This window comes from Colius striatus, chromosome 11 (genome assembly GCF_028858725.1).
Source record: "Colius striatus isolate bColStr4 chromosome 11, bColStr4.1.hap1, whole genome shotgun sequence".
NCBI classification, from domain to species: Eukaryota; Metazoa; Chordata; class Aves; order Coliiformes; family Coliidae; genus Colius; species Colius striatus.
In genome coordinates, this window is record NC_084769.1 from 16,741,797 (window position 1) to 16,883,504 (window position 141,708).

The 141,708-nt window shown below is 48.4% G+C and overlaps 2 protein-coding genes across 2 annotated transcripts; one reads left to right on the plus strand and one right to left on the minus strand.

The window, feature by feature from the left end:
- Window positions 1-30,419: 30,419 nt before the first annotated feature.
- Window positions 30,420-93,454, plus strand: IGFBP2 (insulin like growth factor binding protein 2). The gene is made up of 4 exons (XM_062004618.1): window positions 30,420-30,822; window positions 86,858-87,081; window positions 89,273-89,413; window positions 90,994-93,454. Exons 1-4 carry the CDS (start codon window positions 30,420-30,422, stop codon window positions 91,159-91,161), a joined length of 936 nt encoding a protein of 311 aa, XP_061860602.1. The 3' UTR covers window positions 91,162-93,454.
- Window positions 93,455-99,827: 6,373 nt separating this feature from the next.
- IGFBP5 (insulin like growth factor binding protein 5) lies at window positions 99,828-120,966 on the minus strand. Its single transcript, XM_062004775.1, has 4 exons — window positions 119,825-120,966; window positions 100,832-101,058; window positions 100,554-100,673; window positions 99,828-100,176 (listed from the first exon to the last, which is right to left on the minus strand). Exons 1-4 carry the CDS (start codon window positions 120,153-120,155, stop codon window positions 100,045-100,047), a joined length of 810 nt encoding a protein of 269 aa, XP_061860759.1. The 5' UTR covers window positions 120,156-120,966; the 3' UTR covers window positions 99,828-100,044.
- Window positions 120,967-141,708: the final 20,742 nt, after the last annotated feature.

Consider the following 141,708-nt stretch of genomic DNA (forward strand, 5'->3'; position numbering starts at 1 on the left):
AGCCAGCTGCTTTCATCCCTGTGCACAATCAAGGGCTGCCCATTGCCTTCCTGAGCTCCTTCATGCCTCTCCCTCCAGGCTGTATCCCAGTAAGGTTCCCAACAGCACTTCAGAAACAAGTGATTGACCAGGTGAGTCACTTTCCTGGGGCAGATATACCCTAATCTGGGACAATTTCCTAGCATTCTTCCTAGAAAGAAAGGAGGTTTAACAGTGGAGTTTATTGCTGGCTTTGCAGCTTAGAGAGTTGGACAACAAGAGAATCATCCAAAGCTGGAGTATGACGTGAGCACCATTTTAATGGGCTGCAAGTCACCATCTGGTTTTACATATTGTCCTAGCTTCCACCTGCTGGTCATCTTGCTTCGATGTTCAGCAGCTCAGCTCAGGCAAGCCGAGCATCATTGAGCTGGTGGTCCTGCTGATGGATCCGCAGTTGGAAATGAACTTATCTACACAGGGATGCAGATAAGCAGGCACTTCCTTATTATGCAGCGCTGGGGAACACTGAGGATATCTCCTCCAATTGTGCTCTGCTGTTAGCTGCAATTTTCAAAGGTTTTATGCATTTTAAAGAACTACATTTGCCAACAAAAAGCATGCATGAAACGCCCATCTTTTAATTTGCCCTTTATCCTCTTTGGTTCCTAACTACTATAATATTTCTTAGTATCATAGTGCTTGGTTAAATGCTAATAGAAAGATATCAGTCCACTCCACCTATATTGGCAACAGCTAAGTTTTTCCTAACAAACACCTGCTCCAGGTATCTTGTGATTATGAGGTACAGAAAACCAAAGTAACAATAGTTATTGTTTTAACCACTTGTTTCATAGTTTGCCACACATCACTGCTAAAGGTCGTGTCACTATGACAGAGGAATTAGACCATGAAGGGCCACCTGGCAAACACGATGGAGAAAATGAACCACTTTTTTGCAGCTCTTGAGGGTTTTCAAAATTTAAAGGAGTACTTACTTAATCCTTAGGTGATTAAACTATTTGCAAGTGTTTAGCTAGTTAATTAAATTATTAGCAAGTGCTCAACAAGTGCTTAGCTAGTTAGTGTGGTGTTAGGTTATTGACTAAAATAATCTTGTATCTGCAACAGTCCAGCACCCATGATGAAAGATGAGGGCAGGCAACACCTCTGTGCTTCCCCAGCTATGCAGCTTGGCTCACAGCTTTCCTCACAGAAATGATTCCTTAAGGGATGCTACAAAGTGATAGCAGTGGCATGAGACTGTATATTTGCTGTGCCTTAGGGTGTCAGAGAATCACCTGCTTGAGAGCAGCCCCAGGGCTCTGGAAGTGGGCAGTTGCTCTTGTTGACATCTCCTTTCTCCCAATATCCCATCCTTTTGAGGCAGGGAGAGTGTGGCAGCCTTGTGGATAACCCTCAGGTGCCCTTATTAGATGCCTGGATGCATTTTGAAAATGGCTGCTTAGAAAATGTCTAATTGCCATTCCACATATTCAAAATGTTGGGTTTTGGGGGTTTTTTTCTCTCTTGACAAGGCTTTGGCATGCTTTGGATTGCTAAATATACTTTCTTCTTGCAAATTCTTGGCAGGAATCTGTGTAAGGAATCGCGCCAAGCAGTCTCTTCAAATGTTAACAAGCTCATCGGTGTGGCTTTCCCAGTACAGAGTTTGTGCTCTTTTTCTTTTTTCTTTCCACCTCCCTTCCCAAAAAACCCCAGCCCTTCTGCTTTCTGTTGCTCTGAGCTTATGAACTATGGCAGCGCTGCAAGAAAGAATTTTTCTCATCAAAGCCAAAAAGAAGTGCTTGTGTTCAACAGTTTGGTGTTACTGCCCTGCTCAGCCTACTGGGGCTCCTGTGGAGTTGGAAGGGTGGATTCTGAGGTGCTTCTGGAAAACCTAGTCCATTTCCTCTCCTCACTTGCCTCCTTGTTGTTTTTTCCTCCCTCTTTCAAAAATTGGACTGTATCCTTGCATGGCAATTGTAGATTTGATGTCTGTCTTTCAGGAGCCTATTAGCAAGTGAATGAGGCTGTCGTTCTCCCTTTTGTTTCTCCCCCAGTGCTTATACTGATGTAGAGCTGGTAACTACAGCCAGGCAGGGATGTACAGGTCCAAGCTGCTTCTCTCCCTCTGCCTCAGGCAAAGGGCAGTGCTGCTCTGGCATGGCAAGCTGCTGAAGCAAAGAAAGGGGTGAAAAGCCAGCACAGCATCGCTGAAACCCCAAAATGAAACCTTCTCCTAGGACTGTGGCATCCATCAATGTGTCAGGCTACAAACCTCCCTTGAGCTTCATGTGAAAACAATCTTACATAAGCATTTGGAGAGCTAAAGGGATGGCTTTCCCTCGACCTTTGCCCACCTCTTCTCTCTTCTCTTGTCCTCTCTTACTCATGTCCTGACCCAGCGTGTGAGCAGTGCCACAGTGGGAAAGTGGCCCCTGAGCTCTCCGTGTGCAGCCAGGAAGGAGCATGGGCAGCCCCTGGGGCTGGCTCACCTCATCTGTCATGAGATGCCAGTGCTGCCTCTCGCCGCTGTGGCAGCAGAGGAAGGGCTCTCCAGGGTTTATTCTTATTTTCCTGCTGTTACTAGCATGATATTGCCGGTTTACACCAGCTGAGGCTTTGGGATGCGTTGTTAAATGTGAATTCTGTAGAAGGTTCCCTGGGCTTTGCTTCCAATGTGCTTCCCTGGCCTTTGGCCATCTGATGAACACGCCTCGCGAGCGAGTTTGTGTTTGGTTGGGGTGATGGTTCCCCTCCCTGTGCTCAGAGTCCTACTTGCTTTTCATGGGAGGAGCTCAGCAGGGGATGCAGGGAATCTTCCTGCAGAGCAAATTGGATTGTGAGGCCCCAGAGCCTGTGTTCATCATGCTACAGTCTGAGATGAGCCGAGGGGCTGGAAAGCCAAGGGCAGACCTCAGCACAGAAGGCAACTTGAGCCAACTGGAAGGTTAGTCCAGGCCAAGGCATGACTCCCTGCTTTTCCACTAAGGTGTTGCTTCCTAACACTCTCTTTGCTTGGAGACTTGTGACTTTGGCCCACTCCTGTGATAAGAGAGAATTGTCCTTCCTGGACCTGACACCTCTCCTGTTAGTGATGACTTGTTTTTTTTTATTTTATTTTTTTGTATTTTAATCATCAAAATGGAATATACAAATACATAAAAGGTGGGTGTCAGGAGGATGGAGCCAGGCTGTTCTCAGTGATGTCCAATAATAGGACAATGGGTACACGCTGGAACATAAGAGGTTCCAAAGAAGGTGAGGAAGCACTGGCACAGGCTGCCCAGATGGGTTGTGGAGTCTCCTTCTCTGGAGACATTCAAAACCACCTGGATGAGTTCCTGTGTGACCTACTCTGGGTGACCCTGCTCTGGCAGGGGAGTTGGACTGGGTGATCTTTTGAGGCGCCTTCCACCCCTTGAGACTCAATGATTTTGTGATTTTCAGCCTTGATTCAGTGGGCTTTTCCAAAAGGACCTCTGTCCACACCAGGGAATATTTATTTATAACTCATGAGTTCAGTTTCAGGAATTTGCTCTGTGACCCCTCTCCAGTTCTTTGATCAAATCAATTTATGTAAGAACATTTTATTCTGCAGTCCTTGCCCACTATGAGACAAATGTCCTGCAAGTCACTCCTTTGCTTTCCCCTTCAGGCAGTTCTGGAACGCCTCCAGTTCTTTGAAAGTGTCGTGAGGAGACTTGATTCCTCCAAATAAATATTATTTCATGGGAGACAATAAGTGGTGGACTAAGAGGGCACTTGCCTTTTTCACTGAATGCAGTTCTTCCAAGTAATCACCTATTATTGGGCCTCACCTTTGAAAGGAGAAGTTTTAATGCAAAGTGAGATTGTCTCAAGTATCCCATTTGTGAGGGCGAATTGAAGACAGGATCTTGGTCTCCATCACTCATAGTCTCTTTCCAATCAAGCCGTTGGATTTGAAGCTGGTTCTACTGTAATGGATTGGATTTGAGATCAAAAGGCAAATCTTAAGTGCAGAGTACACCCAAGTCATGCAAGGAAAACAGGGGAACAAATAAATAATCTAGGCATTAAGCAACTGATTTTTAACCTTAGTTAGCCAGAGATGTAGGATAAGACAGGAAGAAATGCAACTTCATGTAGGAAGCAGAGGTGTTTGGTCCAAAGTAGGTCCACTTCTGACAAAAATGTTGTGAACGCCGTGATAGTGCTTATGGACGTCAAATAAAGACAACGCTGGTGCCTGTCAAAGTGAAGAAGGGAACGGTCAAAGGAAGTGACAGAAGATGATAAACAATCAGACAGAAACTGGTTTGTAATCTGAGCCCACCAGCAGCCTGACCATTGCCAATGGATTTGGTTTGGATTATTATTATCGAATCAGTGTTTACCAGTTTAAGATAATGGTGGTTTTCACAAGGTGGAGCTTAAGCACTGATAAGCCATTTCCCATTGCTCATTTGGAGAATCCAGGCATTAGACATGGCAGTACGGCTGCCACTTGTGCTACTTCTTTTGTTTCCAATGGGTGGAGATAAATGACCGGAGTGGTTGCAAGTGGGGATCAGGCTACATCATTTGCCAATGTACTGTCCCCCCGTTTCTCACTACTTCCCTTCTGGTTTCTGTGTGTTCTCATCGTACACGCAGCCTCCTGGATGATGTGGGGTCCTTGAGCTGTGGAATATCTTCTTGCTTTGCTGATCTGTGGAGAGCTGGGCACAGAGGACTCTGCATGCTGCCTTTAGCTCTGTTGCTCTTCTGTAGGGTGAAGAACACCCAATCCTTTGAGAATACATGTCAGGAGCATTCCTTACTATTACTGCAGAAAGATGGTACCCTTGTCAAAGGGAGAACTTGCCTTCACTTTACAGAAACAAGGGTTGCGTGGGAATGACAGAGACTCTGGCTTGTGGTCTTGCACTAAATCAGCTGCATTTTTAACATTCAGAAGCCCGCAAAAATGAAAGATTCCTGGTCAACCTCTCTGCTCCCTTGGAAGAAAAATACTACAAAGACTTGATAAATATTTTGCATTAATAAATTCCATTTGTCTTAGAAAACAAAGTTTGCCAGCTACCCAATCAGGGAAAATATTTTACATAACTTTGTGTGTGACGATTAAAAGGTTGCTATGAGCCTGGTTTGAACAACTCTATCCACAACCCAGAAGGTGAAGGAATGCTAAGTTTCACCCAGGCTAAGACCAAGCTTGCTGCATGTGTCTGTGTGGTGGGTTGACCTTGGCTGGATGTCTGGTGTCCACCAGAGCTGCTCTATCACTCCTCAGCTGCACAGGGGGCGAAAAATATCACAAAAGGCTCATGGGTTGAGATAACGACAGGGATCACTCACCAGTTTCCATCATGGGCAAAACAGGCCCGACTTGGGGAGATGAGTTTACTGTATGACCAATCAAATCAGAGTAGGATAATGAGAAATAAAATGAAATCTTAAAACTGCCTTTTCCCTACCCCTCCCTTCTTCCCAGGCTTAACTTTACGCCCGGTTTTCTCTGCCTTCTTCCCTGCAGTGAGGGAGTGGGGGTTGTGGTCAGTTCATCATTGTCTCTGGTGCTCCTTCATCCTCAGGAGGAGGAGTACTCCTCACAGTTTTTCCCTGTTCCAGTGTGGAGTCCCTCTCATGGGAAACAGTCCTCCATGAACTTCTCCACTGAGCTCTTCCCACAGGCTGCAGTTCTTTATGAACTGCTCCAGTGTGAGTCCCTTCCATGGGTGCAGTTCCTTGGGAACAGACTGCTACAGTCCCCATGGGGTCACAAGTCCTGACAGCAAACCTGCTTCAGCTGGGGATTTTCTCTCCATGGATCCATAGGTCTGGTCAGGAACCTGCTCCAATGTGGCTTTCCCACATTGGGAATGCCACGTCAGGCATTCTCCTGGCCCTTCGAGCATCCCCCTGCTCTAGTGTGGGGTCCTCCCCAGGCTGCAGGTGTGTCTCTGCTCCCTCATATATTCTGTGGCTGCAGGGGCACAGCTGCCTCAACATGGGCTGCACCATGGGCTGCAGGGGAATCTCTGCTGTGGGCCTGCAGCACCTTCTCGTCTCATTCCTCACTGACCTTGGTGTCTGTAGAGTTGTTGCTCTCACATATTCTCACTCCTCTCTTCAGCTGCAGTTGCTGGTTCTGTCTCTCCTTGCCCAACTTAAATGTTACCACAGAGGCACTACCAGCATTGCTGATGGGCTCGGACTTGGCCAGAGATGGGTCTGTCTTGGAGCCGTCTGGCACTGGCTCCATCAGATACAGAGGAAGCTTCTAGCAGCTTCAAACAGAAGCCAGCCCTGTAGCCTCCCTGCTACCAAAACCTTACTATGCAAATGCAATACAGTCTGTATGCTTTTCTGCCTGCAGCTGGTTTTATTGCAGTGGAAGTGGCAGGCTGGCTGCCTTCTAGTGAGTGGAGGCCAGCAGGTGAGAGGTAGGCCATGGAAAAAGAGATGAAGGCACGAACACGTCCCAAAAGCTGTTTGTGAACCCTAAACAATGTCCCTCACTGTGCTGTGGGAACATTGCTATAAAAGGCAGGAAAAGCACAGCTGTCTACTATTATTGTTCTGTTATTAACTTTTAAGGGTGATGGTGATTACCCAGTGGAACAGATTCCCCGGGGATGTTTCTTGGTCTGGACCACTGACACTTTCTGATTCGTGGGGCAGGAATTAAGCACTGGCTGTTCCTGCTAATCCTGACAGGGTCTGTGTGATGGTTTGCATCATCCTCCTCTGGTGTTGTGTCAGGCTGTGCAGTGGTGGTGATTCTCCACAGCATCTAGGGAAGCTGCAGAAGGCTTTTCTTGCCACTTGCAAGTGGTAAGAACCACTAACTACTTACCACAGCCTTGATCTTGGTTAGCACTTCCCGGCATACAGAAATATGAATTGTTAGAGGTGATAGAGGGAGGGGACACCCACGCCTGAGACGAGCAGGGTGCAGCTGAGATCTGCCTTTGAATGCCAGTCCCAAGATGACTCAGGAGTTGGCCCTTGGAGCACTCCCAAGTCAAGCATGCTCTCTTGGCTTTGTAGGATGCCTGTCATCACAGCCGACCAACATCCCTTTACCATTGTAGGTTATCAGCTTGGCTTGTAGGAGCTGGGGTTGTTTCTCTGCTGAGTTGAAGCCCATCTCCTGATCACCTCTGCCTAGTTTCTTGAAGATGAGCAGGCTGCATTTTTTTATGTGCTTACGCTTCTCCTTGAACCTCCCTTTGCCCTAGGCCATCTGCTACCAGCCAACCTCTTGTTGTGAGAGGAGGTGACCAAAGGTTCCCAAGTCTCCTTCAGTAGCAAGGCCAGGCAATGCCATGAATTAAAACATGAACAAAATGAGTGATGCAGCAGCTCTGGGTGCATAAGCGTGGCCTGGAGCTCGGCTCCTGTAAACATCAAAGCCCCACTGCTTGGGGTATGCACACTAGGAAGTTATGCCATGGCTAGAGCCACATGAGAACTTGTCATTCCCTCTCGGGAAAGCGTCTGACAGTCGGCTAAGGATTTATCCTGAATTGGGGTGAAAATTTATTTGTTAATCCCAAACAATGTCTCTCGCGGAGCCGCGGGAACGTCGCTATAAAAGGCACGAAAGGCCCAGCTGTCTACAATTATTGTTGTGCTGTTAATTTTTAACAATGAGGGTAACTACCCATTGGAACAGATCCCCCCTGGGATGTTTGTTGGTCTCCAGTATTTAAACTATGAGGTCCTCTGAGCAGAGATGTGTCTAGGGCAAAGTGTACTTACAGCACCGAAAAATGCAGTGTCTTCAGCCACGGCTTGTGCAAACCTCCTTTCAGTTGACTGCAGCAGTCTGGGAGGACGTATGTGGCCAGACATGCTGTCTCAGCAGAGGGGTGTCAGCTCCCACTGGGATAGCAGTAAGTGTGAGGAAAAACCGGAGAGCTGGGTAGCCCAGAGCACCTGAATTCTTTCAGGTCCCTTCCAACCCAAACCATTCAGTTTCATTGGTTTGGGATTTTACAGCAGAAGGTCTTCAGTCAGACTATTTATAGCCAGTCCCCAGCTAAGAACAATTAGTATTTGTTTTAACAGTGATAGATGCTCTTAGGAAAGACTTTCAACAGCTAAAGAATCAGCTCTTGGTCACCAAGGATGAGGGGTTTTTTTCTGTTGTTTCCTTCTCCTCTCCCCCTTAATAGACTGTGCAAGTGCCTTCTCTTTCAGGAATCAGTTCTGGAGCAAATGGAGTCTTGCCACTAAATTATATCTCTGGGCAGAAAAGCAATGCCAAGCCAGTCCATTGATTTTGTAATGTAGGACACAGCCCCCCTTGCCCTCCGTGCAGTCACACACAGACTCCTTGGCATCTAATTAGCAACTTGCAGTGAAGCAGCGGCTGCTTCCTTGCATCATTTCAAAGCAGTTGCCAAGTGGAAAATTGAAAAGCAATAGAGTGCCAAAGAAACGACAACGACAACAACAACAACAACAAAAACAAAGGTTTAAAGTTCTAGGAAATTTTGCTCTGTGAGGTCAAAATTCCTTGGGCTTTCAGGGGCTGGGCTGTTGGCTGGCAGGCGCCTCTAGTTAACATGGCAAGGCCCTTTCTTTTCAAAGCCCTATTCTCCTAGAGCACCTCCTGTTTGACTGGAGTTTCTCAGACCTAAAATGCATGTGTATTTGGGGCGGGAGAGGATGTGGGGAGAATGCAGCACTAGGATAGGTTGAAGACAGGTTGAATAAGGGATTTTCTCATGGTTGAGAGGGTGGGCAATGGGGATAGGCAAGGAAAGACAGTGTGGCAGACCTCCTAGGATAGGACTGGAAAGAGGATGGGGTAAAGCAGCTAAGGGATTTACAGAGCAGAGGATACACAAGAGTGGGCTTACAGCCAAGGGAGACCTGGTCCTAATTTTTCTGGATCTTGAGGAACACATCTCGCCACGAGCCTCTCCTCCCAGTCTGTCAGTCAGCAGTTGGACTGTGTAAGGCCTATTCCTCTGGGCAGAGGGGTTTTTAGCATGGCTCTGTTAGAAAACAATAACAGTAATGTCTCATGAGTTAGGTTTTCCACTCTTTTATGCTGCTAGCCCTGGGAAAGAGCTGGATATGCAATGTTGTTGGCACAGGAAGAAGTACCACAGCTATCAACAGCTCAACTGAGCACTTGGGGTTTTTATGCCTCTTCGTGCTTGAGGTTATTGGAGATGTAAGGAGAAGGAGCCCAAGGGAAGGCTGGTGTTCAGAGCATTTGACAAGCTGTTTCTGCTTTGTCTGCCTTCTATCTTATCCTCTCCATGGAGGAAGCTTGTAGAGGCAGGTGCTACTAACTCTTCCTATTTGCAGACACAGTGATCTTCATGAAGTTGGGAACACCAGTATCCGTACAGCTGGAGACTGGTCATTATCTGTGAGATTAAGACACAAAAGTTCATCAGTCTCAAAAACATGACCTCTGCAGAACAGCTGAAGGATCTGAAGAACAAAAGGCTTTTTGAAAACATTTTTTAGGTACACAAAAGATTTTCCTCTAAGGTGAACAAGTCTCATTGGTTCTCTGTATCCATTGCAGACCTGACAAGAAGTAATGGTTAAAACTGCAGGAAGAGAGATACAGGTTAGGTGTTGGTTGGACAACATCTGGCCTGATTGGCCTTACTTTTAGTTGGGGTTAGAGCAGAGACGTCCAGAGGCCCTTTCCAACAACAAAATCCTAATTTGCAATAGGAAGAACTTTCCTGCAATACGGATGGCCATATAGTGATGAAATGAGGTGGCAGTAAAGTCATCTCTGGAAGTTACAAGTTGGAGATAAGGCAAACATTTGTCAGAAGTAGCTTGGGGAGAGCTGACACTGGAGAATTGAAAGCAGAGTGACCTCCTGATGTCCCTTCTGGCTTTGTCTTTAAAAACTAGCAGGTACTGCCTTTCAAGCACTGACATTTGAGGGCATCCTCCATTTCTGCTTGGAGGGGCTTGAGGATTGGAGATACCTGGCATGAGAAAGGATAGAACAACCTGGGAGGCTGAATGTCTTCACCAAGGAAAGTGCTGTTCCCCTATGTCAGCCCTCCTGGGTTTGGGGGCTTTTAAAGAGGGAAGGAACCAATGTTGTGGATGACTCACAGTCTGTTTCTAAAAGACCCAGTAATGCTGGGTTGAATCACTGAGCAAACACGGGCAGAGCTGCAAACAATACCCAGAAGTCTTGGCCTCCTTCCTCTGCTCCCATTTCACAGTTTTATTACTAAATCTAAACCTGAGGCTCACAGTCCTTTCCAGGGAGGTATGTTTAACAGCATGCACGTATCATCAGCCAGATCTCTTCCTCTTTGCCCTGAGCCTTTGTACGTGAGGCAGTGAGCGGGGAGGGGGCTTGTAGGTTCTTGCAGTTTCTTGCTTCTGTGGGATTCCCGTGGGCTGAGTGTGACTGAATGGCTGCGGTCCTGTGGATGAGAAATGCCTCACACCCCGCTGGCATTGAAAAAGGATTACTGTTCCTCTGCTCAACATGCTTGTTTAATGCCTGTTCCATCAGGCTGTTTCTCAGGCTGTTTTCCTTGCAGGATATGTCTCTGTGTGTACAATTAACTAAGAGACATTAGCTTAATGACTTGTGCATGTCTGAGTTAGGCCTGGCCCCATCTTGGATTGCTGCCTTTTCCCTCACCTTTCTGCTGTTTGGAGACTTTCAGTTCTCTGCAGCATGAACTGCTCTGTCATGCTCATCCTAGGGGCTGGATTCAGACAGTGTCTTTTGCTGGTCCCCAGTCAAAGAAACCATGCTATCACACCTAATTACCTCCTTGACTCATCATGACTTCTATTGCTCCCCTCTCCGCATCCTCCCCCCTATTTTAAAAAAATCTGTTTTATAAGTCTGATTTGCTCATTCAAAGCTATTGTTTCCAGTCCTGTATTCCCAGTGGCTCCAGGGGACTGCAATGTATTCATGCAGGAATTACTGGGGCGGGCTCTGTGGTCTGTTTTGTGCAAGAGTTCAGACTGAGTGATCGTTTTGGTCTCTTCTGGCTGGTTTCTGAGCTCATGGGTTAGGCAGAGGGAGAGAAATATCTGGCTAGCAAAATGCATTGTTCAGGAGTCTGGTGCTGAAGCTGAGAGTCCTTCACTGATAGAATCACAGAATGGTAGGGGTTGCAAAAGACCTCTAAAGATGATCTAGTCCAACCTCCCTTGCTAAAGCAGGTTGAACAGATTGACTTGGTCATCTCAAGCAGTCCACAGCAGTTGTCAGAGCAGTGGCTCAGGTAAGATGAAGGGGACAGTGATCATCCAGTCTCCTGAGTAGTTCTAGGTGGTAGAAGTTTTCAGGATTGCAAGAGCAGATCTCACAAGGAGATACCCACCTGCTCTTCTTGCTGGTGATGGAGAAGCCATCACAGCTGTCGGTGAGTTATGCCAACATGTGTTTTCTTCTACCAAACTTGTTTCTAAAATGAATTTGGCCAGTTATGCTGCCATACTGACAGCCTGAAACCCTCTCATCTATCTGTTCTCTTCTCCATGTGCATAATTACTGCCTCAACCAAGTCATCCCAGGATTCTGTCATTGACAGGCTGAATGGTTCACGCCACACTTTCAGATTTGAACTTACATCTCTGAACACAGGCTCTGAACCTCCCTCCCCGCTTATGTTATTTTCTCAGTCATTTTCTTTCCCATATACTTCATCCTCAGATCCAAAACTCAGCTCAACAAATGTGTCTGAAGAGGGCAGTGGTAAAAGATAGACTTGTCTTTCTCCATTCCTGGCTGGATCGAAGCCCAGTCAACTGGGTTTTCCTCTATGCAAAAAGGGATGAATTTTCCAGAGCCACCTGGAACTGTTTTCAGTGATCAGACATGAACAACAGCATTGATGGGAAGCGGAAAGGCAAACAGGTATGGATATCTGGTGGACTTGCTGATAGGTAAAAACATGGTTAGACATTGAACCAGACATTGTCTGCCTAATACAGGTCCTGGTCTTTTTCTTAAATGTGGGAGCAGTAGGGGTGCTGTACATTTTGGATAGCACAAAGTCACTTTATCTGCATCTCTGGCCTTGTGAAAAGTTTCATTTGGGCTGCAGAAGTGTCCATATCTGTTCCAGTTCCTCCTTCCTCACTGTCCAACCCATAGGCAAGGTCCTTGAAGTCACCACCTGCAGCTCACACTCAGGACTGACCTGTTCTTGCTCCCTTGAAGGTTGATGAGAAAATGGGGTGTTTGAGTGGAAGGCTTTCTTCAGGGATTTCTCTTTGGGTAGGATGTGTGTGCTGTGAAGCCAACTGTTTTGGAGAAGGTTGTTTGAGCTCCTGTCTGGAGCAATAGGAAAGTAAGTGACAAGTTTGTGTCTTTTGTTGCTTCTCCTCACCAATTTGCACTTCTATAGTGAGTTTGGCAAGGCATCAGCTTCAGACTTGGCATCAGGAGGAACAATCTGAATTATTTTACCTTATCCCTGTTTTTAAAACTCCATCTATCAGTTTATTGTCAGCCTGGAAAGCACTGTGACATTTCTCTTATTGCTGAATACATTGTTCCTGTTAAAAAGTGTCACTCATGATGGTTTTTGCTGTAGATGGATATAAATCAAATGCATTCCTTTCATAGATCCAATTAATGAGCAGAAGGCGTGGGGGAAAATGTTAAGCTGTTGAATACTGCAAATTAAGGCCTTCAAGAATAACAACAAATCCCTGTCTATAATGAAAAGAGCAAAGATGTGTCAATCTTGTTTAGTTACCTGGTTATAGGATGCAGTTTCCTTTCCTGACAGTTTCAGGAGGAGTGTGAAAGTGTAAAAATATGACTACCAGATCCTATGGAACTAAACCCATATGAACTATCTCATCAGACATGCTCCTGATTTTCTTACAGAAATTGTTTTTCTATGATGAAAACCAGTCCTTTTAGTGAAACTGAGCATTTCAACATGGCAAATCAACAGGATTTTTTCCCCTAGTTTTTTCATGGGAAATTGACCAAATAACCCCAACTCTGAGGTTGTTTTCTTTTAAAACAGATTTATGAGCCTTTGCTGAAAGCCTTGGAGGTTTTGTTTCTTCATCCTAAACCTGAGAAACATGTTAGAAAGAGGTCAAGGATAGTGCCTTTTTTTTTTTTTCTCAGCAAGAAAAAGCAACAACATTTTAACAACCTTTCTTTCTGACCAGCTTGGCTAATTGCTTATTAACCGACAGTTAAAAGCCTTAGAGAGGAGCAAAACCTCCATGCTTAGGTAGCACCAGAGCCAGCTGCCTTGGAAGGTCCCTCTTCACCCTCCAACAGTCTGGCAACAGTGTCCCAGCCTTGCCAGTGCAAGCTGGCCAGTCTGACTCACTTATTTGCCACTCCTGTGAGCCAAGCCTTGGTATTTTGGCCCAAGTGGGATTCATTTGCACAGAGGGGGGAAACCCCATGTTGCACATGAGCTCTAGTTTTTCTGCATCTCCAAGGGAAAGGGGATGAGGATAGACGGGGTGGGAGATAGACAGGGAGGTGAAGCAAGGACTGAACTCTGGTCCCCATCTGCTCTGTGAATCTTCCTCCTGCAGAAGGCATTGAAGGCCATTGCCATGCCCACTTCTCAAGGCTTGTTTTTTTGTTGAATTGGTCTTGGATTTGCTATCTCTGGCTCTGCTTTTGGGCCCTCCCTGACACCTGGGCCAAACTATTTCCACAAAGAAAAGTCCAGAAAATTCCCATGAAGAGGACTCTTAGGTCTTTTCCCTTTCAGACCTCTAAGACAAAGCTCCGTTTGAGCCTGTGTCCATCTTTAGAGTTGTGTCAAAAGCTGTGCTTATTCCTATATTTATCAGACAAAGCAGCCTGATCTTTCTGCCTTTCAGGAGTTGCAGCAAAGCTTCCAAGTGTTGGATGTAGCTGACTGAGCTGGTGTTGGGCCTGACCTCACTGCTGCTGTGATCGTTTAGGTTGTTGGTGAAGAAGTGAGAAGGTCAGATGTACACAAACGTACCTGTGCACAGGTATTTCCTGCTCCCACGAGCACCACAGGCCAGCTCAGCCTGCTGTCACTGGGTTTTCTCCATCAGGCTCAAAGGGGTGTGTGGGTTGCAGCCAGTCAGGGATACAGGGCAGCCATCCCATGCACAGGCCTGCCAGGCGTTAACCTCCAGACCACAGTGCTCAGCTCCTTCTGAAAAAGGACAAAGCTGTTCAGCAAAACTGTGGAACTGGGAGGCTTGCGGGCTGAAATGAGTCCAAAAGACATATTAACAGGCATGAGAGGCCTGTGATGAAATAGCTAAGGTATTAATGCAGCCAGAGGCTGGTAATGAATACAAGAAATGCCCACGTTTACCCAAGAGGTCCCAAAGGTCTCTTGGCCAGAACATTGTGATCCTTAAAGGAATCTTAAGAAAGTTAAACCACAGCGTTAGAGCTCCAGGAACAAAATGTGGGCTAGTGTTCTCTCTCAGCTGCTCTGACCTCTTGACTGTTGAGACCCTATCTAGGAGCTTTGTGCTTTTTAGAGAGCAGGGCTGTTATCCTCTGGGGCTTGTCTCCCAGGGCCCTGTCAGATAAAGGCCTCCTTGCCCCTGTGGATGGCATGAGTCTCCCACCATGCCCCATGGCTCTGAGGCAGGTAACAAAGCTTAATTCTCATTTTTCAGATGAGGATGTCTCACCTGGTGGCAGGAGAAATCTTGAATGCTCAGGTGTTACCTGGTGATGTACAAAATGCTCTTCTAGTATTTTACTGTCTCTCTCCATCTCTCAGCTGCCAGAGGAGAACTATGAGGTGCAGAGCATGGGCCAGTGAAGTCTAAACTGCTATCATCACAATTTTACCTTTGCTTCTCCTTCCTTCTTAGCTTGTCCCATTACTTCTTTAATGCATGGACAGTCTGGAGATCATTCATTGGTGCTGAGCAGAGCTGAGCTGCAAAGAGAAGATGGGAGCTGGAGGCTGACGAGAGCAGACAGTTGGTGGCTGAGCATCCTGAGTGTTGGATGTCACACAAACACCATGGCAATGAGGAAATCAAAGCAGATTTGATGGATCTTCCTCCAAAATGAATTCCAAACCAGTGCCCACCTGACCTGGTTTTTGAAGGGCCTGAACACACCTTTTAGAAGTAATTCACTGCAGTCAGGCGCCCATACAAAGGAGACAGTCCCACCATTGGTATGGGCAGGTCCTGCCTGTCCCCAGAGCTGTACCTGCACTGCTCAACCCATGTCTGAGTGTCCTTTGCTTTTTCCTATTCAGGATGCCCCAGTGAGGAAGGGCTGATGAATGGGGATCCTGTCATACAGTACTGGGCTGCTTGGCACGAAAACACCACCATGCTGTCGTTATTTTGTGCACCTGATCTGATAGTGATTACAGCCATTCTTTGCTTTGACTACTTACAAGGCCTGATTTTAGTCCAAAACAAGCTTCTTTGAAATAAAATAGTCATTTTACAGTCTTCCTGTAGAAGCCAAAATATTTTCAGCTGGACTGGACGGTTCGAAACACAGGATGGGGAGGGAGACGGTAGGTTGGGGACATTTTATTAATGAAAAGAAGAATGTGAAAGGAAGGATTAACCACGGTTTTTTTATGTGTATTTATTGAGTCAATTTGTAAGATGCCTTTTGCAAAATATCTTGAACACTGCATGAAAAACCACAAAGCAAAATATTTTAAAAATTTGGACGTGAAGCCAACATGTCCCAGTGTAAAGCCAGGCAGTGGAGGAGAACCTGGCACTGGGAGCAGCTCCCTAATAGCAGACACCAGCAGAAGGAGAGCTGTGTCTGTAGGGCATGGTGAGCTACCAAGGGAAGGATTTGTTCCCTGTGGGCCAGCCAGACACTGCTGGGTCTCTGTGGGCAGCCCGGAGGATGAGGTGGCTCAGCTCATCAGATCTCCTCTGAGCAGAGAGTCCTGGGGTGAAGGACCTTGTTGGAGATGGGGTGGCTTTGCTGATCGGGAAGGTGAGCCATTGTGAAGGTGACCCGTTGCAAGCCCAGCTGGTGAACCCATAGTCCTCAGGAATGGGGCTGCCCGGGTGGAGAGCACACTGGGGAGTGCAACCACTGCTCCTCCCGTACTGCACAATCCTCTGCGTTGCTGCCCACAGATGGGTTTCAGGGAGAGGCCAATAAGCAGTCCATTACAGGAATTTCCCATGGCCATGGTGAGAGCACAGATGTTTGTGGCACAGTCTCTGTTAAGGGGATTTTTCTTGCTCACAGTTGAAGGTCAGCATAAGCGTTGACCCTGGCACGCTGACATTGTGTTCCTGTGAGATGTCCAGAGCTTCTCCCTCCAGCTGTGGGACTCTGCTCAGCCCCACCAAGGGGCTGCCAAGTGACTGCCTCTCCAAAACCTTTTACAAGTACTTGGGACACCAATGCAATGAGGGACACTATGAAGAAAGCAGTTAACAGGAGTGCTTTGAAGTCACAGGTAGCTGGGTAACCTCTTGAATGGTGAACTGCTTTCAGATAGACATGTGAAAAACATTCTATTGAGGATTTAGCTGAATTAAAGAGCAGGTAAAGGCCTTGGGACAAAATTGCAGCACCTTTATTATGCATCTTCCTCAATTGTTTTTAAGGGTGGCAAGGAACCAAAAACGTGTAGAACAGAAAAATGCCCATGCTGATTGCTTTGAGCCATACAAGATACATTTTTTTAGCATCTGTAGTGCAGTTAATTTCCTGATGCAGCATTTTTCCTGAAAATAGTTTACTGCAATAAAAATGAAGGAACACTGTGCCCAGGGGACAGTGATTAATCTGCTGTACACAAGGACATTTCTTCAAGGGAGGAAATCTACCTACACGAGGGGGTTTCGTTGCAGGAAATACTGCTCACCAAAATGTTGAACTAAGCACTTTTTAGGAGATAACTTTGTCTTACAAATTTAACTTGTGTGGTATCTTCTGTATCTCAGGCTGGGGGAGATGGGTGAGATCAACAAAACATTGTGAATGAGTGGGTTTCTTCACTTCCTTCCCTACAGTCAACCAGTAACGTCTCTTCTCACAAGGAAGGGAGTAAATTACTTAAAAACCCAAGAAAAGCAACTCATAAAACCACATCTATTGGCAATGAGGCCCGAGGTGGGACTTCAGTCTGGTTTTAGCTCTTGCTTTTGTCAACTGACTGGAGCTCAATCCACAAAGTAGCCCTTTTGTTGGTTGGGGTAACTGCTACAAATCATAAGGCTTTGAACAATTTCTGTTGGGGAAGGAGTTTTGGATAGGTGTCCCTTGAAACTGGTCCAGGGTCTTTTGGGTTGGTTTCCCAGTGGGATGAAGCCACAGTGAAGAGTCAGAGGTGCCCCAAATGCAATCCGTTTTACTTATATATGTTCTGCTTTTCCACCTGCCCATCTGTCTTATTCTTGAGAGAGAAGTGATAACAAGAACTATGCAGACCTTCTGTTGGGATCCTGAATGAGAAGTACGGGCCGATGCATCTACATCTTGATGTGAGAAAGGCAGCATCACCTGACTTTCTGTCATGTGGTTTCAGGTATTACTTGGACATTGTCCTTACACTGAGAACCTTAACAGCTAGTAGCAGAACTGATTTACAGCCTGGTATTTTCCAGCAATATGTGTGTGCCCAAAGCAGAGAGGTACCTGTGTGGGAGATGATAGAATAGGGGCTGATACTTGGCACTGCTGCAAAGCATTGCTGGGGAAGCTGGTTTGCATGAAGGAAGATTTGACCTTGAACTTTCCCCTGCAGTTCAAGCCAAAATCCTCTACCCCCTATGCTTGAAAAATGTTCCTCCCCCTTGTTTTAAAAATACATTTGTTATGTCTAATGGTTCTGGCCAGAGCAATGGTACAGACTTTAACCCCCAGAGCTATGCGGGTCAGGGGTGGGGGGGTGATGTGATTTGTGAGTCACTTTAGCTGTGTTCACTGAAGTCCCCAGTGCAGTTACACCAGCAGAGCTGGCTCTGTGCTTTTCTGGGGACAGTTTTTGCTGTCCCAGGGGACGGTGGCTTCATTGTCCCATTGTGAAGTACAGCCCTACTAGACTTTCTGGGCTCACACTAGGCTGTGGCAGTCACAAGCTAGCTGTGACATCCATGCTGCAAGGTCAAGAGTGGGTTTGAAAGCAGATAGCCAGAGCTCTGACCTGCTCGTGTTGAAAGGACCTGGCAAAGGGCTTAGGCTCTGAATGTCTGTCCAGGGCCGAAGCAGTGTCTCTAATCACCCAGAGCATGTGAACCAAGCCTTGGATTTCAGCTGCAGGGCTCCAGGCCTCACATGGGGCACCTGTTCATATGCAAGTATTGTGGCTAGCAGATGAGTCCAATTTTGGGGCCAAGCTCAAGAAGAGTAGTCATGTTCCCTGTGATCTCACGAGTTGGGTATGGAGCAGTGCATGGATAGAAGTGGTGATAGAGCAGGTTTGTCTGCCTGTGCTCTCAGAGACAGACTGCCTGATCCCATCTGGAATATCTCAGCACCCAGGCCCAGCTGCAGACCGATTCTAGGCATTACACACACGACCTCCTCCAAGCTGGTTGCTGAGTTTTGCAGAGGAAAGTGGAGGCCTCTGCCATGCTGCCAGGTGCTCAGGGTGAGTCATGGAGTGCAACCCACTCCCTCCCCAAGTCTATCTAGATACAGGGGAAGTCCATCTGCCCGAAAATGCCCCATCTCATCGGCTTCCCGGCCAAGCTGTGCCATCCAGGCCTGGGTTGTGGAAGGACTCCAGTAGAGGAGGATTTGGCAGGCTGATCTCTCATAGCTCTTCCCATCTCACACCAATGTGGTGAACTGGTTTACCATGTACTTCATACTGTCTACTATGCTTCCCCTTTTGTTTTGAGTAATGACTGTATTTATTGTCAAAACGTGAACATGCACAGGGTGACACCCTTTTGTCCTCATGTGAGAGGTTACTGCTGTACTGGATTGGGGGCATCTGCTTGCATCTGTGGAGGGCAACTGGTGACTTTGCAAGCAGCAGTGTTATGTATAAGATCCCTCATGGTTGGGATCCATCTCTGCCACACCAGGGTGGGTCTTCCAGTGGATTCTCAGCAGAGGGAGATCTATGAAGTGTCCTGGCGAAGACTGTCTCTGTCTGGGAGGACACAGGCAGAAAAGCAGGCATCACAGTGCCATGTGGGTCACTCTGAGCTCCTTAATAAACCTCTCCAGGTGCTTACCACTACTGGTGTTTTTTTTTTTTAATGTAAATAGGTTGTCTAGAGAAGTGGATGTTTTCCCACAGTCCATGATTAAAACCTCATGGGAGCTGGTGTACAGGCTGCTGGTGGTGTGTGTACACAGGAATACTGGCTGACTCCCATGCAGCTCCCTGCCCCGACCTGTCCCATGAAATTAAAAGACGCAGAAGCTATTTCCTAGGAGATCTTTTGTGTTTATGCTCTGCTGAGTTGGGCTGGCTCACAAAAGCCATTGGGCTGGGAGTTGTTTCTACACTGGCTGGAAGAGTTTGAAAGTTGGAAGTCTTCTCACAGTGCCAGCTGTGCCTCCATCTCCTCTCCGTGGGGCAGGACAGTCCTGCTTGGACAGAATGATAGCAGTACCTTCCTGACATCTACCTCTTGCTCTTCTAGGCATGTTAATGCAGCACTAGAAAGGAGCGTTAATCTCCTCCAGGAAGGCAGACACTGAAATCTTGAGAAGCTGAGCTAGAAAAATCTTGTTTCATTGAGACACAAAGCAATTCAGAGAGGTACAAGTGGCAGGAGGAAGATGCTTCCTTTATTTAACTTGCCCTCATCACTTTCTGCATCCGTTGCAGTTTCTAGCTCTGTGTTCAGCTTTTCCCTTTTCCCTCCCCTTGCAGTTCTTGGTGCCTGCAGCCCTGCAGAAATATGGTACTGGCCTGCAAGGGAGCTGACTTTAACCCTGTGCTGTGGGTATCAGTCTGGACTCACCCAGCTCCTGGTATCCGGCAGAGGGCAAGCAAGCCAAGAGAGCCAACCTGGCCCTGCAATCCCTCTGCACTGCTCAGCCAGGCCCAGGACAGCACATCCAGCAGACTGGGCAGGAAACATCCTCTGGGATTATTTTAGGCTCTCAGCAGACAAGATCACATTATCTAACCCCTTTCCCCCCCCACACCCCCCTTTCACAGGTGTGCATCTTGCCATTTCTCCTGGCCGATAACAGGGTATCCTGTTATTTGCTTCGTTGCTGTCCTTATTGGTACTGGCATGAACTTGTATGCAAAATGTTAAGCTATTTTTCATCCTTGCCAATGCTGCTAGATACAAGAAGTATGTTTTGTGTGTTTTTTGTTTCCTGTGTCTGTTTCCTGCTGTTTTGGAAGAATCTTCCTCTTTTTTCACTCCACTTTGGAGCACAAGCCCTGGGGTCTTGAAAACTGACTCCCTGGAATCAGCAGCAGCCTGCCTGCTGTAAGCAAGAAGCAGTTCTGCCCAAGATGTGAACAAACATTGCTCAAATTGTGCCTGCTGCTCCTTTCCAGCTCTAGTGCATCCATACATTCATGCTGTTACGTGTTACTGTTCCAGCTGGCAGGTATGCAGTCCCACATGCTGCAGGACACAATTTTCCTCATCAAGTCCCCTTCTTTCTGGGGATGTGCACTGTTCAACCTTAGACCTGGCTAATGTTTAGGATTTAGCCAGCAAATTAAAACAAAACAAGTTTGAAGTAAAACAGATATTTCTGTCTTTTCTTTTTTGGGATGCTCTCTCTTTCTTTTTGGGACAAATGAGTATGTGTGCATCGTCAACATGATTTATAGTGCAGTTCAATTCTCAAAAGAGGCTGTGGAAAACCAGCACCAGTTGTTGTGCATTTACTTCTTTGGAAGGGTCAGGGTTGGGCTGTACTTGCTGTAGGCTGGGAGAGTTAAAAATGCTGTAGGAAATCATGTACCCATTTGCCTTTGAATGCCAGTAGCGAACAGGCTGCTGGTTCTCTCGGGCTCTCCTGAAAAATCCCAGCAATGAAGGTAAGTAGGTTTTACTCCAGCTCACAGCTGTTCTGGCTGCTAAAAAAAAGGTGAACAACTGCTTTATTGCCTAAGATAAGGCCTGTGTTTGCCCTTGAGTGCTCCCCATACCCTCCTGCAGCCACACCATGGGATAGAGTGACCTGTGGGAGAGGCGAGTGCTGGAGGAGGATGGACCCATGACAAAGCAAGAAAGCAGATCAGCAGGTTCTGGCTGTGTGGATGTCCCAAAAGCCAGGGTGTTGCATAGGGTTTAAGGAGGTAGATTTGGATCCTTTGTTTTAGAGCTGGAGGGTGAGGTAAGAGTACCTGCATATGCAGAAAGCTAACAAGAAAGCAGCTGTCCTTGGAGGGATGGGTTTAATCTGGAGTCTGTAAGAGACAATAAACAGGAAGTCCCACGGTGACATTTTTATAGAGCTGCTTTGCAGAGCGGGGCTGCGCCTAAAATCCAAATTTAGTTTGTTTGAGTGGGAGCGTCCTCAGCTTTAATGTCCACTTGCTTTCAAAGCAACATGATAGAGCTTGGCTCATGCAGCTCTGATGTCCAGGCAAAGCAGTGATCTGGATCTGTCCTGTTACCTTCCTAAAAGCCCTCTGCCCTTTCGTCGGGCTGCACTGGTGCTCGTGCTTTGAGATCTCAGCTGTAGTGCTTTTGTGAAGGGTTAATTAGCGAGCTGTATTCTGCAGCAGGGATGACTTCACTTTAAGGTTTAAGTAGCATTGTACATCAGGCCAGTAAAATATTCTTGGAAATAGGCACAGAGCTATAAACCTAAACTCATGCTCTACTGCTGAGTGAGACACCAGAATCTTTAATAAAAGGTCTGGTTAATAACTAGCATGTGATAGCAAGCGATGAGGAGAGGCTGCAGGCTGCCTTTGTTCAACCTGGAGAAAAGAGGACGAGAGCTAATTGCAGCACTTGAGTCTCCAAAGGGAAGGTTCAGAGAGAATGAAGCAGGTCTCTTCTCAGAGGGGCACCACAGAAGGACTAGAAGCAACAGGGACAAGTTGCTGAGAGGGAAGTTCTGTATCGAGGAAAATAAGTTCACAGGGAGAGTGGTTTAGCCAAGAGAGGCTGTGGGGTCTCCATTCCCTCAGTCTCTAGCTGAACCCTCTGCTTTGCCTGGCATCTGTTTGCTTGGGGGGGGGGGGGGGTGCTCAAGGATGTGCTGGTTTGTGGGACCACCAGGTGACCTTCTTTTGGGGTGGAAGGAATATACAGCTTTAGGAAGTGGTGGCTCATACTTGTTACTTTTGTCATGCATTTTCTTTGGCAGGGTGTCCATGCCAGCAAGGAAGGGGAGAGCTTGTCAGTCCAGCTCCTTCTGTGTAACGGGAATCAGTGAGGGTCCAGAGGGGCAAGCCAGAAACGAGCAGTGATGCCTGGGCAGAAGGTGTGGAGGAGGTCTCGCTTGTGGGCTGCATGTCACTGCTTGTGTTCACAGGCTGCTACATACAAACACACTGAAGAAATGGAAAGAGTCAGTGCCGTGGGAGTGTCCTGCAAGGGGAACCCCCCACCAGGCTACCTCAGCAGCTCTGCAGAAGGGCTCCTCGTCCTGTTACCTCGGAGTGAGATCACCCAGATCACCCCCTCCCACACCTGCCTTGACAGGTACCATGCTTTAAAGCATACCATTACATATTTTAAGTCCAGGCCTCATATTTTTCTGCTGGCTTCTTGGTTAAGGGCTGGTATAGGTTGAATGACTGTGGTCCTCAACAGGGATGTTCATCTGTAGCTGCTAGCAGAAGAGAACACTTTTATACAGGGCTAGTTCCTCAGTCCTTTTCCTGTGCTGTAGCTGAGGAGGGCAAGGGGGTTTATCTGGAGGCAGAAAGGCAGAGTTGGTGGTGCCCTCTGAATGGTCTTTGCCTTTACCACTGAGCAGGGACAGAGCTTATCTGAGGCGAGGAGAGCTGTGAGATGAGGATCTGTTACTGCGAGATGCTCTGTTCCCTCAGCTCTTGGTTCTGTCTCCCTCTGTTTTGGCCACAGCTCCAGAAATGTGTCAGACGCAAGAGATGTGCAGACACAGGACCAGGGAAACAGGACTGAGGAGATTCTGGAGTTGGCAGGGGGTGAAAGGCAGCAGCACAGCCCTGGGTGCTTCCTAGCACTGAAGCAGCTCCTGCTCCTTAACAGCCTGGCGATTGCACGGGTCTAGGGTTTCTTTTGTGTTTCAGCAAATATCAATACACCTTCAAATACATCTCTTGCCCTAGGAAAGCTCTGTTTTCTGGGTTAAGATCCAAATGATCTGTCTTGTCCTCAGCCAACACAACACTGTTCCCTGTATTTTTTCCAGTACTTGTTTTATTTGTCCCAGGAGACGAATAAAGTTACTTCCCCGAGAAGGCTTTGACATAGGCAGCTAGGGACCAGCAGCTGGAGTCTTTTCTTGATATGTAGTCACACCACACTTTCCTTTCCTTCATCCTGTTCCATCCAAACACTCTTCTGTGGGCTCATGTAAGCAAACCCTGCTCCTCCTGGGGCTGCAGTCCCTTTCTACTCCATTCCTGCATGCAATGTTGTTACTCAAAGCAGTATCCCAGTGTGGTGCCTAGGAAAGAGCTGTTTTCTCTCTTGAGTAGGTTCTCCAAAGCTGTTATTACTTTTCCAACAGCAAATACAAAGCAAGTGGAGACGTTGGCTGATGCTGCTAATAAAATTTTTAGGCATCTATGTGTGCTTTGAAATGCTTTTATCCTGCTGCCCTGCTCAAGGGGTACCAGATACCGAGGGAAGGCCTGTCAATGTAAATGTCAAAGGGATCTTTGGGTTCTCATATTTGTCAGGGAGCTCCTGCACGCTTCCTATTCCCACTGTGTCACAGGGCTGGGAGGCTGATCCAGCCCTCTCCAAGAAGCCAGACCCTCTACCATCTGGTCTCGCTGAAACAAAGGGATTTTGGATCTAGCTTTTATCTGGGGATCTAAGTCCCCATAGGAACCAAAGAGCATGTTGGAAGGCTTGGTAGGTGTAAACAATGTGGTGGCTGTTACACCTAGGCCTGTCAGTTTGTGGGAGCTCCTACCACTGAAGGGAAATCAGAGCTGAGTGGCCTAGAAAAGGAAGGTCTATGAGCAAGAGGAGCAGGTCCTCAGCTAAGAAAATGGGGCTGTTAGCCACCAGACCCAGAGAGTATTAATCCCAGTTCCCTATAGGTTAGGTAGGGCTGGGATTTTGTGATGGCTGAAAAGGTGCTGAAATAAAGTCTTTGCAAAGAGGTCACTTTCTGCTGATATCCTTAGGACTGCAACTGGGAAACTGAAATACAGAAGCTGTGGCTAGTACCAGGTTCGTTAGCTACACAAGGCCTGTTTCAAACAGAGTTTTGTTTAAAGAAGGAGTGTCTCTCCAAAGATGAGCTGCTACCTTGGACTGAGATTAAGGCTCTTCTTTCCTTTCCCTCAGCTACATCTCCTTCATCTTTTCCAGGTCCATCTTCCAACAGCAATTAACCCCGGTAGCTGCTGAAGTCAAGGACAATCTCCACACAAATCCTCTCTGCTCTTGTTTTATCATTCCTTGTAAGCCAAGTCACTGTGCCTGATCAGTCTAGGTCAATATTTAACCCTTTTTTGCATCATCTCCTCCTGGTCAGTTGCTTGGTTTCAAACTGCTTCGTACACCTAAGACTAATGAAGGTGTCTTTGAGGGACGCTTAGGGACATGTGAGGAGTTTGGCTACCAGGATATCCAAATCCACAGCCTCTGCTGTGTATGGCAAATGCAGATCAGACAAACTCATGACACCCTCCCTCCCCTGCAACCTCAATGGAGAGCAGCAGTGCCTGGGAGAGGGTGAGTATGAAGAATCTGGCCCCTGACCCTGGAAACAACCACTGCTTTATGCCTTCCAGCTAATGGGTGGTTTTAGCTCTGCTAATCCCTTATCAGTGCTGGAGAAACCTAAACAAACTAGCCTGGACCACTCCAAAGCATTCATAATTGCTGGATCAGGCTCATAGATAATGCATTTAGGGCTGCTCTAAAAACATCTCAGATAGGGTAAATACAAAAAAAGTGGCCTATAATTGACCCTTCTGCTGACATCTGAATGCTGACAGGGCCGATGCACCTGGGGAAAATAACTTGAGGAGGGAGAGACAGGCTTGGGGCATCAGGCAGATTCAGACCTATGTCTGAGTATGGGGCAGCAGAGCTCAGGGTGTGGGACCAGGGCTGCAGGAGCTCGCAGGGGCCCTGTGTTCCTTGCACTGGGGCCAACCAAACTCCAGAGAGTGAGTGCTGAGGGAAGTATGAAACACACAGGATGAGTTTTGATGGGGTGGAGGACAAGAGGCTGAGGTGTAACTGCAGGGCAAACAGCAGTGAATCACCACCAAGACTGAAGGCTGGAGGCAGGGACAAGCAGAGGGTGTGCTGGGGAGACATGCAACAGCCCAGCTCCATCCCTGCCCTGTGTGGGAGCAGGGAGGGTGCTCGGAGCCTGCCCAGTCCTCCCAAGGGAGAAAACATGAGCTTCATTTCAGTTGAGAACCATTTCCACTTCCATGCTCAACCACTTCTGCTGACCAAGCCTGGTGGGGAGCAAATTTGGTCTTGCACCTCTTAAAACTTTGCTCCCTCCTGCATATCCTGGCAGCACAGGTGAGGTTTGCAGCAAACCTCTAGGCACCTAACCCTGAGGAGGAAGCAGAGGTGATGCTGGCAACTTACATCTGGGCAATTCTTTTGTTTCCTTGAAAGCTTGCCACTTCGAAGTGACTGCCTTGGGGAGCAGCTAGCACTTATGGCCAGGCTGGATCAAGTGAGTTTCACAGTGCCTCCCTCCTCCCTGCAATGCCCTGCTCAGCATCCGAGACCTATAGCCCTGGGGACCATGTAGGGGAGGGACAGAGAGCCATTTCCCAAATGCGAGCATAGGAGAGGGGAGCTGGGCTTGTGGGTGAGGTGAGATTTCCCTCCAAGAGTGTGTGAGGGGGTGATCCATAACCCCAAAGCTCAGACAGTATGCTTGACCCTCAAAGCTCTGGCAACATTGCCTGACCTGCTGCTGAGGGGAAAAAAAAAAGGTGATGGCCAGCAAGGGAAGGGCAGCACTCGAGACCATGAATGCACACACAGCTCCTGGAGAGACTTGGCATCTCCTTATATGGATTTTAAGGCTATTTTGGTTTTTGAGGGGGAGGCAGGGTCCCCCTTGCAGAGGAAAGGGATGGGGGCAGAGCTCCTTCTGCCCCTACTACCACATCTCCCTGCCACTCCTCTGGGGAGAGACAGGGGTGAGGGACGGCAGGCTCCTCTCTGTGCCCACTCCGATGCACTTCACTGGGAGTCGGTGGCAATTCTCAGGTCTCAGAGCTGGAGTTTGGAGGATCTCCAGGGAGAAAGCAAGATGCTGGCCACTAAATACTCACATCAGGTCCAGTACACATCCTCACAGTCTTCCTCCATATGCCTTCCCTTCCTCATCACCTGCCCCTCATCATGCCCACTGTGGGACATGGGAGGCTTTCTCCAGCACTCGCCTTAAAGCACTTTGTGTCAGTCTATTGAAAAGGAGGCCTTTAAAAATAAGAAGACTTGTTTAATTCTTCTTTCGTCTTCCCTCCTCCCCTCTTACCCACTGAGTTAAAAACGAGGGAAAGAAAAACGCAGAACACATTGTTTTCTCCCCCCACACACCCGGAGCTGTAAAATACTTCTTAATTATTGGGAGCAAGAGGATCTCTGTGCTGGGCCTCCACTTTTTGTTTGCGAGTTTATTTTTCCTAATTCATCCTTGACAAAGGACAGAGCCATAAAAGAATCGACCAGCACGTCTGTGGGAAAAAACTGCCCTGAAAAGGTTCGGAGGAATACTGTAGCATTTCCAAACAATTCCAGGGGCTAAAGCCTCTGTGAGATGCAGCTCCAGCTATAACTTGCCTTTCTAGGAACAAGCCTACATCTGTTTGGCAATGCCATATTTTGTAGGGTAAAATAAACCCTTGAGAACAAACAGGCCAGCTTATCCAGAGGGGTAAATGCCTGGGAACAGAGCTCACTTGTTAATCCTAAAACTGTCAGCGAAGACCCACTGGAGAAATTATAGCTGGCCATGGGCACTCAAGCTGTTTTCCCTCTGCCTTCCTTGCCTCCCCCCATCGCCACAACAGCTGTAAAATCTTCTTTATTGTTCTGCTGGAGCTGGAGAGCAGCACAGAGCAGTCTCCTGGCCGAGGGCTGCGGCAGCAGGGGCAGAGGGAACATCTCATCCATTGTATCTGCGCCCACGTTATTGCCTCGGTGGCGGACAAAGAAAATGACGGTGATAAAAGCAGAACAGCCCGAGCACCTAGTAAAGCAGCATATGAACAGGAAATCCTGGCTCGTTCCCACATCTCAGCTGCGTACGGTTTCTTTCCCTCCTGGATCATTATGTTTTATGTCCTCCTGCAATTCAGGCAGCTGAGCTGATGGAGCCCCTTCCCTCCCCTCCTCTCGCCCTTCCCTTCTCTCATCAGATTTTGAGCCTTCCCTGTGGAAAAATGATTTGTGCACGAGCAGCCTACACAATGGTGCTCATAAAGAATTTGCCCTGCCAGGAGTTATTAATGGCACCCCAGTAAATGCCCCCAGCAAAACAGGCCACTGCAAGCATCAAGCGCGTGTTGAAAAATCGGGTTTAAATCATCCCTTGGGGAATGACCTATCGGCCACCTAAAAAATGCAGGATCGGTTTGTGGTATAATTAAGTTCAGGCCATCTCTTGTGCTTACACATGCAGAAACCCAGATGTCAGCTTGGTACGAGTCAAAGTGCTGGGCTGGTTTTAAAGCGCCAGGAGAGGACAGACCGTGGGGGCACAACATTTGCCACTTAGAAGGAAACCTACTTGAAATACTTGGAATATTTAACCGACTGCAACAGATAATTAGCCAAACCCTCTTACGCTTCCAAATATAGATTCATTAGTCATATGAAAATATCTCATTGGAACCAAATGTGAGTCATTAGTGAAGTCAACGGCAGATCATAAAAAAGGTACTGAGAGCCTCCTTCCCCCCATCCCCAAGAAACTGTGAGTGTGCAGTGAAAATAATTCGCTCCCTTTTCTACTGAACATCTGCTGGCAAATCTGCTCTAAAGGGAGGCTTTTGAGGGGCTGCTTGTGTGCAGGGCTCTGCATCCCCTTTTCCCACTTTGTGAATTGAGGAAGTAACGAATGCAAAGCCTGTGGTGGGCTTTTTTCTTTATATAAATATCAATATGTTCTTTTCTTTGGTCTTCTTGAAGAGGCTTCCTTGAGTTGCTCACACGAAAATTTGGGTTCTGTAGTACAGAAAGAGATTTTGTAATGTGAAGTGGAATAAAATTATCTTTGTTGTTTGCTTCTAGTTTCAAGGGAACATTTTATTTGGCTTGGAGTTTCAGTCCCCTATGCTCAGGGCAAAGAGAGCCGCAAACAGCAATGAGTGCTGCTGCCACAGGGACCCCAAAACTAACTGGATTCCTCCAGAAGTTGAAATGGGGATGGTTAAAATCACCATACAGCTTGAGCAAGGTGCAAACAAGCAATGGTATGTTTTAAAAAGGAAAGAGAATGGGCAGCTCTTCCACATGGTGATGGTATCTGCAGTGTGATGGGCAGCCAGAGAAAGGGGCCATGCTTGATTAAACCCTTGTAAAACCCAAGTTGTTGCTTGGGAAGACTCGAGGATGGGACCAGGTGCACGGTCTCAGGATGTAGCATGGCGATTTCACAGAGTGCACTGAAGGCCGTAGACCATCATCCCACCCTGCACTCATCGATCCTACAAACAAACATGTTGTTGTATAACTCCGGGACCGTGAGTAATCTTGTGCTGAAAATTCTGCTGCACAAGTCACCAACAGCAGCATGTTGCATTTTTCCTAATTTGAAAAAAAAAGAACCCCAACCCAAACCAACAAAAAAACTACAGCAGCAAATGTTAACTTTGAGTGCCCCGAAGCTGACGTTCCCGCAGCTGAGGGAACTCGGTCTGCCTCAGTGCCTGACTTTAACCATAAAACCCCACAACAATATTAACTGAGTTTTCTAGCTTCATTAGCTCGGCTGCATTCCCTTGACTTTTTGTTATATTTTGTGAGTTAAAAAAAGTCCCATCCATGTAATACTCCTTGCAGTTCAAATCCTCTGCAGAGCCTCTGACAATTGGACACCAGGGAGAAGAGTGTGATGGGGTTTGAAATGGGGTATTTCACACCAAAACTACAAAGCTCAGAGAGCTCTGGCTTTGCACCCCGGGTTGTACTCCGGTTTTCAGGCACGCATATGGGGCAGTGCTGAGAGGAGGCACTGAGCCTCTGCAGATGGATTTGGTCTGGGGATGTGCGTGCCCTTGTGGAGAGCCAAGCAGCCCAACAGGGATGAAGCCTTGTGTCTCCAAGGGGGCTCAACAGACCCGAGCTCAGGTTCCTGCTCCCATGGAGGCAGTGTGGTGGTTTGGTGTGGGGCTGGATGGTGGGACTGTCCCGAGATTTTACCCCTCAATCCCTACGGTAGGACCTGGTTTGAAATGTGTCTGCTCATGCTTGTGGCCTGGCACTTTGAGACCGGGCCCCTACCTACCCCCAGCCTTCCTCTCTGCTCTCCCTGTGGGCATGGAAATCAGCTGCTTCCCCCCCCTCCCCAGAACAATGTGTCCCTGTGGGGCAGGACCCCTGCTCCCCCATGGAATAGGATCTCTGTGCCTCTCTGTGTGAGGTGTCCCTGTGGGGCAGGACCCCTGCTCCCCCATGGAATAGGATCTCTGTCCCTCTCCATGTGAGGTGTCCCTGTGGGGCAGGACCCCTGCTCCCCCATGGAATAGGATCTCTGTCCCTCTCCGTGTGAGGTGTCCCTGTGGGGCAGGACCCCTGCTCCCCCATGGAATAGGATCTCTGTCCCTCTCCGTGTGAGGTGTCCCCGTGGGACAGGACCTCAACCCTTCTGTGGGGTAGGATCTGTGTCCCTCCCTGAGGTGCACCTGTGGGGCAGGACCCCAGCTCCCCTGTGGGACAGGGTCTCTGTCTCTGTGTGAGATGTCCCTGTGGGGCAGGACCTCAACCCTCCCGTGGGGCAGGATCCCCGTTCCTCCCTGCGCATGGCCTCTCCGTGGGGCAGTCCCCAGCCCCCGCTGCGTGCCAGGCTTCCACTCCCTCTGTGCTTGGCCGCGCTCTACCCACTGTGGCAGATCTTCCCCCGCCGTGGGGCCGCCCCTGACCCCCACTGCCCTGAGCCCTCTCCCCGTCTTCGTCACATCCCTCCCGCCTGATCTCCTCTGCCCTTCGGGATCGCCTCCCTCTCTCCTCCGAGGGCAGCCCCGACCCCATCGCGGAGGGCGGCCGCGGGAGTGGGAGTAGTGGGGGGCGGCTCTAGGACCCGGCGGCGGTGCGGCGGGCCCGGCCCCGCTCGGCTCCGCTCGGCTCGGCTCCGCGCCCCTCCGCGCCCCGCCGCGCCGCGCCGCGCCGTGCGGCGCCGCCGGGGGGCCGAGCGGCGTGTCCACCTGCCGGCCCCGCCGCCCGTCAGTCCCGCCATGGCGCTCGGCGGGGTCGGTCGCGGCGGCGCGGCGCGGGCCGCCTGGCCGCGGCTGATGGTGGCGGCGGCGGCGGCGGCGCTGGCGCTGGCGGGGCCGGCGCTGCCCGAGGTGCTGTTCCGCTGCCCGCCCTGCACGGCGGAGCGCCTGGCCGCCTGCCCCCCGGCCGCCCGCCCGTCCTGCCCCGAGCTGGTGAGGGAACCGGGCTGCGGCTGCTGCCCGGTGTGCGCCCGCCTGGAGGCCGAGGCGTGCGGCGTCTACACGCCGCGCTGCGCCGCCGGTCTGCGCTGCTACCCCGACCCCGGCGCCGAGCTGCCCCTCCAAGCCCTGGTGCAGGGGCACGGCACCTGCGCCCGCCGCCGCGACACGGCCGAGTACGGCGCCAGCGCCGAGCGCCCCGCAGGTGAGCAGCGCCCGGCACGCGCAACCCGCGCCGCCGGCACCGGGGACGGGGCTCCGGTGACCTGCTTGATGGTGGGGACCGAGCACCAGGTACCAGGCACCGGCGACATGGCTCTGGGAACCGACCACCGGGCACTAGGCACCGGCGACCTGGCGCCGGGAACCGGGCACCGGGTACCAGGCACCGGCGACCTGGCGCTGGGAACCCGTCACCGGGCACTAGGCACCGGTGACTTGGTGCTGGGAACCGGGCACTGGGCACTAGGCAACAGCGACCTGGCGCTGGCAACCGGGGACCGGGCACTAGGCACCGGCGACCTGGCGCTAGGAACCGGGCGCTAGACACTGGCGACCTGTTGCTGTGTACTGGGCGCTGTGCTCAGGATACCAGCGACCTGGTACTGAGGACCGGGCACTAGACACCGGATACCGGCCACCTGTTGCTGGAGAACGGGCACTAGAGACCTGGTGCTGGGGACTGGGCACCGAGTACCACGTACTGGCAACCTGTTGCTGGGATCTGGGCACTGTGCAGCGGATACCGGCGACCTGGTGCTGGGGACTAGGCATCAGGTGCCGGCTACCGGATACCGGCAACCAAGTGCTGGGAACCGGGCACTGGTGACTTGGTGCTGGGGACTGGGCACTGGGTATGGAGTACCGGATACCGGCGACATGTTTCTTGGGACTGGACGCCGGGTACCGGCGATCTGGTGCTGAGGACCGGGCACCGCACACCGGGCACGGGGGTCGGTGCATTGTGCGCTGCGCATCGAGCGTAGGGCACTGGGACCGCACACCAGAGACCGAGCGCCAGGATAGTGGGGCAGCGGCATGTGGCACGTCCAGGAGACAAAGGGAGCCTAAAAGGTGGCTTCTCAGGGCAGAGGGACCCGTCGGAGCGGCAGGGAAGGGGGATTCCTGCGGGAAGGGAAAGAGAGGGGATCCAGGGAAGGACAAAGGAGACAGGAATGCGGTGCGCGGGAGTGGGAGAAGGAGAGAGTGCAATCCCCGAAGGTGTGGGGAAAGAGGGCATTTGGGGGTGCAGCTACGCCGGGGGTTAGAGAAGTTTCCTTGGCACTGGGTGGGGTGTAACGGGAGGGAATGCAGGGACTGCTCAGGGTGATGGGGTGGAGGTTTGTGTCTTCTAGAGAAAACCCGTGGGGCCAGATAAAGATGAAGTTTGGGGAGCTGCAGCTGAGGGGAGTGGGAATCCTTTGGGAAGCAGAGGGAGATGGAGGTTCAGTTCGGGGTTTGAGGGGAGTAAAATCACCCTGGAGAGTTACAGATGCCCCAAGGACACAGGGTCAGGCGGTGTGGGAGGACCATGTGCTGCTTCGTGGGTAGAGAGGGTACTGGAGGGACTGTGAGATGCCCGCTATGTGAGGAGCCCTTTCTCTATGGCTTCCTTCCCAACAGAGCCCACGCTGACAGTGGCTCCCGTGGGGGTCCTGGCCCCCTCTGCAGCCCCTGATCCAGGCTCTGAGTGCCGGTGGGAAGGGGAGCGTCCCCCGAGGGCACAGCCCCGAGGACGAGGATGCCAACAGGCTGCTGACCTGTTGCCGCGATTGCTGTAGGAGGGATCGCTGCTGGGGATACCAATGCAGCAGAGCTTGGTTTTATTAATCCCTCCTCTCCCTTGCAATCGGCTGCAAGCTCTTTCCCTTTCCGTGGAATGCTGAAAAATGCCGAATCAGATCTGGAAGTAAAAACCATCACTTTCTTCTTTGAAATCACTCTTTGACTTCTGCCGCCTCGCTGTTTTTGCTCCCCTGGCTACGACTGAGGCTATGACCCTCTTTGCATAACTAGTTCAGCAGCACGACTTTGAATTCCCTCCCTTCCCTCTTCTTGAGGCTTTCTTTAAAAGCTCTCTGAGGAGCAGGGTTGTACTTCCCGGCTTGGCTCCGCGGGCGGATGGGAGCGCAGCCCGTACCCGCGCGGCTGCTCCGAGTACCCGCGGACGCTGCTCTGCTCGGGAGGGAGAGACAGAGAGGGGGGGATGAAGAAAAACCAGCAGCAGGGGAAACTTTGCACGTTACAAGCTGCTGCTTCCATGCACCCAGGATACGACTGCTGTGGTCCCCACTCCTGTCCCCCCTCCTTTGCCCAGCTGCCAAGGGCTATGGAGAGCCGGGATTCTGGAGAACACGTTGATAGGAAATCTTGCTTGACTACAGAACATGAGTGTCAAGGCAGTGAATTTTACACTCTCCAGAAGAAGCCAAGGGCATTTAGGTTAAAGGAATTTGGTGCTGACTTCCAGGCTTTTGATTTTACAAGAAATTGGGAGGGGGAAGAGCATTGCAGTGATGGTTTGAAAGGTGATTTTTCTGAGTTAATGCTTTTATCGGCTTTATTTCATAATTCTGTTACTTCACTGGGTATTTTACTTGATTTTATTATCTTTAATCCTTTACAATAGATGTGATTTATTTTACTATATCTCTGTGTGTAATACACACACATAAATAGCACAGTTTAAGGACACTTTAATGTATGTGGTGCTCTGTAATGTCCATAGGGGGTGAATAATAAAAATACTGGCACATCCTTAGCCAGCGTGATGTGAAACATGCAGCTGGAATATTCACAGTTGAGCATGTCTTGGCAGAGGATCTTGAAAAGGGTTTGCTCTCTTCAGATTACAGAACTTTTAACAGGTTGTTGCAGCCATTAGAAGGGAAGAAAAAAAAAGCTCTCAAAACAACCAAGCCCACAACCTCCCTCCCCCGCCCCCCCCTCCCCCGAATCTGCCAGCTTCACTTGATATTCTTCTGTTCAGACTCACGTTGTTGCTCCCATCTGCAGCGTGCCTGCCAAACATACACGAAGGAGAGTTTGCTTTTCGTTTAAAGCGGGGAAAGCAGTCTGGCACCCGAAAGAGCAGGGATTGGAATTTGCTTTCAAATGCTGATGTCAAGTTAGCTTCAAGAGTGCCCCGAGAGCAGGTTTTCGCCTGCAAAAAAGCAGGTGTTGAGGCTTTTTTTTTTCCCCCCCTCCAAATGTGCTTAAAGGTATTTGCCCTTTTTCCCCTTTCGAGCTTGAAAAGGCTCCTTTGGCTGATTCAGGACTGGAATGCAGAGCTCGTGCTATTCCTAAATTAAGAGGTTGGCAAGTTTTTTTGTCCCTGATGAGAGGCAGAAGGATTGCCCAAATGAAACAAGGGCTAAAACTCCGCAAATTCTCCTGCTGTGGCTCCAGCATTGTTTAGTCTTCCACTTAGGTCTGTAAAGCCAATCCTGAAATGGTTGTAGGCGGAAAGTAACATAAACCACCATGTAGCTAGGAAGCAGGGGATGTTTCTCATTGCACAAGAGGCTTTGGGTATTTTGAAGATGTTGGGAATGTTGGAACAAAATAGCACTAGTCTGTGGAAATCAGGCTGAGAACTTCTCCCCACCCTGGGGAGGCAAGGGCATGAACTCCCACCAATGGTGGGGGTGAGACGGAGGCTCGATACCTCCAGGGATCAAGGCCTCTGAAATAGTTTTGATGCCACTGGACCACACTTTTGCAGTTTATTCCAGGTCATTGCGTACAACAAACTTTACGTACTGCTGAGTGGAACTGCCTGAGCTGGGGACAGAGGGCGGTTGTTGTGCACACAAAGCTCGCAGAGCTCATGCCAGTCTCAAATGTGTTTATTCTTTCAGCACCTCAGCGAGATTTTTGCAGATGGGCTAAATGATGTGCCCGAGGTCCTTCAGGACATAGGGAGCAGAGTGAGAGATGTCTGTATGTTGTGTTAGCAGTCTGTGTCCTGGTAGATAACTTGCTAGTCCCTGGTAAACCATCTTCTCTCAAATGAGTCCTGGAGACGCAACATGCTTTGAAAGGTGTTTCAGGTACTGTCGAGGTGTCTCAAGCTCCAGTCTCAGCCAGAGGGTGGGGATGCTGCCTTTTGCCTCAGCCATCATGAACTTGAAGCAGGGGCTCATGAGGTCTTCTCCAGCTCCCAGCTGCAATGTCCTTCTCCCTTCCTTCTGCTGGGTTTAGCTCTCACCTTGTGTCAGATAGGCTTGTTCAGGAGCTAATCCTGCAGAAAGCCAGCCCCAGGAAACAAGTCAATGGCTTTCTGTCAGATCAATGACCTGAACCAGTGCAAGGTGAAGCAAGGTGCCAGTTGCTCCTCCAAGACGTGGAACAGGGCAGATCTTCACGGTGTCAGCAAATGTCCTAAATTGTCTTGCCCAAGTTGTGAGAATAGCTGAAGAACATCTATGTTCTCCTAATGGAGACAAAGTCCTGGGAATAAAACTTGTTCCACTCTGAAAAACAAAAAGATTCTTGAGCCACTGTTCAAAGCTGACCAGTTAAAGGAATTGTTTTTCCCTCTGCCAATGCAGTTCAGTTGGGTTTGTAATATTGTTTTATTTTGTTGTGGGAATATTTGTACTAATTCAGTGGGATCTGCCACAGAACCCACTGCTGGCTGTTGAGCCCTGCTTTGGAATCTCACTTCTTTATTTAAACAAATGTGGTTTTTTTAGTCCATGCCAGTGCAAAGTAACCTTTCCAAATGGAAAGAAAGCTGTGCAAAGAATGGAGCCTCAAGAAAATTTGAACTTGCAAGGCTGGGGTTGCCTCATTCACCTGGTCAGAGGCTCCACTTTGAACTCCCATGATACAAAAACAGCGTCAAAATAGTTAACTGTTAAAAACACAGCTTGTTTTAGCATCCAACTAAAACCCTTATTTGGGTAGCCCCAAATGCCACACATCCTTCCTTAAGGGTCAAATGTCAAAATCTTCATTTCCCCTTGGCAGGCAGCTGCTAAAAGACAGTTTAATGTATTGCTCCAAAACACAGAAGACTCTGAGGTTGGAGGTAGCAAAATATAAGTGGAATTTTAACAGCAACTTGAAAACCATGCCAGTAATGCTCTGAGTGCATTTTTTTCACATCCACAGAATTGCCAGGAAGATTTCTGTTTTTCTCCCACTTTTATAGGGAAATGAAGCGTCCGTCATGATCTGCATGTGCACGTGTGTATCTGTCCTTCTGCCCCACAACTTCTGACCTTGTCAGTCAAGTTGGCCAGATCTAAGGCAGCAGTGAACGTTCTGAAAGCATCATGTTGCTAAAAAGTGGGTGAGGGGTAGAGGAGAGCTAGGCTATGAGCATCCTCTTATCCTATGCTAGATATCTTTTGAGGCAGAAGCACAGAGCAAGATAGAGGCTAGTTAAAAGCACTGCAACCAGGCATTCAGCCTGGCTTATGCAGGCTTAGACACTACTATACATCAGAGAAGCCAACAGCAAGAACCAAGATCAACCAGAGCACGTTAATATGTTCACAGCAGCTCTGCCTTTGATCAACTAAACATCTGCAGAGCTCCTTGCCTTGGAAGAAATTATTAAAAGTGAAATGCAATTAATAACAGCTCTGTGGATGATACATGAATGAAAAAAGCACACAGCTCACCTATTCCTTGCTGCCTCTGAGGTTTTGTCAGTAGGTGGAACAGGTCTCCAAGTTCCTTCGTGGTAGCTGTGTGTCTGGTTGAGCTAATCTGGCTGGGCCCTGGGCTGGCTCTCAGCTTTAAGACAATAAATAACACCTTGTGGAGCAGCTTGTTGAAAATAATGCCATCCCCTGCCTCAGTCCCACTAGAGTTTGCTGTGGTGAGGGCGATGGCAGTGTGAAAATGGTGGTTTGCAGGGAGAGGGGAGCCTGGGAAGATTTCAAGCCTCTGGCCCAAAGGAGAAATGTGTTTTCTTGCTGTCCTTTGGCAAATGATCTGTTTCCTTCTTGCACTTTGCAGTTGTTTCCTTTCCTCTAGGTTTCAGGCTCATACTCACTGAGCATGGTATTTGTCAAGGGAACAGCAAGAAGCCTTGTCTGTGAGAAAGTCCATGTCGTTTGTTTTATCCACATCCAGGAATTGAGCCGAGATAAACAATTCAAGAGGCAAAACAGTGAAAACTGGAATGGGAGAAGGTGTGTTTGTGTACGACTGTATTAGACCTTGCTGGGGCTTGTTTATCTGCCCGGTGGGCAGCTGTTGCTATTGCCCACAAGCACAACTGGATTTGTGAAGCCAGGGCTCCATCCCACAGGCCAGCAGCACTCCTCTACCAGCTTTTCCTGGTCACGTGTTTAGCACTAAGAAGCTGGGAAGAACAGCAGTTTCCCTGGTGCATTTTCTTTTGCGTTTCTGCTTGGGTTGGGCAATTTTAGCTTTCTGAGCGTGGTCACATCTGCCTTCCCTGCTGGGGCTCCGATTCCCTCAGGAAGGACCTTTTGCTCTAGGCAGACAGTGAGAGGAAGGCCAAGGTAAAATCTAAAGATGCTTTTAAAGCATTTCTGTTACAGGAGGAGGGCTGAGCTTGGTGGTGCATTGAGTTTCCAGGTGTAACAATTCCTGGTTTCTTTCCTAGAATCAGAGTGAAATACATAACTGGGATCCAGTGGCTGCTTGGCAGACCCCTTCCATACCAGAGGGATGCAAAAGCATTGCCATTGCATGCCCTTCCACTATTGCTTCCACCCATCTTCACCTCTGGCTCTTCCTTGCTGAGGTGCTGCTTGAATCAGTGTATGTGTGACCAATTTATGTGCTTTAGCAGCGTGAACTGAAGATGTTGGGTTTGGCATTCCGGCTTGTCCTGTCTGACTGTTTGCATTTGCCAGAAAAAGCAAGTCTGTACTCAGTGGAAGAGTGAGGCTTTACTGGATGGCATCAGGCTTGTGGAGAAAGCTGTGTGAGTGCCCTGTAGTTTGTGTAACATGCAGCAATATGCTGCCTTATGGGTGCTGAGCGTGCTGTGAGATTTGGAGGCTAGCCATGGCACATGCTTCTGATATGGACTTGGGAGAGCAGGAAAACTCCTTGCTGGGAGTCCTAACATTGTGCAGATTATTCTTGGCCACCTTTCATCCCTGTTGAGCTGGTCTCGTGGCAGCTGTGCCCTTCTCCTTCCCAGTCCTGGTACACCATTCTCCTGCCCTGTCATACAGGTCTTGGTTGTTATCTGGACCCTGGGTGAAACACAACAGGGAGTTAACCCAACTAGATCTTTACTTTTGTGGAAGGATGAGTTTTTTGCCAGTTTAGCAGATTGCAAATCCAGTCTTCTTATTTCTACAAAGATAAACTACCTTCAGCAGACCGAGTCTGAAACATCTTTGTCTACTTTGAGCAGTTGCTGTCAGCATGCTAGGAGGCGTTTCTCATTCACAAACTGGCCAAGCGTGACCTCACTAAACGTCCAAGTTAACATCTAATTACAAGTGAACGTGATGTGGTGGCTCTCCTAATCACAGGCTTAAGAGAAAGAGGTTAGTGCACAGTTATTGGAGCTTTGTTGCGGCCCCGCATTTGACAGCTGCTTGTAACTGCAGTATTGATTGTCTTCTGTTCAGTGTTTTGCCCCACACATAATTTAGCCAGATACCAGTATGAAGATAAAGTCTCTTGCTGAGTCAGCTTATGGTAGAAATAAATTGTTTTAGAAAGGAAAGGGTCAATAATCACGTGCCTTTCTTACAGTCTGGAATACTGGGAAACATCAGGTCACTTTTATAAGCCCTAAACTATTCTTTGACATTGCAGCTTTTATTCTGAAGAAAGCTGCACTGTGCCTCTTGGCTGGTAAGGGAACAAGTTCACTGCTTGGTGCTCTCTGTAGTCAAAGATCCCATTAATTCTGCCAGCCGCGAGGAATGATTTCTTGGTATTTCATTCTGGACTGTAATTGAGAGTGACAAAAGCACTAGTGGGAATTGGACCGTGTTGAAATCCCTGCTTTTTCCTACAATTTTCTGCAGATAAACCAGCTCAGGTACTATGAGAAGATTTCTAATGCTCTGTCTTTGAAATTAGTAATGTTTCCAACACTTTGCCATCTGGAGACAATTTTTGTACCTCCTCACAGCTTGCCCTTGTAGCACAGTGATGCAGGATGCCTACAACAGTGACATGTTGTTGCAGCCACTTGCATGGTGTCATCTGTGAGACAGTCCCATAATATTGGGAAAGTTCGTGAAGTTGTGCCCAGTATTTTTCCTTGAGACCATAGCAAGATTTCCCTGTAAGATCTTGCTTTTCAGACTTCACTCAGGGCAGTCTATTCTCAGCTGTCCTAGCTAGTTGTAGATGACCCCGTTCATGCTTCTCTTGGCTTGGTGAGAAGGTTGTCCAATAACGTTCCCATGTTTTCTGCTTGCTGTTTTAAAACTAGAAAAAGGGTGGGTACCTGATGTCCACATCTCAGGAGTGCTTGTTGTTCAGCCTGGAGGAACTGGTGGGTGCAGTGAGTTGTTGAAGGGGTTTTGGTACCTCCAAAGATCGGGTATATGTCCCCCAGTGTGATCTGTCTCTTGTAGGGTAGGGAATGCTCTGTATTTTAGAAGTTCCAAATTTTAGTCTTGAGGGAAACAGGACAGATCCTGAGCAGCTCCAGTGAAGTCAGAAGACCAGAAGCAGTGAAACTGTCTAGAATCTGACCTTGTTTTTTTGCATCTGGAGAGTTTCTTGGGGGGCCATTTTCTGTTTGGGCCCAGGAGATTTTGTCTGTGGTGCTCAATGTGCTGTTCAGCTGTGAGCTGAGCCAGGGTAGCCACAGGGCACGCACGATGGCAGCCCTCCTGCGCAGCCCATGTGGCAACATTAAACTCCCCTTGCTCTCAGCTGACCTCCATCTGGTGCTTTTTCTTTTAGTACTTCAAAAGCAAGTAGAAATGGGGAAAGGAACTCGGGTTTAGCAAAGAGGAGTGGCATGAGAAGAAGGAATGGGAAGGGTGGCTGGTGTGAGGCTCCATCCTCTCATGCCATTGGAGCTTGGAGCTGGTGCTAGGGCTCTGCCCTGTAGCCCTGGCAGGGCTGAATAGCCACCAGGGCTGTGGATAATCCAAGGTATCTGGTTCAGGAGCTCCCCATGGTGCCTAGTTTGTGTACTCTGAGTCCTGGTCACTGAGAGAGTTTGGTGTGAAAGTGAAAGAGTTTGGTTGTAGGGTCGTTGTGGTTAGTCACCATAGTGTTTATGTTTGTAGTGAGGCTAACCCAACAACCTCAGAGCTTTCTGTGGCTATTTTTTATTCCTTCTGGTCATGTTTACTCACCCTGCAGTGCCTGTGCTAAAGAAATTCCAGATATATTGGTGAATTATGGCCTGCTTCTTGGGAAGCAAGGTGTGCTGCAATCTACCCTCCCTGCTTGCAGCTGAACCAGTGTGAGGAAAATGCTGGATGATAACACCATAATGAGTCATACCAGTGCATTCTGAAGGTTGAAAGAACTGCTCCAGGCTCCATCTCAGGCTCTGAAAAGGCATCTCTTAGTCCAATTGGTCAAGGACAATGTTCCTATGCTACAGCCTTCTCTCTTTCTGCACTACTGGGCCCCAGCAGTTGTTCATTTTCTAGCATAGTGCTCAGCACTAACCAAGGACTGTGAGTATGATGTGAACCCTGATTTGTAGAGGACACTTTCCTTTCTTAGGAACATCATATAAACTGTATTGATATAATGGCTGGGAAATCACTGCCGCACTGTCTTGATCCAACTGTGCTGTGAATGGACAGGTGAATTACCTGCCATGATGGAAAGTGAGATGAGGAGGCCTAAAGCAATGGTTGGCCATGATGGAAGACCTCTTCCTTTGGCCATGGTGAACAGTGATGCTTCCATGGCTTGTGCAGAGGTGGTTTTGGGAAGATATTGTTTAGGCTGTTAGAAATCCAGGTTGTTACAGATAGTCCATTACACAGGACATCTGGAGCAGAAGGTCTGGATTTTTTGTAGAGTTCAGGGAATACTGTAATTCCTGGGACTGGATGGTGGGACAACACTAGAGGTGCTATTTAGAGGCTAATCCATCCCTGAATATAAAGAGCAGTCCAGAATTGGGAGAGAAACACGAGACTATGGCAAAAAGGTGCCTTCTTACACAACACATCAGCTCCCTGTGGGTATTGAGTCATTTTGTTGTTGATTTGAGTGACTAAAATAAGTTTATTCCATGCTTTTTTCCCCCTCTTTATTCCATGCTTCTTTTTTTCCTGCCAAGCTCCACAGACCCTGTCACCTCCAACTTTTAGGGACCGAGACAGATTCCATTAATTCTTGTGCATTATTGAGGGATTTTGGTAGATGGGATTCTGACCTGGAATTTCTCTGTGGAGGAGTCTGGCTTCCCACTGCCTGTAGATGAGACCCAAAAAGCTCAGCTCTTAGCATGCCCAGCTAGGTGATGGGAATACAATTTCTGACATCTCCAGGTCAAATTCAGAGCCCTGTTCCCTTCAAGGCACCTGATGCTGAGACCATGGCCAAGGCTGAGCAGGTGGAAATGGTTGGTTTGCAGAGGTTTGAATAATGCCAAAGTGGCTGGTTCAGGCTGATTTTGGAGGTCTAGAAAGGTCTAGACCTTTGGGCACATGACTGTGGCATGCTTGGTCTTGGGGCACTGGGAGGAATTTGGCATGGAGCCCTCTGAGGCAACTGTCTTGTTTAGTAAAACTCGAGCTGTGGGAGTCGATGTGAGGAAATAACAACATCCACTTTGGTTTCTGCAGTCTCTGTCCCGAGGGCCGGTTGGGTGTTGCAGGAGGCCACAGGAATCCTGCTCATGACCACAGCCAGATTAATAGCCATTTTGGCAGCTTTCCAGGAGTGAAGAATTTGGCCACTTTCACAATAATGGCTAGAAATTCCATATGAATTAATTAGTTTTATTACGGGACATGTCCTTCTTGCTCCTCCAGGGCTGCCTGAAACACTGAACTCATTACACAAAGAAATGAAAATAGTACTAAAAATAAGAACCAGTATCCCAAGCCTTTGTGAGGAAACACACAGGGTATACCGACATCCTCCACCAGATGTGCTTCCCAAGCTGTGGCTTTTGGCCAGATGAGATCTAAACCCAAGTTTTAGATCAGTTGCAGTCACTAAAATGCTGCAGCCTGCTCCACGAGAGTGTCTTCTCTCAGCTTCTTGGTCCCTGCTCAGCTTAAGCCATTTGTCTAGGTTTTTTGATTCCTCCTGCAGTTTCATTTTGATGCAGTATTTAGGTGCTGGGGTGTTGCACAGTGAGTACTGCACACCCTCAGCCTCCTCTCCCTAAAGGCGAGTTTCTATAATGTTGTTCCGTGATTCTATGGCAGTGCTTGGAAGTACCCTTGGGAAAGGGTGCTCAGCATTTGACATTTGGTCAAGGGTATGCCATAAAAATGACAGCATGGGACTTTGGAAAGCAGAGTCAGAATGTTAGATTAAGTAAATATTTTGGGAGCCCAGAGCTGATAACTTTCCCTTACTTACGTGTGTGGGGAGTCTGCCTGTAGAAACTTACCGCCTTTTACGTGGCTTTTAAACAAAGGTTGTCCATGGACTCAGTGTGCTTTTATTTTAATCCCTTTTTTTCAGAAGTGCTGATGTTGTCTTGAGCTTTGCCTGCTGGTAAAGGGCAAGTGTCCAAAATGCATGCTGCTTGCTGGTCCTTCCAGTGTTTGCTTTACGAATATTGCTTCAGATACTTGTGTTTGGACAGGGGGTTCTTTGAGTGTAACTCCTCCTTTCTGCCCAACCTCACCTTGGTTGCTTGGCTCGACTTGTTTGCTTTTTCTTTCCCTCGTTTTGGATGAAGGGAGTTCAACATGACAAAGCTGACCAGGGAGGTGGTAAAGCTTCTGCAGGTCCCAGTGCACAAAATGTGGTTAGGTTGGTGCTCAGCCCTCTTGAAAATTGTGAGCTTCAGACTCCAGGGACTAAGGCCAGCTGAGCTGACAAAGGGCTGAAACACAAAACTGTAAGCATTAACAAAATGTGTCTGGTAAAAAAGAGTAAAAAAAAGGTAATGCAGACATAGCTTCTACTGACCTCAGACACAAGGAAAGCTTTTGTCTTTCTAGTAATGTTTGTTATTGACTTCAGTCTTTGCTTTTCTGCATTTTTCTGTGTATTCTTTTTAGCAGACTGGTTTCAAGGATTTGTTACTTTAACCTCTGGCCATTAGGCTGGTCCCACACATGCTGAAACCAATCTTTGCAAATTCAGACTATGCCAAAAGCACTTGGGCAGTGCAGATAGCACTGGACAGCAGACAAACCTGGCCAAAGGTCCATCAAGCCTTAGGTGGTAGGCAGCAGTGCACAAATTGGGAATTGATGAAAAGAGTATGGAGTGAGCCTTGCAAGGTGGGAGCAGTGCTATGGAAACCCACCACAATGCTGACACTGCTCAGCCCATGATTTCAGGGATTTCTGAAGCACAGCCTGGTCTGCTGGCTGCTCACAGAGGGACCTTCTCTGTTGGGTGAGCTACCCTCCTGACTTCTAACAGTGGGGATTCAAGTGCTAGGGGAGGCAAGCAAACCCTTGTCTGTGTACATTACTGTGGTGTCTTGAGGCTTCAGGATAGGAAGATCTCCATGTGCAAGACCAGTTTGGGGTTGCTCTTACACATACAGTTTTCTACCTGTACCCACCTCCTACCACCTCGTGTGTCTGGGAGCAATAGCCATGGAGAGAAAAGGGTAGTCCCATCAATTGAGCTGTGCTCAATGGAATCACAACCATGCCCAGGTCTGTTTTTCCCATGAGTTACATGCTAGGAGACCTCAGCCTCCTGGTTATGGGTGTCAGCAGTGTCCTGTCCTTGCTGAAGTGTCCTTGCTGACCTAAAAACCTGCGCCTCCCTGTAAATATTTAACGGAGCCTGTGGTTGGTTGGTTGGTTGGTTTTCCACTCCTGACCCTCAGTTCTGTTTTTCCTATCTATGCAGGGATAGTCAACTAAATGCATATCCTATCCATGGCATCCTGTGATGAATCTGCATTTTTGGCAGTTAGGTTTTGCATCTTGCTCGTTTCTTGCCATCATTACCCATGCTTGAGACTGACATTGAGCTCAGTGTTAAGTGTGTGAGCTCTCCTGTGGGAGTGTTTACAACCCACCCTGGGCTGCCCACTGTGATGCAACTCATATCCTGAGAAACCCTGCAGAGTCTGCAGTCAGCTTTTGCAGCTCTTCCTTTAAGGCAGGGGACTCCCATCAGATTTATGAAAATTTTTAATGGAGGGAGTTCCCAAAATTTTGTCCAAGAACAAGCTGTGAATGGGTGGAACTTCAGGTTGTGGTCACAAAGCATCAGCAATCCACAACTGCAATTAACACGGTAACACAAGGCAGAAGGTGCCCCTGTGAGCAGCCATCAGGCTGGGCTGTGCTTTGGGAATCCCTGAAATGGTGAGCTGAGCGGTGTCGGCAGCATGGCCCCAGCTGAGCTGACTGCCTGAGGCTGTTGTGCAAGGTGTGCAGGCTGTCCTGGACTGGAGTAACCCCGAGACAGGTTATTCCTGTCTCTCTCCAGCTGTGGAAGTGTGTGCAGGGCCTGGAGGGCCCGGGGCATGGCAGGTCAGATCCTGTCCCTGTGGTGGAGCTGGGGAGTTTGGCTAGGGGCGTTAGCTTCATTGCAGGAGCAGCGGCACGAGGTAGGACCACTCACCATCATGGCTACATGCAGTGCAAATGCAGTTCCCCATTGTGATGGTGGCAATGAGCTGCATTTCAGAGCTGTGTTGGTTCCCCTGTGCTCTGGACTTGGAGCAATGCGGTGCTGCTGTCGTGTCCTGGCTCCAGTGTCTTCTTCAGGGAGAGTGAGGGTTTTGCTGTTTTCAGCTGATGAGTTAGACCCTGAACAGCCTCAGGGTTTCAGGTTTGCTCTTTTTCCAGTTAAACACATTGCATCTGTTTTAAGGCAGGCAAGGCACAGAGTGGGCGAGACTGAACTACCCTGAAAGCCCCACAGCTCCCCAAGGAGCTGATGTAGGGAACTCTGAATGGGTTTAGACACCGAAGTTTGGGCAAACACGTGTTGCAATGCTGCCTGTAGAGACTTCTGTCCGGGGGCTTTTCTGCAGAGAGACATACCCAGGAAGCAGAAATAGCAAGTGACTAAATGTCACGGTTACATTCCTGCCATCTGAAACAAACTCCCTATTTTCTTTTGGCTGCAAAAATTAACTTCCCTTTTCTCTTGCCCGAGCTGGGCGAGCTGGCTCCCGTCAGCTGTGCCCTCGTGGCGGATACACAGGACGGTCCAGGTCAGGCTGAAAGGAAAACTCTCCTACTGGGGGCTTTTCACTGTTGTGTTCCTTTCTAAAGAAAATGTGCAGGACTTTTCCTGTCCCTTGTGAGGGCCAAGATGCAGGTCCTTAGCTGGAATAGGGTAAGACTGGCCTCATTTGGGAGCTTGTCTGGATTTTGAGCTGCTAGCTTCCCTCCCGCATGCCCTGTGCTGCCTGAGCTGCATGGGGTGAGGACTGGCATCCGGCCGTTTGTTATTTGTGTAATTAATCTCATCCCTTCCCCACTGTGGTTTGGTGGCCCCCAGGCACAGGCTGGCCATGAGTGTCTGCATTTGGCCTCATGAAAGCCCCACGTGGGAGCGAAGGAAGATGAAGCAGGTACTGCTAAGTGTTTTGTTCTTGTATCCTTTGGGCCTGGAAGACCCAGTGATGGGGTTGTATCTCTGGAGAGCAAGTTCCTTGGACTGAACAGACTCCTAGTTGCTCCAGTGATGAATGCTACAGAAACCATGATGGTGCCACATGTCACCTAGTTTGAAGATGCCAGGGTGCGGAAAACACTGGAAAGGCTTCAATGCAAAATCTCCTGGGACATTTTTGAGTTTATTTTAACATTCTTTCCAATAGCAGAAGCCTCGATTTTTATGGGACGAAAGCCTGACGGGAAAGGAATGATTCAGCAGCTGCTGCACCCAGGAGAAGTCAAGAGCTTGCTCTTGATTTGCAAAAGGTTGTTGGGAGCCCTCTGGGATCTCTTTGATGCCAAGAAAAAAATAGGCAGGGTTATACCCACACTGACCGTGTGCATTTAGGTCACAGTATTCATCCCAGCCCCTTTTGCCTTCTTCCTTTGCTGCTGGTTTTTTTTTTCCTCAGAGCCCTGTACATTTTTCCCATTGCAGTTTTTTTTTTGGTCAGCAGGTTTATTTTTTTTTACTGCTATTCAGTGTCACACTCTCCTTTCTTCCTCTTGTTTAGCTATATTTCTGCCAGCCTCACCTTCCTTCCCCAAGCCTGCTCTCAGATCTACTTTGCATATTTTCAGCGGGGTGTTACCAGTCTCATTTTGACCTGTCTGGCTCGGTGAAGACCTGCTGAGACCTGCTATTGCTCCAGAGAAAGGAGCTGTCAGAAGCCATCCCGCCGGGATGGGAGCGTCAGGTGCAGAGCTCCGCGTGAGCACGTCTGGGAGCTGTGGAGGTGATGCTTTCTGGGTTTTGAGCATTATGGAGTCCACATGTTGATTCCTGCTTGGGGCTGATCATTTCAGTTTGGTTGCCAAACCATTAAGAACAAAGGAAAGAAAAAAAAGCAAAATCTAAGGTTTTATTCAAGTAACTTTGAAATATCAGTCTTTCTCCTTGAGAGCACAAAGGAACCTCAAAACAAGCTTGCAAAGATCTTGAGGAAGACCAGCAGCAAAAAAAAAGTTTACCATTTGAGCATCTTTAAAGAAAATAGAGGGTGTGAACAGCCAAACTCTCCAAAGTAGCCCCAAAGAGCACATCACCAGTTTATCCAGTGACCAAACGTGCAAAAAGTGGCCCCAAACTCTTCCTTTGCCTGAGACAGGCTGTCTGGGCTCCTGTCACGTAAACACTCAGTTCTCGCTAAAGGACGGTCTTTCAGCTGGTGTGAGCAGCTGGTGGTGGCTGGGAGAGAGCCTGGAGGAGTGCAGCAATCCTCCTTGGCTTGGTCAGCCTCCTGAGCAGCAGCTGCAGGAGCCCCAGGATCTCTGTCTCAGCAGGTGTGGAAGAGTTTAACCCTATATGGCCAATGACTCTTGGTGACTTGTGTTTTCATTGCTCTTCCAGTTCTTGCTGAAATTGTGCCAAAAACATACCCCACTGGTGGAGCTGCTGGTACACAGGCTCCTCTACACTCAGCTGGCCCAGTGCTGACCACAGTCTTCTATTTCTTTCCCTTCTAGAAGGACCAAAAAGAAGCCTTGGGTTTGACTGCAAGCAGACCTTTTTGACTTGGTTGCTGTTACTACTGTGACTAAACCCAAACAAAACCAAAACCTGGAGCATTTTCTGTATATCCGGTTTTATTTCCTTTTTTCCAAGCCATCATCCAAATCAAATGGCCCTGAACAGACCCAAGGTGTTTGCCCTGTCCTGGTTTTCATGCAGATGCACAGTAGATTTATAAAAGCATGTGCAAGAATTTGAACTACTTTGAGGTTTGCCTTCTTGCTGCCTTTCTCAAGGGCATTTTGAGAGAATCTATCTGTTGCTGCTGCACTGAGATGTTTTTGTCCTGGTGCTCTCTTTATCCAAGATGGGGGCAAGGAAAGGTCATGAAGAAGCCATGGGGGGAGCAGTATGACTGTGCACCCAAATGGACTTTGGAGGGAAGCTCTACAATGAAGTTTTCCTGGGAGTATTGTTGACCCTCTGGCTGGGTTAAGTATCTGCATCAGTAGCCACTTTTTTTCTCCCCTCCTACAAACCGAACCTTGCTTTCCTGGAAGCCCATCCCAAAGCTGGGGCTAGTGGCTTGCTGTCATGTACAGGAATGCAAATCCAGTGCCTGGACTGTGCTTGGACCAGTGCCCATCCAGTTTCCAGAGCTCCGGGAGGGACAACTCTGCTAGGAAAGTTTTCCCAGGTTTCAATGAGTTGAGTGACCATCAGGGCATGTGGGCTGAGAAGGAAGCAGACCTTCATCTCTCTACTCATTTTTCCGCGGTTACCTGAGGCGCTGTCTGTCTCCTCAGCATGCAAATTCCTCTCCGCTTTGCATCGCGTGTGATTCAAACTGGTGCAAATTGCTTTCCTCTGCCGCTGATAGCGGTTTTCTGACTTAGCGTTTCTGCCGCTGGTGAGTTTTGGCCTTCACCCTTTGGGGGCGGACACCCACTGAACCCAGCCGAGAATGTGGCCCTTTGTGCCGGAGCTATTTGCAGGAGCCGGGGAGCTTTGCCTTCCCTGCTGTGAGCCTTTTTGGCTGGCGAACGCGTGCCCTTTTCTGGTGGGGAGGGATTTAGGGGTGAGGGGGAGGTGAGAGCTCTCCTTGTGCTGGAAGAAAAATGATGAATGACTCTCTTGTGCTTCTGAACAAAACCAGGAAATCGGGAGGGGGGGGGAAGCAAAAAAGGAGGAAATGAGAAACAGTAAAGAGGCCTCTCCCGTCTTCATATAAGCAATCACTCCACAGCATCTGGAGCCCAGTAAAAGGGCTGTTCCCAGGAGACCTTGCACTCACCAGCCACACAGATCTCCTTTATTGCAAACTCCTGGGACTTGCACCCCTACCTCCCCTGTGCTGGCTTGGAGGGCAGCCACACACCCAAAAATCAGGCTTAACCAGGGCAAAATGAAGCTCAGTTTCTGTGGCATCAGCACCAGAGGTGCATGTGTGCGGTCTGGCTGGCAGGCCATGCTCTGGGTCTGGCTTGAGAATTCAATGGCATTGCTGTTAAAGCAGCCAGAGCCCCTGGTGCGGTGTTGTTCCAGCAGGTTGCCTTGCAGGGGCAGGGCTGACAGGGCTGTCCTGACAGTGCAGTACTCTACATGGCACGAGATCTGTAGGAGCACAGTTGCCTCTCCTGCCCTCTCCTCTGAAACTGCATTGGATACAGTAGATTTGGCAGGGATGAGTGCAGAGCAGGTCACTGGCCGTCATGGTTTGAGTCTGATTTGTCCAGGCCCACCCTCAGGATGGATTAAGCGTCTCGAGAAACCCCAACATAAGATGTTTAGTTAAAATGATGCAGGAATATATAACTCTAGTGGGGCTACAGGTGATGGCACTGCAGCATGAGCCATGGCCAGTGAGGTTTCCATGCAGAGAGTGATCCAGCACAGCTCTGCTGCGGCTTGTTCTGATGTAGAAAGATTTACTTCCATTTCTGTGAGGCATTCAAAGCACACTGTGGTTTAGTTTCTTGTTTTGAAGAAGTTCCTTGGATGTTTGTTAAAAAACATATCTGGTAGGGACAGGCCAAACTCTTCCTAAGTGTAACCTCACTGACATTACTGGTGTAGTCACTGTGGAAGTTGTTTGTTAGCAGGGGGAAGGCTGTGAATGTAGCTGTAAAATCATAAAGCAGGTTTCAGAAACAGAGACCCTGCAAGGCGAGTAGCTCTCATTTCCACCTGGAGATGATCACAGTTGAAGCAGCTGAACATCATCCTGGCCAAACACTGGCTGCTAATTTGGTGGTAGCTCTTATCCCTCTGCTGCCTCCATCAAGTCCCACATGAATGTAAACGTTAGGTGAGAAGAAGGGCTGGCTGGATTTTTTTCTTTCTTCTTCTCAGGCCGAGAGGAGCTATTCTTCCCCTGGATGTAACTGTTGAGGTGGTATATTTAACTGTTGTCTTCCAGAGAATGGTGAGTGTTTCTGACACGGCATTGAGGTCTTGACTGGGAATTTTCAGTGTTCAGGGCTCTCTAGGAGAAGTTAGAAGCAAAGCAGATACTGTGGGCCCTCTGTGCTGATGAATGTTTTTATTTCTTACATCTAGATTATATTTTCAGCCAGGCCTTTAGCCCAGTGCTTGCTCACCTGCTTGGGTGAGTCTGTTTTTATTCTTACAAATCTGGAGGATTGAGTGCATGCCTGGAAAAGACATTAGCTCTCCTGTGTGGACGTGGGAAGAGGAAGTTTTCTCTTGTGAAATGGTCTCTGTAAATCATCACCTTGGATACTTGAAGCTGCTTTTAAAGTCCCTTCTTAACCACCTTGTGAGTGGAAGGGGATCATCATCGTATTTCACAAATACAGTGTCTTCAGCATCTATCTCTACTTGGCATGTTCCCAAAAGAGCTTCCCCTTGAGGAGCTGCAGAGAGGATGACTGGAATTGCGGAAGGGTTTCTGAATGCTCACATGGAAGAAAGACAGAAACACCCTAATTGCAGAGGAATGATAGATGCCCTGTTGTTGTGAGCGAGAGAGACAGTGAATAAACCTAAATTGCATCCTTGCAAAGTGTTATCTTCAGGTTTTCCCCAACTAGGTAATGGTAGGGTTGGTAGTCATGCTAGGGATTTGGGCTGTATGTCTGGGGCAGCCTCCATCTAAATTGTCTTGAAACAACTAAGTGGCCTCTAAAGGAAAAACAATATTACTCTTGAGTTTAGAGCAGCTCTCAGGATTCATCAGTCTCTAGAGGGATTTGCTAAAAGGGATACTACTGTAAAAACCCTCTTCTGCCTGTAACCTACAGGGCAGCACCTTCCTGAAGTTACTCTACCTCTCCCCTTGTGTCCTTGGCTCTGGATGCTTGAGGAGGGTTGTGGGAAGCTAGCCAGTGCCTCCACTTTTTCCACTGCCTGTGTGAATCCCACAGCTATAGAGTGACCTCTGAATTGCAAAAAATTTGGGACAGTGATCAGAAAAGGCACTTTAAGCCCTATCTGCAAAGTCTGAGCTTTGCTGCTGTTGGCTCGTTTCACTGAGGAGTACTGGTGTGCATGCAGGTGGCAAGGCTAAGCTTTGTGTTTCATATGGTCAAGAACTGGACTGGAAGCTTTCTTACAGCAGCTCTGTTACAGTATGAGGGAAATGTAGGTCTTTCTCCTTGTGCCAGCAGTACTCACTGGAGTCTGGTGCAGAGTGACCAGGCCCTTATGATTCACCTCATACCTCCTTTGGTTTTCTATCAGTGATGCTTTTTCAAGCAGAGTCCTTGGGTGGCCAGGGAGTGGGATGTGCTCATTTAGTATCTCTTGGCACTGCTGTATCAGACTGCAGTATCAGTTTTGGGGAAGCCCCAGAACATCGCAGCCTCCTCTGCTGGCTGTCCCTGTATGGGTGAACTTTGTGCTATCTTTAGCACAAACCAGTGGCATCTGAGCCTGGTGAGTTTATTTTCTCAGGAAGTTACTTGATTGAAATCCCTGGGCTGGTTGGCTGGATCCTGATCTCTTCAAATTAGCAGAGTCCACTCAAAGGGAGAGAAATCTTTGGGCTCATCTTCCTTGGGAAAAGCTCCTGAGGGATGTCTGACTCCTCTGTGGTTTCCATAACACCATGCTGAGGTGTCTGTGCATCCTGATGTCTTACTAATTTGCCAGTGATGATTTTTTTTGAGTTATTTTTAACAGGCGCATTGTGCAACTAATGGGCTTTTTATTGGTGGTAAACAAGCAGAGCTAGGCAGGAATGCTGCTGAGGCTGGACTGGCAGGCTTGCCTCTCAGTGCTGCAGAAATAACTTGTTCACTTATTTCCTTTTAAAAAACAACAACAAAAAAAGAGAAAACCTGTGTCTGTCTGTCAGCCTGATCTTACTGTTCCCACCAGCAATCCCTATGGAAGCAGCACCTCGTGGACTGACTTTTGAGTCTAAAACTACTCTCTGCTTTAGTTTAAGGGGCTGTAACGACTGGCGGGGGGTGATGATGTAGTGATAATGCCCACTGTACTGGAATTGTGCAGGGCCCAGCCCTGTCTTGGCACAAGGAGCTGCTCCCCGCCACAGGATGTTCAAGGCTGAATGTATGGAGCTGGTGAGTCTTGTCAGGGGCTGTGGAAATCCCCGTCCCTTACACTTCTTGCTTGGTAACTCAAAACTGGCTGTGGACAACACAGTATTTCAAAACCCCCTGGAATGAGAGTGAGGTAGTACTGGAAACTTGTGCTTCCCCCAGGAATTGTACAGATACTGATGCAAAGTGTGTGGCTGTTGCCTTGAGTGTGCCTGGTGATGCTCTGTGTGTGAGCCCTGATCCATCACCTTGGGCTGTGCTTGGGGATTACACCAAGCTAGGAGCTGCCCGTGGGCTCAGCTTCCGTCCCGGCAGCGTGTGTGCCACCACTGTCCAGGCTAACCTCAAGTGAGAAGTATCAAACTTCAGTGGCCAAGAAAAGAGTGCTGACCTATTTTGGACACTTATTTATATGCAAGTTGCTTCTCTCTGTTTCTGTGAAAAAGCTGTTGTGACTCCAATACTTGAAAAAAGTTGTTTTTTTTCCTTCCCATAGCTTTTCTTTTTAACAGGATACGATCTACAATTAACATCTGTATTTTCCAGTAGTCAGAATAAATATCTTGTTTTCTTTTTGTTTTCTTGTTAGAACTACACTTTTACAGAGAAAGCCAGCTCTGTAATACAGCTAAACCTTTGGTTGTGTCTCAGTTTTTACAGGTTCTCTTTTTATTTAAAGTCTAACTACAATTTGAAGTTTTCAGACCAAAATAGAAAAAAAGTTGAAAATATATCACTGCTGTCTCTGATCATGAGCCACAATGAAAAATCATCTACTGTGGAGTCACAAAAATTATGGAAATCTGTTGGGTTCAGTTCCTGAGGGGTTTTTTTTTTGAATACAATTTCCTTCTGTCACTTACTGGCTGTATCACGTTGCTGAAATCTGATCTTCTCCGGCAGAGCCTTATTGTTGAAAATAGCTTTAGGTCTTTTTGTGTCTTCTTTTGACATCTAGCTATTCTCTAGCTTTATGTGTTGCAGTTCACAGTTAATTTCTGATGTCTCTTAAATTGAAACTGTAGTGTCTGTGTCTAAATTGTGTCATTGCAATAATCATCAGACTCTAAGAGCCTGAGCAGTGCAGCTGTGAGCACTAACCCTGGTTGGGTACTTGTCATCCTGCATATTTTAGGATTTGCATTTCCTACTGTCCTCACTAGGAATATGTTAGATACTTAACCAGCAAGAAAAACAAAGGCAAATGCTATGATTGTGTCATCCATATGAATGATTGATGGTTGGTTTAGTCTGTTGTATTCCATGACTTTTCCTACTTTACTTTTTTTCTCTTTCTTTTCTTTTTTTTGTGTTTTTTTGGTCTTGTTTGGGTTTTTTGGTCTTTAGGATGTGAAAGAGCAAGGGTGAAAAAAGTGAACCTGCTTCTGCAGGGGGATTGGACTAGATGATTTCTAAAGGTCCCTTCCAACCCTACCATTCTGTGATTCTATGTGATTCAATAGTATCATTTTTCTCCAGTGTTTCCCACTGGGCAGCCAGATGCTATGATGCAGTCTGGGAGTGCAGAGTCTGTGAGTAGTCTTCATCCACAGTCACCAGGCAGTGGAGGAGCTGGAAGCAGAGCACTCATGATACAGCAAGAGAGAGTTTAACTTTTTTCAAAGAGGAACAGCAGCTGAGGTATATATCCTCTGATTCAGGTCCTTGTATTGACACAAAACTCTCTTGAAGGGCAGCATTGCCCTTTGAAGGAAAGTGGCATGGCCAGGTGAAGGCCTCCATGCTGTATGCTGGGGTTTGAAATGCCAGCTGCTCTTCAACTTTCAGTGGTTCATGTCTGTTTGAAGTTGTTTGTGACCCTTGTGTGTTAAAGCATTTGTAAATCTCATCTCAAAGGTGGTAGGTGTTAAAGTGAAACTAGTTCCTCCTGCTGTCAGGATCAGAGGTAAATAACAGCTCTGTCCTGAGTGGTGTGTTGCTTGAATTTGGTTGCTCAGACTGGGCCATAGAGAGACCAGACTATGACCTCTGCAATGCAGAAGTAGTGTTTTAAAAAATATTTTACACATGTCAAATGGTTTCCATAGACACCATTAATTTGCTTTCAGAAGAGCAGTTCTAGGTGAGCAATCACTCTAACAAAGAACGTAACTTAGAGAAATTATGGTCTACAGAAGAGGATACTATTCTGTCTCCTGAGTACCCTCCATAGGCTGCTTCAGGTGAGGAATGCTATTAACATCTCCTTGTCAAACCTGCTAGAATGCTTTCACATCAGCAAGGAATCAGGAGTTTGCCAAACCCACCTGGGATCTTCTGGATTAGGTATGATGGGAGGCCACTGAGTCTGGATGCCCAGGCACTGTCAGGAATCAATGATATGTATATAGCCTGGATTTGTTTTATCTATAGAAGGTTTAATGCAGTATGCTGCTTGAGAATCAAAATGGTCCTTGTTCAAAGTAAGCAGAATTCTCCCAGCAAATAAGAGGGCAAATTCAGAGGAGGGATGCTGTGTATTGAGTTGGCATGTTTAACACAGTTTGGCTACTCTACTGTGAAAGTGAATTCAGATTAAGCTTCCCCTGTGTAAACAAGCCAGTTGAGGGATTTTGTTGTGTGATGAATTGATTCTGTTAAGTGGAAATTGTAAAGGATGTATGTCCTCAGCACATGAAATGTCCCTGGAGCTGGCATTAACTGCTCCAGGATGGGAACATGGGCAGAGCCGCGGATGGAGAACACTTTGGGGTATACATTAGACCCTCCAGTGCTTAGCCCTCATATATCCTATACATGCTATATCACCTCTGAAGCCACAATTTTCCCATCCTGGAAGTTCATGGAGAGTCTTTTTCTTTGAGTCTCTCAAAATTCAGTCCCTTGTACTTTGGCTTAGATATCTTCCTGATGCATATGTGTGTTGGCTCCACACCTTATACACCAGAATGTCAACGGTGTAAATTTTTTATTAAGTTGCTGGGGGAAAAAAAATCTGGTATTCTGGATGGTCAGTTTCTTGGATAAGTTTGGATCCAAGGCCTATGTGTTCTTTCCCCTGCCACGGTATTTGTCTCTAAGCAGGAAGCCTCTGAATAAATTACAGTGCACCTCTGTTAACCTGCAAATATGGCAGATACCTGAAGTTTCAGACTAGTTTTTCTTTTTCATGCGGTGAGTAATCATGCTCATACATCCAGAGGGTTGGGGAAAGAGCAGTGCACAGCAATTGCTGGATATGTATTTCAAAATTCCCCATGGAAAACTGTCTAATTAGATTTAATGAGCTGGCTGGTGAGCATGCATGTGCCTGTGTGCCTCCACCGGTTCTCTCTAGCTAACAGGATCAGAAGTGCTCATGTGTGTCCAAGGTAGGTTGGAGAGATGTTTTTGCATGTACAGAGTGCAGGTTTGAAGCAGACTTTTACTGATGTATGTCATGTGTGATGTAATGAGAGACTTCCATTGTGGAGGTGAAGTATTTGATAATACAGGTGGTAAATTGGAAGTGAAGTCTGCTGTGGTTTCAGCTGCTTAGAGGAGAAGGGATGGGAGCAGAGTATCTTTGATAGCTGATATCCTACATCCTCTGTAATGTACTGCCAAGAGCCATTGGTGCAGGGGCGTAGCAGAGCTACATCAGGTCACAGTATGTGTGCCAGCAAGCTACCAGGGGAAGGTTCTAATTTAACTAGAGACAAACGGTCAGTGAGGCTGGGATTTCAGTGGGTGAGGTGTATAACAGCCGTCGCGTTTGTGTGTTGCTGCATCTTAGGGTTGCTCTCCTGGCTGGTTTCCCACCTCTGCATCCCTGGACGTGGCCTTGAGTTGGCTCTTTGTAATTTGTCTTTTTTGCAGAAATCACAACCGTGGCTCAATGCTCTCCTTCCAGGAAGAACCAGTCTGGGTAGAGAGCTGTGCTGAGAGGGTGGCCATTTTAATGAGTGGTTTCTGTTTTTTTTGGGCTTTTTAAAAAATAATTAACCTTTTTTTTCTATCAAGAAAGCTGTCCCAAGGCATGACTTAGTAAGGCAAACGTGCCCTGACAAAGGGAGCATTAAGTCTGCACAGAGGGAGGGGAGAGGGTTACACCTCTAACTACTTTGTGTGCATGTAATTTTGGGGTTTTTTTTCCCCTCTGGTGACTGATGGGTCTTGAAAGGACTTGCCGGGGTTGGTGTGTGATTCACTGGGGCAGAGTGTGTTCTGGGCTGAAGCTGTAGGCTGTCTGGGACCCGAATGCTGAGGGCAGGTGATGCCCTCACGCTGGTGTGGCTCATGCCTGAGTCAGCGTTTGTGCGGCACAGCTGCTCCTGAGCTGGGAGTCGGGCTGTGCCTTTCACTGCTTGTGCCCCAGCTGAGCTGGACAAGGGTTGGTTCTGCCCTGTGAGCACCATCCTGAGTGTTGGAGCAAGTGGAGAAATGTCTCCTGGTAGAATGTGGGTGCTCAGAGACGTCCTGAGCAGACATCAAGCACTGGGTTGCAAAATTGCTTCTGCCAACCAGAAGAAGGAGGAGGCAGTCCTGAACCTCTTTCATACATCCCTATCCCCAAATAAAGACACAAGCAGAGGAAAAAGGGATCTGTGCTCTCTCACCCTAATAATTAGCATCAGCCTCCAAACTACCATCCTGTCTCTTTCTCTAATCTTCACGTCTGGTGCTGGAGCTTGTGATAGATGCACAGGCTCTCCTGAACAAAATGGGGCCTGTGTTTGTCTGGGAAGAGAGTTAGGGCTCATGGTATTCATGTGGGAAGCAAGAAGAGGAGGAAGGGGAACTGGGCTAGAGATGGAAAGTAGTGAATAAGCAGTTATGAGGCTGCTGTTTGGAGAAGAGAAGGAAAAGGTAGGGCTGCCCAGGAGAGGGGAGGAGGAACTTGTGGAGTGGGTTGCAGTCCTGGCCTCAAAGACAATGGATTAGGAGGGCTTGGCAGGGAGTTGGGGATCTGGTTTTAGGCAACCAGTGTAAAATATGATGTGGGAGCTCCAAAGCCAGTGAGCTTGGCTTCTAAAGATCCCACTGGAGGGAATGCACTTTAGTCTGGTTTCTGTAAAGGTTTTCCCTTTCCCACCAGTTTTTGGATCTATTAACCAGCTCCCTGAAGGTGGAGTGGAACAGAGGTCTAACCAATTACTTCTTTCCACAAAGTTATTGAAAATCATTGGCCGGGAAGAGGAGGAAAGGCCCTGCCTTTCCAAGGCCTACTTGGAGAGGAAGGCTGTAGCATAGGTTCAACTCCCATATTAAACATCAAGGTATCTATGTGGGTGCTAGTACCCAAGATGCCCTCATAGATGCCCCTGAGACATCTTGCTTTCCCTCTGGGAAACAGTGCTCTGAAATCATAGAATCCTTTAGATTGGAAAAGACTCTTAAGGTCATTGAGTTCAACTGTAAACCGAATGCTGCCAAGTCCACCGCTAAACCATGTCCCTCAGCACATTTACTCATCAATACCTCTGTGGATGGTGACTCAACCATCTCCCTGGGCAGCCTGTTCCAATGTTTGACAACCCTTTTGGTGAAGAAAATTTTCCTAATATCTAATCTAAACCCTACGTGGCACAACTTGAGAGTCTTTTTGTCCTACCACTTCTTACATGGGAGAAGACACCACTACCCACCTTGCCACAACCTCTTTTCAGGTAGTTGTAGAGAGGAATAAAATCTTCTCTCAGTCCAGGGATGACTTCTACCACCTCCTTCTACCACCCAGTTTCCTATTCTCACCAAGTGAAATGCTTTGGACACTCCTTCCTCCCCTCTTAGTGATGGCTGCTTAGGGTCATTTTGGCTGCTGCTGAGAAGATACTGTTAAGCCTCAGGTTTGGGGTGGCTGTTGGTCCTGCGCTCTCCTCTGCGCCTCAGTTGTCCCTGGTAGGAGACAGGATGCAGGGCAAAAAAAGGCCTTTGGTCTGGATCAGTTTGGCTGCTTTTAGGGTTGCCGTGGCAGCTGGGAAATGCAGGGGAGAGGGCCTTTCCTTGTGCTGGGTGGTTCCAGGTTTGCATCCTATAACTTGGGAGATGGGGCTTCCATGCTTCTAGGCATGCTGCTTATTAACTTCAATATGTCTCAGTGTTGGGACTATCTTTTTCCTGCTTTTCCAGCCTTCCCTGCTTCATTTCACCAGTTGCTTTTTCCTGCTGGAAGGTGATCCCATGCTTTAATAAGTCTCAGTAATTTAGAGAAAATATTTGTCAGGAGATCCTTTCCCCCTCCCCCCCAATATTTCTAATATTGTGTTTTCATTAATAGAGAATTGTCTCAAGCAAGTGGGAATGAGCCATTTCAAGCAAAATTGTCACCCAGCCAAGGTGGGGAAATCTGTCTCCAGTGTTGCCTGTTTGGTTGGTTCCCCCAGATCTCTGCTGAAGATCAGTTGCATCTTAACCTTTCAACAGGGTTGTAAGCTTTTTTCTTTTTTTTTTAGGGGGGGAGGGAAGAAACAACCCAAACCACTCAGCTGTCTGGGGGCTCTATCATTAAGCTGAGGTGAGAGACTGCAGCAAACTACCTCTTTTGCAGGAATCCCCTTTGGCTTGAAGGGAATTATTCATGCAGTTACACAATCCATGTTGAATTTTTAATTTGTCACAGTTTTTCCCCCGCCCCCTCCCTTTTGTCCACCAGCCCAACCAGGCTCCTGCAGACTCCCTTCATTGACTGACAAGCTTTAGAAGGACTGTTAACACGTAGGTGCAATCCTGATCTGGCAACCCTCTGTGCTCTAAGATCTGCTTGGAGCAAGTAGCTGCGGTGCAGATAGTGGGTTTAGAGTCTCTCCCAGTTTAAGGTTACTCCTGCTGGGAGCGAAAGCCATCATTTTTCATCATGAATTCTTGTCTGAGAGGCTGCGGTTGCCTGGTGTCTCGGCTTTCTTCCCTGCATCCGTGTGGGAAAGCCGCTAGCGTTTCCGAGTAGTTCACATTCCTTGCAGGAAGAAATCCCAGAAGCAGATGACTGCATGATCTGCAGCCATAACTTGAATGTGATCCCAGCACAAAAGTATTGGGAAAAGCTCACTGCCTTCATCTCAATAATATTGGCTGAGATGGATGGTCACTGAGCTTGGTGTTTTGTTTTGCTCAAACAATTTCAAATGTGAGATGGAGGTGTTTGCTGCTTGTCCTAATGCAGGGCGACTCATAGGAACCTGAGTTGCTGTTGGCACCTGTTAAATCTCAAATAGGAGCCTATCTGTGCTACACATCGGTTAAAAATCATAGTTTGGTGCGGACTATTACTTCATTAGCTCTGTGTGAAAATAATTCTGAGGGAACTGGTGTGGAGGGCAAGTCTTTGTAGGCATGAGCATCTTGCAGGGCAGACGTTTTTCCTGTTGGCTGAAGCAGGGCCATTGAGCACAAGCCTGCTCTTCCTCTCTTCCAGCTGTGAAACAAAATGGCTTAGCCTAAATTACCCCACATGCTCAAGTTTTGTATGAACCAACTGAAGGTGCTTGACGTGTTGAGACTTCTGGGAGCGCTGCATGTAAGTGGCTGCTGTGGCTCAGCTGGTGGCCCAGGAGGCTGCTCTCAGTGGGGTGCGAGTGCCCTGTGCTGTGCCAGAAGCTTCCCTTTGGGTCCAAAGGATCCCATGTATGTGTACCCTGATGGGATGGTGGGGAAGGCTCCTTCTAAACCCATGGTCTTGGTGCAGGCCATGATGGTTGTGGAGTATCTGCAACAGGAATACGGGGATGAGGTTGTCCTGAGAAAATAGTGTGGCTCCCAATCACCTTCACTCCTGTGAGTTTCCTCTGTCTCTCAGCTGTGGAGTGACCTCATGTTGAAGGAGCCATGCCTGGGCAACACCAACACACAGGTTTGCTCTGATGCATGGTGGTGACACAGGTGTCTGTAGGATGTGGGCTGGAGCTGAACTGCTATGAGACAGGGTAATGTGGGTTATTTTTTGTTTTGCTTTACTCTTCCTACTCAGTCCTTTGCAAGGGTCAGTGGAAGGGACTACGGATAATAAAGCTAGCAGTTGCCATTCACAAAAGCATTTTCCTTTGACTCCCTAGAAGCTCCAGCAGAGAAAATAATAAAAATTCACCTACTGTTCTCATTTCCAGGGTGTTGGTGCCTTGGAGATGCACCAAGAAGGTGGCATAAGAAGATATAAGGGAGAGTGTGCATCTCCTGAGGCTGTGGTCAGGAGTCTGAAGTATTGTTTAAAAAAAACACCAAAAAAACCACCTCAAAGCCCAAACAAATAAAAAAACCAAAGCAGAACAAAGCGAATCAGCCCTTCTATAAAGATCACTTTTGCTTCTCTGCCTTGGTGCATCACAGGCCTTGAACCTGACATCCACTTCTGTGCTGATTTCTGTTCCTAATTTCTCCTGCTGCAACAAGCGTTAAAATCCCAGCTGCTCAACAGCAGGCCTGGGCTGTGTTTCAATCCCCCCACCCGCCTTTTCCCAGGGGCTGTTGACGTGTCTGTACTTGCATCCTTTGTGCTGTATCCTCCATCCTGACGCAGCTTTTTCCTTTCTCTCTCCTCTCCCTCTGCCTTTCTGTTTTGAAGAGTTCAGGCTAGGGATGTGACGTGTTTTGGGGTTTTTTCAGGGGCATGTCAGCCTTGACAGTGTTCCTTGAAAACTGCCCCCATCTGAGGAGAACAGAAAACATGTGAGAATACTTGAATTTCTGACTAATTTGACAGCCTCTTGAGTGATACAGGATGGTGGCAAGTACTGCTCCTTGCAGACAGTGGAGCTGGGAGGTCTCTCAAGAAGTGCCCCTGAATTCCTCAGTTGCAGCCCAGCTAGTTGTCAGGATCCCCTGATCTGCTGTGTTTTCTTTTAAAGTTGCTTTAAGTGAATTAAAACTTAATTTCTCCTGCTTGACCCAGCTCTATCCCTGAGTTTTCTCCACATGGGATGTGCTGGGATCATGGAGATGTGGGAACTAATCCCTGTATAGTGTTTGGGAGTAAAATGTTTCCCTCCTCAGTGTGGGGCTGCCCATCTCAGCCCTTTTGCCGGGCTGCTGCCCTGCTGACATGGTGTCCCCTTGGCACGGCAGCTGGGGGCAGGCGCTGAGCAAGCCTTGCCCGTGGGCTTTGTGAGGTGTGGAACTGGCTTTCTGCTTTCCTGCAGGCTGCTCTGGAACACATCTGTCCCTGCTTGTTCATGTTGCTGCCTGAGCCCCAGGGGTGGGGAGGGAGGGATTCACTGGGCTGCTCCAGGACCTGATGCCAAAGCTCTTGGCGTCTTCGCTTACTGCAGGCGAGTGTGTGCATGTGTCTTGTGAGGCTGGCATCGCTCCACCTGTTCTTTGGCTGTCCCCCACCCCCTAAAGCTCCCAAATCTTACCTTTTTGATCCTTATCATGTGCATGCATGCATGCTTCATGCATCCAGAGCACCCAATTACAGTCAAAGTGCAGATCTTTTCCCCCTTACTACCTCTGTGGTGTGACACGTGATGTTAAACCTGTTGGGAGGGCAGCTGGGTGATAAAGTGCAAGCATGGTCTTTGTTTAGCTCTTGCACTCAGTAAAGACTTCTCTTTCTTGTTTCAAAGCAGTGTATTGGATGACCCATTTTGAGCCTGGCTTTCCTCCAAACAAGCGTTGTGTGTGGGCACGTGTGGATTATCTTTGTCTCTATGGCTACCTTGAAAACTTTTGAACCAGAAAATTCACTGAAGGGATTGAGCTCTTAAGATACTGATTTCCTACAGCTTTTATGAAAATAGTTGCTGGGTGGCGAGACTGTAACTTGTTCACATCTCTTGATGGGTTGTAGGAGAAACTCAGCCAGTAATAGACATCAGAGAACCAACAACAAACTCTCAAGCACGGTCTCGGTGAAGAGCTACATAAAAAAACCCACCTCAAACCCTTGAAAAATCAAGCTTCATTAGTTCTTTCACTCTCGTGTATTAATATTAATTAGGTCATTTTACTAATTACCTGTTCATCTGTATGTAAGGGGCAATTGATAGCTTGCTGATAGTTCCCAGCTGGAAACTGTAGAGCATAAGACAGACCTTGAGAGTCAAATGTGGGCAAGAAGGAAGTTGATTATCTCCTCCAAGAGCTCTTGTTTGCTGGGGTTTTAAATCATTTTGGCAATCCCTAAGGTCGCATTTGGGGTGGAAAAGGGCTCTCTCTGATGAAAATTAAACATATGCTTTTTAAGAGAGAATTAGTGCATGTAAACTATTCACTGGTGTGTGCTTGCTAAGAGCTGCAGTCAATATTTTGAGAAGACAACAAGTAACAGTAGTTACAAATATCATTGTCATGATATGGCTGTTTTTTTTTCAGGCACCTTCTCAGTTAGGGATTTAAAGATGTTTCTAATTAGTCAGTATTTCTGGCTCTGAGAGATGACTTGCTGAGACTGCCATCACAGGGATGTCTGTCTTCCAGGCCTCTCTGGAGCTTATCCTGAGTTGAGCATTGTCTCTGCTCCCCTTGTGAAGGTCATATACTCTGTGGTGAGTGTGAGGAACTAAAACAAGAGACTGGAAGGGGAACCTTGTAGATTATCTTATGTTACTATATTTCCTGCAGGTGTTAGGTCTCTTAGAATGGAGACACTCATTGGAGACTTATTGGCTTGTCTTGCACCATCAGTTGCATGTGCCAAGTCCTTTTTCTTTCTCTGCTTTGTCTAGCCACAGTGGCACACAGCTGTTATCTGGAATCAGGAGTTTTTACAGTCCCACCTTGACTCTGGGCACTTCTGTGCTAGGCAGGACTTTGGGAATGGGTAATAGGAAGGAAAGATTAGTGGTATGCAAACATATGGTCTCTTGTCCATCTTTCTAGACTGACTATGGGAATTGGTTGCTATGGGTGACTTTTCAGCATGTTTTTAAACCTAATTGTTGATGTTCCCTATATGTTTCAATCATTCCATTGCATTCCCACTCTTTGAAGACATTCAAATGATTTGTTATTCATTTTGTGAAAACTGGCAGAGATGAGACTCTTTTAATGCTATGAATTAGATGTCGGAGAACGACATCGAAGGTGTTTGTGGCAGTCCCCTGGACAGCTTGCCTCCTTGGTTTTGGTCCCTTGAGGACTCACCAATTCATTGTGATTTTGGGCAGAAAAGGTGCCAAAACTGGCCTAATCCTCTCCCAACCTAAGAGTATTCTGGTAGCAATCTGTCCATTTTAAAGCAGTTGTTCCTTTCTGGCTTGTCAAACCTTTGCTTTCCTATTTTCTGCATTCTCCCAAGACCTACTGGTTCTTCCACCCCTCCTGATGGCAGGTTGATATCTGTCAGGCTTTCCTTTCTCAGCTCCCTGAGCCCAATTCCGTTTCTCCAAGTGTTTCTTTATCATGCAATACAACCCTCAAGTTCAGAGTAAACTGCTAAAGAAATTGCTGTAGTCCTCAGAGGTTCATCCTAGGTGGGACCTCTCATTAGGAACGGATTTGATTTAGTGCTTATTTGGCATCAGAGTGGAGGAAGGACAGGGTCACAAACTTACGTTGCTCTCAGAGAGACAGTGAAGGCTTGGTCCAAGATGTGGAAACATGGAGGGGAAGCAAAAAGAAGAGGGAAGAGTGTCCTTCCCTAAAACAAGCTGTTGTTCAAAGTAGAGAGTGAAATAATACTAGAATGTAATTGACATTATGGCTTAAGTGGTAGAGACAAAGTGACATAAACAAGGAGGTCTCTGCTTCTGGACATCTGTATGTGAAGGAAACATTGTCTTGGGAAGAAATTCATTTGCCTTGGGAAGAAATTACTCTGGATGGGAACTGGTTAGAGCAGGTCTACTTCAGCACAAGGTTGCATCATGCAGTCTTTTTTTCATCTCTTTAGGCCATCTGGGTATTTCCTTGCTGATCCTGTTCATGCTGCTTTCTCTGGGTGCTTGAGATATCTCTAATAGGTGCTTGTGAACAGCTGTGGTGGAAGAGCACAGTGCTGGGAACACTAAGAGAGTAACTAAGGTGATTTAAGGCCATTAATCAGTGGAAGAAAAGGGTTGGGTTTTTCCAGCAGCCTACTGAAAGCATAGTGGGATCTGGTGAGACAGGTAAATAGCTGCTGTAGTGATGGAAGCAATGAAATAAGGTTCTCCCTTGTCCTTGGCAAGGGTCCTTTGCCCTGCTGTGTTCCTTCAGCAAAGGCACTCTCCTCTTCCAGTCATTAGTCATCCTCTTGTTATTTCATTTTGTGGAACAATTATAACCAGCTGAGGAGATAGGGCAACATGAGAGACCAGGCTGCTGTCTTATACCGCTGTATTGTTCCTTTGTCTTTGCTTTGTCCTCCTTCCAAACCCATGGCTATCCAGACCATACAATGGAGAGCAGGCAAGAGCATTCCTTATGGTGGGAGGAGCAGCCAGTCTGGCTTTGCACAAGTCAAGTTGCCTAACACTGGAGTTAAGCTATGCATTGTGGAAAAAACAAGGGCTGGAGCCTGGGACTTTGTTCCCAGCTCTGCCACTGATGCCTTCGTGGTCTTGAGCAGATGAACCTCAGTTGCTCCAGCTTGCTTGTCTACCGTATGTAAACATTGCAATGGTGCAGTGGAGCTGGAGGACTTCATGGTGTGGTTGGTTACTGCAGTCTTTGACTCATCCAGGCCCCAGGAGGTTCAGCAGGAGCAGGTGGATTTGAGGGAGCTCAGGTTCAAGACCTGAACCTGAGGATCTGTATTAGCTAATCTAGTTGTGAAGCAATGAGGTTAGAGGTGCTCAGCTCTTCCCTTAAAGCCTAACTTTGAGGAAGTCTTGAGGAGACAAGATTATCTCTCAATAGGTTTGTTCAGCAAATTGTATGGTGGGAATCTGTTGTTGTGAAAGGACCTCAGGTCACATGTTCTTCTTAAGTGATAACAATAGTATTTGATGAAGTGCCTCAGATGTAGAATTAGATTTATCAGTTCCAGGAGGCAAAGTCTGACCTTTGTGTCTGAGGCCTAACACTTTATACAGGACCAAAGCTGGATAAAGCTTCCCTTTGAAGCTGTTTGCTGACTGGGAGCAACTTTCTCCCCACGAGTAAATAGCTCATTACTGCCTGACTTTTCTCAAGGGCAAGCTGGAGACTACTGTTGCCTCTTACGTGCCTAGGCTCACATGTGTCTTGGCATGTATGTCTCTTTGATATGAAAAATGTCTGGGTTGAGAAAATGCAAATAATTTCTGCAAAACTACTGATTCTTCTTGTTTGGGAGGAAAAAAGATGTACCCAAATCTTTCCTGAAAGTCCCAAGTTTGAGGAGTGTTCAACCTGTGCCTCACTTGGTAATCATAGTGCCTGGTGCCAAGCAAGAATAGGAGTTTCTGAGCAGGTAACAAGGTGATGTGGTTGGGTGTATTGTGTTTGGTGCTTTGGAGAAACAGCTGTGTTTCCCTCAACCTGCTGGGTGGGTCGAGGTGGGAGCCATGTCAGGGCAAGCACTCAGAGGCAGCTGTCTCTCCTGGGTTCCTGCATGGGGTCAGATTTGCTTAATTTGCATAGCCTGAGATAAAAAGCAAGTCAGATGCATAGCTTGGGGTTAATGCCTGGAATTGTCTCAGTTTGGGCAGCTGAGGTTTTTTTGTGAAGAGGCAGTCTTTGGAGCAAGACAGGTGAGATAATTGCCACGGTCCTTTTCCTCTCAGATTTCACTAAACAGTTTCAGCCTTTGCAGGGCTGAAGAGAGAAGGAGATGTGACGTTTTTTCTTTAAGCTGTATAGGCTGAGATAATAACATGCCAAAGTAAGGTGGAATTATTTATGTGACACTAAAAGCACAGTGTCAGAGCAAGGGATTTGCGCCTAAATATCTATTCAGTGTGGTTATATGGCTGTCCTTGCTGTAGTTACAAGGACTTCCTTCTGTCTGCTGGCTTAATGCTAACAGTCGTTCTGTCAAGGATGGGATTTTTATGGTCCTTTTTTATAGATGCATACTGTTGGATGGAGTGGTAAAATGACTTCCTCAAGGTCTCTTAAGAAGGGGGAAGCAGGGTAAGAGGGCTTAAATCCACTTCTCTTGAATCCCAGTTTATGAACTTGACCCTGAGACTGTTTATGAGGCCTTCCTGGTGTCAAGATTGACTTCCCTCAGTCAGCTATATTGCAGCAACATAAACCTCCTTAAGCAGCTGATGGCCAGGGCCTCTTTAGCTGCTTTCAAGGACTTCACTGTGAAACAGCACACAAAAATTGGAGTGTGAGCAGGAACAAAAGACAGTACTGAAAGCAAAGCCCTTTGCCCTCACTGTCAGTAGCAGAATGGGCACTGGGACTTTCTTAGTCTACCAGAATCCATTTTTGTCTTAGTCTAATTCATCATCTTTCATTTGCATTTCCCCCTTTTTTTGGATAGCATTGGTTTTGATGAAGAAACATGCCAGAGCCTGTGACTTCCATGACAAGTCCATTCAAAGTCCTTCACATTGAGACAACTTACTCCATCTCAAATAGACCAAAGATGAGGACACCAGTAGCAAAAACTCAAATCATCTGTAGCCAAGAGGTTTTGTGCTGTTTTTTTTGTGTGGTAATGTGTTCTGTTTAGTTCTGTCCTGGGAAAGGAGAAAAGTCTGGGTGTCTCTGGTCAGAGTTGGTGACACCACAAGCATTACCATGTAGATTATGTGGACTGGTAGTGTCTTTTTCCTAGCTATAGTAGTCTAAAACCATAGGCAAGTCAAGCTTTGTGGGAAAGGGAAACCTGTTTTATTAGGTTTACGGACAAGCCTTTAGGGACAGGAGCTGAAGTCTGAAGCAGAGATAGCAAACTTCAAAGCTGCGCTTAGTTTCAGTGCAAAGACTTCAGTGAGGTAGGTTGATTGGGTTGGTTGCTGAAGAGAAAGATAATTCACACCTGCATATAAGAGGGGCGTTATCAAAAAAAAAAAAGAAATTAAGCAAATCAGCCTCTATGGGGAAGAGAGAATAGGCCATGTCAAACATGGGATTAACTGGGAGGAGGCAGGACAGGACTACAGGGGTAAATGAAGCCATCTCCCTGTTGAAACCAGGATTTCTGGTATCTAGCAGTTTTAGAAATGCTTGTTTCCAAGTTTGTCTTTTGAAGGTGTTTTATGGGTCCCTTTTGGCTGAGAGGTCAGAGGCTGACCAAATAAAGGAACTTATCCTTTCCTATGAAAGTAGGACAGCTGAGTAGTTGAGTTGTGGAACTGCTTTCTAGAGGATGCTATGAAAGCTCAACATTTCTGAGTGCTCAAGGGGAGACCAGGGAAGTCAATGGGGGTTAAAATCCCCTCAGTCTTTGATCTCCACCCCCTTTTGTCTACTGTAGAAGGAGAGGCTATGTGGATCTATGGTCTGAGCTGGTACAGTTGTTCCTGTGGTGGGCTGGTTGTTTTGAGAGACATCCTGGTGAAAGAACTGCTTGGAAGATATTCACAAAATACCTTAGAAGACTCTGGTTCATATAAGTACCTTGGGAAATAGCCATGAGAGGACAGATAGAGCTGCAGACTGAAATGAAGGGTGGCAGGGGTTGTGTAGATAGATATCTCTGTAATGTTATTAGAAAGATAAATATTACCAAAATAACATTGCTGTGAGAACTTTGGAATGTATCTTAATATCTAGGAATACACATTGGCAAACACATGGTATTAATAAGGTAAAACATAAATATTCCTGGATGTGATAGCCCAGACAGCAGCAAATGGAGGTGCTATTTTAGATTTTGTTTTGGTAACTAATGTTGATGTTACAGGAAGGCCTGGCTGTACAGAGGAATCTTGGACTTAGGGCTCATAAAACGGATTCCTTTTAAATTAAATGGAAGCCTAAACAAAAGCAGGTTTGCAACTAGGATACTTGTCTTTGAAAGGGCAAACTTTGAAAAATTAAAAAACCTGGTGGGTGAAGTCATCCAGACAGAGAGGCATGAGAACTTGAATGCAGAGGATGCAAAGACGCTCTCTCTCTCTCTAATTCAGAAGTACAGAAACTATCTGGAACAGGGATCCCAAGCAAAGGAGGAAAACGCAACAGGAAAGGGCTCTTTACTGAAGCTGATGAATAGCCACCTTAAAAAGGATAGTTGGGATTAAACACAGTCTGTAAGGAATGGAAAAAAAGACTAATCGGCCAAAAAAGCAATGTCTTGGAGGTCAGGAAGGGTAGGGATAAAATGAGAATTGCCAAAAGTCAAGCTGTGTTAGGCCTGGCAAAGGAAATTAAAACAAATAGCAACAGGTTTCTCAGCTATATAAATAAAAAAGATTTGAAGCCGCTGTGCAGTGAGGACCAACTGGAGATTAAAGATCGTCTAAGTATACCTTGAAAACTGAGGGAGAAAAACAAAAGATAGTTAAATTGATTGAAACTGATCAGAGAGCAGAAGCCAAGAACGCTGGCACCAATTTGTGAAGGGATGAAGACCAAAAGAAAAAAAATCGTTGTGTCCTGTATAAAGATGTTTAGGTCATGGTGGGAAATAGGAGACAGGGATCCAGTATTTCAGATTGCCAAAGGTTGGGAAGTGATTCAGACAAATACAGACCCATTAATCCAGCCTCAGATACTGGGAGATCTGGAAGACAGAGCAATTAAGGACTTGAAGGTAAATGCCAAGCAGATGAAGCAAAGTGAGATCATGCTGAGCCAATACTTTTGTCCAATACTCTGAACTTCTCTGAGAAATTGGTTATCTGCTCTGTTCCATCTTCTGTGGAGCAGTAGATACAAATGCATGTGAGAAAATATTCCTTAAAATAGAGATAAGAGGAGTCAGCTGGAGAAGTGATGAGTGAGAGAGATCTGTACAAGGATGGTGGGCTGCACACGACCCCAGGGATACGAAGTGAGGTTCACACTGTAGGTGTGAAAGTGTTGAATATTTGTGATTATGCTGAGTTACGTTCATTGTCACGGAGAGAGAAAGCTTAAGAAAACTCTTTGGGATAACTGAATAGAAGAGTGCTGGGATGGGCAGTGAAAGCCCAGGCTGGAGACTCTGAAGAGGGCTTTTTCTAGCAAAATCTGTCAGTGGACAGCTAAGGTCTGTATGTTCTAATTGATCTCGGGATGAGACTGGTCTGTCACTCGAATCCTGCTTCACAGAAACCACTCAGGCTTATTCTATATCCAGAGAGAAGCGTCCTGCTTGGGGAGGGGAGCATTAACCCCTCTGAAAGCAGCTGGCAAAGCCCTTGGCCATGGTCATGAGCTTGAAAACATCGATGTGGGCAGGTGCAGGGATGAGCTCCAGGGGAGCGGGAGTGTGTGCCATGGGGAGGGCTTGGCAGGGGAGGACTTGACTGCTCCCTTGAGATACAGGATGGAAACAAAGACGGGGAGGGGAAAGAGTGCTGTGAGCCGAGTGCTGGCATGAGGACAGCATACCATAACTCAGCCCTGATAATATCACATCTAGAAAACACAGCATCCTCCGTTGGCCAGAGCACTGTCCTTCTAGGACATCTTCTCCATCTCCTCTTTGAGGGCAAGACAGATGCTCTTCTGCCACCAAGGAGTGTGGTGCAATGTGGTGACTGACAAGTCCCATGTCCAGTGGCTCAGGAAGCCTTTGCACTAATCTCAGGGAGAGTTTCTTTTTTTTTTTACTTTTTTAATAATGTTAAAAAATTATTTGTTTCTGTTCACAGGCCCAGAAGGTTTTGTCAGTGCACAGGAAAATGTTAGTGCCAGCCTTGCCAGACTAACATTCCTTTGACTTGGCAAAAGGGAGGTTTTGTCTTGGGAGAGTGGTTGTTAAAGATGGTTATCCACCAAATTCAAAATAAAATTGTGCTGTCAGAATTTGGGGTCTAGTTCAATACACAGTTGGATCTAGGCCAAAGCAGTGTTCCTGTTTCACAATAAGTTGCTATACTGAATTTTCAAAGGGATTGGAGATGTTTGTTAGTACTGCTTTCTAGGTGCGGGACCTTAGTCTGCCTGTCTGTTTTCTTTATTTAAATAGACTTTATTTTTAATAAAGCAAGCAGCATGACATACTCTGACCTAAAGCAAATTTCCATGTATTTATTTTACTGAGATTTTATTGCTCAGCATTTCAGAGTAACAGAAGTGTCCTATGTGTTTATTTTCTTTAGGCTCTGGGGTTTGCCCTGCAGCCAAGACAAATTACGCCAGTTTAGGGGGAAACTGAAATGAGGAAATCTGTACTTTGTAACCTTAAACTTTCAATGAAAGGGGATTTGGGGAGTGGAAAAATGGCAAGTGCTCAGAAAGTGAATATTTGCAATGGGGAAATGGGGGAAGACTTTAGCACAAAGCCATTGTGCCATGCCAATAGCTACATAATGTGGTAAAGTTAAGAAGCCTTCGATAAGAGAATCAGTCACTCAAGAGGAGGTATCAGGTACACTGTTTGAAGACAACAACTCTGACAGAAACAGGGAGAAGGATAGCTGGCATCCCTGATACTTTAATTGCAAATGAAACAAAAGCTGGCAGGAAAGAAATTGAGAAGTGTCACATGCTTTGAAGGCTCCTCCCTGGCTTACAGTGGTTCTTTGTAGATTGCTGTAGAGTGATTTATTCCTGTGACTCAATGAGGGTTGGATTTTAGGCCTTTGCTTTTCCTCATCTCTGAGCTCCCCCAGCACGGCCATGCTGCCTTTGGGGCAAAAGAGCAAGGTGCATTTCAGACTATTTATGGCTCATTCTACAGTTTCATTTTGGGAACATCCCAGGGAGGCTGATGGCTCTTTTGGTGCCAAATATTCATCAGCCTCCTGCCATTTTCCAGTTAATTTTTCTGGATGACTTTTCTGATGATTTCTTACATTTTCCACCACCTGATGCTCTATTAAGAGTTTGTTCCTTTGTCGGTCTCTGGGGCTGTTTCATTGTGTCGATGCTGCCTCTTTTCCTGTCTGATTTAAGGATTTATACTAACCTCATCAATCATGGCAACTGATCAAGACTGCTTTTGTAAGGAACCATCATCTGGAGACCTCTGTCCCATACTCACCAGCTCCACAGTAGCACTGGCCTCTTCTTTGTTCCAAGTACATGGTGTAGGGGTCAAGTCTATGTGGTGTCAGGTCTTCTCCTAAGTGCATCCATCTCTGGTGCTTTCAGGTTTATTTTTTCCCAACTTTAAGGCCAGAGTGATGGTGTTGCATCCTCAAGCCTGACTCCTGGACTATTTCAGACCACAGGTTTTTGCTGTGTGAATTGCTGCTTTGACTAGAGCACTACAGAAAATGGGGTCTTGATTTTAAAATCACTCACAACAGGAGATGCTATCACAACTCTTTTTTCAAACTGTGCCAGTGGCTAAGTATTTGGATTGTGTTTGCCTCATCCAGTAAATAGTCTTCCTCTGAGTAGCGACTGAATATTTGCAAGAGTTGGTAATTCCTTTTCAGTCTTCATATACCTCACTGTTGGTGAGTGCAAATTTTCCCTGGTTGCTTTTTCACTTCTAATATCTTACTTGACCAATTTGTCACGTTGTCTTCTATGACACTCTTACGGTTGTATTTTAAGAAGCTCATGGGGAATTTTTCTCTACGGGTTATATTTGCTTCTGCTTTTCATTATTGATTAGCAGTTTCCATTCTCCTCTTCTCTTACACTCCCTGAATAATAAATATATATGCTGCCTCATCAATTTACATAGTATTCTGCAGACCTCAAAATAAGCAGAGCTGTGCCCCATTGATCTCTAGTCTCTCCATGCATCTCCCACGCTGCTGTGTGGGCACTGGGAGCAGAGATAAGACTTTGCTGTGGGCAACCCAAATACTGGAGGTGCTGGGTGCACTTTGCTCCTTTGGAGCTTTTTGGGAATGGCAAACCTTCCCACTTCTTTAAAGAGAAGGGAGGACATAGCTGCTGGTGGTATTTCATGCAGAGAGTGTGGCAGTACTCTGCTAATTTGCTTGATGTGTCCAGCAGAGGTGTCCCATGTGGTGTATTACGATGTCCAGTCTGTGTAAACCATTAAAATTGCTGTTAAAAAATATCAATCTCTCTTTCTCTCCATGAGTTTGGCTGTTGCATGATGAGATTTGTTGACAAACTTTGCAGGGTTCACCCAGCCTGTTGCATGGGACCCTCCTCTGCTGGGATGGAGAAATCCAGCCTGCTTCCAGTGAAACTGGACCTGCCAATTCTGCTATCTCAGATGCTGTGAAAAATCCTGTCTCAAATGCTCTCTCCCTGCATTACTGCTTCTGTGAAATTTTGAATGTCACCAGTAACTCTTCACTGCTGACTACAAACCCTTCCCTCCAGGTCTACCTGTTCACTGCTCTTCCAGGCACATTTCCTAAGTGATGTAGGAGGCAATCATGATAAAATGAGTCTTTGAATCAGCTGTTTCAGCTTTAGGGTTGTCTCTGGTCTGGAAGAACTTGCTGATGAACAGATCTGTGGCTGTGAAGGGACTAGCCTTGTGAAGCCAGTAGAAATGAAATCAGCCCAAGGATTTTCTTACCCTGCTATTCAATAGGAAGAGTCAAGTGCAAACATGATGATTGCAAGCACATGTGCCTGTTGCTGTCCATCTTGAGGCCTGTCCAATGAAAACTGGGTTTATCTGTTTGCCAAGAACAACACACTTTTCCCTTTAACCCCCAGCAAGCCTTCCAGCTTTAGCCCAGCCGACATCATCGTGGTTTATTTAGCAAGGCAAAGCATGGTGAGGCTGAGGGAGTGGTGTGAGAGGGGCCTTTGTGAAAGGCAGGGATGGGGCAAAGGGGAGGAAAAGTAGGAAAAAACAAGTGTTTTGGTGCAGTTTGAGAGTGGGACTTGTAATGTTCAGCGGTAAATAGCTAGTTAATCATTGCCAGATAGTCTGTTGAATGTCCTCTTAATTACTTCAGCCTGTGACAGACACTGATATCCTTGAAACCTGAAAAAATCCTGTTAGAAGGTGCTTTTATTGGGGCTCAGCCAACATGCTTTGCAGGCTTTTGAGGAAGAGCAGCGCATGACAAGAGTGCTGAAGGGCTGAGGCTGCCGAAGCAGTGAGGAGAGTGGCAGTGGAGGGGTCTCTCCCTGTGTTGGGGCACCTGGTGCAGTTTGTCAGGAGCTTGCTATGAATCCCCTGCTCTGAGGAGGCATCCTGGCTCTCCAATTAGGCAGGCATCATTAAGAACTTCTGCTGCTGCTGTTTTCCATGTGCTTTGGCTTTGTTCCTGTGCCCTTGGCTTGTGCCAAGGCCTTCTGTATTTGCGAAGAGGGCGGGCATTTCTATTTCTCTTTCAAGAAGAGGTGTTCTGGCTCCCAGCCCCTCACGAGGGCTGCAGTTGATTTCGGAGGTGTGATGGAGGTGTCCGTGGCACACAGCAGGTGCATATTGCTTTTCTGAAGGTCACCCCTTGATTAAGGGGTCTTAACCTGTCTCAACAGAGTATGAATACCTGCACTCTGGTGTTTAGATCTTTCTGAGCTGAGATGGAGAGCTAAGAAGTTGTGAACAGGGGGAGGGATAAGAAGATTGCTGGTTTTCAGTTTCATGTGGCATCCCATGAAAAGATCAGGCAGCACATCTGGAGGAGCGAGACACAGAAACTATGAAAGTCATCGCTATAGAAGGTTGGAAATGTCCTTGATATAAATGGCTTCTAAAAGGAAGTTCAGAAATTCATAGAGGAATGGCTGGTTATGAAATATGAAGATCCGTGTGCAGCCTCTGGATTGGAAAGTCCCTATACTGCTGGTTTCCAGAAGCAGAGGAAAAGACCAGTCCTTATGATTTTCCTGACATCTGCTCCTGACCACAGCTGTAGCTGCTGGTGAATCGCTGGAAGAGCACACTGGTGCCTTGGCAGCGAGACATGGAGTCACGTGCTGGGGCCTCAAGCTGTATGCAGCTGGAAGGGTCAGCTCTGCTCCTCCCTCAGCCTCTGTGTGGATGAGCCTCTGTGTCATGATCAGCTTGTGGGGTGGACTCGTGACTGGTTTGGCATCTGCACAAGGATCTGCCACGGTCCTCTCCCTCTGTCATTGGCAGACATTGCTGCAGATGCCTTCCGCTCTCACCTTCCCATGGCTCTGTTGAAGGGGGATAATGTGGGTTGCATGTAAGCCATATTCAGCTCATGGGGCACAGGGGCCCTGAGTGGAGGACATACAGTCCAGCTGCAGGTTTTGGGTTCTATTGTACTGCAGTAGCTAACTTATCTGCCTTTCCCAACTTTGAAAGACGGCATGTCCTTGTGAGGATGACTTGGATTGGTCTTCCCATGGGGAGAGCACAGCTGAGTTCAGTTGGAAAGCCTAAAGAGGGATTTTTCTTTTTTTTTAACTAGAAAAGATGTCTCTACTTTGTGCATACGAGCCTTGCTGGAGGAAGGGAAGAGAACAGGAAAGGGTTTAGAAATTGTAATTTGCTTGCCGCCTTCCTCCTGAGGAATCAGAAGAGCCCATCTTCTTAAAGATGGGACTGTGTTCCTTTCCAGTGAAACAAGAGTGCCTTGAGTAACTCTTAAACCCGTAGCAACACACACTAACAGTTTGGGATAGGAAGTGCAGAGCTTAATTACATTTTGACCCTCCTTCACTTCACTATTCAGATGTTTCTTCTCCTGGGCTTGAAGTCTTGTTGGACTGGGGCAGGCAGGGCTGGGGGAGCTTATTCGGCTCCTGTTAGTATGCCTTGCTTTTTGCTCGCTTCAAGGGTGGCTTTTGTGTTTAGACATCTGAGAAAAGATACCAGACAGGAGGGATAAAAGATGGTTGGACTCAGCACTGCAGCATGAAATCAAACTGGAACGTGGCACTGGGAAAGCTGACAGAGCTTTGAATGTCTTACTCTCATAGGAAGGGGGACAGGCAGGACATAGATGCCTGCTTCCATCGGAAGAGTTGAAAGCCAGAGCTTACAAAGTGTGATGCTGACTGAATAGGACTCCCTTGTGGGTGGGGGGGCAGGAGAACAAGTAGCTGACAGTTAAGGCAGCAGATTTGGGGAAGATGGCTGTTTGGGGATGAGGAGTGTACCTGATGGGCATGTAAAACAAGTGTTGTAATGGAGGAGCTTGCTTCTGAGTGTCTGAAAGTTTGTGGGCATTTCTGCATCACAGCTGTGATGTGTGGTGGTGTGACAAAGAATCACTTTCCATCTAGCCACTTACCCTAAAGCTGCTGTGGTTCTGGTTTCAGCAGATCATCCTGCTTTTAGCAAGTATAAAGCTCCTGGGCTGGATGTGTGGGATGCATCCTGTGTTCACACCAGCTAGTGTAATGCACCTGCTGTGCATTTGGTGCTTAGTGTAAGTTAGGCTGCCCACTGAGTGATCCCAGCCTCAGTCTACAGTGAGAGAAATATTATCTGGGGCATTGTTTTAAAGCCAGGCTTTGGTGATACTGCTGGTACCTGCTTGTGCTAGATCATGGCCTGAAAGCTGTGGAAAGATGCTGGGCGTTGGTCCCCAGGAGGGTGCTGCAGCCCAGAAATGGTGCACCAACTTCAGGGGCTGGTCCTGTTATTCTCCCAGTGGCTGGGAAACACTTGGATGTCTTAGCAGCAAAAGAGACAACTTTATAGCCACTATTCCTCTTTATTCCCATCTGCTGCATGCCTGACTCCTGCTTTCACAGGGAAACACAAGCACCATCCAGTGTAAAGACTGGCAAAGGGGCTTGCAGGTAACCTCTCTCTGGGAGCATGAGACCTTTGTATTTTCTGGAAGAGCTTTCAAACACCTGATGCATTGGTGTGGAGGTTTAACCAGCACGACTGGATGCAGGCTTCCAGAGGTGTGCTTTTCTGTTGTTCAGACCACCTGGAAGGACGTGCCAGAGGAAGCTCACAGCATTGCTTGGTTGTGAGCAGTAGCTGGCATTAGCACAGTCTGTGCTGGGTGGATGGAGTGGGACATGGGGGCTGTGTTTTGATTCTGCTTTTCCTGTTTGTTGTAACTTGGCAGAGGCAAAGTTTCAGAGTCTGCAGGGGCAGCAAGATCCTTTTTCTTCTTCCCCCCCCCCCCCCCCCCCCCCCGGCATGTACTGTGATACCTTCCGCCAATAACTTCTTTTCCAGAGGGAACAAAAGGAGAGTGGGAGGGGAGGACTGGTGTGTTGAGGCTCTGAAGTTTTGGAGCACATAAACCAGAATATTTAGGGTGGAGCTCATTACCTAGAGGGGAGACTTTCTCAAAGGCAGCCCCAAGTGTATGAGCAACTGTCACAGGGGCTTTTGTTCCTGCTTCAGGTGGGATTTCAGTACAAAAAGTTTTTAAGAGGAAGAAAGAAAAAACCCAAACCCCAAAGGCACAAACCCTTTTCCCCAAGGCCTGCTCAGAAAATGGAGATAAAGCAGCAATAAAGTCAAGTGCTCAATTAAACCAGATGTACGTGCTTTAAAGCACTAACAGATGTGGCAACAGTGTCTCTAATGCAGTGGAGTTTTATGGACAGACTGTGATGGAGGTGGGTGCCTGTGCTTGTTGCTTCCCCACAGGGAATGGTGCAGCAGAGCTGCCATTCTAGGGGCTGAAGAATGACCTCAGAGGGGTATGTAGGTGCTCAGGTCTTGTGTTTCCCACTGTGTCCTTGGCTCCTGCCCATTTTGCTTCAGGGATGGCTGCAGTTATGGTGCTTTTCATTTGCAGTGGTCTGAGAGCAGTGAACTTGGGTCAGTTATAGCACTCCAGGTAATTTACCTAATGACAGCTTCCCACCTTAGTGCTCCTAGGAAGTTGTGGTGGCCCCCTTGATGAGCTCCTTCCCCAGACCCTATGCCTGGGAAGTTACATGCCCTTTCATGACTGCCACACTTTATTTTGCCAATTTAGGGTTTTGAAAATGCAGCAGAAAACTGTGACTTGCTTTTGGCTGTAAGAAGATGGATGAAGGCCAGTGTGCCACAAGCCAGCTGAAGCTGTCCAGTGTTTTAGGGTGAACTCCATAGGAACGCCAGTCCTTCCTGAAGACGGGATTCCCAGGCATTTTCTTGCAAAAGCTCAGTGTTTTAACTATTTGGCTTGTTAACACAGTGGTTTGCACTAACTTGGGGACTGCCCCATCACTGCATATCAGTGGTTCCCCTCTTTAAAGTGCTCTTTGCCAAAAGCCTGGGTATCTTCTAAGCCTTTAGGTGGTAGCCAGATGGTCTCACCAGGATAAGGGTGCAGCCGTGTAGATCAGATGCACAGCAAACACACCAGGGCACTTGGTTGCCAAGTGTGCTGGCTGCATATGCATGAAACACGCTGCTTTCTGGAGTTGTTTAATTGGAAAGCAGACTGTTGCACATCCGAGCTTCCCTTTCAGTGGTTCAGCTGGCTTATCACATCTGTCTCCATCACTCTGTTTTGTGGTGGTCTGTTTTTTAAGCTTTCCAATGCCTCCCTCCTCCTTGGGAATGCAGCTGACTGATGTTCCCCTTTCTTTTCTTCCTTCCTCTACCACAGTTTTATGAGTATCTCTTCCTGCCTTTTGCTCAGTGGGAGCCTGCATACTCCTGAGGTTGGAGCTTGGGCAACTTCATGGGTGGCCCAAAATACAGAGTCATTTGCAAACAGTGAGATCTAGGCTCTCTTCCTATAAAGGCAAGAGACCAAAGCAATGACAGTGGAGTGAAGCAGCAGGCTGCCTTGCAGTGCTTCCCTTCCACCTGTGGGAGAGGAAACATCCCTTTCTAAAGGTCAAGTGACATTGACCTGGCCATGCTTGTAGGCTGTGGAGGTTGGAGGTCACTGAAGGACCCTGAAGGTAACTTGCAGTACTTGAGTGTGCGTAGCCGTTGTATGCCACAAATAGTTATTACAGATCAGCTGATCTGCAGTAAATTGCTGCCTGTCCGTGAGCCTGAGCTCTTTGTGGTCCTATTGCATGTCTGTGCATGTCATTCAGCAGTGGGACAAATCCTCAAGTCTTAGTTTTGATAAAACTCCTGTTTATTTCCACAGCAGTATGGTATCAATACAGATTTCATGCCTAGAATGTGGCAGTTGCCTTATTTCAGGAAGTGCACATAGTAAGATGAAGAGTAAATGTGCATAATGAATACAGAAGCAAGACCAGGATCACAGACTGGTAGGGTTGGAAGGAACCTTTAGAGATCATCTAGTCCAGCCCTTCTGCTAAAGCAGGTCCACCTAGATTAGGTAACACAGGAATGCATCCAGGTGAGTTTTGAAAACCTCCAGAGAAGGTTCAATCCTTTCTCATGGCTTACTATAACATGATGGTTCAAATCCAGCTCTGACCGTACCTGTGAGAAGGATAAAACAAGGATTAAAGAAATCCAGCAAAGTGGCTGCAAAACCGAGTGAAATATTGCCCCAAGAACAGATGAGCAAAGTGTTTTTACATAACCTGACACAACTGCAATGCTGTTTAACATCAGAGGAGAAAAATCCCAAATTTTGAACAGCTCAACTGTGGGATATGGCAACTCAGTAATAGCCCCACGAGGAGGGAAGGATAATGTCTAAGTGCTGGAGGCAGCTGGGAGACTCAGAACTAAATTACAGCAAACACTGCCTCTCTCCATCTACAGTTCAGTGCTCTGGCTTTATTTGGAGGCACTTGTGCTTCGTCCCTGGGAAAAGTAGGTTCCTGGGGAAACAGCAGATACAAGTGCTGGTGCTTGGCTAGGAGAGGTCCATGGGGACAGTAGATTCAGCAGACCTTGAGGTGACACTGGTGGCAATGGCTGTTGGGCTCTGGCAGGGTTTCTGAGAAGGTAGGAAGGACTTGCCATAATAATAGTGCATTTTGGAAAAGGCAGACTTTGAGGAAATGTGCAGTGAGATTTGGGTGGGTGGTGAGGAGAGAATTGGACTGAGCCACTGTCTGGAAAATTGACTGTGGAAAAGTGAGGTGTTCTTTAAAAAGCTAGTAATACAAATGGCTGGGGTTCATACCATTTGCATGCAATAGTCATAATAAGCAGAGGAGCCAATGTGGCTGAGAAGGATGTGGAGCAATGCTGGAGATAGGCGAGAGTTGACTCTCACAGGCAGGACAGGACATGGGACTGCTCTGACCTCTTGGAGATTTTAAGTCCTTTTTGCTTGACTTGTACCACTTTTCCTCCTGAATTTGAAACTTTTCCACCTCTTTGCAGGGCAGAAGGTCAGACTTTTGGCTGCTCTGCAAACAGCATTCCCAGAAGGCACGCGAAAATACCTTGTCATAGGTTCCTCTGGTCATGCCCTGTCCAGAGCTACTTCCTCACCAGCCATTGATCTTGATGGGGGTTGTGAACAGGCACCAAAGTTGGCCTTCCAAAGCCAGAGGACACCTTTCTGGTGAGCTAAGCCATATTTGAGGAGCCAGAACGGGCAGAGAGTATTGCCAGAAGCAGCCTTATGGATATGTGCCCTGGCTTTTCATATGATAAAGACCACAAAATTCTGCTTAGCTAATTCTCTTTAGAGCAAGATATCTTGTATTTGGCTAAAGCACCCTACACAAATGAGACGTCATGTGGATTTGAAGACCTCAATGGACAGATGTGAGCGTTTCCTCCAGTATCACATCTTTCCTTGGTGGAGGTTCAAATTGATTTTTTCAGTCTGTCTCCAGCTAACTTAGGGGCGTGTTTGTCACTGCCTGCAACTAGGAAGGTAATCATCTTAAAACAGGAGAAGAGCCTGAACAGGTCCTTTGTGTTATACTTTTTAAAAAAATGTGGGAGAGTGGCAGAAACATTTAGTATGAGTTTGGAGAAAAGTTACTTGCTTGTGCATCCATCAGATCATCCTTCAGATCAGCCCTTTCTGGCTGGCTGCAGTGTCATTAGCTGGGAATCAGCCTTGTTTGAGATTCACAGCTCCTGTAACTTTGCCAGCATCAGGTACAGCTCTCCTGCTGGAAGGAGAGGTACAGCATCCCAATGCCAAACAGGGATCATCTAGATCAACATGGAGGCCGTCGTAAGGAAACTCCTTCTGTGCTTGCATAGTTGGGACCATGGGATGCAAAAGCCCCGATGGACTTGGACTCGGGATCAGAGATGAGCCAGGGAAATAAAGGTAATTCAAACACAGTAACAAAACACGTAGGAAATGAATGAGGTGGTTTTGTGGTCTGATTTCATTCTGGAAATTCATAGGAATTGAGAATTTAGGAGCCCAGCTTATACTTGAAGTTGGTGCAGGCTTTTTGGGGTGGCTAGGGCACTGAAGACCATGTGGATGCACGTGAGTAATGGGAAGGAGAGTGAAGACTTGGACTGGTAAGGTTAATGGCTCATTTAATTCAGGCAGAAGCCCCCAATGACTAAGTAGCAGCTACTCTGGGGAATTTTACAGATGGGGTCAAGGTTAAATTACGAAGCTGCAGTGCAATTAATTTAAGCTTGGAAGTGTTTTCAAGTTAATTCATTTAGTTCTGCTGGGAAGGTGGCAGCTTTGCAGAGGGCTAATCAGAGAAACATGTTGAAAGGGCTGAGATACGGTTCGCTAACAAGGGGGAATGCTTTTATGGCAGCAGGGAGCTTGGAGAGCCTAACTCAGCAAAACCTTTCAAACATGTTAAGGTCTTTCCCCTGAGCAAACTGCCCACACACATGTTGAAGTTAAGCACACGTGCAAAACCACTGTCATCGGTCACCAGATGAGACCCTCTGGATCCTGAGCTTTTAGGTGAGTCCAGAGAGCCTCTGCTGTGAGGTGTGTATGGGATCCTCAGCAGCCCCATGCTTGGGGTAAGAAGTGGATGAAAGAAAACCAGGGTTGCAAGTGGGAGCTGGGTAAATGAGGGCAGTTGAAGTGCTCCCCTGCATTTTTTTTTGAGGGACCTGCACAGCGTTTTCCCTTATTGTTCTTGATATGCAGCGAACAGCTGGCATGAGAGGGAGCAGGGTGTTGCAAACAGCACTTGCAGGCTCACTGTTGGCAGAAGAAGGGCTGGAGCAGACCTTCCACAGCAGTGGTTTGTGCTCTGCTGAGTCTACACAGAGTGGGCTGGTGATGTGCTACATGGCCCATCAGTCAAGTCATTTGGAAAGAAAGCTAACAAAACAAACCTTGCTATTTTATCTCTGCAGCCTGGCTGCACATTGCCATGAAATGGTGGATACTTACTATTTTTGAGAATTGTGTTCCTGTTTGAGATGTAGTTGGCATTTTCTGACGTGTTTGTAGATATATTGGGAGGTGGAGGAGGACTAATAGGGAGACAGACAGTCATGCAAACACATGCACATGCAGAAACACATAGAGGCAAGCTGTGTTATTGCACAATTCCTGTATCCTTGGGAAACCAGTCTACAAACATGATTCAAAACAACAAAAAACCCAACCAAAAAATGTTTGAAGTAAAACCTAGGGGAAGGGACATCTTGATCTCTCATCTGACATCAGCTCCATTTCAGTACCACTTCTGTGTTTGTTCCAGGGTGCCAGAGCAGTTTGTGTGCGATGGAGCACAGGTGCACTACAGGGCACTGTGCTGTGGGTTAGAGGTTTTTCTGTGGCTCTAGATTTAGGTGGTTGGAAGAGGGGAAAGTTGGTCTCTTCAGACACTAGGAATAGGCAGAGAAAAGAGAGCAAAGCAGGTTGCTGGAAGCTGCTCTGCCTGGAGTCAATGTCCCCAGCACTTTAGAGAGCATAAAGCATTTCCTGCAGGATGCCTGAGCCAAAGGGAGGCCCTGGGTGCCCCTTGGATCACCCCTCGGTGCCAGCTGCTCAGGGCAGGGAGAGGAGCTTGCTAAGCAACCTCTGTCTAGAACATGCTGTTCTCTCTCCCCAGTCCTGCCCTCCCTACTTGTAGAGATAGGCTGAAAAGACCTCATGGCCAAAGTAAAGTGTTTGCAGAGCCCCAGGGCTCTCAGCTCCAGGGGACCTCAGAGTGCTTTTCGGACAGCTTAGCGAAGAGGTAGCACAAGCTCTTGGAGACTGATAGAGGAATTTTCTGGCTGTGGTGTACCTTTGCCTTGCTGTTATTGAGCAAGCTGCTGGGATGAAATAACTCCGTGCCTTGGCAGATGGAGAGATGCTCTGAGCTGATGTCCATATCTGTTTCATGGCAGCCTACTGTTCTGAGAGATTTGGGAGACCACCCTTCTTGGTCTCCCTCCCCAAAGCACTGGGTAGCACAGACACTCCCCCCAAGGCTGCTCTGGAATGCTCACTGCTTGTCCTTTGCAACCAAATCAAATGCTCAGATCTCTGCAGAACCGAGTAACAGCCTTAGCAGAATGGACTATTGCCTGGATAGAGGGGAGCAGGAGGAGATATAGGGGGGTTCCTGTAGTTGAATCTGGAAATGGATAATGCATGATTCCTCTGCAGTTAGGCCTGTCAATGGCTGTTAAACCCAGTCTAGATGCATCCTTTGGTTCCTGAGATGGTTGCCAGGAGGACAACTGGGAAAGGATTGCTCTATATCTGTGTCTGTTTTTTCTGCTTCTCCCTAAACATCCACAGTTGACTTTTGAGAGATATGGTCCTGGGACAGAGGGGCTGCTTCTCTGCTCTACATCCCTTCTGCAAACCTTCTCCCGTCACCCACTCTCTGACACAGCCTGCTGCTCGTGGTCACTCTGTGGCACGTCACAGTTGTTTGTGTTTTTTATGGGTGTGAAGTGAAGAGTGAAACTTGAGTGGCTGCTTTGGTTTCATCTGCCTCTTGAGAGCTGCATCCAGCCCAGCTTGATTATGCCTGGAGCCAGACCATGTACTGATGCCCCTGTGTTTCCCCTCTGACGCCAGCTGAGTGCTGACAGGTGCTGTGCCATGGCGCAGTGCTTTACCGTTTGGCAGCGGTAATCTGCAAACCCTTTTTGGGGCAAGATGGGCCCAAGAGGGCCTGGGGGTAAAATTTGTTCTTGGCAGCTCCTGCCAGTAAAATCCCTGCTGGCAAACGTTTTCTGAGGTATCCAAGCTCCAGGTCAACAACACCCACACTGGAGCTATTGCACAGGAACCTTTGCCCAGGGCGCTCGTTTTGCATGCTAATGAGGCAAAGGTCATGGGGGCTGTGGTCAGGGTTTGTCTGCTGTTTGCTCACCTTCCTGTGAGTATTTCTCTGGCCATGGCTGTTGTGCTTGGTAAAAGTAAGGTTTAAAGGCTCCGTCTGCTCTCAGGCTGTGAAGGACAAGTGCTGGACTTCTGGCAGCCTGTGACAGGCAGCTTTGCTTAAAATATAAAGTACCAAACAAAATGCAGAACAGACATTTAAATGACAGCAAAATGGTAGAACTTGTGGCCACAAGAGGCTAAAATTGTGGGAGGGGAACTAAAAAAGCTGGTTAGATGAGAAACATAGCACTGTTCAGGGTGAAAAATAACTCTCTGGATGGTGCATTGGCACAGGATGGAGCGCTGTGGCTGCTGGGCCTGGTGTGGAGGCAGGGCAGGAGCACGAGCCTCATGGTTCTCTCAGCCATTCCCTGTGGCGTTTTGGGCAAGGCTCTCAGATTTTTCTGTACTTTTTGGTTTTTAACTGTGTGCAACCTGGGATGAACACCTCTCTCTGCAGGGTAATTAATGAACTGTAAGGTGCTTTGATGTCTTCAGAGGGAAAGTGCTATCCAGCAGAGGCTGCAATTGCTGCAGGAGGGAGATGGAAGCCCCATCCAGCCTGGGATGAAGCTGGGACCTGGGTCTAGCGGGGGTCCAGGCAGGTTGTTGAAGGCCACTTGGGTGAAACCTTCTGTGGGCCTGGGACCTTAATCAGCACTTAAACACTATGCAAACACCCTGGGCAGATAAACAAATGCCTGTGAAACCTTGCCGATGAGCTGTCCTCAAAGAAAACAAGTGCAGAGGGAGAGGAGCACTGGCGAAGGTGGCTGCAGTCCTTGGCATGGTGCATGTTCCCCGTGATCCAGCCTGGCCCGCTCGTGCTGAGTGCGTGCTACTGGCTCAGTCCTGTCCCACAGCCCAGATAATGCTTTGGGGCTGTTCAAAGGGATAATGTATTTTTAACTTTGGGCAGCTGCCTCTTTTTGTGTGGTGCTTTTTTTCTTCTTGTTGCTCTGCAAGTGGCAGGTTGTTTTTAAGCCCCTCTGTTGCTCAGCTGAGATGCCTAGAGGTCTCAAACCAGATTGCTGAAAATTTTAGTGCTGGAAATTAGTAGCCACCTTTGAAACTGTTGGCAAGACTGTGCAGCTCCCCACAGATGTTAGCTGATGGCCATTTTGAACACACTTTCACCTCAGCCAAGTCCTCGCCCTATTGAAGCCAATGGGAATTTTCCTTGAAAAAGGCAATAAAGAAATAATTTTCTTGGCATGGAGAGAGGTGTTTCATGGGCTCCACATCAGCGTTCAGGAGAACTTCAGCTATCTGGTTTGATTCTTGCCACAGTTGTCCCACCCTGCACAAAGTGCTCTACCTTTTGATCCAAAATAGCAGAGGAGATGTTTTCCACATGCCATAGGAAAATGGAAGAACTATAAAACTTAATTGTTTTGGAGTTTGGCATTGCTCTGTTCACAGATATATTTAGTGTGAACTGAAGTTGGTCAGCAGAAGGGCGTTTGCTGGGATGACAAATGGATTAGGGCTGTGTAGCTGAGGCAATTGCATACCTGCCCATCCCATGCCGGTAGGGTTGATGATGGGTGATGATTAATTAGTTCATGGATAGTCATAAGCAAGCATGCACAACTTGCTGCTTTTGAGCAGTGTCAAAAAGCATTATTTGGCTGTAAATGCATTGTTTAGCTCATGGCATGCTCTATCTTCTCCCAACCTCAAGTCTCGATGCCTCTACTCTTGTCGTGGCCACCTGGCCTGTCTGCTCTCTGAAATGTGGTCCATCACACCTGATGCATGCAGCTCATCTGGGAAGGAAATGCTAGTACTCTGCACACTGGGTCAGGAGAGCTTGTCCTAAGAGAAGCACCGAGTCTGGAGGAAGGAAAAGCTGTGAGGGGGCTCCAGGTCAGCTCAGCAGAAGTGTGATGGTACGGCTCGCAGTGTCTGGCTCTGCCTGAGAGAGGAGAGCTTGCAGTTGATAGCAGCTATAGACCTTCCTGGCCTCTGCTCCAGGCTTTCTCCTGCGATGGTGCTCGGGGAGCCAAGAGCAATGTCTCCTGTCCCGAGGTGTGTTCATGCACATAGGCTTGCACACTCTGGTCCCATCGTCCGTTTTCTTTGGGCTTCTTTTTGTTAGCATTGGAAAGTGAGAAAAATGAGCAAAAATATTATCAGAAGCAGGTTTTGTGAATGAATCAGCCGACAAGAGGCTTACCAGCTCTCCATTTACTAGAGCCGTGCTTATTTGGGCAGATGTCTATATATTTTAGTTGGAGGTAGGAAGGAGTGAGAATCGATGGGGGAAGGCGCTGCTTCCAGTTTGCTGCTTTTCTGTCAGTTTGTGGCGTTGGTTTTCTGAATGAAGCAGGCGACTGCAGCATGTCAGAGATACTGCCCTGCTGCTGTGCTTGTTCTTCTGCTCTTGGGACACCAAGGAGAGGAGCACACAAGGCTGTTGGAAGGCTGAAACCTTCCTAAGCAAAGCAGCTCACTGAGGAGCAGAGCCTGGACAGCGTTGCCCATCACTTGCATGGTGCTCTTTTGTTTGATCCTTATGGCCTTCTCTCTTCTCACTGTGTGTTTCTAATTAACGGGGAGACTGGTGTATAAACAGAAGGTTCCTGCTCAAAATACTCCTTGTCCAGCTCCTAGGATGACAGCCAGATAGCAATTGCCAGGCAGCAGCCCAGATTTCAGGCTTGTCCATCCGACTGTCAAACCTGGTCCCAGTTCTCATCTGGAACTAGTATTAAGGAAAGTCATGGACTTTGCCAGATTGGTTTTTCTCGTGTTCGCTTTTCAGTTTCTTATCTAAGCAGCTAAAAACCTGGAGAACAAATGCATTCAGTATTTCTAGGAAGTGGGACAATCCCAGTATTGGGAGATCTGAGGCCAAAATGGAGAGGAAGTTCAAAAGGATTTTTGACAGATCCATTGAGGGATGGGTCTGTCAATGGCTTTTAAATTCTCTGAGGCAGATGCAGTCTCCAGCCATGAAAGTGCTTTTACTGCTGGTCTGTAGCACAGACTAGGAATGGTCCTTCTGACGTGTGTGCCCAAGCATGGATGGCATGTGGGACTGTGTTGATTCTTTCATCCAGCCCAGTTGGGCCGTTCTCTTGCCATCAGTCTGGAGGCAGCCACACATTTGCTGAGTAAGTTCAGACAAAACCCTTTCAGTTTCCCGTGTGCGACCTTGGGCTTGTCACACCTGAAAAGAGCTTGGAAAGCTGATGCAGAAATAAAACGCTTGCTGTTATAACTTTCTGGCCTCTGTCACGACAGCAGAGCTATTGACAAAACATCACTATGGAGCTTCTGAAAAAAAGGAAATATGAAAATCTGTAAATGCTCTGAGTGCTTGGTCTTCCAAGAAGTGGGAGAGATCCCTAAGCTAAGCATTGTTACAGGAGCTAAAGCATTGATTGCCCTCAATTGTGTAGTTTGATGTGATTTCTTTACTTCTATAGAAGTGCCTGAGTTCTAGAATTCTGGAAAGCCAAGACAGGAGGTGCTGGAGAGAATGCTGATGTTGGAAGGGGTTGGGTGCTACAGTTCCTTCTTAGCTTATGCTGAAAGAGACATCGTGTTTGTCACCACTGTAGGACCACAATGTCCTGGTCTGTCACTGTGGAACTGCTGAAGAGCTCCTATATACAGAGACCTAAGTAGCCTGTGTTGTTATGGTGAGAGGTGATGTACGTGCATGGGTTGAATCATAAATTGAACTGGAAAGGACCTCTGGAGGTCTTGGTCCAAGGAGCCAACTTCAATGTTAGATCCAGATACAGTTAGTTGTGCTTGCTCAGATAGCTTAGACCAGGCACCAAGGAGAGGTCAGCTGTGACCTTCTGGGCTTCTGGAGCAAGCAGGAGAAGTTGAGATCTATCCCCACTGCCACCCCAAAATCCAAACAGACTGGTTTCTGAAGCATTGTGACCATCATGTCTTCCTTTGGCAAAGATTGCTCTTAGAAATGGTACCCAGCAAACTTGGAAAATTGACAAAGCAGAGAGTGGAGGGGGGTGGAAAAAGTCTGGTGTTTGTCCCCAGACATCTGCTGGCTGACTCAGAATGGCTGAAATAGCTGGGGAGTCTTGCGGCAGTGGCAGAGTTGGGCCCAGGACACTTGGGACTGTTCCACGGTCAGCAGAAGTGGCCAAATGCAGAAGTAGGCAGAAGATAAATGAGTAATTCACTGTATGACAAACGATGAGAAAGACGATACACCACAGACGATCCCTGAAATGGCAGGATCTCTGAGGGAAATTAGGGTGGCCATAAAACAGTCAAGATGTTTTGAAAGCAGGCCTGAGAATTTATTTTAGCACATTAATATTGAGTAAGTATTCCTGGAGATACTCTGGGGAATGATAGATGGACTCAAGGTATTGTTACTAATCGCTGTGGTTTTAAGTTTTGGAGCTGAAATGCACTTGGCATCCCTAACCCAACTGGACTTCTGATGGGAAAATTACATTCTTCGGGAAGTAATTTAGAAGGTCAAAGAAAAACCAGAAAGAACTTCTCCAGCAGCAATTTCCCCTGCTCTCTAAACTGCCTTTTAGAGTGGTAATAACTCCAGAATGAAAGGATCTCTTCTCACCTTCCAGATGAAAGGACTAATGCAATTTAAAGTTTTTGCATGCAAAGGTTTTATGGCTTGGTAGCTGGCCATCCCTGGAAGTGATCCAGGATGGGATGAATGCATGAGAGAGCGCCTGGCTCAGCTTGACCCTTTCCTTGTCTGCCCCATCTTCTGCAGACAATGGGGATGACCGCTCCGAGAGCATCCTTGCTGAGAACCACGTGGATGGCACTGCAGGCATCCTGAGTGGAGCTGGCGGGAGGAAGCCCATGAAGTCAGGCATGAAGGAGCTGGCGGTGATGAGAGAGAAGGTGAACGAGCAGCAGCGGCAGATGGGCAAAGTTGGCAAAGCCCATCACAACCACGAGGACTCGAAGAAATCCCGGCTGTCGGCAGGCAGGGTGAGAGGGACAGGGGGGTATGGGGGGATCATAGAATCATTACAGTTGGAAAAGACCTTTAAGATCATCGAGTTCAACCACTAACCTCACGCTCCCAAGCCCACCACTAAACTGAACCGTGTCCCTCAGCACCTCATCAGTGTATCTTTTAAATGTCTCCAGAGATGGTGACTCCACTACCTCCCTGGGCAGCCTGTGCCAGTGTTTAACTGGAACTGTCAGTAAAAAACTGCTCTCAGGAAAAAAAATTCCTCCTAATGTCCAATCTAAACCTTCTCTGGTGCAATTTGAACTCATTTTCTCGTGTCCTGTCATTCATTACTGGAGAGAAGAAATTAACTCCCGCCTCACTACAACTCCCCTTCAGGTAGCTGTAGAGAGTGATCATATCTCCTCTTCTCTAGGCTAAACATCCCCAGCTCCCTCACCTGCTCCCTCATCAGACCTGTTCTCTACACCTTTCACAAGCTTTGTTGCCCTTCTCTGGACATATCTCTAGCACCTCAATGTCCTTCTTGTAGTGAGAAGCCCAGAATTGGATACAGTGTTCGAGGTGTGGCCTCACCAGCACTGAGAACAGAGGGACAATCATTTCCATGGCCTACTGGCCACACTACTTCTGTTACAAGCCAGGATGCCATTGGCCTTCTCAGCCACCTGGGCACACTGCTGGCTCATGTTCAGCTGGCTGTCGATTAACACCCTCAGGTCCTTTTCTGCAGGACAGCTTCCCAGCCACTCTGCTCCAAGCCTGTAGTGTTGCCTGGGATTGTTGTGGGCCAAGTGCAGGACCTGGCATTTGGCCTTGTTGAACCTGAACCTCATGCAATTGGCCTTGGCCATCAAGTTCAAAAGATAGCAGAGGCAACTGTGGCTTGCTGAGGGAATGCTGAACACAAAGCCATAGTGATATCTGCAACAAACTGACTGTAAAAGGAAAAAGCAAGGAAAAAGGAAAAAGCGGGGGGGGGGGGGAAGGAAAAGCAAACGTTTGGTTTGGCCTGAAACTGGGGCCGAATGCACCATCTGATGGGCTTTCATGTGCTGGCAAGGAGGTGTTATTTTTATTGCAGCTTCACCTCCTGACAGCAGAGCTGGCTCGACACCTACCTCTGCAGGGGTGCGAGTGTGCCCTTTGCCTGCGCACCGGCTTTCTCACACTTTTCCCTAAGCAAGTGTTAGAGATGGCCCAAGGGGCTTTTGCGGGCGGGGTGGGGGGGAGTCGAAGCCCCGAGACTGAGCTGCGGGGATGTCACAGGGCAGGGAGAGTGCCCGGGGTCCTCCCTGTCCCTTTCCCTATCCTTCCAGTCCTTGGCCGTGGTTTCCCTCTAGTGGGCAGCTTGATCAAGGCAACGGGATGGCATGGGGATAGAAAGCCACTTCAAAATATACATAATACATATAAACATGCAGGGTGTTTACGTCTGGGGAGCACGGGAACAGAAAGGGGCTTTAAAAGAGAACCCCCATGCCCTCCAAAAGCAGGAAAGCAGAGGTTTCAAATAAGGTGCACTCCCTGTCAGCTCCCACTCTCCTGCTGCTGCTTTGGAAAAAAGATTCTGACACCAGTAACTGCAAAAGCAAAGGGGTATAGACCCACTCCAGCTCACAGCAGGTATAATTCGACCAGTTTGCCTTGGCTGGGAGCCCTGGGATGGAGCTGCTATTGAGCAAAAGGAATGCCTCCAAAGCCTGGCTTTGGTGGATACTCTTGTTCCTGGGACTTCTCCTTCACTCCTATGGAGTCTCAACACGTTTTGAGTTGCACTGCTGGGCTGAAACAGCATCCCAGGTGTGGGATCTGGGATATGCTCATGGAAACTCCCGGTCGGTCTGGATTATTCCTGCCTCACATCACTTATCACCACCAGTGGGACCCATCAGAGCACGTCTGAGGCTTCTCCTGTCTCCAGGGCTTGTGACCTCATGTTGTTTTGGCTTTTGGCCACATGAGGCACATGGGAGTGATACGCATGTCTCCCTGTGTGTATCTCCATACACGTGCAGATGCACAGTACTCTGATTTTGGAGGCCTGCAGGTGAAGTCTGCAGCAGGACTTTGTGTCTGCAAGTGCCTCTGCACACAGGTGTTTGACTGTACTGGTGTTTCGATTATCCAAAGTGTTGTTTATATTGAATGGTCCTGTTGCCCTGATTTAGTTTTGTTTTCTGCTTTCTGGGCTCTTTTCAGACCCCTTGTCAGCAGGAGCTGGATCAGGTCCTGGAACGCATCTCCACTATGCGGCTGCCGGATGAACGAGGTCCCCTGGAGCACCTCTACTCCCTCCACATCCCCAATTGTGACAAGCATGGCTTGTACAATCTCAAACAGGTAAATAAGGAGAGTCAGAGCCCCAGGACTGCCTCACTCCTGGCTCCCAGCCCTCAGCTCAGCTTGTGTCCCCCATGATGTGCAGCCATGGAGGACATGGACAACTTGGGACTGGGCTTGCTGTAGGGAAAACAAGTATTGCACATGGCAGGGACAGGTTTAAGAACACCCACGTGTATCTGCAGCCACGGGCTAGTAAATGGAGATGTGCACAGCTCAGAGATGGAAAACCTGTGTAGTTCAGAGCCCTGTATTCCCTGTGAGAGCTGCTTATTCGTCCAGATCTATTTGTATGTCCTTTGAGTCAGGTTTTGTCTTGGCTGGGCCCTGCTACAGAGGAGAAGCAGAGGGACTGAATGCTGGCTGGTCTTGCAGACAAAGCAGAAGGCACTTCTTCTGGGGTCAGGAAGGTTTCTAGCACACTGATTTTTCTCCACAAGCAATGGCTGGTTCCACAGCTCCAGAAGGGATTCCTTCCAGATGAGGTGGGGATTGGGGTGCAGCGTGCTTCTGAAAGTATTTATGGGACCCAAAAGGACTTGGATGACTTCATGTGTGTCTGAATTCTGATTTCCTGGCTGCATTCATGCAAAAGCAGCAGGTGTCAGTGGCTGAGGCATGGGGAAAAAATGCCAGGAAAAACATCTTTGGCAGGAAAACCTCAGCTTGTCTGGGGTTGACTGACAGGCACATTTGAATAGCACCTGGACACAAGCACCCCTTACAGCTGTATTTCACTGAGTCTTTGGAGGGGACTTCAGAAAACCCACAAAAATCTCCAATTAAGAAAAGTAGGATAACCTTGAAATAATCTCCCTCTGTCCCTTCTTCTCTCCTCTGTCCCACCTGGACCCTCACCCTCCACCTCCTCATGAAGTGCCTTTTGGGCTGGCTGGATCCCCCAGCATCAGCATGCTTGGAAGTGCATCTTCTACTACACTCACATCTGCTGGGGATGGAGAGCTAAGCGTCAGGTTCAAAGTGCCTGCAGCCCTTCCAGGGCAAGAGATGGATAATAACCATTCGAGCAAGAAACTTCTTTCTAACCAAACCAGGCTGGGGGTCCAGATGCACCATGGCCCCTACCTTTTGTTCTGGGACAGAGGGAAACTCTGGAAACATGCTTGTGCCTGTCTGGTGGTGCTTTGTTCTCAATTTGTTTTCAATTTGTTTAGCCCAGTTTGCAGGTGAGAAGCAGTTTACACAGCCCCTTTGCCAGACTGTCTCATTCCTTTTCCCTCAGGCGTTTTTGACTCTAAGGGTGCTTTCATCCACAGCTGATAGTGCACTGTATCTCAGGGACAGTTGTCCTCATGGTTCATTAAAATTAGCTTTCTGGTCCCTGGCAGGGCCCTTGGGGGAAGGGATCCAGCCCTCAGCCTGACCCGCTGGAGCAGTGATGCTGGCATAGCACAGATCCTGTGGTGTTTGAGTGCAGCATCCCTGAACCTTGCCCAATTCAAACTAGTGCTAGGTGGCTGGAGAAACCTCATCTCTGCCTGTGCCCATGGACTGGTGGGGCTGGGAAGATTTTGTCCCCGTTTCCTCATCTGATGCCCACCCTGTCCCTCTCTGTGCAGTGCAAGATGTCGGTGAATGGGCAGCGTGGCGAGTGCTGGTGTGTGGACCCTATCCACGGAAAGGTCATCCAGGGAGCACCCACCATCCGCGGGGACCCCGAGTGCCACCTCTTCTACACAGCCCATGAGCAGGAGGACCGGGGAGCACGTGGCCTGCGGAGCCAGTAGACAGATGTGATCCTGCTCACTGGAGGCAGCTCGTTGTGGCCCCAGTGCTGGATTTTACATGGGTTTCAGCGTGTCTCTTTAGGCTCTGGAAGAGACTGGGGTTGGGTCCTGCGCGCTGCCCTCCTTCCCCTGCTGCCCAGCCCCTGGGGAGGGGAGGGATAACGGGCAGGGAAGGGTGGTGGGAGGGAGGGTTGCAAGGAGAAGGGACTGCTTTCCTATAGTCTTTCACCCAATGTAAGCCAGAGAACTGGTCTTTTTCGCTCCTCGCCCCATAGCCCTGCCCTCCCTGCTGCCTTGTGGCATCTTCCTGCACCCTTCAGCACAAAATGCCCTGTGCTCCCTGGCACCTCCCAGGGGCCAAAACTCCTCACCATGGGGGGGAATGGGACAAAAAAAAAAAAGGAGAAAACCACCTTTCCCCCCTCTTTCCTTCCCTTTCCTTCCCCGAGACCAAAGACTGTAAATACTGTGTCGCTTGCCTCTTGTGTCCCCCGTGCCCCAGCCTGGACGTGGGTCCTGGCAGGGGCTGCGGTGTGGGAGGGAGGGGAGGAGGAAAGCCCCATGCATCCCAGCTGGAACATGCTGGTGTGGCCAGGATGCATCCCCCAGGGAGGCATCAGTGAGGGAAAGGGCTAAGGATGAGCCAGCTCCCCACAAAACACTCCTCGGTGCTTCCCTTCCTGGCGCTGGGGCAGAGCCAGCCCCGCAGGGACCCAGCTCCAGCTGCTGGCTCGGGAGGATGGGGCCTTTGGGTGATGGTGAAGTGCTTGGTTTTCCAGGGTGTTTGAAGGGCTATTGCCCGCCATTTCTTAGGATCAGCTTATGCTGAGGGAGCTAAAGTGAACTTGCTGGGGTTAGGTGGAAGGATGCCTGTGTAGATGTAGGATAACAAGCCAGGGAGTGTCTCTCTCTCTCTCTCTCTCTCTCTCTCTCTCACTCTCTTTCTCTCTCATTTATTTTCTTTCTTAATTTCTAGATAGAGAAAAAACCCATCTAAAACCTGCACTCCCAAGCAGCTGCCCTTGTCCCTCCATTGTCGCTTGGGACTGGAGTGAGCATCTGCTATTCAGCACACACTTTTTCTTTCTTTTCTTTTTGTAAGTAAATGACAGTATATATCTTGCTTTTGTAAAGGCCCTGACACACACGCACCCCTCTGCCCACATACACATTTGTATAGATGAAATCCAAGCGATCCCAGGCACTCTGAGAGGTTTTACGCTGGACATGCCCTTCCCAGGGGAGCTGTGTGTCTGCTGTTATTTCGCCTGGTGATCTCTTTCTGTGCAGAACACATTGATGCTGAGAATAAATAACTCCCCCGTTGTCTAAGCAAGGATATTATTTTCTTTCTGTCTTTGCCCCCCACCCCCCCTTTTAATGTGGACACCATTTGCAGAGTAATTGCAAAAATCCTCTCCTCACTGTAAAAGTCTCAGACTTTCCTTAAATGAAATCAAGATGGAGGTAAGGAAATAAAGCATCTCCCACTTTCTGGCAAATGCTTCTGAATAGCAAACAGATCCTGGGGCCTCCGTGGATGTAGGTGGAATAGGATGGAGGAATGGGGTTCCTTGGTTGGTGAGTGCAGGTGCTGGCTGGAAGCACCCTGCACCTGTATGGTGGGGCAAGGAAGCAAAGCTCCCTGACCGTGACAGCAACCTGCAGGGATGGGACCAGCCCCTGGTGACTACCCCCACACCTCAGAAACACCAGACAGTGCTAGAGAAACACCATAAAGGGGTCCTCACTGCTGGTGTTCCCTCAGCTGGAGACTTCCAGCTGGAGAAGGAAAAGCAGTCTAATGGGCTCTGGAAAAAGGGGAGCACTGAGGTTTGTTGCTTTCCTCCTGCCCCCCTCCTTCTTGGCTCTACATTTCACATCCCAAGTGTGAGGGGCACAGGTAGTCTCTGCAAATTAAGCCCCTCATGACTTTCCAGGGGTTTAGAGGTGGTGGTGGGGGAGGAAGGGAACGGGACTCCCTTTGGAAAGTGGAGATGGGGGTGCGTGCACGTGGATGTGTGTGAGAGGGAGCAAGAGCACACGAGAGAGAATGAAAACACACCTGCATGCAAAGCCAAGTAACTGTAAAAATGATGCTACCTGTTTTCTGTTAACATTTGAGGGTGTTCTGCTTTTTCATGTAAACCTTGCACATGCTGGCTCTCATCTGCAGTTTGTACTTTTTGTTTTGTTTAGGAATCAGTTTTCTTTTGTGTTTTTCTTTTTTTTTTCTCTTCTGGAAAAGCTGAGCTGCATAAAATTGGAATAAATTAAATGGGATGCCAGAAAACTGTCATCTTCCCCCCTTTCCCCACTCCCCTGTGTTCATTGGACACATTTCTTTGCTTGATGTATCACACTCGAATTTGATTCTGTTCAGCTTTTGTCCAGGGGGTGTTGTAAACACTGGCAGTCGGGTCTTTCATTGTTACTGGTCTCAGTTCTGCAAGGAACTGGTGTTGCTGATCTGCTGTGTTCCTGCTTAACACATGGTACCTTCTGAACCTGGAAAACTGAGCTCTTGAGGCCTCTCAAGTTGGGATCAGGTCAGCATGTGTGTGGAGACCATCTCCCTTCCTGACAGGACCTAGATTTGGTGGAAAAGGGTGGTCATGTCCCACTTTGCTGAGTGGAGAAGACGACCCATGATGCCCTGTCTGATGTGATGCTCAAGGAACTCTCTGAGCTGCTGAGAGGCTGTATAAGAGCTGTAGTTTCCTGCTCCTTGAGCAGAGGAGCAGCTTTGCAAGGGCAGGTCTCTCTTACCCAGTGCAGGCACCTTGGTGGATGTTTACAGCTGGCCAGACACCTTGCAGAGGGACAGCAGTAAGGCAAGGGGAGCAAAGAGCTGCTGGTTAGGTTTCCCCAAGGTTACAACATGGCCTTGAAGACTGCACGTGTGTGTGCATGTGTTTGGTGGATGTCACGGCATGGGTGCTGGCTCTGGGGTTTTGTCTGGGCTGGCTTTGTGCCTCCTGGGCACTGGGCAATAAGGCACGTAGCTGCACACAGGGTACTAGCCAGAACCCCAGCAACTCTGGTTTACACACACAAACTGGCAAACTGAAATCGTAGTATAGCATAAAAAGTTATGCACTCTTATAATGTAAAAAATAACATTTAATATGGAGAACACAAATCCTGTGAGACTGTAGGGCTGTGTCTACGCACAGCTACAGCTACCTATGTACAAGCATGCAACTGTGGCCTGTAGGTAGGCGTACGATATCCTGGCCCACTAGCTCCGGGGAGCAGTTGGGTAAAAAGCCCCAACATTTTGGGAGGAAAGCCCGTTTTCGGTGCGTGTATGGCTGGTAACAGCAGCAGCGCCTCGGCCCTGCCCGGCAGCGCCGCCTGGTGCCGGGACGGGGGCTGCGCAGCCAGGGCCAGCAGACCCCCGGCAGCGGCCAGCAGACCGTCCTCGCCTCTCCGGCCCCCCATACCCCCGGCTGCCTCGGGTTGCTCAGGGTGGCACGTTTGGCTCTATTCGTGCTGTGAGGTGAGAAAGCCATGGGGAAGCAGCTGGCTAAGCCAGCCCTGGGTTGTGCAAATAATATGAGGGATGTGTTTTAGCGCATCCCTGGCAACCCATGGTCCTCAGTGGGGGATAAACGTGACATTTTTGGGTGGGTCCCTTCCCTTTGCTCTGAGCATGGGGGGTGATGCTGGCAGCCGGGGCGGCTGCAGAACATGGGGGATACAGGAGACTGGAGATGAGAGGGAGGGTGTAGGAGGGTGAAATCTGTGTGGGTGGAAGGAGGGGCTGGACCTGGCATTGGGGAGGACATGGGACAGTGGGAAGGGCCACTGAGCACCACCACAAGGTGTGAGGACCGTGGTCTGGCTGGGCTGCCCAGGGGTGGCACTGGGATGCTCCTATATGCTGGGGCAAATCTCCCTGCTGCTCAGAGATGTCAAGAGGCTCAAACATCGTGTCTGATGTCAGACTGTTTGTGGTGGCAGCCAGTGACTCAGCAGCAGCATCAGCCAGGCCTTCTCCCCCCATAACGCAGCTGCATGTGTTTGCTATGCTCCATTGTCGCATCCATGCAAAGAAATTGCCAAAAGAAATTAAAATAGGGCAGCTCTTCTCTCAGCTGCTCTAAATTCAAACTTTCAACTTTAGTATAACGCTTTGGTATCTAAAGTTCTCCTAAACTACTTCCACCACATTATCCCATGCCCAGTGCCTCCCCTTACACTGCTATGGGTCTGACTGAGCCCCCCAGGGGCACGGTGCAGCTGGTTGGGAGGTGCTGAGGGCCGGAGTAGCTCACTGGCAGGCCCTGGCACGCAGATGCTCCAGGAGGGTCAGGCACAAGCTAACTGAATGCATAACTTTATTAAATAAATGCTTTGTCATGAGAAAAGACAAAGATCAAAGAGTAACATAAATTATAAGTTGAATAAATAGTATACAGCAATCTTCACTTTTTAATAAAATGTGAGATTTTTTTTTCTTTTAAGTACAAAATGCTAAACAGAGCATTAAGCTCTTCTTCCATTGTCAGTTTTTCACAAACTGCTTTTTTTTTTTTTCCTTTTCCCACCAGTAAAGATTATGAGTATTTCTTGTTTACTGGAAAAACAAAAAACAAAACAAACCACAACAACAAGAACGACGACGACGACAAAAAAAAAAAACCCAAAATGAAACGAAACGACAGGAGCTACTGTATGTATGTAAAGCTATAAAAAGCTACCGTAAAATGTGTAGTGAGTATTGCTTAAAGATAAAAACCAGGCAGGAAACTCGGAATCTGGTGTGTTGTTAACAAGTGTGCTACAACTGGTGGGTGACGTGCGCGGTGAGTGAGGTCTGTCCCGGTGGCAGTGGAGGGGGGGGCTGGTGGGAGGGCTGGGGAGGGGGGCACAGGAGGCAGGGCTCCTAGCCAGTGCCAGGACAGCAGTCTGCAAGCGAGGTGAACTGTCTGTTGTTAAATATACAATGCTCCATTTGGGAAAAAAAATAAAATAAAACAAAATAATCCCAACCAAACCAAACCCCAAAACCCCAACAACAACAAAAAGAGGTTCAATGGGGAAGGGGGAGGAAAAAGAGAAAGGGGGGAGGAGGGGGAGAGAGAGCGGAGAAATAGTGCAAAATGCTCTTGTACTAGTGGTTTTCGAAGTCCACTGCAGTACAGACAAGGGGTAGCCCAGCCGCTGAGCGCTGCGGGGATGTGGTGGCAGGGCTGTCTTGACCCTTACGCCGTGCTTGTCCTCTCCTTCCCAGGCTGCATCCTGGGCACTGCCACCAGCTCCAGTGGTGCAAACACTGTAGCTGGAGACCCCCGAGCCTCACGCCTCCCTCTAATACACAAACTGCCAGCACTTCCCCATGTGCCTCGACCCCCACCCCACTCCGCTGCTCACCCAGCCCTCCCCAGATCCCAAACCTGCCCTTTTGGTTTTCTTACCCCAAATGCAAAGGGGTGCCCTTGGGTGCTGAGGATGGGAATACCTTGTCACTGCCACCCCCTGGGAGAGGGGGGCAATCCTTCCTGAATCAACTCTCTTCCCCAGCCTGATCCAGGCTCCAGCCCTGGGCCTAAATATTAGTGCAACCTGCAAACAGCCTGATCCTGCCAGGGACCCTTGGGGCAGCGGGTGGCCAGGAGGTTGCTCAGTGCCCCATCCCAGGAGCCATGGTGGCTTGGGGAAGCAAAGGTGGTGCAGTCTCCTCCTTGCATCCACCTCTCCCCAGGCTGGTGGGGACAGGACAGGCAGTGCCATCCCGGTGCTGATGTGCAGAGGGGCAGAGGCTGTGCAGGATGGGTTTTGGTGCTCTGGGACTCCCAGGGCCATCACTGAGCCTCGCTTTGTAGGGAGGCACCCTGTGTCCCTCTCCCAGTGTCACTGTGGTGGCCATGTCATGGGACCACCACTGGGCCTCAGGAGCTGACCCTCATGCTGCAACCCCAAAAAGTGAGGCCCGTGGGGAGCTGCCATCCCACTGCCTGCTCCCATCCCACCCCAGCAGAACATCTCCTTTCTCTGCAGCCAAAGGCTTTCAAGTTTTGGGAAATCAAACAACAAAATGAACAAACAAACAAACAAAAAAGCAAGAAAGAGGGAGAGAGAAGGAAGGAAGGGTGCTGGGGAAGGTGGTACTGGCCTATAACAATCAGGTTTTGCATGGGGTTCGGTGAGCGGAGGAGATGGGAGACAGTGGTGACAATGGTGACCTGTGGCCCTTGGGGTTGGTACAGGCTCCTCCTTCCCCTCCACCTGGTTTTCTCACTCCTATTCACCCAACCTTCACCACACCATTAACCCACCACCCTGGTCAAACCGACCCTACTCCATCAGCCCTGCAGAGTCTGGAGGGGTCCCTCCCCTGGCCGGAGCACGTGTCGCGCTCCCCTCCAGTAACGTGGGGCTTGCACCATTCTGCCAGGTTTTTTTAGGGGGGGCAGATCTTCATTTGGTGGAACTCTTCCTTCTTGTTAGGAAGGAAAGATGCCTTGCCCCCAGCTCCAAACGTGCTTCTCCTGCGCCCCCAGGTCTCTGTGGAAGTCCATCGGCAAAACTTGTCCCTGCTGTAACTCTGAGGGAAGTGCCTGTGGGGCATCCAGTCCTGCCCTTGACTGGGGCAGCTGTCCTGGTGGGGGCCTGTGGGGTGGTCAGGGGACTGGTGCCATGCTATGGGAGGCTATGAGGGTGCTCAACTGGTGATGGAAAGGAGCTTCCTCCAGACCTCCTTGGCATCAAATCCCCCTTGTCCTATCCCTGCTGGTGCTGCGGACACCGCTTTCCTCTCTGCCCAGCTTCAGGATGCTCAGAGGAGCTTTGGGGGATGTAGAAACTTTCCCCCTGAGATCAGTCGTGTCCTTTGCCCAGTGCCAGCTGCCATCTCCAGCTCTGGCAGCGGGATGTGGTCCCCGGTGGGTGTGTGTTTGCCCACTGGGACTTCAGCACCACGGCTGGCTTGCCTTTCCTTCCTTTCCTTTGCTGCAGGATCTCCTCCCAGCACCAATGTTCCAGAGACCCTTGTCATGGGGAAACAAGAAGCAACAGTCCCAAAATCAAATGTAAAGATTAAAACCAACAAAAAAGTCAGGAAGGCAGCTGAGGTCTGTCCCAGCATGCCTGACACAGTGGGTCTCCGCGGTGAGGTGGCTGCTGTCACTCAACAAGGAGCTGAGTCCCAGGTGAAAGGTGAGGGCCTGTCGCAAGACCTCACTGCAGGGTGGCAGGAATCAGCCATGGCAATGTGAGCAGTATCCTCAATGTGAAAGGATGGGGACCAGCATTTTCCTACCCATGGGAAAGGCTACAAACCAGCCTTAACAAAAATCCAAGACAAAACAATATGTAGGTTTGTTTTGTTTTTTGTTGTTGTTGTTTTTTCCCCCAGGAGCAAACCACTTTTTTGGCTGTGAAAAAATAAAATAAAAATCTCCATAGTTGGTCTTCCTCTTGGTGGCAAAGGATGGTGAAGGGTTTTGGCCCCGATCTCCCTGTCCCCACATAGGGATGCTTCAGTCTGGACAGTGATGGAGTATATGCAGCCCTTGGTGTCAGCGGGACTCTGATCCCACAGGCACTGATGCTCCTCTGAACTCTGCTCCCATGCTTAGTCTGGCAGGTTATTATTATTGGTGGGGTTTCTTTTTTTTTGGCAGGGTGGGGGCTGCATCTTTCCCCCTGCTTACAGTTAAGCCCTTCAGATTGCAGGTGAAGTTTCACAAGGAGGGAAAGCCCCGTCTGTGCACACACACGCATGTGACAAGCACTTCCACACCCCGAGGGACAACAGTTAGAGTCCCACTTGTCTGAAAAGATTTCTGACCTCCTGTTCAAGAGGACTTGGACGGAGAAGGATGTCTTTCCTTTTTGGCTAATTTCTTTTTGAAATACTGGGGGGCATATTCATGCCATTGCAGGAGCCATGTTTTCCTCCCTGTCTCAGCTCCAGAGACGAAGCCAGCAGTCCCACTCCTCCTCCCAACGTGTCAAAATCTGCCTGGATCCAGGGCGGTCGTTTGAGACTGAAGTCAAAGTCAACTCGAGTGAGTCCCAGCAATGTGAGGAGGAGACTCCGGAGGACCGCGGTGAGGAGGGGAAACACTGGGGGCCACAAGGTTTTCTATTGAGACCCTTTAGAAAACAACTAGCTAACAAAAAAAAAAAAGAAATTAACATGCCCAAAACCTGTACTGGAAAATCACCAACTTGGAGAGCTTCCTACATCAGGGTGGGCTCTGCTCACGGCAGGGGGCCGCAGGTGGAGTGCAGGAGAGGTTGCGGGGACAGCGGGGGTGGCTGAGGCTGCTTTGTCTCTGGCTCTGTCCTTTCCTTGCTGAGTCCTTGCTATCAAAAGGCTGCTGTAGATTCCGAGTCCTCAGTTTCTTCAGGGTGGTTTTTTTTTTCTCTTCTCTTTTCTTTTCTTTTCTTTTCTTTTCTTTTCTTTTCTTTTCTTTTCTTTTCTTTTCTTTTCTTTTCTTTTCTTTTCTTTTCTTTTCTTTTCTTTTCTTTTCTTTTCTCTTTTCTTTTCTTTTCTTTTCTTTTCTTTTCTTTTCTTTTCTTTTCTTTTCTTTTCTTTTCTTTTCTTTTCTTTTCTTTTCTTTTCTTTTCTTTTCTTTTCTTTTCTTTTCTTTTCTTTTCTCTTTACTCTTCTCTTTTTTATTTTCCTTTTCTTTTTTTCCTTTTCTCTTTCTGCCTTCTTTCCTCTTTGCTTTTCCTTTCTTTACTTCTCTTTTTTCTTTCCCTTTCTCTTTTTTCCTTTTCCTTTCTTACTCTTTTTTCTTTTCCTTTCTTTTTTTCTTCTTGCATGAGATGAAAGGAATCGGAGTCCTGGGGCACAGGGAGGTGCGGAGGGGAGGGTGGAAGGGAGCCTGGGTAGGTAGTGATGGGGCGGAGGGAGGGGATGCGACTTCACTCCACGTTGCTGCTGTCAAACGCGTGGCACTGCAGGTCTCCGCTCAGGTAGTCGGTCCCCGGCAGCTTCATGCCATATTTATCCACACACCAACACAACCCACGCTTCCGGCCTCGGGAGGGCTTGCACTGCGGAAACAGCCAAGGGCAGAGATCAGGAGCTGGCCACCAGACACCATGTGGATCTCTCATGCTGGGGCTCGGGGTCAGCCTTGCGCTTTGCCCCTCTCACTTTACTGATGCAAGGCCCTGGGTAGGACCTAGCTCCTGCTCTCTGCTTTCAGCACATCTCTATCCCTGCTGCTACCCCAGCCTGGGATGCTCTGACTCTTCCTCCTCCCACACCAGCTCCTTCCAGGATGCTCCTCTTAGGCTGGATGGCACTGGGAGCCACCAGCAGGGCCACGTGCCACCAACTGTGCTTGCAGATGCTCACAGCAACCTCCCCACCAGCCCAGTAGAGGAAAAAACCCTCCATCCTTTTCATCCAGGGGGCTTTTTCTTACCTGCTTCCTCTTGTAGAAGCCTTTTCGGTCGCAGTTGGGGAGGTGGACAGCACGGGGCACCATCCGCTGGCTGCTCTTGAGCTCCTGCAGGGATGCCTCCATGTGCCTGCGGCAAGGGCCCTGCGAGCAGGGAGGAGATGGAGGGTGAGCAGGGGAGCACCCCGCAGCAAGCCTCCAGCTGCTAATGCTCCCCAGTGCCCCATCCCCCTTCAATGCTCCGCAGGGGTGCGAAGGCCTCCCACAGCCCCCCCGTGGCTTGGGAAGGCAAAGGCACCCACCAGCTCGAACTCCTGCCGGAGCTCAGGGATGACGACGCGAGGGTGTGCCGTGTTCTCCGCCATGCCCACAAACTTGGCCAGGGTCAGCTTCTTCCGGCGGTCCTTCTTCAGGGCCTCAGCTTTGAGCTCGGAGAGGCGCCCGTGCTTGGGCCGGTAGGCCTTGGGAGGGTAGGTCTCCTCTGTCATCTCTGATGTGGTTGGCTCCTCATGCTCCCGGGACTCCCGTTCTGGAAGGGAAAGGGTACCAAACTGTCAGGTCTCCATGAGATGACTGAGGCTTGGTTTTGCATGGAGAGCTTTCTGCCTCATCCCATAAAGCATCTTTGCGTCAGGCAGAATGGGAACAAATGACCAGAGAAATCCTCTTCCCATATGCTGCCCGCGGCCTTGACTTTATCCCGCTGTGTGGGATTTGGTGTGGCTTTCACGTGACTCACTGAGCTCAGGATAGGAAAGTGACTTAGAGCATGGAGGGGTCAGGATGGGGTCTTACGCACAAGGCCATTATCATTTGCAGTGTGTCAGTGGAGAAAGACTGTAGAGGGGGTTATCCCAAAGCCAGAAAGGACTAGATGACACAGCAAATGTGGCAGAGAATCCCTCTAGCCACAGTGAGAGGATTAAGTGACAAAGTCACGCCTCACTCCACCTTGCAGATGTAAGATCAAAAGGGATGCTTGAAGGGGAAGACACCTCCAAAGGCAAGGTCAGTCCCACAGCAAAGCCACCACATGGTTGAGCAGGTGCTTCAGCAGCAATGCTGAAGACACGACAAGTACTGGAATCCAGAGTCCTCAGTCTGTAGCCCCACGCTCACAGGACCAAACCAGCCCTTTCTTAGACAGTCACCTTCTTATGCTGTCACCTTCTTATGCAGTCACTTTCTTATGCAGTCACCTTCTTACACACCCCCCAGATTGCCCAGTGTGACCTGTTCCAGCAGGATGCAGCCAGGAGCCCTGCATGGTTATATATAGGAGAGAGCTGGTGACAGTCTAAACTTAGATGACTTGTGACATTTAGTACAGCCACCCAAGTGAAAAAGGGTTATTTCTGGACTAAATCTGAATACAGTTTAAGGCTCCCGAGGTTCTGGGTCTCCCAGTCATTGGCTCCCAGCAGCCCTGCACAGACAGCAGTTTTGTGCTGGGGTCAGCAGGCAGGCACAGGACAACCCACTGCTGCAGGAGGAAAAGCACCAGAGTGGCTGAAATCCTTCTCTGCAGGGACTTCAATGTCAGTGAACTTGGCTCATTCCCTTCTGCAACCCTACAGTGAAGACAACAGGGCACCAATTTTGCGCCTCCTTGCAACATCACTGTTGGGACAAAAGGAAAAGGCTCAGGATGAAAACACCCTGTGCCCCAACAAGGCAAAAGGAGTCTCCCTGCAGATTGGCTGCTCCCTGGAGTCCAGATGCACTCCAGGAAGAAGGATGCCTCTGCCCAGAGCATGCCTGTTGACGAGAGACACACACATCTGCAGTTGGGTGGCCCTGGAGGTGGCTGAGGGCACAGGCCTGTCACGGTTACTAGTCTCCTCTTCCTCTTTGCCAAAGCAGACCTACCCTCTCCCAGCAAAACTGGCAAGTTTTCCATGGCCACTTATTTATTAAAGCAGCCTATTTTTAATTCTTCTCCACAGGAACAGAACTGCGTCAGCATCCCAGACTCTGCACCCTCCTAACTGCCCACAGCACTGTAAATAACCCCATGTACCATCCACAGGACATGCACGTATCCCCAGGATGGGATTTTCTTGCCATTTTGCCCCATGATGCTCATATGTTCAGGGTTCTTTCCTCTTGCTGCAGGACTCAAAAGGCCCCCACAAGCTGGGGCTCCTGTATTATAAGGGGATGACAGACAAGGGGTAGGAAACAAATGGATTAAATTGAGAATGATTTTGTCCCCCAGTAATGACACTGTACAAGGTGCAGTAGAACCAACAAAGATGTTGCAGCAACCCAAGGTCTGAGAGGAGGTCAGAGACATCTGCAGTGACTAAGCCCTCCACAGCAATGAAACATGCAGTAATCTGTCCCAGGAATCCCCTCAGGCACTGACTGCCAGGGCCAGACACCAGAGACAGGGCATCTCCCTGGGCTGCAGGCAGGATCCACTGTGGCACAGGAAACCCTGTAATAACACAAGAGGGCCACAGCTCATTGCCTCTGCAATAACAAATACGAGAGGCACAGCTACCTGGGCAAACCTAAAATAACAAACAAACGGGACAAAGCAGCCAGGATTCAGTCAGAAAAACAGCACAGGGTGTCCAGTCCCCAGGACTCACAGTGTAATGGGTGTCTGCAGGGACTCAGCCTGCTCACACAGTCAGCAACCTCAGCCTCTGCAAACACCTCATCTCTCTGCCTCCTGCAAGCTGCCAAGCAGCCAGAATGGGCTGTGAGCTGGGGCTAACCGGGATCCCTGTCAGCAAGGGAAGATGGGAGCTACAGGACACAAACGCTCTGTAGAGGGAGCAGAGGGCTGGCATGCACTGAAAGCTGCCCAGCTCCCAGCCTGAGTTCAGTGCTTCCAAAAAAGCACTTGGAACTGGCACACACAAGTCCCTGCTCAAGCAGTGATATGACAAGGGATGGCTGTGGTGGGACTCCTCCATCTGCTGCTCAGCAGTGGCATCAACTTTGGCTCTTTATCTCCCAGTGATGATAGAGTGATAAGATCTCTCTTTATCATCCCCAGGGATGCCTCCGAGGTCTTCCTTTCCTCCACCCTCATATGTTTTTTATAGTCTGATTTCTTTCAGCAACAAGGCTGTTGATTATCTAACAGTTCCCCAATTTGATACCAACATGACAATTTTGACAAACTGAAGGGCAGAGATTTTCTGACACACAAACTCCTGACAAGAGGAGGTGCCAAGGCAAGAAAGTCAGGCAGAGCTGGGGCAGGCAGCCCCCATGCAGTCCCTTCTCTTTGCCTCCTGTCTGACCCATCCCCATCAACCTGTGGCTGCATACTGCAGCTGGGACCAGGCACCCACAACAGCAAATCCAGAGGCCCTGCACCCACCTGCCCATCCTCACCCACCAGCTCATTCCCTGATCTCCCTGGGGATCCCTGACACCCTGGGGCTGGCACTGTTGCATCTCTGCTACCCAAGACGTCAGCAGGAGTAATGCCTAGTTTCTCTGAATAAGCCCTGATTGGGCCTGTCTGAGATTCAGGAAGGAGGCTGGAGTTCCTCCTCCATCACTGGTAGGATCTGGCCCACTGTGCAGCCCCTTCCTGCCTACTCCATCCACCTTGTGAACCCAGTGACTGGGTTTCAGGCAGCTGGCTGTTTGCAGAGGCAGAGCATGCCACATCTCCGTATTTCAGCTATGGGATAGGCAGGATGGCCCTGCTCACTGTGTCTCCAGCCAATGGACAGATGGAAGCAGGAGCTCTCATATCTCCATCCTTTCTCCTTACTCCTTAGGAGGGAATGACAGCAGAGGGCCCAGGCTCACTGGGACACACAGAAAAAAGACATTGCTGGCCAAGCTGAGAATGCCTGGCTAGCCTGGATGTGAGACCTGGGCTATATCCACCTGAAGGAGGTGTTGACCCTCCAGCCAAGGCAGGAGACTGAGCTCAGGTCAGAGACACCCCATGGCTTTGTGTCTGATCTGATGCTGCAGTGCCCAGGGGGGACCCAGGGAAGAGCGACAAGCATCTGGAGATGCTCCAGACACGTCAGGCCAGAAGGTCTATGTTGCTGATGACTTAATTCATATAGGCTCCCATGAGCCCTGGGAGGCAGAAAATACTCATAGTGGGCTGTCCTCCACCCTGGGGCTGAGGGCTTAGTGCCTTCTCCTCACTCCAGGCCGGCCAGAGGGATCTCCCTAGCAGGAGTCATTCCCAAGGCTTCCACCTTGCCCCTGCAGAAGGGACATAGAGTAGCAAAATACCAGACACAGTTTCTAGGAAGCTGCAGATTGTTCCTGTCCAGCTGCCCGCTGTCCTTGCCAGACATCACCTGAAGCAACTTGTGCTCCTGGGCCAAAACCCAGCCTGGGTGCTTCTGTGCTCAGGATATTTTGGGCATATGTGAGGTCCCCACAGGGTATGTGTATGGGTATGCATGTGGTGCAGGGCATCTGGGAACACCACCTCCCTGCTTGCTGATGTTACAGAGAGGAGCAGGATCCTTGTTCCAAATGGCTAGGAGCCTTGAATTTTCTAACACATTTTCATTGGTTTCTGGCAGGAAGGCAGGAAAAAATATCTATTGACGGCTTCTGCTAATGATCCGTGCTCGTTACATCCACAGCCCACTGCTAGAGGACTTGCTGTCCTGTTCAAACACCCAAAAACAGCCACATGCGCCTAAGGACAAGCACAACCATAGCACAACCTTGCTAAGTAGCTGTCTTGATTATTACCATTATTTGCAGCATGAGCATTGGCACAATACACTACTTAAGGAGAAAGGTGTTGGAGAAAAAGTTAATGGGGACCTGTTAAGCCTCTAGCACAGAAACAACAGCAAATGTCACTGGTGGAGACCTTGAGTAGTTGTCCAGTCCTTCCTTTGCCATCTCAGCCAACTTTGCCATCTGCCAACTCAGCCATCTCTGCTCAGAGGTGCTCATTGCAAGGTGGAAATTAAGAGTTATCCAAGGCTGAAACCTTGCAGCAAGTGCCTCCCACTATCCAGCACAATGCAACAGTGCACAATGCCTCTGCCCTCTACTGGAGAAGGATTTACACCCATAATGAAAAGCCCTTTCCTAGTTTTCCCATGAAGGGAATATCCTCATCTGCACGACTCTGAGTGATCTCCCCCACCTTGCTTTTCCATCTAACTGTGATTTTGGGCCCTGGTGGCAGCTGTCTTTGGAGGACCCCAGTTACCATCCCACTGCAGCTTACAACAACACGGCATCCTCCAAGCACAGACAGGTGATCTCTGACACTTTGGTTTTCTTTTTTTGGGGGAGGGACAGTATTTTAGGATCAGATACCTAGGCAGCTGATGCTGTAGACAGAGAAGGGAAAAAAATTATGGGAGAGGCTGGTGGAGAGAGGGAGAGATCCTTCTGCAGTTCCCACTGATTGGGACCCCAAGGTGCTAATCAGAGCCAGATTCAGGCACTCCCTCTGAGCTTCACCCATAAAAACAGCTCCCTGGCATAAACACCTGCATGTTCCTATCTTCAGCAGCTCCATTATCTGCCCAGCCCCATGCCGGCTTCTTATGTCTTCCTGCTGGACTTTACACGCACACGCAAGCAGAGGCAATGATTGCTGAAATCAATGTTTGTCTTTTTTTCCCTGGTACCTGTCACGGGGCCTGGATCCTCCCATTTCTCCTTTATCCCCCATCCCTTATGATAATGGTTCTTGCTGGGCAACACAAAGTAGCTTTCCTGGGCTTCATGTGTCTAGGAGAGGAAGAATAGCGTGCTGTCTCTGAAAAGTCATGTTAAGAGATCTACCTGTTTTTCTTCAGATTTAGTCTTAGATAGAAAGTCTGTGCTCAGGTTCCTGTCTGGTAAAAACTCTCTTCATGTATTTCCCCCCAGCTGTCTTCCCTACTTGTTCCCACTCCAGAGGAAGGGACATCTCTGACCTGTGCTGAAACCTCCTGGGATGAGCAGGCAAGATCCTGCCCAGCCTGGACTTGTAACCTGTGACCTCCTCCTGGTCAGTCCACAGGGACAGCCACTGCGTTTACATTTGTGAAATGCAGGCAGGGAAGGGATGCAGAGTGAGGAGGGTCATCTCATCTCTTACCCTTTGGCAGCTGGAGAGCACAACTGAACAAAAGCATTCTCGAGCTCCCAAGGGCTGTTAGCACCAGCCCAGACAGAAAGAGATTTCACAGCCCTAATGAGGAGCAAGTCATTTACTTTCCCCCTGCAGGCAAAGCCCCACAGCACTGCGGTGAACAAACCCCAGCCCATGGTCACAGCCCTGTGGGGATGGGCAGCGGAGCTGGCTCAGGCACAGTGCCTGGGGATGGGGTCAGCGCTCCGCACCACCGCCCTGGTGAGGTCAGGCAGTGATGTCAGGCGGCAGCCCATCCCCAGGCTGTCTGGCACCCGCTGGAGCGGGAGCGGCCTGGGCCGGGATGCAGGCTCCCTGCTAGCCCAGGGCGGTGGCTGCTGCAGGGCCAGCTGCACTGTGCCTTGGACTTTCCACGAACTTTTGTGCTCTTGGGGGAACTCGAGGGCAGAGGGCAGGCCGGTGTGGCCACTTCAGTGCGGCCAGGGGAAGGAGTGCACTGGGGATGCTCAAGGGCGGTGAGAGACTGGGAGGAGACACCACACACTGAGAAGGACAGAAAAACAGCAGCTTTGCTTGTCCTGCCACCCCACTTCCTCCAGAGTCCCAGCAATGATCACAGAATCCCAGAATCTTAAAGGGTCAGAAGGGACCTTGAAAGATCATCCAGTCCAACCCCCTTGCCAGAGCAGGACCTCCTAGAGTAGGTCACACAGAAACTCATCCAGGTGGGTTTTTAATGTCCCCAGAGAAGGAGACTCAACCCATCTGGGCAGCCTGTTCCAGTGCTCCCTCACCCTCACAGTGAAGAAACTATTTGCTGTGACAGATACGTGTCAGATAATGCTAACACAGAAGTGTCGGGGCTTCACTGGATGACTTGACTCCATGTCTAACTAATTGCAGTGATGCTGAACCCTCCAAATTGTGACCAGCCCCGTCATTTAGCTTGGATGCTGATTTTAGTGTGGAGCGGTGTTATCTCTGGAGGCTCTAGTCTCTGCTCTTGTGACTACAATGGTATCACTCAGGCCTCCAAAGGTTTGAAGTTAAGAAAGATAAACCCTACCTTCTCTTCAGCACTGGTCCCCTTGCAGCCTGCAGTGCAGCCCTTGTAGGTGGCAGTGCCAAACTGTTTTACAGGCAGAGGAGCAGTGGTAAGAAAACTCAGACATTACTTCCTTCTCTGGGAATTTGTAACCTCAACGGCTGCCAAAGGGAGTAAAACACCTTTGTGATTTGCAGCATGTGGAAGGAAGTCTTTCACAGTCAAGGCATTGTGAAGCATCCACAAAAACACCCACTCTGCCCCACCATGCCCAGTCCTCCACCAAAGACATATGATGAGAGTCCAAACAGTGCACAGAACAAAAGCCATACAGGCTTTTGTAAGACAGCTCTGGGATATCCCAGTATTTTAAATCCCTGTGACAGAATGGTCAGAGTTGCTGGGACGTCATTCTCTTGTTCCACAGAGACACCTTTAAAGACATGGATATGGATCAGTGGAGCCAAGCTTAGAGAAGAGATGGAAAAGCAGCCAGAGGGCTGGGAAGACTCAACCCTGGCTAGGTTAAAACACATCTCCATTTATCAAGCCAAGGCGCAGTGGGGTGCTTGGGAACAGCTTGGGAATACCCAAAGAGCCTCAGAGAGTGGGGATGGATGGTAGAGTCATGTGCTCTACTGTGGCCTTTTTTTTTTAAGTTATGGTTTGGACTTTGCTGAATTGGCCTGGAAGACCAGCTCTTTCTCAGGAGATTTTTGTCTCCTCAGCAGAAACCTGCGGATGCAGATTCTGCTGCATCAGCCAGCGCTCACCTGCAAAGCGTGAATAGCAGGTGCTTGGGCTGCCCCCATGTTCACACAGCACTCATGGGAAAGGGAGATCCTTGTCCTGATGACCTCTGTGTCCTCACACAGAGCTGGATGGGGGAGAAATGCAGCTCAGCATGTGGGAAAGGAGCTCTCAAGGGAACCAGCTCGTGTTTTGGTCTGCTCTGGAAGTGCAGGGCCTATCTGTAGGTGCTGGGTCAGCACCACCTCTCCACAGTACCAGTGAGTGCCACAAAGGTGGGAGAGGTACGGCACTGGGAACCTGAAGGAAGGAAGGATCTGTGTTGCTGTGTGCCAAATGATGCTTTCTTAAGCCGCCCTTCCTTGCTGCATGCACAAAATAAAACTCCCTGGAAGCAACTCTCTAGAGCAAGGAGAAAAGAAGGTTTGGAGATGGGAAGCTCCATGATGTAAGCTCCTTCCCTACATATTGCTGTTAGTTCAACAGGCTCCAGGCATCTCTGCTGTGCCGGAAGAGCCAAGCTTGGCCATCTGCTGGAGGACTGGGCTGGCTCTGATCTGAGATGTACGAGCAATCATTGAGGCTCACTGTTGTCTTTGATCTGCCTGCTTCTCTCCAGAATGCTCCTAAATCTGACTACAATCAGTTCTCAACAGAGGCTTGGGAGCTAGCAATGCATATAGAGGACACACCAAGTTCTGGTGAAGGTGGACAGCCAGCACGGCCAGAGACTTGGGCTTCCCAGCAACAATCATTTCTGTGTAAGAGGAAACCCAAAACGGCTAGCCAGTAAAAGTTGGGAAATTTTCCAGTTTCTCCCTCCAGTGAGACAATGAACAAATATCCATCCATTACAACAAAGTGATGCCAACACGTGCCATCTTGCAAAACCTCAGGCACTCTGTTTCTTGTATCAGCCTGACATTTCCTGAACAGGGCCATCTTCCAAGTAAATGAAATGGCAAGTGGAGAGGAAGGAAGTATTTCAGGATTAGATTTACATCAAGAAGCTCCTGCTGCTGATGCACGGATGATAGGAAGATAAAACACATTTTTGTCACATCATCTGCAGACTACAGATGTTCCCCATTCCATGTGCTGCAACTGTAGAAGAAGCTGAGAGATGAATTGAGGAATGACCCAGAGAAATCTAAATAAATCGTCTTTCAGTATCATAGTGACCAAGACATATTTTTCCTTCCTGGAAAGGATGAAAACATTCAGTCTTTCTTAGTCTTGCATCTTTTCCAAGAAAGCTACCCTAGCAGCAGATTCCATCGGTTGTGATAAGGGTGGCAAAAACCTCACCAGGCTGACAAAGAATTAAGAGCAGAAAAGAACAAAGAATGAAAACTGAGGGAAGAAGGCTGAATGACAGCCTCTGCCTAGCTGGCAGTAAAGGTGATGAAAATCTAAAGTAGCTCATGGCAAGCATTGTTTAACTGTTTACCAGCAGCTCCTCTGTAAGACAGGAAAACCCTTCATAGAAAACAAACATATTTTCAGGTCTTCTGAATGAAGATGAAAGGGTGTGAACCGCTTGCTCATCTGTGCAGCAGGTGGGAAAGGATGACCTGAGAAAACCTCTGCTATGTCTTTAGGAACCGAGGTATGATGGGTTCTAAGAGAAACCTTATAGCATTCACCAAACATCATTATCGTATGAGAAACAAAGGGACGAGAAGGACTTTTTCAGGAGGACTTTTTCAGGTGTTTCAACAGTGGTAGAAGAAACATCAGCAGGAAGGGTGGGTAGCTTTGCCCCTTTGGGCTATGTAGAACCTGTGTCCAAAACTTGGCTGAGGGCTGGTCTCAATATACATGAGATGTCAAGAAACCTAGATTTGAAAGCCGGATGCTGCCAGAGACACTGATACTATTTTGATCACTGAAACCCAAATGTGATGAATCATCGTAGAGCCAGGTGCTGAGGGCCTTAGAGGACTGTAACTAGGAAGACTGTTGGTGGCAGGCATCGAAAGCTGGTATATCACTGTGGATATAGTAGCATTTTACTCTCTGTCAGCCTCAACAGCAGCCAGCTCTCAAGAGAGACAAGAAAGCCAAACAAACCCTTTGCCTGCCTCAGACAGAGGTGACAGCAAATCAGATGAAGTCTAGAGATGCACCTGTATCACATGCTGGATGGGAACGGGTCCAATATCACAAGAATTTCAGGTGTGCAGCTGTGATGGCAACCTCCAGCCTAGCCTGGATTAATTTCTAGGCCTTCAGCCCGAATTCCACAGCTCTGCCTTAAACCAGATGGAAAAGATCTGTGAGATCATCCATTGCTCATCTCTGTGTCAGCAACCAGATGACACATCGTCACATGTACCATCTGACTTGACTTTTACGAGCTTCCAGTGATGAGATTTCCACCTCTGCCCTCAGGACTCCCTTCTACTTTCTTAATGGCTTCTTCTCTCAGAAGCCTTTGCCTGGAGTAGGCCTGGACATCACTTAATCTCTCAATCCACCTAGGTAACACCACAATAAAAGTACCGGAAGTTTGATGTTCACACTCTGACAATACTGATAAGCAGAAACTTGCCCAGGCTTGATCCTAACAGATGAATCTTGCCTCTCCTAGCCATCTCCCTCTCCCTGCACTGTACTATTGCACATGCTAACCAATTCTCCTTGGTCCAACACAAGGCAAAGATGTTTTTCGATGTTAAAAAGTATGTCAGGAGTCCCTTGATGAAGCAAAGGATGCAGACCGCCATTTAGCAGTCTGAAACTCTAAGACAACTGCTCACCTTTTTCCATGGGTCCAGAGCCTTTCTGGAATGGTAAAATCCTTGTTGCACTTGATTGTTTTCCCTGCAACCTCTAACTGTCTCTGCTATTACAAAAGCAAATAACTGAACACTGAAGTGGTTATGAAATGATGCAGTAGAATGTCGCTGGTTTCTGTTATTTCTTCAGTAAAGTGAGAGTCACAAAAGAAAAGCAAGTGACTGTACGTCACTTTGTGTTAGGTATTATCAAGATATATTGTGTTACATGTGGCTCTGGCAGCACCATAACTGAGTGCTGCACAGGTATAAGATGTGCAGTCCTTCCCTAATGAACTTTTTTTTTTCTCCCTTTTCCAGCATGTCCTTTTAATTAAAAAGGGAAAGTCGGGTTCCATAGTTGTTCACTGGCTTATTTAATTACTAGCTTGTCATCATTAGTCCAACATCTGAATTCTTAAGCATGAATAATAAATGGCCTGTTGATTTGTCTTCCCAGGATGAATCCCATCTGAATTTGGAAAAATAAAGTATTTCTACTGTTTTTCTGCAAAAGGAACTATGAGTATTGGCCATTTTTCCTTCTAAAGTTACCTTTAAGATACATTCCCTCTCTTGTTTAGCTAAGGGATAATTTCCTTAAGCATCTGTCAGGATTACTTTCCTTCCCTTGAATAGCAACCAGACCAGTTATCTCCATCAACATAACAATTATCTCCATCAGTGAGCCAGCTGTGTCCATCCAACAAGCAAACAAACCAAACTGCAGTTAACAGCCCTCAAGGCAGCCAGCTGCTAACAGCTTTCCAATCCGGCTGAAGCCAACAACATAGAATTGTACAATGGTTTGGGTTTGGGTTGGAAGGAACATTAAAGACCATCTAGTTCCAACTCCCCTGCCATGAGCACTGACAACTTCCATCAGGTTGCTCAAAGCCCCATCCAACCTGGCCTTGAACACTTCCAGGGATGGGATATCCACAGCCTTTGGGCAACCTGTACCAGTACGTCACCACCCTCTCAGTGAAGAACTTCTTCCTAATACCTAATCTAAAACTGCTTAAAGCCATTATCTCTTGTGCTATCACTAACATCTTTGTAAGGTGCCTCTCTGACTTTCTTGTAGCCACCCTTTAGGCACTAGAAGTGCTGCTATAAAGTCTCCCCAGAGCTTTCTCCAGACTGAACAACCCAACTCTTTCAGCCTCTTTTTGCAGGGGAGGTACTCCAGCACTCTGATCGTCTTTGTGGCCTTACTTGTGACTCACTCCCATAAGTCCACGTCTTTCTTATGCTAGGGGCCTCAGAGATTAACACAGTACTCCAGGTGGGGTCTCATGAGAGCAGAGTAGAGGAGAATCACCTCTAGCTCAGAATACATTTACTTTCTGGGCTGCAAACATTCACTGAGGGGTCACATTGAACTCCTTGTCAACTAACACCCCTAACCAAAAGTGCCTTCAGCTTTGGCCTCACAGTCCTTCAAGGACTGAGGTAGCTGGCTCCCATGAAGGGATCAGATGCCTGAAAGCCTATGGTGCTCTGGGCCTGGCAAAGAGGTGCTCAGCATCTTCCAGGATCAAGCCCTGCCAGGCTAATATGGAATGAAGTGCCAGTTTGCTGCAGGGCAGGAGTTTGGGGAGGGGGTTGGGTATTGACATGCCCTTCCACCCTCTGAGTGAAAGAGGCAGTACCAAAAGGGTGGAAGCACAGGGAAAAAATACAAGCTTATCAGAGGGGTCTGGAGAATGAGTACAACAGTGAGAGCAAGGCCTTGTGCAAACACACACCAGAAGTGCACACTGACTCCGTAGGCATAAATTTAATATGCCTCCTCAAGGTTTAGCCTTTTGAGCAGAGTCTCTCTGCAGCCAGGGAGGCTTGGACCTTTTTGCAGGCATAGCTTAAGGCAGGTGTGGTCTCCCAGCCTGAAATTGATGGTTAAAAGACGTGAACTGCTAGGCAGTTAGCACACTTGTCCTGGAAACATCATAACCAGACAGAACGACCTCCAAACTGTGCTGAGAAATGGCTTCCTTGTCAGAAAATTTGTCCACATCAAAGCACTGAGAGCCCCAAATTTCTGCAAACACATTACGCTGGCTTCTGCTGGGATTAACTGTGAGCTGTGGATTGACATAAACACTAAGGGGTCCCTTCAGATCACTAGTATCAAACAGACACCTCAAAAACCACCTCTTGCTGAATTGCCTTGGCTACACAGCTGAGGGAATAGAGAGTGTCTTGTAGGGGTTGAGTGGTGAGGGGATGAGGGATTTTACTCCTTCATCACTAGACATGATGTGACCCTTCCTGGGTGGGCAGAAGCATCCAGTTTGACCCATGCCCAGTGATCTCAAATGGGTCTGGGAGCACTGGCATAGCTGTCACCCCACTCTGTGATCCATGGGCAGCCTGGCACATCACTCCAGGGATACCCAGCAGGGATGCTCTCACTAAATGAGCCTGGGGAGCTCAGGCCCTGGAGGATCACAGCACATGGGCCAGGGTTCCCTCTCCTCCTCTCCAGCAGAGCTTTCTCATGCTTTTAATGCACCTGTCCTGAGGATAAACAGATAATATCTATCTTTTTACCTGTAAAAAAATCTATTTATATATGCCTAGGCAGTTATTACACTGGCTGCCAGTGAGTTCACCCAAGCCAAACTCTCTGGATTACCTCTGACCTCTGCCAAGTAATGTCTTCAAGTCCTGCTCCTCACCAGTGGAGGTTGTTTCTCCTGCCCCTCAGCTTGCCACATTTCAGTGAATTTGCCATCTTTTCCCAATTCATTTCTTCTTTACTGCTTTACCAAAGGTCAGTGGTTGCTGCAAAGAGAAGTTTGCAGGGTCCAGGTGCACTCAATGCCCCTGGCACCCATCTCTTCTCCCAGTGCCACCAGGCACTGCTGCCTCTGCACATGTCCTCCAGCCCTGGCATGCAGTGGGAGGATTGCCTGCCCTCTGCCAGCCACATCCCATCCACACTTTCACTGGGATAGCTCTCAGGGTATTGAAATAATGTAGACTTAGTAAGTATAACCCACCTCCAGACACAGAGGATGAGTTTGGATCCACACAGCTGTCTGGGAGGAATATCTTGCCTCTATCTGCTTCCTTTTTTGATATCCTCATCTACTGCACCTCATTTCTCAGCCCTCAGTGGGAGGATAGGGTAGGGTAGGACGGTCTGTACGCCAGTGTCTGATCTTAACAGCAAAATACTCATGTGCCAGTCATAAGCAGAATCACTGCATGAAGGAGAGGTCTGTGTGCGCTGCCTGGAAGCAACTCTGCCCCCAGGGATGTAAATGCTCTGTGTGTGTGTTTGCACACATTAAATGTTTGTGTGGGCATGTGTGGGTGTGTGAACATGGGCACATGTGGGCATATGCTCACATGCATATCTTCCCTATGCATATTAATCCCGCTGCTCTGCAGCCCACATCGAGGGGCAGGTGTGTTCCAGCCATATTCTGCTTTCATTAATGTTCGACCTTGAATTTGCACTACTAAGTGCTTGGTAAAAAAGATAGGCAGGATTTGCTGTGCCATGAGCCCTTTTATCTCCCCTGTGACTTAACACAGGTGAAATGAGCTGCAATTGCTCTTAGCGGCTCCACCACCTCAGCCGTGCACTGAGCAGAGGAGGATGAACCCTGGAGGGGCTGCGGTTCTGCTCCTGTCCCAGGCTGCTCCTGAGCTTTCCAGTTTGGGTGAAGAGTGCTGGGAACTGCCACTGCTCTAACAGCTCCCACAGCTGCTGCTACATCTGTGATGCCTTGGACCCAGCTTGGGTAAAGCTTCCAGCCGACGTTAGGAGGAGGCAGAGCACCGCGCTCTGTGTGAGGCAGCACCCGCTCACTCCTCGCTTCACCTCCTCTCAGGCCTCCCTGGCTGCCCTGGCACAAACTGTGCAACCAAAAGAAACCGGGGCTGTCCCGAAGCTGGCACAAAACCGACCTAAGCTCTCCTACCCCTCTCTTCCGGGCCTGACGGGACATCTCACCTCGTGGTTGTGTGAACACTGCCAGTTGCAAATGACCCACACTCACACCACCAACACACCAACACCACAGCAGCCCTCTGGGCACGGGATGCTGGTGCTCAAATATCAACGGGAAGAGGGGCACAGCATCCCTTGGGTTTGCAGGGGCTGCCGTTTGAGGGCAGCCCCTGCTCTCGGCTGCAGTCACACAGGCTCTGGAGGGGATCCCTTCCCTCACCTGGAGCAGCTCCAGGCTGACAGAGCTGCGTGGGGAGATCGGGACCATCTCTATCGCTCATGCACACACATATGCACGCTTAGAACCACGTCTTCTCTGCAGAGAACTCTGTTGGCACCGGCAGGGATTTCATTTGTATCAACTACTTGATATTCTCGCTCCTTCCTTAGAAACCAGGCTGCTGAAAAATCTTTCCAGCCAAGGCCCCTCCTTTCCTGTTTGAACCACCCCATCCCTCCCTCCCCTCTACACACACACCGCAGAAACCTGGCTCTCTTGCTGGCTTGCTGGCACCTGATGGATTTCACCCTCTTTTTTTTTTTTTTCCCCTTTTAATATCTTGTTATTGTTGTTGAAACTTCAGATCAAAAGAAAAATGGAGATTTTCCTGTTTTGGATCCGAGGCTTTGCGGGCCTGTTGCTACTAGCTTTTGCCTTGGCAACTGGGGAGCTGCTTCACACAAAGGACCTGCCGCTCGGCACCGGCCGAGACCCTCCCCGGGCGAGTGACACATGTTCCCAAGCGCCTTGCTCCCATGACCCCTGCCCTAACCCTCACCCTCAACCTGGATCTCAGCGCAGGGCTGCCCACCTGCCCCATCACTCGCCCCCGAAGATCCGCATCCCCAAATGAGGAGCAGGAGAGCAGAGGAAGGAGAAGCAGGGTGGGGGGAATATGTAGGGGAGGGATAAAGGACTGCAGTGAACATGAGCTGCAGGAAACGGTCTCGGCAGCACTACTCCTCCGCCTACTTCCAGCTGACGCAGCAAAGATGATTTTCTTAGGGCTAATTCTGCACCCTCCCCCCCCCCCCCCATCCTTTCCCCTCCTGGTTATCGTTGGCTCATGGTTTTGGAAGGAAACTTGCCAAGTCTTGCTCGCTTTCTAGAAAGAGAGCAGGAATGAGAGAGGAAAAGGAAATATTTGACAACTTTTGTTTTTCCACGGGACTTTTTAGGGCAGGGAGCTCCAATCTGTGCCCTCCGGTCCCCAGCGCTCTGCCTGACCTTGCTGTCTCAGCAGGAGGAAGTCTGGCGGGAGCGCAGGGTAGAAAAATGGAAAGACATGGTGCATTTCAAAGGAAACCTAAACAAAGCAGAGAAAACCCAGAATCCTGCAGCCTGTGCCATAAATGAAGCTCATTCATGTTTTTTTTTTTTTTTACCAGGAACAGTCAATTACGGCCGTGATGTTTGGCTTTTGGTAAAGTATCTGTCTGTTGTGCCAGGAAGGACTACAGGGACTGTCCTGTCAGTACCTACACATCCAACTACTTAAAACGAGCCTGACCAAAGCCCTTTAATCCCACACCTGCTTTTATTTCCAATCTCTCAGCAAACCAGAAGCACGTTCTGCCCAGCAGCTCTCGTGTTTCTCGGTACCACTGCGCCCAGCTTACAGATGAGGAAACTGAGGCACGGTACCTGGGAGCACCTTATCCCCAGGCAAGACATCTGGTCTACAAGGAGAGCCAAGCCTAGTCTGCCAGGTTCAGGCTCTTGCAGTACTGCTTGTTGCATCTCCACCTCAGCTATAAGGAGGAAAGCATCTGTGATTTTAAACTTGGCTAGCACAAGAGCAGAAATAGATAGAAATGCAGTTTGATCTAGTCCTCACCGCTGTCACATAGTTTATTTTGCAGAGTGCTGATTCTTTCTCAGCAGTTTGCAGCTCAGGGCCAGTTTTGGTCATTGATAGATGGGAGGGCCAGGCCAGCTTCCCTAGCACATGGTCCCTGCACTGCTGGCCAAACTGGCAGAGGCCAGAAAGTTCAAGTCAAACTTCATTTCTTTCCTTGCCCTGTTGCTTAGAAACACGCCTATGAAAATATACTTTGTTCTCACACGCTACCAGTCAAATGCCAAGAGAGTTTTTTCTCTCTCCCGTCCTCAGGAATTCCTGATTTATTTTTTATTTCTTTTTGTTTTTTTCTTTTTTGCAATTGCACAAATCTCAAGAGGAGCCTGCTGATCTCCCAGGGCTTCCTGCAGCAGCCTTTCCAACCCAGGCTCATCTCCCAGCTGGAAACAAAACCCATCAAAAAGAGCCCCCTGCGGCACTCGCTGAGTCCAAACTGGAAGTGCAGGTAGTGCCAGGGGCTTGGTTTTACAACAGATCTGCAACCTCTCTCCTGTCCCTCTCCTCGTTCATTCAACGGATGCTCCCCATCCCAAGAAAATCAAAATTACCAACATCACGAGGGGACTGACCAACGTTTTCATGCAGAGCACCTGCTGGAGGATATTTCCTTGGGAGGAGCAAGGCAGGTGGAACGAAAGGCAATCCGTGCCAGGAAACAAGCCCCAAAGCTCTTTTGGGTGCCTTTGGACTGCACAGGGCATCCTTGCCATGGGCATGAGGATCAGCCTTGCTCTCCAAGCCACCGCTGGGTTTGAGTTGCATAGCTTTGCCTTCCTAGCCACACTGCCTGTCCCTGGCCGTGCACACACACACTCACACAAGAGCAGAGTAAATAAACACCGGGGGATGACGCGCCCCAGGATACTTCGCATAGCTCTGCTGCCAGCGAGTTATTGCCCGGCTTCCTGGGCTCCTGCCCTCATTCTCTGCTCCCCAGTCCTCCCCAACCCTCACCCCTTCCAGCTCCCCTTCACAAAACCAAGCTCAGCTTCGCTGTTTCCGACTGATCTTAAGAGTTTGGACATTCGTTGTCATTTGAGGGATGGGGGAAGGTAATCACATGGGATTTGGTTTTGCTCTGAAGGATGCAGCAGAGCAACACAACCACTGCCTGCGAGCAGCAAAAGGGAAAAATAATAAAAGCATCAAGATTTATTAGGTGCTAGAAAGGAGAAATGTATTCCCATCGCTCGGGTTTAAGCAGAAGCTTGCTGACAAGCAAAAATGTCTTTTTTCATGGACCAAAAAACAAGTGAGGGGTTTGTTTCTAGGGCTTTTTTGCCAAGTGGTTCTCCAGTCCCCTGGACATGCAGACAACCCCCTCGCCTCCCTTTCAGGTCATGGCAGGAATACAGATGTGTTTGGAAGAGCACAGGGAAAGCGTCCTTGCGCAAGCGATGGGATCCAGAAACGGGAGTTCAGCGAGTGCCAAGGCGAGGCAGCGCTTTCCCTTCCTGCTTTTGACATGTGCAAGGTGCAAATGTTTCAGAAGTTTGGCTTTGCACTGGTGCTACCACGCCAGCCTTCCCACTTGCTGTTAACCTCTTCTTTCCAGTTTTTAGCCACACCATCGTCATTTCTTTGCCATCACAGGTTCCCTGACCCTCATGCACCTGCTCTCTTCACTTTCCCCACTGCCCAGCAAAGACGGAGCAGGCTGCAATGATTGCAAGGGTAAAGGAGGAGGCTGAGCAGCAAACCTGAGCAGGGAGCTGAGCTCTCTGAGGATGGGGCAGATGGTTGCAAGGAGGTGTCCTGCCCTCTCCTGTATCTCAAGCTGCAGACCCCAGCTCGGGCCTCAGAGCAAGGTGGAGGATATGGTGAGAGAAGAGGGTCAGGGAGGGAGTGAAGACAGGGATGCTGGAAAGATGTGAAGGATGTGACTGGGGATGCAGCTGTGACTAAGAGGGTGCATCTGGGAGGCAGGGGAAGAAAAGCTTTCCATTGGGGATGGGACAACCCAGAAGTGATAAATGAATTGGGGGTAGGGGAAGCTGTGAGATGATGCAACAGGAGGTTTGACATGGGCATGGCTGGAAAAGAGGATGGGAAAACCAGCGGGAGGCACGGAAAAGCTGCTGGGGGGATGGAAGAGCAGCCAGAAAGATGGGAAAGATGCTGGAAAGGTGGAAACAGGGGGATGGCAGAGCAGCCAGGGGAAGTGGTGGTGGTGGAGAAGCAGCTGGAAAAAGATGGAAAAGCAAGCAGGGGGCCTGGAAAAGCTGCTGGTGGAAGGGACGGAGAAGGGAAGGAATGGGGAAATAGCTGGAAAGATGGAAAAGCAGCCGGGTGTGTACATGTGTGTGTGGAGGGGAGAGAAAAATCAGGCACAAAGAGTGAAAAGTAGCCAGAAAGATGGAAAAGCAGCTGGTGGTGGTGGAGGAGAATGGAAGAGCAGCCGGGAAGACAGAAATGCACACGGCAAGGGGAGGGGGGATGGAAGAGCAGCTTGGGGAGGGTAGGGGTGGAAAAGCGGATGGGAAGATGGAAAAGTAGCCGGGAAGGCAGGAAAGCAAGTGAGGGCATGGAGGAGCACCTGGGAAGATGGAAAAGCAGCCGGAAGGATGAGAAAGCGTTCGGAGGGGGGGGGGGGGGTGGAGGGGTGGGGAGGTAGGGAAGAGCAGCCAGTAGGAGGGAGCAGAAAAGCAAGCGGAAAGATGGAAAGGGAGCCGGAAAGGCAGAAAAGCGAGCGGAGTGGCATGGAAGAGCACCCGGAAAGAGAGAAAAATGCAGCCAGGAGATGGCGGTGGGGTGGAAAAAAAGCAGTCGGGAAGATGGGAAAAGGTGGCGGCAAAGCCTCCGGGAAAGAGAGAGCCCGGGAGAAGCGAGGCGGGGGGTCACTCACCGGCCTTGGCTTGCTCGCGGTAGCTCTTCTCGCTGAGGCAGACGGCGGTGCCGTGGAGGAGGGCGTGCAGCGGCTTCTCCTCGCCCTGCCGCGGGAGGCAGCGGAGCCCGCGGGCGCAGCGCTCGGTGTAGACGCCGCAGGGCTGCCCGGCGGGCAGGGCGCAGGTGAGGCAGCAGCCGCAGCCCGGCTCCTTCACCAGCTCGCAGCCGAGCGGCGGCGGCGGGCAGAGCGACAGAGCCTTCCCGTCGCAAGGTTCGCACTGGACGAAGGAGCCCAGGCACCGCGAGAGCCCCGGACAGGCGCCCAGCAGCACCAGGAGCCGCAGCAGCATCGCGGCGGGGATGCTGCGGGACGGGCAGCGGGGGGGATGCCGCCGGGGGGGCGGGGGCGGGCGGCGCTTGCTTCCCGCTTGCCCCTTCGGGGGCAAAAAAATCAAAATGTCAAAAAATGTAAAAAGAAAATAAAAAAGGAGAAAGGGAGAAAAGCGCTGCCCCTGCTCGCAGGCGCCCCGCTCTGGGGTTTATTCTCGGGGTGCGAGACCCTCCCGCTTTTCTTTACGCGTGGGGGGGCGGGGGGGGGCGACTGAATTGCTTTTTGTCTGTTTTTTTTTTTTTCCCTCCCCCCTTTTCTCCTTCTTTCAGCTTTTTCTCGCTTCGAAAGGGGAAATTCGCACTGCGATCCGCAGGAGCGCAAAAAGAGGGGGAGGGAAGGAGGCGAGGGGGGGGGGAAGGGAGAAAAGCCCGCAGGGGTTGCACAGGCTACAGGTTGCAGGGGGAGGCGTGGGGGAGCGGGGTGGGGGGGGGGAGGTCGGGAGGTGGGACGGCGATTTCACACACTCACGCTCACGCACACTCTTCCCAAAGGGCTGGGAGGAGGCAGGTTGGGATGGGAGCAAAGTTCCTTGAAAACCAGTGTCCTGCTATTAATGCATCAAAGCAGTCAAGAGAGGAAAAAAAAAAAAACAAAACCAAAACAAACCCAAATCCCAACCAAACCCGCAGGAGAAGGAAGAGGGGATGCAAAGCCTCCCCTTCCCTCTCTCTTCTTCTGCAGCAGGAGGAAAAGTCTCTCCCGGCGCAGCGAGCTGCTGGGAAGCTTGGTATGAAGCAAAGTTGTGTTTCGATCGGCTCAGGTCAACCCCCCCCCCCCCCGCTTTCCTCTTCCAAGATTTGCAAAGGCAAAAAGAAAAAAAAAAAGCACGAAAAAAGCGCCAAAAAATGGCAAAAAAGAGAGAAAAAAATAAAAAGAAGTTTTCTGCAAAGTTGGAGTGGTTTGTTGCAAAGTCTGCAGAGGAGCGGTAAGAAACAGGGAAGGGGAAAAAAAATAGAGAGAAAAAAATCCACTTTGTAGATCTCCCAACACTTTTCCCCTGGAGAAGTTTCTAAAGAGACTGAATACTGCAGAACAGGCTGTCTTTTAAATAGACTGCCTCTGGCTGCCTGCCAGCCCCTAGCTGCAATTTGAGATCCCAATGACACCTCAGCTTGACTAGGTGCCAGCAGCGAGGGCCCTATCAGTGCACACTCGAGCTGGTGGGGGTGGGGTGCACAGCTTCTGACTTCTGGGCTTCAAACCCGGGCAGCGATCAAGGATAATATTATGAGGAGAGACACAAGGGAGGAGGAGGGGGAAAGAGAAGCCGAAGATGAGGGGATCTTCATGATTTAAGAAAAAAAAAAAGAAAAAAAAAGGAGAAAAATGGTTGCATTTGGGTTGCACGGCAGCCTGGGTTGCAGGGAGTCTGGGAGGGAGAGGTCAGGGCTCTCTGAGTTTGGGGAGGAAGCGGGGGGACTAGGTTAGCAGGGCCTGACCCTGCGTGCTGTACCCTGTACTGGTGGGCCAGGGACTCCCATCTGCTGCCTGGGTGGCTGGTGGGCTGGGGACCCTCAGAGCAGGGAGCCGGTGCAAACATCTCCCCATCAACTCCAAAGGTGAGCGCAGGAGCCAGATGGCTGGATGTGGGCCAGGGTGCCACTCTCGCCTGCCCTGGTGCTGGATGGAACCTTTGTGAGTGCAGGTTGCCCAGCTCTCCGCCCCCACCCCTGGGTGAGATGTAAAAACCGCAGTGAGGCTTTGCCCAGGGCCAGGGTGTGCCTCTGACACCCAAACAGAAAGGGTTAACGCAGCCGGACAGTGAGCATTAGGGAGGGCTGAGCTGCTCGTAAGAACTGTGTTAGATTCCTCTTTGGAAAAGTTCGCTGTTGCTCGGGGCATGCCAGAAAACAAGGGGAATTTTGCCACGTGAAGTCCAATTTGCACGTTTTAGCTCATTCTTCTGCCTCTTACCCTGCACAAAGTGGGGAGGGAGAAGGAAGGTGGGGAACAACAACAACAACAAAAAAGAGCAAGCTGCTTTGCAATGCTCATCCTCTGTCCCAGACAGCTTGGGGTTTGTTGTCTTTTGTTCCGCTGCTGCATTCCTAAGGGTTACAGCTCTCCGGGCCACGGTCCTTCGCACTTGCCTCATTAGTGCTCATTCATTGTGAGGAGCGGGGAAGCTGGAAGCGTGGGGAAGGGAATCTCCAAAATTGCAGCCCCGTGGCCCGCCCAGGCATCTGCGCACCGGGATGTTACACCTGGAGCAGGACTGAGCTGAACCCGGCCGGGAGCAAAGGCTGAGCCGAGGGGTGGGAGTTTGCTCAGAAACACAAGCACGGGGTTATCTGCCAGCGGAGTGGGAAATTAAAAGGGATTCAGCCAGTTCTGGGTGAGGTTTACATGCGGCCCCAGTCAACCCCCCTTCCCCATGTGCACACTCCTCCTAAACCTCATATTCCCCAGGTTTCTTTTTAGATCAGTCATCTATGCAGCTGCATTGCATGGATTTTACCACTAGAATGCACCCTTATCTATGGTAAGAGGACAGACGGTTGCTTAAAAGCATTAACTCCTTCTTCTCCAGAATTTCCATGCTTAAGGCTTTTTTTGTACCTCTCAGGTGTTCCTTGTTTTGCTGCCTTCCTACCCCATGTAGACTCTTTAGTAAAGACCAACTCTGTGCCCTTCAAAAAAGAAAGCCACATTTCAAAGCTTTATTTATTTATTTATTCATTACTTTTCTTTCAATTGAGAGGTTTTCCAGAGTTTTTATTTAATATTACCCGACTCTCTGCTTAGATCATTGTTAACGCAAAAGAAAGGTAGGCATTCTTAAGGTAAGAGTAGTAACCCCTTAGGATTTTATCTAGAAGCGTTTTACAATGGTTTCTCCAGTCGACACTTACGACTTTTACAGCATATTAATTGCATCCTGCCACTGATTTTTTATGAGAATCTGCTGCTGGTCTGAATGGGTGCTTTGCAGAAAATAGCAGCAGGCAGAGAGCAAGCACTGTTCACCTGGAGATCTGGAAGCATTTTGTGAGAGGGCTTAGGGCAAGAGAGAGTTTGCTTTTTCTCCTTCTCTTCTCCACCCCTGAAAAAGCAGTGTGCCCCATATGTTAATACCTGCCATGGAGACAGCAAGTATCTAGAGGGGTGGAGGAGAGGTTTCACTCCCACTCCAACCTGTGAGACAAAATGGTGAGGCATGTAGAGAACTGCCTCCATTGAGCCCAGCTGCAAGCCCTGGCATAGGTATCTTGGGCACGGCTGGATCGCCACAGGGCAGAAATCCTGCAAGGGATCCCTGGGGAAGCTGCTCGAATTTGGGGGTGTCCGGGAACTTTCTCTTGGGCTTTCAGAGCAGGCTGAAATCCAGGTGGTGCAAAGCTGACTTGCAACCGCCCTCATTTTGCTTCTGTGCTGTGCCATGAGGACGTTCATCCATGAAAGCATGCCCGGGAGCCGAGTCACACCCTCAGCCAGAAGATGACAAGATTTTAGCTCTGATGGCAGGTATTCTCTCACATTATGAAAGAAGCCTCAGCCACGGGGATCTTGGGGCTGCCACCCATACACTGAGCCCAGCAGTGGGGGTGGAGTTGCAGATGACCACCTGGTGCATGCTTCTCAGAAAGAGCTTTTTGGCATCTTTCACTGACACCAAAAAACCCCGTTACCCTGGGAAAGTCAGACAGCAGTGGGGTAGTGCACAGCGTACGCCTGGTCGTGAGCTATAGGAGAGCCTGCAGCTAACAAAGATCACATTTCTTCTGGCTTGTGTTCTTCCAAGGGAGATCACAATCATGTTTTACGTTTATAAGACATGCCTTCTTATTCTGGGGGAGTGAACAGAGAGCGTTCAGATGAAACTAAGGTTTCTGTTAGCGTCCTGTAATATACTTCATTGCTATAGGCTTCATGTGTTACATATGGCTCCGTTGCAAGAAGAGAAACAATTATCTGGAAAGTAGCTACCGTTTTTTACATCTCAGATACATCGCACTTCACTATGATACTCTCTGTAATATACAGAAGCACTGACTTTCCTGGGTATGATAAAGAGGACAAAATGTATGCTTTAATCAGTTTGGGCTAATCTATGTGTTTTGGAGGCACTTAGAACATCAAACAAGTTCAGGCAAGCTAGAAAGATTAAGACCTTAATCATAGATACAAGAGTGAGATATTTTTTTCCCTCTCCCTCCAAGCCACTGTCCAGTTTGTGTGCATCTGAAACTTATTAGCAAAATGATGCTTATACAGGACAGTGTATAACCTTGTGTTTTGTTTGGTTTGGTTTTTTTTTTTTTTCACATGGAAGTATTAAAAAATGCCAACAGGTTGTGACATCAGGTGCCTGAAGGATCATTATTAATATTTCAGCCTTGGAGGGAAAAATGGCAAGTGACAAAAATGGAACTGATGGGGCAAGTCTGGGACAAAAGTGCTGAAAGATGAACAACAGCAGGCGATGCAGATGTTGACATGGTATTTCACCAGCTTGTGTGTCAGAAGTAAAATGCAAATTCTTCCCAAGATATTCATCCTTCTCTTGGACAGTGCCTTCTTACTTGCCATGATAACCCCAACAAGTGTTCACAGCTTCAGGCTGGGAGCCCCTTTGGAGCAAGCTTGAGCAACCCAGTCCTACAGCGGTGGGTGTAGTAGAGCTAGTGAGGGCTAGGTGGCATGCTGGATACGTTGGAGAGTCACCTCCAAGGACTTCCTTCCACATCCAGCAAGAGCTGGGCTGAATGAAATTATCTCTTTGCAAGCAGCTTTCTGTGTCATTAAAAAAACAAAGCAACCGATGCTTCCAGTGAAGACAGCATCAATGTTTTGCTTTCTAACATGCCTCATGGGGGTATCAATTTTAAACCGCATGTAGAAATGGAGTCTCCCCTCACCAGATCAGTGTCTGGGTGTTCTGTGGGGCTGTGTTGGCTCTGTTCCACATTATAAAGGCTCAGCTGCCAAGATTTCCAGTGGTGGCTAGTGACCGGGGTGCCTCCATCTCAGCTTGCAAGGTGGGGGGATTCAGTAAGCGAGGGACCTCAGACCCTGAACATCGGGAGGTACTCAGAGTCTTTCACCAGGACTAAAGCATAAAGGCTGTACTGGATGTTTAAATGATAGAGGCAGAAATGGCTCAGGGGACAAATTCCTCTTGCCTGAGCACAGAGAAAATGAATTTCTTCTGCTAGCAGGGAAAAGGCAAATGTTTCATCACGAGCGGTTAACAGAGGTTCCCCTCTGCACCTTCCTGTTCATTGCTCATTTCATTGCTGGTGGCTCTGGAAGGACTTGAGAAGAATCCCCAAGTGTGGGGCGAGTGGCTCGGCGTCCCCTACAGCACTCGTGCGTGGCCCAGCGACTTGCAGGGCCTGCAGCCTTCCCAGCCCTCTGGCCACACAGGCCACGTACATGGGCCTGCGTATGGGTCATGGGTGTTGGGAAGGGGCAGCCTGGCCCTGGGGAGAAGGCTGGGCCTCTTCCAGAGATGCTGGGTGACAGGGATGAGTTGCCAAAGCAGCTTCAATCAACCCAATTTGCACAACAGGGCTAATGAGGCTGTATCTCAGGGGGGACTGGGTGGGTTTAAAGCACTGTCTTTGAAAGCGACTGGAGACCTTGTTGGAAATATCCCTGTGATTCACTTGATTTCCACCTCCACCTTCCCCTACTCTATGCTGCCCACATTCTTTTTTTGTTATTAATTGTTTTAGAATCAGACAATGCCTCTCCTTTGGCCTCAGGCAGACGCATTGGCTGAATCACTAAAACACTTTAACACACATCTGCTGAAGCAGCAAAAACTGGTATCTCTCTTTTTTCCCCCCTCTCTCTTTCTCTGCCTCTCCAGTATCACAGTCAAAAGGTGACAGAGACACAAAGTAGATCTGGAATTGGCTGAAAAGGGAAAGTGCTCCCAGCTGAAGTGCAGAAAACACCTGCATCTGATAAAAACAAATGAGAAACATCATCAATAACCAGAAGAAAAAATGGTGTAAATAAAAAGAAGAGTATAAATTCAGATGGTCTCTGGGAAACTTGAACAGATGCCCCAGCCTGCTGTCTTCTGGAGGTATTGTCTAACTATTTACCTTGTAGTGCAATAAATTACAGGGGGTTGTCATGCCTCTCTGGCATAGACTAAGGAGCTTTAGAAACCTTGCTGTGCAGATGGATTCCATGGTGATGGGTGACCCAGAAATACAATAGATTGTTGCTGTGGCAGGAGAAGAGCATCTCCTGGAAGAAGCAGTTGTCCTCAGAAGGATGCTCCTTTCTACCCTTGTAAGGTTTTCCAGGTTCTGCCGTGGGCATTAGGATAAGCATTTAGGGTTGAAATACACTTGGGGTTGACTGACAATCCTGAGGTCCCTTTCAGGGTGTGCTGGGTGTGATGTGGGATGCCCTTTGCTTCTGTGATCACATACCTGATGCCTGACTGCCTGAGCTGGCAGTAAGCAGTGCTTTACCTGGAGGAGATGACTCCTGGCTCTGACCATCACCTCCCCCTAAGCCTGCTGTGCACGTTCACTCCTGAACCTTTGCATAGTGCCCGAGGAGTTGGCGTGAAAATAATCTCTTAGGCCCTGCTGATTTTATTTTCTCTTTTTTCATCTTTCAACCACTCTGGATTCTCTTCTTCTCTGTACATGAGCCAAGGTAGATTTGGGCTTTTCATCTCCTTTTACATTGCCACGTGTCTGGAAGTGTTCTTGTCTGAAGTGATATCACCACCGGGAACACACCACTAAAGGGCAGGAAGGTGTAATTTTCATGGAGACCCCCTCAGGTGAATGTCTGTCTGCCCCATTGACAGGAGTGGGTATGGATGGTTTGGAGGCTTTTCAGAGATGAAGAGCATGGCCTCTACAGCCTGACTCTGGAAAGAGCTCAGAAACCAGGCTGTCTGCTATGATGAGGTGCCGCAGAAGTTCCGAGGGACATCCAAACTGCTCTGGGATCTGGGGATGGGAAGAACTGGCTGCTTCCGTCTTTAGCTCACTTGACTAGGGAAAACTCTCTCCTCCCTTTGACTATCATACCTCAATTTCTTGCAGAGCTTTCTGCTAGTGGGATATCTGTGTTACAGCCTCCTTCATTAAATACTCACAATGACTAGAGCAGTCATATCATCCAATTAAGGTCCTTACCAGTCTTGTCTGCAGCTAGACACCCAGCTCCCCCACTGTGAAAGGGAAATATCCTGTGCCAAACATACATGTGTGGAACTTCGTCCCTGAAGGTCAGCAGAACATTGTAAGGTCAGGAATGCATGTTGTGTTTCAGGGTCATGTTGAGACACCGGGGACAACAGGTTCTGTGATGGGGATGCAGGCTCAAGCAAGACTAGCTGGAGATGGAACCAAACCAGAGGGGCCCTCAAACACTACTTGGATACATCCTCTTCTTAGTCGCCAGTAACATGCCTGGATGTGGGCTCATGATTATATCCCTGAAGTAATTCCCTGGACTTCCCCTTACCTTGACTCTATAATTATTCATAGTTATTTTCTAATGGCTGTCCTGCCACTTGTTTTCTTTCTGGCTTTCTTCTTCTGAGTAATGAAAACACATCAATGGCCTTTCTCCAAGAACAGTTACTAAAGCAATCACCCCTGCCTATCTCCCCTCCCCTCGTTTAAAGCCTATCAAGCTCCATTGCATTTGTGGCCAGATTTTGCATCAAATTACTGTTTCGGGGTTGCCAAAAAAAGCACAACCAGAAAGTATGGAGAGGACAGGGGAAGAAGAGAGAGAGAGAGAGAGAGAGAAAGTTATAATCCTCCCAGATCACTATTAATTACATTGACAATAATTTCCGGAGGGTTACGCTGCTGACAAGCAGCAGGATTGACTCTTGCAGGGAACCTATGTGTGTGTTGAGGCTTTTCCTTTTCTTCTTTGTGACTCGCAGCTGCTGCTGGGACACCTTCATCCCATGTGCAGGAAGGGTGGATGGCTTCATCCCCTCCATGGCACACCTTGCTCCTGCCAATGGGTCCTAGCTTGGCTTGCCAATTTACTGCTGCCTCTGAGGATGAACTTCAGTGCCATGTTTTGTTAACCCAATGCCCTTACAGTCCAGAGCATGGCAGAGGTGGGGTACAAAATGCAGGACTGTCTAAAGCTGCTACTCAAGGTAAAGTTGAATTAAAGGATACTGTCTCCTGGCTGTGGGCTGAACTGTGCCTCATTCAGATCTCCCTATATACACCTGCGTGGATGGGTCTAATGGATAAACACAGTGCTGTGGAGCAGCCCCCGTGAGTCAGAGTGTTCCTGATTTATTCAAAGGGATATATCAATTAGGAAAGAGAGCAGAGATGTCAAAAGGCACTTGGACTTTCTCCAACTGTCCCCTTCTTCTGTTGTCTCTTTCTGAGGCCACCACCCTTCCCAGACTCTTGCAGTGCTGGGATCCCTGGCAAATCTCTCCCTTGCACCACAGACCAAGCTATTATCTCCTCTCATTGCACGTGCTTAACATTTCCTACTTGAAAGTCCCCTCTCCAATCCCAAGCCAGAGGTGTGGGGACCCACATACTCATCAGAAGCAAAACCTCAGAGGCATTAAAATAACACATTTTGTCATTGACCCAGTTATCTGTGTTTTCAAATCTCTCTTACTTCAGACCCATCAAAAGCTGTAGATCCCACATATTCTCACCTGTAATGTGATATGTTTTATGCCTTATAACAAATGCCCTCCCTAAAACTGCATATCACACAGGCCACTCAGTGAAGAGCAGAAACACCCACTTAGCGATGGGGAAGCATTTTTATACAACATCCACTTCATCTCCAGCCTGTGAATCCTGATCCTCAAGGGTAAACTAAAATAATACCGACTCTTGAACTGAAATTCATAACTCTCCTGGCTATGACAAATCACAGCCTCAACGTAAGATATTTGTTTTATGACATATTACAGCTTCCCTTGCAATTTACCTGTCCCCCAGGATCCTAAACGGAATAATTACTCGTCTGTCTGTCCTTCCGGGACCAACAGCCTTCCTAACTCCCTTTTTCCTGGCTCCTTTAACTTAGACAGGCGTAGTCATTGCAGCAGAGAGCCACAGGTGGTATTTGTGAGCCAGGGACAGATCTCCCTGGCACTCCTGAAAAGTAGCTTTCAGCAGTGGTCCCCCTTTCTTGTCCCACTTGTGCAGTATTAGCAAAAGTACATAGAACAAGATCTGTAGGGCCCTGCTACCAGTCTGCTGCCCTGCCTTCCTTGCCTTGTTGGTGAGAGGAGGCATGTTCTTCCTGTGAAACAAACATCCTTTCCTTTGCACTTTGTTTTTCCTGTGGAGCATCCGAACTCCTGTTTCTGCCCTGTCAGCAGAGCAGAGCATCACTCATGGATGACCCAGCAAGAGCCCTTGCTACCCTCTGGTGAACAGCCCTGGGACATGCTAGTCCATAGGGTAGAGGCTATTCCATAAAACATATAGTTTCATTTAATATTAAAAAAATAATAATTAAGTGGTATTAAAGTATATGCATAAAAAAGGTAGTTGAAATAAGATCAGATGCAATCCAGGAGGCAAGGAGGGAAAATGGGGTCTGTGCCCAGTACAGAAATTGTGGTGCATTAAATGTACAACTGTCTCTCAGGCTCCCACACGCACAATCAAAGGCATGAACTTAGTCCAAGCCATCATTTCTTGTTTCCTTCCTTCCTCCCCCCTGTTCTTTTTTTTTTTTTTTCTTTTCTGGAGTGCAGAGTCTCCTCAGCCTCATATGAACCAAGTTTCACAACCTGGGGCAGCCGCGTAGTTTCCTCTGTACACTCCCTGTTTTCCTTCCACAGCCATGCCATGGTAGGCTGAGAGAGAGGGACAGGCAGACCTGCTGGTGCCTTGCATGGGTGCCGACTCCTTGGAAGAGTCGTCAGGGGGTTGAGCAGGACATACAGGTCTTTTGGCAGGAGCCAGCTGCCTCGTGGGTCTGTGCTGGGAAACAGTTACGATTCTTGTGCTTTTGCAGCCCTGGGGAAATGCAGTGACTCAACACGCTCATGCCAGTGGGTGACATCTTCGAGTTGCGATGTGTGAAACAGCATCAGGAATTAATTCAGTATTCCCCCTGCATGTCAGGCTGACAGGAACTCGCTCAGACTGGAAGCACGCTCTGGCACACGTGACGTCGCGTCTTTGAAGGCACTTCTTGCAATGGGCTAGGGAAAATGCCAACCAACTGTGTGTTGCTTGGCAAGAAGAGAGTGACAGGAACAGGGCAAGGAAGCTGAGCCCTCCTATGAAAGGAAATTCCAGGAGAACTCCTCCGTAGCTGTGGGTCTTGTGTTCCACTGGTATCTGTGGACCGTTGGTCACCATCCCTCTGTCTGGAGCAAGTCTGGTGTCAGTGATGCCTTAAGACATTGGACTTCCTCTAAAGGAGTTAAATTTTACATATCAGATGTGAGCCTGGGATTGAAGTAGTGTGTGCAAAATGGGCAACAGAGAATTAAGGTGTCAAGAGAAATGTGGACCAACTTGCCAGGGTAGACTTAGAGGACATAGTGTCATGAAGAGCAGGCAATTTACAACAGAATTAGTAAGAGGGACAGGGAACTCCCTCTCCTGCAGCATAAGAAAGCTGGAGAGCAATTTCTTGGTGTTGAAATATTAGGAAGCAGCACAGTAAGCAAAGCATCCCAGCAATGATGCCAGCTCTTCCAACATTCGTATACCAGAGTGATGGATTCTTCCTCAGGACAAGAACTTCATCTGTGAACAAAAGCCTGTGCACAAATTTAGACCAAAGGGGAAAAAAAAAATTCATACCTCCCACTTGCCTTCATTTTTATGGCCCATTTGCACTCTTTTTCCAGAGTTTGCAGCAGCCTCTTCAATCTTCCTGTAAAAATCCCTCAGGACAGCCCGATCCAATATAAACTTTACTGTAGCAGCTTTCCCAGGTGACTGGCTCCTGTAGCTATTCTCTCTGCTATAGCTCTATCGAAGCCACTACCCATTACCAGTTCCTTGATGCTTTTCTGAGGTCTCCAAGTTTGAATAACACATTGCTTGATTTCCCATCTCTTCCGTGAAAACCTTCTTGTCTGCCTCTTAAAATCTCATCTTTGCCAGCATTGGGAAAAGTTTTCAGATCTTGTACTGAACATTGAAGTGTATTCAGCTTTAGGAAGGTTCCATTGGACAGTGAGACTGCATTATTTGAAATAATGCAGTGGCACAAGATGTTGTGGAAGTCACAGCGAGAGTCCCTTAAGACCTTCTTCATCCTCTGACTATCTCATCCTCAACTTTACACACTCTTCCAAATCAGTATGGTAGCCTGCACACCCTAACTAGCTAGGCTTGCAGGATCCATCTCACCTTTCTTTACACATCTAATAGTTGGTTGTCTAGTTGAAGGTAGTTGGGGTCTTTCATGGTTAAAGATAGGTGTGGGGGATCTGAGATGTCCCTAGACCTGGGGGTTTTAGTGGATGTTGAGAAATCCTGTCCTTTCCAGGGTCACTTGACTGAGTGGTGACTGCTTCAGTGCTTGCAGGGCTGATGCCTCTAGTTGTTCCTACAAAACAGCCTGTTTTTTGTGTCCTGGGCTCTGCTGGTTTTCAAGCAGGCTTGAGAGTCCTATGGCTGGTGACTGCTCAGCTCCCAGGACCAGGCAGGGGCAGATGACAGGTGGCTGATACCCACCCTGGTACAGTTGCAACTTGCACGGGATGTCTTAGGCTCAGTCATGGATGCAAGCACTCCAGCTGGTGGAAAAGCCTGAAGGACTGCTCTTTTAGCTGAAAGAGTAGCTGGAGAGTGGCCTTAGTCAAAGTTTGGACTCAAGACTTCTGTTCCTGGAGCTGCCTGGATACAGTTTTAACCGAGCGTGATGCATGTGGCTGCTGAGCTACCATCCCTAATCTTTTTCCCCTCTACCATAAGCAGTTTCCATAAGCATTGTGAAGCCAGCTCTGAATTAAAAAAAAAAACCCAACACAAACCAAAAAAACCCTACCTCTTTTGAGGGAAAAGATTAGTTAAGCAACTACATTTCCTGTACATCAAATGGCTGAAGACATTCTGGTTTCTCAGTTTCCAAGGCACCATAAAATGAAACACAATAGGAAAGGGGAATGAGATTAATGGGAAAAACGTCACGGTCTGCTCTCAAACCAGAGCAGTCGCACCAAAAGTGATGGGACTGTGCCAGTGGAGGTATGAGCAGGATTTGGCCTCAAATCTGTTAAATGAGGACATTACCAGAGAACCAGATTACACAGCCTAGTTCTCTGAAACAAATCCTGCTAAAGTAGAAAGGATTTGTTAGGAGGCTGCAAGGTCAGGAAAGCAAGATTATTGGTTTAGCAGCCTTCTGCTGTGCTGAGGACCCCAGGTGATGGCAAGCACAGCTCTGCCCAGCGTTTCACATCTTTCGCTTTGTCATTTAAAAATTGGTAAAAAAAGAGAACAAGACATTCTCCTTTCTTTCTCTTCAATATTTGCACAGTTGGACTATTTCTTACTCGGTGCTTTTTTTCTCCTCTCCCTCAGAAAACAAGTGCTTCAATGCCCTTATTTTCTAAATAAACTGAACATGCCCACACAAGTGCACCCACGAATATTAGCAGCCCAGAGCGCATGACCACAACAACGAACCATTTTGTAGTGCAGTTTTCATGAATATCCTGTTCAGACCAGCCGAGCCCCCTGTTCATAAACAGCTCTATAGTTTCTCTTAACCAGCAGCCCTCCAGTAATGATCTGTTCTGTTCAGCCCTGTACCCTCCGGTGACCTCTCAATAAAAGACCCCACTATCGCTGCACAACTTGGCCACAATTAATCAACGTAGCTGAGGCCTTGCAAATTACTTTCACCCTTGCCAGCCATTACGTTTGAGTGACCCTACAATAACAAACTGAGATCCACTGCTGGCAAAATAGTCAGATTTCTTCTTCTTCTTTTTTTTTTCTTTGCAAATATCTCAAAGCATTTTTCTAAATTTATTTCATTATTTAGCCATTTCAGAAATTAAAACATGTGGCCAGAACTTTGATTAACAAGAGCACAAATAAAAGAAAGGAGGGGAAATGGGGGAAAAGTCAGAGATTGCTTTTAATAGGTTAACTGTCCACTCTAGAAAAAGGAAGGAGCACCCAATGTCAGTCTGGAGGATCAAAGTCCTGCGTATGTCACAGATCAGGTCTGTGGGACTTCTTTCTGTGTGTGTCCCCCCACCAAAGAGGACAATGTCACCCATCATATACCTGGGCATATCTCTTGCGCATGTGTTACCTATTCCAAGGCTCAGAAGATGCTGTGGCAGCTGTGACGAGGAGTGTGATAGCAGTTACATGGCTCAGACAGTCAACGTGCTGGTGCTCAAGCCCCTGTCCTCTTTAACGTGCCTGTGCCAGTGCAGCCACAGCCTCTGGTTTGTGCCCACCCCGCTTTCTTGAGTGCATTTGCTGGTGGTAATGCTGTGGCTGAGTCAGCTTTTCCTATAGTGGGTGCTTAATTTCTAAGTCTCTCTTTATCTGCTTGCCAGCTTTCATGAAAACTGTAGAAATGTTACATCTGGGAGGACCTTGCAGTGCTGTCAGGTTGAGTTGAAATGGACCAGTGGGCTGAAAAGCTCTTGCAAAGCCATGGGGACACAGAAATGTCTGTACCTCTAAGCATGAATATGACCGAGTACCGTTCAGTCTGCAGTGTCTGGTGTCACAGCATTCTGGTGCCGTTTTCACTGTGTCCTTCATAAGACTTTGCCAAAGTCACAGTCTGGAATTTGTCCTGTTTCACCTTGTTTTAGCACCTGGGATTGAAATGAATTTTAAAACCAGAGGGAAGCACAAAGAGCTGGCACACAGTGGGATCCTGGCTCTGATCTCTTCAGAGCCACTGACTCACTCTGTGATCTTCGGTAAGGCTGTTGACCTGCCTGTGCTTTGTGCTACACAGCTGGAAAATAGAGGGAAAGAAAGAAAGAAAAAAAAAAGCAATGGGAACTTCACTCAAAAGAGCAGATGCAAAGATTTTCTAGATAAACACCCAAGCCCTGCCACTCCAGTTCCCTCAACCCTCCTTTCTTCTTTGCACCTTATGGTTCAAGCAAGAAGCAGTTTAAAGTGGAAAGTCTGGAGCTGTGTTTTCTTACATGTTCTGGATCCTCCTTTAACTGTGAAAATATTCAAAGTGAAAACTTGACCTGGCAACAGTTTCTGAACGACCTCGCTTTGGCTGTGAAATCCACTCCAGCTTTGCAGGAGCAGATTTTTGTAGTCTTCTCTGGTAGAGGAACAAAAAGTTTTATTATTGTTATTATTATTATTTTTCTTCATGAGGAAACTTTATACAGACTGTGTGTTATGATTTCTCCCAGCACTCAAGGTCAAATCTGCAGTTGTCTTCTCACTCTTACTCACTCACTTTATATTAACCAAAAAAATATATTCCTTCCCCGCTCTCTCGCTTCAGACACTCCACAGGAGCAGAGGAAGGACAGAAGCACAAGCAGACAGTGTGACATTTCTCCCATTGCAGCCTCGCACAGTGAAGCCTCACATCTAGGCAACGTGATGCTGTAGCTTAAAGTTGATAATTATAATTGCTTAGCAGAGGTGTGACAAATGCTACCTTCTGATTCAAAGGAGTAGTGATTCACGGGAACCCTGAGCTATCGAGGACTCCCAGATCCAAGTGGCTGCTGCTACAGGCCATGGCAGTGGAGATGAACATTTCCAGTGGATTAACTTCAAGCTATAACTCAGAAGTGGCCAAAGACACTGCTGGTGAAGATTTGATAACAACTACTCTCCAGCTTGGCAGTGGGTGCAGGATCAGAAGCTGTGGCTGAGCATCTGGGCCTCAGCTGGAACTAACTTGATCCTCCTCAAGTACCCTATGCCAGAAGCCTTCCACTGAGAGCTGCAATAACTTGCTGCAGGCCATTTTTGCCAGGGTACTGTGTGCAGCAGTGACCATGTACTTCCTGAGAGAGAGGACTTTTGTTTGCTGAACATGGTTGACATGGTTGTTTGCATGTGTAGCCAATACACCTGACACCTTGACAAGACCCACACGTGCATTAGGATTTGTGTGCCTGCACACCCTTATGAAGCTGAACCTTAGATGACAACTAATTCTGAATGCTGTGTTAAAAAAGCAACAGATACGCAATAAGGTCTAACCTTAATCAGGAAACAAGATGCTTCTCTTTGTCTTCTGGTCTGACCCTTGGAATGGAAAGCCTGATCTCTGATATGGCTTTCTCCATGGCCATAGGTAAGTCCTAACCTCAACTTCTTAGCCTTATACATCGGGCATAAGAAACATTTCCATTTAGTTGGCCAGCTCATATTATGTTTCCTAGGCTTGGCCTGGGGAATAGCATGTCCCAGGACCATTCCCAGTAAGGTTTGCGGAGGTGGCTACCATGGCATGGAGAAGGGAAAGGAATTTAGTTACGAGCCAAACTGAGCTGACTTGTGCCAGGTAGACTCCAGAGTACAGTCCCTGATCTCTTACTTACAAGGACATACATGGTCTGCATTTCCAGAATTGCAGATGAGACATCACGTCATCAGGGTTGAGAGAGTAACACACTGAGGACAGGAAGACTGGCCAAGGATACATTGCAGTATTATCTTATTATTCCTTCACACTCTCTTTCAATCAATCAATGTTCCCCATCCAGCATTTTGTATATGATTATGTGCTCTTTGGGGGCAGAGAACATCTTGTAGCTGCATTTGTGCAGTCACCAAAGCAATGAGGTCATGTCCTTGCTGAGGTTTTCAGCACATGAGGGATGCTGGTGATGCTCATGGGAAGGATAAAGGAGTGCTCCTCTCCTGAGATGCTACTCAACAGCAGAGTCAAAGGTCTATTTACTTATCTCGCTTGTTCCAAGTTGGCAGGGGTTTGGACATGGCCATCTAAGGAATACCTGCATGATATTTGCCAACCAGACAGTTCATTCTTCTGCCAAAAGTGTTCCCACATTGGGAAATGCTCCCCACTAGCTTCACCTACATAAGAATTGCCCGTGCCAGCAGAAGGCTTTGAGCCCACATGTAGTTGAAATGTGAGGTCTAGGGAATATTGTCAGAAGTCTCTTTAAGGCAGTTTTTATTAGGTGTTGGATGTCCTAGTTGCAGATTATTTTCCCTCTTAAAGACTAATATAGGACAGAATCACACCATCATGTCAGCCCTCCCAAGAACTGCGGGCAGACTGTGTCCCCAGGAGGAATGGAGGCAGTGGGATGAGCCATGCTATATTGTGGAGTGTGGCCAGATGTGCTGAGGAGTCTGTGAAGCCTGTTTCTTGCTATGGGTTAGACATGCGGGAGAAGACTGGGCTAGCTGATCCTCCTACGGAGCTGAAGCTCACCACTGCTTTGAAATCTCCTCCTCCCTGCTCCCTTGTTGTGGGAGACACTGCTCCATCTCTGTGACACTGGTGGTTTTTGGGGTACTCTCTTTGCTGTCCCCACACTTCCAAGCAAGCTTTTCTCCTACAACATCTCCAGGGGCCACAATTGTCTTTCTGTCCATCTGGGTGATGTGCTATAGCTTTTTGTCTTGCCCACCATTCTCCCTGCTCTTACCACTGTGCTCCAGGCTGCCTTGGCCAGAGAGGCTAAGGTGCGTTAGGGAGGAAGGCAAACAGGCAGGGAGACAGGAGTAGTAGTAGCCTGAAAAGACCATTCAAAGGCACCTAGAAGAAGTCACTTCTCTGCGTGAACCATCCTGGCCCATGCTTTACAGCCGCAGGCAGGTGGTGATGGAGAAGTGCCTATAAGCTGCTCTGAGCTGAAGCTTTCTCATGCATCACCCCCAGCAGAGCTGAGCAGAGTGGTACATGGATGTTATGCAGCTCTGAGTAGTAGGTGATAAAAACAGCTCATTACACGCTGGCCTATGGTGCCTGCTGAGCTTATTCACCCCTGGTACTAAAGGACTTGACGGAGGGGGTGAGCTGGTAGGGGAAAATAGCCATCCCTACTCTAAATCCATTTTCATCCTTATCTTGAGGATTGGAGACTTGTTGGGTCACATTTCTATACATTCTGTGTAGCCCTGCTGCCCAGTGCAGATAGGGATGGATCCTTGAAAAAGCACTGGTGTGTTTGACTGCACAGCTACAGACCACCTGCCAGGCCACTCAAATCAAGGCATTCAAGAATGCCTCATCCACCAGCCCTTCAGTTCTGCCTGGTAGCTTCTTACAAAACCCTCTGAAATCAAAGAGAAAGAAATCAGGCAGCCCCTGCCCAGGACAAGCCCCAGTGACTAGATAAAAAGGAACAATTTCCAATTAGCAGACGGTGCAGAGCCATCTGTGCCTATACAATAATCTGCTGGATGTGGACCATGTGAGGAGAGGAGAGCTTGTCAGCTTCTTGTGAAACCTACTGTGATGGCAGGACAGCAGGACAAACTTCTGGGATGCTTATGGCAGAATGAGGATGGCCAGTCCCACGAAGGTAACATTGTGTGAGGCAAAGCAGGAAAGGTGGAGGGGGAAGGGAGTGGTGGGGAGATTTAGGAGATGTGTTGGTGTGGCCAGGATATTTGCTCAGCTGAGAACTGGAGAAGCTGTCACATTTTTTACATCACAGGTCAGCAGGATGGGAGAGTGGAGAATGGGAAGTCCATTAGAACTATAGAAGACAATAACTCTCAGGGTTATATCCAGGGGAGAGCAGGTGAGGGTAATCTCCATCATGAGCAGTCCTGTAGTTCAATGTTTCTCTTTTCCCTCCTATGAGGATAAGAAAACCTGCTTGAAGAGGACTTTGGCTTCTGTTTTGGACAGAGTTGGATGTTTCACTTGCTTTGTCTAAACCAGTCCACATTTTGCATGGTCTTCCCTTTCCTAACAGCATTCCCACATCACTAATCACAAGTTGGTTTGGTTTTAGTTGTTGTTTTTGTTATTGCACAGATCTGAACTGGTTTTGCTTTTCCCAGAGGGAGAAATAAATGCATAACGTTATACTGACAAAGACACTGCATCCAGATGTGTCTGGTATACAGTTGTACAGTGTGTTATGTTTCTGTCTTGCATTATCTCTCAGGTTTTGACCCCAGTGGTGCAAAGCAGATCTCCTCAGCAAATACCACACTTAGACAGAGGGACAGAGAGAGAGAGCAGCAGCCTAGGAAAATGATGCCTTCCTCCATCAAGTGCTGGCTCATTGCATGAGGCAGCTCTGGATTTTGCTACTTTTTTTTCCAATGCTTGGAGTTTTGGCCTATTGCAGCCATCCTGCTCACACTGATTTTGGTGCTGGCTTTCAAGACTTCCTTCCAGCAATAAGATCTCCTCCTGTCCGATGTCACACTCAGGACTGCATTATAATACCACACTCACATGTTTTTCAAGGGCTGAGTTGAACTGTAGAGGTGGCTGAACCTGGGAACAAGTGTCCTGTTATTCACAGACACACTATTGTGCTGATTTTTGATACACCCACTTCCAGCAGCCGGGGTGCTGGCTGGCAGTCCATGTTTAGTAGCCTGTGGTGCAATGACGTGCTTTATGGGACTACAGCAGAGTATGCAAAGCTGTGGGAGGTTGAGTTCTCTTGCTGAGAGCACCATTTGTGATTAAAGCCCATAAAGTGACCAAAGCTTGTCACTTCTCTTTAATATGAGATACACAACCAGCCAGGAAAAGGTAATAACTGCCAATTTTGGCATTTTACTAGGCTGCTTGCAGTCTTCCAGCTGGCTGTTAGCTCTCATAGTCATGTTCTCCAAGTTGAGCTGCATTAATTGTCTCAAGAGGCCCAGCATCAGCTGCTTTATTACAACCCAAACTTGCGATGAGTAAATCATTTTCTCTTGCTGCAATTGCTAGTAATAAAACAACATTTCCACCCATCTGAAGGTCTCAGTGCAAGAGGCTGGCATTCCTGGTTGCGGTTACGGCAGCCTGTCGGAGGACGACCTAGTGCCTGAGGCTTGGAGTGCACCTGGACTTTGGTGTTAGTCAAAACCAGCACTTGCTAACACAGAAAGATGGGAGTTGACATCTCTCTAGCAAAGATCTGTAAGGAAACGGGCCATGGCTCCTACCTGAGACAATTTCAAACAGATTTTTAGTTGTACAGGGGCTAACTCCCCCAAGACTGACGGTCCTCTGTTCATATCCCATCTGTTGTTCATTTTCCTGTTGGGTTTCTGTGCTGTGCTTGGGCTTGGTGGGTTCCCCCAGCCATGTGGAGCTGGCTGATTTAGCAGCATGTGCATGTGGTTTGTAGTTTTTAAGTTGCAAGATTTGTAAACTATTATAAACAGAAAGACTTGATGCCTGGCTGAGCTATCAGCATCTCTAGATGTGTAGGAGAGGCCATCCTTCCAGCATGTTTATTTGTAACGTGAGGGAAAAGAAGGGAGCATAGCAAAGCTTAGTAGCACATAATTCACTGAAGAGTGACAGCCAGTTTGCGTCTTAGCTAAGACATACAACAGCAAATTGCAATCACTTTCACACATGCTCCAGGATTCCTACTGCATGATCTTGGACACATGGATTTGATGGACAATGAGTTTTGCTGAAGCCTGTTACAAATAAGGAAGAAACGTGATGAGACTCCGAGGAAGTTTTGAGTGTGTGAGAAGGTTTGTATTAAAGCAGGCTCCTGTGAAAGGTATCTCCATGTGATTTCAGCATTTTTCCACTGGAAGGTTTGTCTGTGCCCCTCCTGTGAGGTGACCAGTTGAACAGGTCCATAGCGAATGCTGAGAGATGGACGGGAGGGAGCTGTCTGAGAAGACTCATGAAGAAAGAACTGACTCTGGGATGAAGGATCAGGCAGTTGGGACAAGCACTGTGCTTATTTTACTCTGGTGTCTTAGAAATCCTCCACTTACTCTTCATTTTAAATCTTGCTCATCAAAAGCAAGGTTTTTAAAGTTTATCTTTCTGTAACATCCAGAGAAGCTGGCATAGTACTGTGTGCTTTTTCTTTATGGGGTGTCCTAGTTTCAGCCGGGATAGAGTTAATTTTCTTCCCAGTAGCTGGTACAGTGCTGTGTTGTGTATTTAGGAGAATAATATTGATAACACACCAATGCTATTTTAATGCTAATTTCCCATGTGCTGCTAATGAGGAGGTGCACAAAAAGTTGGGAGGGAGCATGGCCAGGACAGCAGACCCAGATTAACCAAGGGGCTATTCTATACCATAAAATGTCACACCCACTATCTAAACTGGCTGGGCGTCAGTCAGCACACGGTGAGTAATTCCATTGTGCATCATTTGTCTGTCTTGAGTTTTTCTTCTCTTCCTTTTTCTACCCCTATTATCTTCCCTTTCATTGTTGCTATTATTATTATTTTGTTTCAATTAATAAATTGTTCTTATGTCAACCCACAAGGTTTATTTTTTTCTGATTCTTCTCCCCTTCCCACTGGGACAGGATGGAGTGAAGGAGCTGCTGCGTGGTGTTTAGTTGCTGTCTGGGCTTAAACCACGACAAGAGGACAGAAAAGCTATCCTAATGTGGAGACCTGTTTCTGGTGTGTTATCAGCCAAATATCACAGTGAAAAACCTCAGTGTTTTGTTACCTACTTTACTCTCTCTCTTTTACAAGGAGCAGTCTGTGATCTGAGAGTGCTGCTGCCAGACTGGGGGGGGCTCAGTGCCTCTGGTCACTGGTAGCCAGTGTGATACCAGAACATTACTCATGACAGCTCCTTAGGCTGAGGTTCAGGCTCAAAATCCTTCTGCTGGAAGAGAGTCCAGCATCTCACTCCAAAGAGCATCACTTGATTTTTCTCGTTGCCAACTAACTCAAAGAAATCCTCATATTTCCTCCCTCTGGGCTGTAGTTAGAGTGCTGAGGTGTACAGCTCTGTGCCACTGAAATGGCTGTAGCAGGGACATGGCATGGCTTCCTTTCCTAGGTCCAAAAGCCAAGCCTCACTGGAGGATGAAAGTGGATAACTGGATACACAGATGGATAACTGGACCAGCCTCTCAGCACTGCTGTCCACTTGAGCAGTGCAGGTGAGCTGAAAAATGGTGCTAAAGGCCTCAGGCTGGGATTTCAGATCCAGGCTGCTCTTTCACGTCTCCCTCCCTTTCCTTCTTTTTTTGCCAGAAAATATAGAGCAAAATGAGGACTCTCACACCTCGTGCAGGGCCGTTGCAGTTGCCATTCCTGGGGTGTGTTTGTGTGCTCAGGGTGTCCGTCGTGGTGGAGGTGGAGGCACACCCTGATGAAGACACAACGCGACCAACGATCTGCACCTGGGACCATAACTAGTCACAGTTGGAAGAGTTTCTTCTTTCAGACCAGCCCGCTCCAGCCAGCTACATGCATCCTCCAGGCAATTTTAATGTTCCTGGAAAGTCCTCCCGAAAACAATCACATCATCCAGATCAGCCGAACATGTGGCCCACTGAACAGCTGCCAAAATCAAATCCATGCGCCTTTGAGAGGTGCTAGGGGAATTGCAGAGACCAAAAGGCGTCACGTTAAACTCGAAGAGCGAGACACGCTGTCTTTGGACAAGCTTCCCGATGAGTCTGCCCTTGGCAGAAGCCACGGAGCCCATTTGG

What these genes read in the sequence shown, in the direction of transcription:
- IGFBP2 (XM_062004618.1), top strand. Translation starts at nt 30,420, where the DNA reads ATGGCGCTCGGCGGGGTCGGTCGCGGCGGCGCGGCGCGGGCCGCCTGG. An exon ending in CAGCGCCGAGCGCCCCGCAG is followed by an intron (nt 30,823 to 86,857) that starts GTGAGCAGCGCC and finishes CATCTTCTGCAG; the next exon opens with ACAATGGGGATGACCGCTCC. An exon ending in GCTTGTACAATCTCAAACAG is followed by an intron (nt 89,414 to 90,993) that starts GTAAATAAGGAG and finishes CTCTCTGTGCAG; the next exon opens with TGCAAGATGTCGGTGAATGG.
- IGFBP5 (XM_062004775.1), bottom strand. Translation starts at nt 120,155, where the DNA reads ATGCTGCTGCGGCTCCTGGTGCTGCTGGGCGCCTGTCCGGGGCTCTCG. An exon ending in CCGCGAGCAAGCCAAGGCCG is followed by an intron (nt 101,059 to 119,824) that starts GTGAGTGACCCC and finishes TTTCCCTTCCAG; the next exon opens with AACGGGAGTCCCGGGAGCAT. An exon ending in TCCGGCAGGAGTTCGAGCTG is followed by an intron (nt 100,674 to 100,831) that starts GTGGGTGCCTTT and finishes CCCTGCTCGCAG; the next exon opens with GGCCCTTGCCGCAGGCACAT.